At 45.5% G+C, this 116,378-nt stretch overlaps 1 protein-coding gene across 1 annotated transcript; it reads right to left on the bottom strand.

The window, feature by feature from the left end:
• Positions 1–22,194: 22,194 nt before the first annotated feature.
• Positions 22,195–113,130, bottom strand: COPG2 (COPI coat complex subunit gamma 2). Its single transcript, XM_069765366.1, has 24 exons — positions 112,994–113,130; positions 111,143–111,195; positions 109,844–109,924; positions 108,919–108,990; positions 106,986–107,065; positions 96,047–96,122; positions 95,606–95,698; positions 91,249–91,335; positions 87,196–87,353; positions 86,949–87,082; positions 76,624–76,691; positions 67,416–67,604; positions 66,258–66,353; positions 51,051–51,294; positions 49,941–50,016; positions 44,521–44,624; positions 44,260–44,385; positions 44,050–44,115; positions 43,394–43,533; positions 41,360–41,531; positions 41,167–41,264; positions 40,802–40,940; positions 32,940–33,038; positions 22,195–23,661 (listed from the first exon to the last, which is right to left on the bottom strand). The coding sequence occupies exons 1-24, from the start codon at positions 113,028–113,030 to the stop codon at positions 23,531–23,533; spliced, it is 2,619 nt and encodes an 872-aa protein (XP_069621467.1). The 5' UTR covers positions 113,031–113,130; the 3' UTR covers positions 22,195–23,530.
• Positions 113,131–116,378: the final 3,248 nt, after the last annotated feature.

Genomic DNA, 116,378 nt, shown 5'->3' with positions numbered 1-116,378 from the left:
AACGCAGCGGTTTAAATTCCGCAGCATGTCAATTCTTTGTGCGGATTCTGCTGTGGGTTTACACCTGCTCCAACAGAAAACTGCAGGTGTAAACCCGCAGCGGAATCCGCAATAGAAACCGCGATAAATCCACAGGAAAAACCGCAGCGGTTTTGCACTGCGGATTTATCAAATCCGCTGCGGAAAAATCCGCAGCCCTCACAGATACGTGTGCAAATACCCTTATTGACCTAATACGTGCAGTGTCTGTCATACGTTAACTCTGCCTCATCACTTGAGCCCGCACCTTTCCAGGCACGACAGCTGATGTAATCAGCTGACATGTGCCCCTAACAGCCGTGGGTGGAATCGTGATCCAGCCACAGCTGTTAACTAGTTAAATGTAGCTGTCAACCTCTGACAGCGGCATTTTTCTCACAAACAGATTGCGTGTCTTACTGGCGCCCATGTCACATGACCGTGGGTCGCCAATGGGTTGATATGACAACCCAGGGTCTGCAGGAGATCCCTGTGGTTGTCAGTGCGGAACTGTTGAGTGCTGCCCAGTGTACGGCGCTCATAGCAGATGACCATTTTAGCTACACATAGCAGTGATGAAGCTCTGCTGTGTGTAGTACAAGCGATTGGATAATCAAAGCTGCTCGTCTCCCATGGAGGCTATTGAAACAAGTAATATTTTTAACTCCAGTGGCCCAGGGCTTCATTAAGATAGCTGCAGGGAACCAGGTGATGCACTCGGCTCTGGACACATTTCTGCCGCCGGCATTCGGAGGAAGGGACCCTGCTCCATGCTCTGCCTCACCGCCGACACCGGACCCGCAGCATCTCACCCTGAGACTGCAGCACTGCCCCACTTCTGCCGGTGTCAGCTTCCTGAGGAACGGACCATGCCTTCTGTGACCCTGCTGTACCACCGCCAGCCCTCAAGTAAGATCCTTAAATTCGGAAAATAAGACGGACCCCCATCTTATAAAAATCCTTTTTCTGCTATTTTCCACCCCAAAATTTGGGGTGTGTCTTATGGTCCAAAAAACACGGTAAGTTGCTCTTTGTCTAAATCCCACAAAAATGCGATTCAGAACCTGATGGAACTACTCAACATAATGAGGCAGATGGAGGCACTTTGGCCCTTCTGTCTGCAGATGCCATTCATCTTATTAGGAGCTCACATAACTGGTCGTCCACACGTGCGCTAAAAAGATGCCTAAAATTATGGTACACAGTTCAGTTGAAGTCCAAAGGAATTCCATCTGTCTCATAAATGCGTGGTTCCATTGGGATTTTTGTCTGAATCATGGTTTTGGGGATTTACTTATTCCCGACCGCTGTTTTAAAATGGTGATCAGGAATAAGGCCCCTTAACAACCACCATTTTAACACGTGTTGGTGGTCATTAAGGGGTTAAAGAGAAATGCCAGCAGGGAGACTTTCAACACAACCAATCAGAGAGGACATGGATGAAAAACTATACTCCAATATGTAATGTAACAGCATGTGGCACCAGCTACTTCACTCTCTAGTACTAAACATATCCTAATATTTTACCTTTTTTTACCTTTTATTAATTCATTCATGTGAATAAGTGAGGATAATATATACAATTGCAAGCGACGTTCGGATTACTTTTGGGAAATCACTTTCATGTAGACATCCTGTAGCAGACTTGGCATGACTCCTAATAAATGTAAGGTTAATAAAGCCTAAAGCTGGAAACACACATGCAGTTTTGTTGACCCAAGAAAGAATATAATATCCAATCCCTGGTGGCCTCCAGGTAATGAATAACTAACAGCATGCCTGACATCTGAAAAAGAGTGAAAAAAAGCTCTATGTGATTTTTAGGATGCAGGCAAAATGAAGGCAGGACAATTTCCTGGTTCATAGTTGAGGTAGACTACTATGGGAAGAAAGGCTGGATCAAACTATTCTGTTCTCAATCTGAAGATATGGATCTTTGAAGGACAAAGCCTGTAACACTCCAATTATCTTGGCTGAGGTAGTGGCCACCAAAACAAAGTCTTAAAACAAAGCCTGCTAATATTTACATCACTCAAGGTCTCGCACGAATGTTTGCATAACTCATTAAGTACTAAGTTCAGATCCCATGGTGGGACGGACTTCCTCACCAAGGGTATGTTTCCACGGTCAGTAAACACTGCGGGATTGACGCTGCGTCCACTGCAGTTCTCGCGATGAGATCAGCTGACCGTGAGAATTGTAGTGCATGTGACCGCCGGGGTTATCTCCGGTCACTTGCCTAGTTCTCACGGTCAGCTGATCGTGAGAACTGCAGTGCAGGAGACTGCCGGAGACAGAGTTATCTCCGGTGGTCATCTACAAGTTCCGCTGTGTCTGGATGTCAGGCTGGATGGTGGCATATTGCCACTGTTAAGCCAAAGGCATCCAGATGTAGCAGAGCTGGACTCGTCGTGGGATATCATGGATTATCTTGTTGGCAGACAGGTATGGTATACTGTTGCTTTTTTATTTTACTTTTTTTTTTTTTTTACAGGAGATCGAGGGCTTCGGTTGAATGGGCAATGCAGTAAGTATGGTTCACTTTAGAATATTAAAGGAGTCTGTCATTATTTCAATTAAAAGGACTTTATTCTGGCTGTGTTTATTTACCATATAAATAAATAATTAGTAATGGATAGGTGTCTTATAGGTGCCTCCCCATTACTAAGCTGTGGGCTTGATGTCACCTGAAAGGTGACATCAACCCCACAAATAATACCTCACTTGCCACCGCTACAGGTCAAGTGGGAAGATTCGTGTAAAGTGCCACAATTGGCGCATCTTTTGATGTGCCAATTGGGCAGCTGCGGGCTGCTATTTTTATGCTGGTGAGGGCTAAAATCCATGGGCCTCGCCAGCCTGAGAATACCAGGCTGTAGCTGTTTGCTTTTTTCTTTGGCTGGTTAACAAATATAGTGGAAACCTACGCTATTTTTTTTTTTTGCGGGGATCCCACTATTTTTGCTGACCATCCAAGATAAGCAGACTGCTGTGGCCTGGTATTATCAGGCTGGTAAAGGTTCATGGATATTGGATCCTTAGAAGCCCGAAATACCAGTCCCAGTAGTCTGCCTTACTCTGGCTGGTAAACAAGTATAGTGGGACCCCACACCATTAAAAAAAAAAAAAAAAAAATTATTAAAGAGGGGGGCCTCCGTGCTTTCCTCCACTTTCTTTGTCGAGTATGTCCGGCTGTGTCACAAGATTCACAATTATTTAAATTCGTACACGTGCATAGTAAGCTGCGTTTTCGCACTTATTACGCATGTGATTAGGAAGATATTGTGGTTTTACCGCATCTAATGATAGTGAATTGGTAATTTACGCAGCAGAGACTGAGCGTCTCCACTACATAGACATGCTGTGGTCTGGAAAGACGCTCCGCATGTCCGTCTCTACGGGTGAGCCGTGGACATTAATGCACACATAGTGGGCATGGGATTTCTTGAAATCCCATCCAGTATGCTGCAACATCTGGCTGCTGCGGGTTGGACGCTGCAGATGTACGCAGCGTCCAACCCGCAGTGTTTACTGATCGTGGGAACATATCCCAATATATCTGCAAACAGGAAATCACCTTTTTTTTCCTTCCCAGAAGCCAACTTTCAATTAGCTTTATTTCACGTGACAAAAAAAAATGCACGCAATGAAAAAAACGCATCAAAAACACATATGACCTACCAGTGACCTCCGATGCAGATTTGGTGCAGATTTCACCTGCGTCAAATCCTGAGCCATTCCTGACCGTGGAAATATAGCCCAAGGGTTTCAGCCTTTGAACTGCCCTGGAAAACCTAATCGTATATGAGCTAAGGCCTCGGCATCAGGGGCTTATCTACAGCATTCTGTAATGCTGTAGATAAGACCCCGATGTAACCTGAAAGGTAAGAAAAACAAGTTATATCATACTCACCGAGGTGCGGTCACGCTGCGGTCCGGGTCCTATGGGTGAAGTGGTGTGGGTCCAGCGCCTCACATCTTCATACGATCACGTCCTCTTCTTGTCTTCCTGTTGCTGCTCCGGCGCAGGTGTACTTTGTCTGCCCTGAGGGCAAAGTACTGCAGTGCGCAGGCGTCGGGAAAGGTCAGAACAGCCAGGTGCCTGCGCACTGCAGTACTTTGCTCTGCCCTCAAAAGGGCAGACAAAGTACGCCTGCGCCGCAGCAGGAAGAAAAGAAGAGGACGTGATCATATGAAGATGGGAGGCGCTGGACCTGCACTGCGACAGCCATCGGACCCGGATCGTCCCTCGGTGAGTATAATCTAACTTGTTCTTCTTACCTTTCAGGTTACATTGGGGGCTTATCTACAGCAGAGGTGTCAAACTGCATTCCTCGAGGGCTGCAAACAGGTCATGTTTTCAGGATTTCCTTGTGTTGCACAGGTGATAATTTAATCACCCGCACAGAATGATTCCAGCACCTTGTGCAACACAAGGAAATCCTGAAAATATGACCTGTTTGCAGCCCTCGAGGAATGCAGTTTGACACCTCTGATCTACAGCATTACAGAATGCTGTAGATAAGCCCCTGATGCCCGTGGCCTTATCTCTCTCTATCAATACGATTTTTGGGCTAACAGGTTCCCTTCAAGGCTGAAATTTGAACTCTCATAGTACTTGCCCTAACCCCTTGTTGCACCCTTGCCTGCAAAAAATCTAGGATTCTAGTAATATCTGGATGTGCAATATCTACCGAGAATTCCCCACATTGTGAACAGAATCTTTTCCAGATGTTGTTATATATAGCTGATATTACTGGCTTACTACTTGCCTGTCTAGTAAATACAATTGTGCTCAAAAGTTTACATACCTCAGCAGAAATTTTGCTTTCTTGAAGTACAATATGTCACGAAAAAACAGTCTCCTAATCAGTGGGATCTGTTAAAGCTATAACCTCATGAATTGATAGTGGTCAAAAATGTAAAAATTGGTCTTGGTCATTAAGTACAAAATTGGCTCTGTCACTAAGGGGTTAATTTTAAAATGAAGCCCTGTAGCATGCCAATCCTAACAGCATGTAATTTCCTCACTGTCAGGATTCAGCCAGGCAGGTTCCAGCAGTCATCACATGGCGCAGTCATCACATGGCCCAGTCACTCATGCGATTTTCATACTTATGTTCAAGTGACAACAAGCTTTTCTTCGGCTTCTCTGTTTTTCACTGAACATTGAATTAGGAAGAGCAGCTCGTTGGCACGTGACCAAGTGTACACATCCCATATGTGCTTGGGGGGGAGGTGCGCCGAACTCAGTTCTTACCCTGAGTTCTAGAAAACCTAGATACACCTCAGCTATCATGCACCAGCGTGCAGATGTCAGCTGCTGGCCCGATTGGCCAGTGGCTTGCATTGGCATTACTGTGCGGAGAGTCTCTGAGCAGCAATACGTTTCAATTGAATCTACGTCCAAGGGCACATATTCTACCTAAAGTGTTGCCAGTGTGAAAATATCACTTTGTCCTTCAAAGAATGCTGCCGATATACCCAGCCGAGTTTGAGACCCCTGCCTTAAGTGTTCTTCCAGGTGCATGGATCTAGCGATTGAAGTTGCTGCTATATTGGCTCTTATCAAAACCACCGATGTTTCCCAGGTTCTTTTAAGGAGACCCTGTGCCTTCCTGTCCATGGGTTCTTCGAGACTCGAATAATCTTCAAAAGAGATTGACCTTTTGTTTCGCAACTCTGGCTACCGGGACTTGTCTTCAGGATCTCTTTCCAGGGCTTAATATCCTCTGGCTCAAAGGGCAGATGGAGTCTAAAGTCCCGTCGAATTATAAAGCCGGGATCACACATGCGAGAAATACGTCTGAGTCTCGTATGTTAATACCCGGCATTGCCGCCGTCACTCAGGAGAGGAGCGTGCGGCTGCATAGCAATACATGCAGCCGCACGCTCTGCTGCTGAGTGACGGCAGCAATGACAGGGATTAACATGCGAGACTCGGACGTATTTCTCGCATGTGTGATCCCGGCCTAAGTCTTTGCTCCGCATCATCCCATTCTTCCATAATCATGGTGCAGATGTGGTTATTTACAGGAAAGACTATATCTCCGAGATCTCAGACCCCCAAACATCTCATCCTGTATAGAATGAGACTTCTGGGCTTCTTCTATCCGCATGGTACTCCTAATCGCACACAGGAGCTCATCCGAATTTTCTGATGTTAAGAGGTATTTTTCTCCCCCTCTTCAGGAGGGTCTGCAGCCGTTTCTCCCTCCTTCTCATGATCTGATCGACAGGAACGTATATCTTCCTCGGAACTCAGCTCCATCTCCCATCTTGGTTTTTTAGCACGAGCACCACCTTGAGACACTGGCAGAGATGTATGCGGAGAAGTTAGACAAGATATAGAAGCCTGAACTTCCTCTCTGATCATGGATTTCATATCCCTTAGGCTACTTTCACACTTGCGTCGGTACGGGCCAGTCGCTATGCGTCGGGCGGACGTACCGACGCACGTTGTGAAATAAATGAACGTGGGCAGCGGATGCAGTTTTTCAATGCATTCGCTGCCCCATTGTATAGTCCGGGGTGGGGGTGGGGGGCGGAGTTTCGGCCGCGCATGCGCAGTCAAAAATGGCGGACGCGACGCACAAAAAAAAAGTTACATGTAACGTCTTTTGTGCCGACGGTCCGGCAAAACACGACGCATCCGTCACACGACAGATGCGACGTGTGGCAATGCGTCGCTAATGCAAGCCTATGGAGAAAACACGCATCCTGCGGGCAACTTTGCAGGATGCGTTTTTTCCCAAAAATGACGCATTGCGATGTACGTCACACAACGCAAGTGTGAAAGTAGCCTTCGGAAAGAGGATTTTTCCTCCATGTTGACTTTGGAAGTGCAGCTCGCGCATAGCTGTTTTCCCCATGTATCAGGTCATTTGACATTGCAGATAGCACATCTCCTTAATTTCCCTGCCATGCTTTTTTAGGTGCTGATGCTGCAGAGGTGAATGCTCCCCCCTAAATATACAGAGTATAACACTATGTATAGATGGGGGCAAAAGGACTTGTAACAGTTCCATAACAAAATTCCCGCTCATGTGCACCTGGGCCTGTTCTGATGTAACATCTGTCCTGCCTAAGTCCTCCTTATTGACCAGCACAATAAGGCCAGTCGGAAATGATATTATACATTACCATGTCCCCTGTTCTGTCTTCTTCCGCATTCCATCATGGAACGCACGCTGAGGCCCGAAACCTGGAAGTGCGCCGCTGCACCTGTTGCATCTTCGGCATGCCGGAAGCAGCTCTAGTTGAGAGCCCCACAGAGGGAAGCGGCTCACAAATCGGGAGCAGCCCTCGACCGGTTAAGGCTTATAAACCCCCCCCCCCCTTTGGGGACATGTCGACCACAGACCACTTCACAAGGGTAAGGAAAAGGCTGCCCCCCACCGTACCCGAGGCTGTTTCAGGTAACAGCTATTCTCTCGCAGTTCCTATCCTCTCAGGGAAAGGAAAAACACTGGAGGGTGGGAGGGGCCTTTTAACCTCACATGTGTTTCGTGTCCCTGAAAGGATAAGAAGGATGAACTCCTTGGTGCTATCAGGAGGAACAAGCTGGAAAAACAGGATTTTTGGTTGCTTACCGTAAAATCTGTTTCTCGGAGCCTTCATTGGGGGACACAGGAACCATGGGTGTATGCTGCTGCCACTAGGAGGCTGACACTATGCAAATAAAAAGTTAGCTCCTCCTCTGCAGTATACACCCTACCGACAGGAAGTAGGATATTCAGTTAGTGAGAAAGCAGTAGGAGAAGCAACGTGTAAAAGAGGAATAATAATAATAAACTTTATTCACATAGCGCCAACAAATTCTACGGCGCTCCATAGATTAACAGTTTCAAACACTCGAAGAGTGTTCAAAGAACTCAAACGTATACAGTAAACAGAGCTGTTCAACTTGGGAGGGTGCTGTGTCCCCCAATGAAGGCTCCGAGAAACAGATTTTACGGTAAGCAACCAAAAATCCTGTTTTCTCTATCGCCTTTCATTGGGGGACACAGGAACCATGGGACGTCCCAAAGCAGTCCCTGGGGTGGGAAAAACCGACTTCCATCAGGTCCGAGGACTCACCACTGCCACCTGCAGGATCCTTCTGCCCAGGCTGGAGTCCGCCGTAGTTCGGCGAAACGTGTGGATGGAAGACCAGGTGCTGCTTGCAAAGCCGTCAGCGATAACCCTGTGACGTACCGCACTGGAAGCGCCGACTGCCCGGGTAGAGTGAGCCTTTATCTCAGGAGGGGGCACTCTTGTTCTTGACCCGGTAAAGCTTCCAAAATTGCCGATCTGATAGAGCGAGCAATAGTCGCCATTGCCGATCTGATAGAGCGAGCAATAGTCGCCTTGGAAGTCGGCAGGCCTCTACGCACGCCATCAGGGATGGCGAAAAGAGAATCCATCTTTCGGAAAACGGCTGTGCTAGCCAGGGAGATCCTCACTGCCCTGACGAGGCCCAGCCTGTTCAACGATCACTCCAGAGGATGAATCGGAGCTGGACAAAAGGAAAGGTATAACGATGTCCTCGTTGAGGTGGAAAGATGAAAAACCACCTCGAGAAAGGAAGGAAGGCAGAGGCCTGGGACCACCTTGTCCTGGTTTAAAATAAAAAAAGGAGGTCGGCAAGAAGCGGCCGCCAACTCAAAAACGCGGCGGATCAAAAAGATGGACCTGAGAAAAGTCACCTTCCGAGATAGAACTGACAGGGAAAACTCCCTGAGAGGCTCAAAGGGGGGAACCCCTAAGCACAACCAATCCAACCTATAAATCCCATGAATCCACAGAGGCCCTGTACGGAGGGACAGCGTGGGCTACTCCTTGAAGGGAGGTCTTAACCTGTGGCTGAGAAGATAACGTCTTCTGAAAGGGAAGAAGAGCGCAGGAACCTGGTCCTTTAGGGAACTAAGAGCGAAGCCCGAATCCAGCCCTGCCTGAAGGAAAACCAAATGGAAGGCAGGGAAAAAGGACATAGGTGAAAAGTGGTTGGACTCGCATCAACGAAAGTAAGCCTTCCAGGTACGATAGTAGATCCTGGAAGAAGACAAAGGCTTCCCAGCCTGGATTATAGAGTGACTCATCTGGGCCGAAAGGCCGGACGCTCTTAGAACTGTGGAGTCCACAGCCACGCCGTTAAACTGAGCGATCGATAATTCGGGTGGCAGATCGGACCCTGAGACAGCAGATCGGGTCCGCCCGGAAGACACCAGGGGTGTCCGCGGAAGATTGGCGATGTCTGCAAACTAAGACCTCCTTGGCCAATCCGGGACGATCAGAATGACCGGCACCCATCCAGCCTTGATCTTTTTCGACAGCTTGGAAAGCAAGGGAAGGCGTGGGAACCGATAGGGGAGCCCGAACTGCGACCGAGGAATGGCCAGAGAGACAACACCACTGAGAGGATCACGGGACCCTGGGCCGACCCGAGGGACCTCCTGTTCAATGGGGACGCCATGAGGTCCACCTCTGGAGTCCCCCATCGAAGAGCAATCCGATAGGAAACCTCCTGAAGTACCATTCCCCTGCCGCGAGGCCCTCGCGGCCGAGGAAGTCGGCGGCCTAAATGTCCACGCCGGGGACATGCACTGCGGAGCTCACCAGGACCGTTGCCTCTGTCCAAAGGAGGGTCCTGGAACCTCGGCCGAGGCCAGCGAACGCCGAGTCCACCCCTGGTGGTAGACATATGCACTGCTGTGTCATTGTCTGTCTGGATTCGAATTGGCAGGCTGCTGAGAATCCTTACCCAGTGAAGGAAAGACAGAAAAGATGATCCGGGACTCGAGGACATTGATCGGCAAAGGAGGCTCCTGCACCAACAACCCTGAAAGAACAGGAGACAAAGCCCCGCGCCTCCGCGAGCGGACGGGCGTCCGTCGTCACCACCTGCCAGGGAACTGGAAGGAAGGATATGCTGTGAAGGATCTACTCTGGGATAAGAGAAGTGACCTCGACCACCAGTCGAGGAACCATTTGACCTGGGAGAAAGCCGGATCGGACGATGCAGGGAGAAGACAGACCTGTACCCTGCGATAAAATAGCCTGCTGAAGAAGTCTTGAAAGAAACGGGCGAAGGGCAAACTGCTTCCGATGTTGCAACCAAACCTCCTTAGGGCCGAGAACCCTGGAGCAAGCGAACTTCCTGACAAAGGAGGGATATCCTGTCCTCGGGAAGGAAGACTCTGGTCCGACAAGTGTCGAAGAACATGTCCAGAGATACGAGACGCTGAACAAGACGGAACTTCTTCCTGTTGATGAGCCACCCGCAACGGTTAGAATGTCGGAAAAGATGGATAGACTTTCGGGAGCCTGAAACCGAAATTCCTGAGCCTCCATTAAAGTGATTACTGAACGAGGGAATATCATCCTGAAGTGTCTCCGACGAAACTTCCTGTACAGCAAATGGAGATCCGGACTGGGACGAACCTTGCTGTCCTCTGTCAGTACAGAAAGATTCGAAGAGAAGCCTGTGAACCGATGAACCATTCCTGTTCTGGGACGGGAACGTTTACCCCAGATTTAAGGAGGGAAACAATGGCTGTAAAGAAACCCGGGACTAGAGCGGGGTCTCTTGGAGGTTGGGATTTGAAGAAAACGATCCCAGGACCGTGAAATGAAGATTTTGTATCTAGAGGATACAAGTGCCCTGGCCCATGCGCCCTCTACTGAGGAGACCCAGACGTCCCTGAGGAACAGGAGACGGTTGCCCGGTCTGAGAAACGGGCTGGGGCCTAGTCGTGGGTCATGCCTAGGTGGAACTTCCAGTCCTGGACCTGGAGAATCCACCTTAGGAGTAGCAGGCACGCCAGGAAAGAGTGAGTCGAAGAATACCTTCTTCTATCTAACGTGCCAGAGGCCTCTGCTGTTGCGAAGAGGAATCTGATGCCGCAAAACTACGAAAAAGGTCAAAAAGACCGAAGTAGCCGCCTAAGGGGAAGTAGGCGAGGTCTGGAGAAGGGGACTGGTGCCGCCAGTGTCGTCCTTAATAAATTTGGTCCAGCTTGGAACCGAAAAGGACGTGAACCCTGAAAAGGCAGGCTCGTAAGGGACTTCTTTGATGACTCTTGAGCCAAACAGTGCGACAGCTGGCAACAACATTACTGGACGCCTGTGCGGCAGAAGACGCGACGTCCAGGGCACAAATTATTCCCCGGCGTGAGAAATCTGGGAGGCAAGTTCCGCCAGCCGACCTGATGGAGCTCCAGCTTGAATGCCCCAACGGAGTTGTTTAGCCCCTCGGATACAGACTTCGAAACCCAAGTGGAAGCCCAAGCTGGGCATTGGGATGATTCGGCAGTTTTGAGAGCCGACTTCACGAAGGATTCCATGATCCTATCGATGGAATCTTTCAGAGCCGCCCACCGGACAGCGTAAGGACTGTGTTGGTGGCAAGTTTAGCAGCCGACGGATCCACAGGGGGAGAGGTCGTTCTCTAACGCCTCTCATTCCGGTTGGCAATGAGATCCGGAGGAAAGAGATATGAGACTCCAAGACTGTCTCTTTGAGAACGTCTGGTCGAATTCGCTCTTTCTCTGGACAGAAGCTCCTTGAATTCAGGATGAGGAGCAAATACCTTGGGAGGTAGCTTGGACCGTCTAAACGAAACCGCCTGATCTGCGGGTTTCGTAGAGGAATCTTTGATGCCACAGGTCTGATTGGTCGCTCCAATGAGGCTTTGAACCATATCCCTCATGTTAGCGATTTGGTTCGAATCCGGCCGCAAATTATCCTCCGAAGGCGTATCAGAGAATGCCTCGCCTGACTCAGGGGAGGAGGATCGGGAGGACGCCGACTGCAGAGGAGGACCGAGTGTCGAGATGGAGCGAGAAGAGGACTCAGGCTGGCATTCCTGTCTGGACCTTTTTCAGCTAGCCTTGGAGGGCTCGGACGGAGCTTTCAGCGACCCGGTGGCTACTGCGGGGGTCTGCAGGGGTAACCGATCCAGCACGGACACCAGGGTTGAGACACCCGTGTTAGATTGGCCACCGATTGAGACGGAGAGGAGGCCCAGCCTGGGACTGGGGAATCACTCTCGGGCGGATCGGCTGGGGGATCCTGGGCGGTGGGCACAATCGGGTTGCTGCAGGAGTAGGAAGACGAAAATGGCCCCCTTTTTTGCCCGAGTGGATAGAGGGCGGGGGGGTGGGGGCAGAGGGGAGTGTCGGTCTGCAGAGCAGAACTACTCACGGTAGACGAAAAACGGGATCCGGAGGACGCTGTTCGGCTTGATAGGATGGGCCTCCGGTAAGAAGTCGTCTTTTAGGCAGGAGGGTGATATGAGCTCCTGCCGCAAATTGGACCGATCTGCGGATGTGACCGCGGTATGGGCTCCTGAGATGTGGCGACGGATGAGAGGTGCATGTAAAGGAGTCCCAAGATGGCGCCAGTGGGCGGAGAGAAGGCGGGCCGCAGTGAAAATGTCGGGCGGGAGAAAAGCCCGCCCGATGAGAGAAGAAAGGGGGCGGAGTCCGGCACCGGAAGTAGGCCCAGGCAGAAGCCGGGGCCTAAATTAGCGATCGGTGCCGGCATGGAAGGGCCGCAGCGGTGAACAGTGCGCCGCAGAAAGCGATAGGTGAGCGGCCGCCTACAGCGGCTGGAGTAGCGCAGCCGCCGGTCCAAAGCGGTGAGGCGGTCTGGCAAGCCGCCACGCTGAGGGAGGATGCGCGGCGCTGTAAGCGGCCAGAGGGACGCAGCTGCAGGGGGCCCGATTAGCGATGCGGCGGCCGTGCTGAAAAGAAATGAACAGCCGCATACAGCGGCCGGAGCAGGGAAGCCGCAGCGATGCGGCGGCTGGTAAGCCGCCGCGCTGAAAGGAAATGAACGGCCGCATACAGCGGCCGGAGCAGGGGAGCCACTGAGGGCCGCGCTAAAGCTGGGGCTGGATAGAGGGCAGGGGGGGGGGGGGGGGGAAGCCTGCAGGACCCGAGGCGGGAATATCCCCCCCTGAGCACGGCCACGCAGATAGCGTGCCCGGACAAGAAGCGGCGCGGTGTTCCGTAAAGGCAGCCGCGCCGGAACAGGGGACAGGGAGGCCGCATCCACGGAAGTGGCGCGGCTGAAAAGAGATGCGATTCGCATCAGAAAACCCCTAAGTAGGAACCCCCTTTTTAGGATCCAGGGAAGCCACAGGGTGGGGAGGGAAAATACTCACCTAAACATCCCCCGCCGGTACTAACCTGGAAGGAATGAGACGTCCACGGAGCTGATGGACGTCCTCGTCTCCTCCGACCGACAGGCTCTGGTGGGCGAGTGGGTGGGGGACGGAGCCAGGACCGGACTTCTAAGCACGCTTGTGTGCTAGGATCTTGGTCCTGGTGAGGGATCTATGAGGATACGGGGTGGCAGTACACGCCGTACTCATAGTCCACATTGTGGGACTACAGGTGTGACTGTTCACCCTGTATCCCTCCGGAAAAACCTGAAAGGAAACGACGCACATTGAGGTAGATAAGGGTCTAATGAAAGACCCGTGTCCACCTCCTACTGACACTAAGCTAAACTGGATATCCTACTTCCTGTCGGTAGGGTGTATACTGCAGAGGAGGAGCTAACTTTTTATTTGCATAGTGTCAGCCTCCTAGTGGCAGCAGCATACACCCATGGTTCCTGTGTTCCCCAATGAAAGGCGATAGAGAAATAAGTTCTCTCTGCAGCTGCTTGCTGTCAGTCATCAGGGAAGTGCAGGGAATTGTAACAGGCACGGTTATTCAGCACGGCTGTCATCACACTTTAACACTTTGTTGATTGCACAACAAGCTATGTGAGTGCAGACTAGGCGGTCAAAGTTCCGGGGAGAGACTATACCTATGCGCACAGCATATTGAGACGTGACTGGGATGGTAGAGGAAGCGATTGCAATGACTGGAAACAAGCAGCCACAAGGAAGATATGATTTTCTCTATGTAACCACAGTCCATTAAGACAGGCATGATTTTAACATTATTTACCTGCACGTTAATCTTACATAATAGCATTTCTTGACATGACAGGTTCTCTTTAAGGATGGAACATCTCATCATGGCGTAAAGTCAATGTAGGGAGTTATTCAGCCAATAGCAGAACATTGGTTGCAATGTTTAAGGATACACAGGAACATCAACTTTTATTTTGATAATAAAGCTGCAAACTGTATACAGGGAAACCAAGGAATAGAATGTATTAAATTAATTGTCTATTAAGAGTGACATTAACAGTATTTCATGGATCAATATTACAAATTATCAACTTTCTAAAAGTAAACATTTCTTAAAACGTATTTTCCCAGCCTGCCAAGTGATTTTCATTTTAACCTACAGCTTTTTCCACATTACATTAATGTATTCTGCATGTACCCTGTATTTTTCGTAGTAAACACTGAAAAGAAAATGTGGGTGATCAATTCCAACTATTTGTGACATAGTACCATAGGGTTAAAAAACAAACAAAAACCTTTAAAAAGGGAACACTATATACATCCAGATATAGGGTTAATCTGCAAACCTATTTCTTCCTTGAAGCAGACAGCTTTCAGTTATGTGATGGTGCACGTAGTGATTACCATCATTGTTTATTATGCTGTGAGCAGCAGCTGTAAGCGTGACCTGACCCTTTGCTCAGATGTGCCACAGACAGGCTGTCCGGTATATTCCCATGTTCAGGAATTGCTCCAGTTTTGACGCTGCATACTTATGCAGCATCAAACCCACAGCAGCCAGATGTTACAGCACAGTAGATGGGATTTCTAGACATCCCATGCCCACTATGCGACTGTGCACTTGCGGATCACCCGCGGACACTGACATGTGTCTCTGCAACAGAAATTTAAGTAATAGAATGTATTGGATGCAGAAAATCTGCATGGTTCAGTGAACACATGTGGATTTACCTGTGTTCAATAGAACGCAGCGTTTTGGACCCAGTGAAAATATGCTGGGTGCAAAGCGCTGCTCATTCTGGATTGTGGGCACATAGCCTGAGAGTCAAAGTGCAGGGGTGTGCTTACTGCCACCGCTCACGCATAGAGAGTGATAGAATTGGTCCGTGCAAGCCCCCATGGCTGAAAGTCGGCATCTTGTGCGAGGAAATAAGTTAATTTTCTCCTGGTAGCCACACTTTCAGTAAGGTGGTGCAGAAGCATTAACCTTAAATCTGCAGATAAATGCTTTTTTTTCTGAGGTGAAAGGTTCCCTTTAAATGTGTTTCTACTGGAAATAAAGATGTTTTCTCCTTTTTATTTTAATGTGCACACTGTGGATTCAGACTGAAGACCGCAAAACCATGAAGGAACAAATATAGAAAGAAGGAATGAAGAAACAATTGAAACAACCAGGATTTATTCAACCTTAAGAGTCCTCACAGTAGCCCCCTTTTACTCTAACAGCTTTACATCCCCCTGACAATCTTTTGTGTGGCTTCATCAGGTATGTTACCTGGAATGGCTTCCAGTGAACAGAGATGACTCATCAACAGTTAATTTATGGAATCACCGCCTGTGTGCAATCTAGCACATATTCTGGTTTGTTTCACATGTGTATTTACTCCTTGCTGTCATACGTGTTCCTTTGTGGTTATGCTGCCTTCAGTCCGAATCTATAATGTGCACATTCCAATAACAACAAGGAAAACCATGATATGATCAAGTGTGTCCAAACGTTTGGTGCTGGATGTATATCTGAGCAAAGCTAAACACTGAAAACTGTTCCCTCTGTTGGCACACCCTTTAACCCCCGAAGCTTTTTTCGGTTTTGCGTTTTTGTTTTTCGCTCCCCTAACTCCCAGAGCCATAAATTTTTTACTTTTCCGTCAATATGGCCATGTGAGGGCTTATTTTTTGCAGGACAAGTTGTACTTTTGAACGACACCATTGGTTTTACCATGTCATGTAATAGAGAACAGGGAAAAAATTCCAAGTGCAGTGAAATTGCAAAAAAAAAAAAAAAAAAAAAAAAAAGTGCAATCCCACACGTGTGTTTTGTTTTGCTTTTTTGCTAGGTTCATTAAATGCCCAAACTGACCTGCTATTCTATAAAGCTGCAGAGATGAAAACAAAATCTCCGAGCAGTCACAAATACTCGAAGGTCACCCGAGCGTGCTCGGGAAAACACGAGCAACGAGTACACTCGCTCATCACTATTCATCACCCATTTACAGTGACTAAAAAGTTACAAGCTGAGATTTAACTCCTGGCATTTTTATAAAGGAGTGGAAGAACTTGTTGTTTTGCCTGTCCCAATGAGGTTTAATCGCAGATGGCATTGCTGCTTCAATGAAACGGAGAGAGACACTGCTATTAGAAAATAAAATTCTTCTTGCAGCTGTTTATGTGGACCAGAGTCATCATATATTGCGGGATAATCAACAGCTTACTAAAGGAAAGAAGCTCTGACTGAGGTAGCAGTTAGGATGAGTGGGCTACAGGACGGCCAAGAGCAAGAGGACTCGGGTCCTGCCAGTGCTGCTGCTGCCTTTCCTTCATCCTCATCAGATGAGGGGTTTGATTTTGAAAAGTATTTGGACGACATGAAGTAGGCAGAGCGTCACCACAGAAAAAATATTCCACTCCCATAGAAAACAGATTGACCATATTTCAGCAACGTTTTTCACTTGCTCTCAAAGAAGTAGAAGAGTTTAATCGTTCATCAAAACTTTATACCCTGAAATTGTTAGAGATGTCGCCCATGTGGTTACTGCTTTGCCACCAACCCAAGTTAGAGTAAAGAGGTTGTTCTCTAGCCTTAACATAATGAGGTCAGATTTGAGGTCATCTATAAAGGAGGATCTGATGGAGGCGATACTATTTCTGAGAACAAATTCATAGACTGCACAAATGTTATTCAGTAAAAGTTTTTGTTGAAAACAATTTTTTTTACACTTACTGCATAGTGTATAATAAATAGTATATATGAAAAAGTTTTTTGTTCTAAAGTTGTATTCCAATAAATATATTGTACTAGATGGTGGCTCGACTCTAACGCATCGGGTATTCCAGAATATGTATGTATATATGTATATAGCAGCCACATAGTATATAGCACAGGCCACGTAGTATATAGGAGCCATGTAGTATATAGCAAATACTACGTGGCCTGTGCTATATACTATGTGGCAGCTATATACATACATATTGTAGAATACCCGATGCGTTAGTACAGGCCACGCAGTATATAACACAGCCCAAACAGTATATAACACAGCCCACGTACTATATAACAGCCACGTAGTATATAACACAGCCCATGCAGTATATAGCACAGCCCACGCAGGATATCACACAGGCCACGCAGTATTTAGCAGTGTGGGCACCACATCCCTGTTTCAAAAAAAGAATTAAAATATAAAATAGTTACTCACCCCCTGGGATCCAGCGAAGCTCTGGCGTTGCGCGCGCGGCTGCCGCCATCTTCCGTTCCCAGGATGCATTGCGAAATTACCCAGATGACTTAGCGGTCTCGCATCTCTGGGAACGGCAGATGGCGGCTGGCGCGAGCGGATCGTCGAACTACGGAAGGTGAGAATAGCAGGTTTTTTGTTTTTTTATTATTTTCAACATTACATCTATTTACTATTGATGCTGCATAGGCATCTTCAATAGTAAAAAGTTGGGGACACACAGGGTTAATAGCAGCGATAACGGAGTGCGTTACACCGCAGCATAACGCGGCCCGTTACCGCTGACATTAACCCTGTGTGAGCGGTGACTGGAGGGGATTATGGAACGGGCGCTGGGCACTGACTGCTGGGGAGTAGGTGAGGGACTAATCGGACTGTGGCCGTCGCTGATTGGTGGCGGCAGCCATGACAGGCAGCTGGCGAGACCAATCAGCGACGCGGGATTTCCGTGACGGAAGTTGCCGACAAAGACGGAAGTACCCCTTAGACAATTATATATATATATATATATATATATATATATATATATATATATATACAGTGGGGCAAAAAAGTATTTAGTCAGTCAGCAATAGTGCAAGTTCCACCACTTAAAAAGATGAGAGGCGTCTGTAATTTACATCATAGGTAGACCTCAACTATGGGAGACAAACTGAGAAAAAAAAATCCAGAAAATCACATTGTCTGTTTTTTTAACATTTTATTTGCATATTATGGTGGAAAATAAGTATTTGGTCAGAAACAAACAATCAAGATTTCTGGCTCTCACAGACCTGTAACTTCTTCTTTAAGAGTCTCCTCTTTCCTCCACTCATTACCTGTAGTAATGGCACCTGTTTAAACTTGTTATCAGTATAAAAAGACACCTGTGCACACCCTCAAACAGTCTGACTCCAAACTCCACTATAGTGAAGACCAAAGAGCTGTCAAAGGACACCAGAAACAAAATTGTAGCCCTGCACCAGGCTGGGAAGACTGAATCTGCAATAGTCAACCAGCTTGGAGTGAAGAAATCAACAGTGGGAGCAATAATTAGAAAATGGAAGACATACAAGACCACTGATAATCTCCCTCGATCTGGGGCTCCACGCAAAATCCCACCCCGTGGGGTCAGAATGATCACAAGAACGGTGAGCAAAAATCCCAGAACCACGCGGGGGGACCTAGTGAATGAACTGCAGAGGGCTGGGACCAATGTAACAAGGCCTACCATAAGTAACACACTACGCCACCATGGACTCAGATCCTGCAGTGCCAGACGTGTCCCACTGCTTAAGCCAGTACATGTCCGGGCCCGACTGAAGTTTGCTAGAGAGCATTTGGATGATCCAGAGGAGTTTTGGGAGAATGTCCTATGGTCTGATGAAACCAAACTGGAACTGTTTGGTAGAAACACAACTTGTCGTGTTTGGAGGAAAAAGAATACTGAGTTGCATCCATCAAACACCATACATACTGTAAAGCATGGTGGTGGAAACATCATGCTTTGGGGCTGTTTCTCTGCAAAGGGGCCAGGACGACTGATCCGGGTACATGAAAGAATGAATGGGGCCATGTATCGTGAGATTTTGAGTGCAAACCTCCTTCCATCAGCAAGGGCATTGAAGATGAAACGTGGCTGGGTCTTTCAACATGACAATGATCCAAAGCACACCGCCAGGGCAACGAAGGAGTGGCTTCGTAAGAAGCATTTCAAGGTCCTGGAGTGGCCTAGCCAGTCTCCAGATCTCAACCCTATAGAAAACCTTTGGAGGGAGTTGAAAGTCCGTGTTGCCAAGTGAAAAGCCAAAAACATCACTGCTATAGAGGAGATCTGCATGGAGGAATGGGCCAACATACCAACAACAGTGTGTGGCAACCTTGTGAAGACTTACAGAAAACGTTTGACCTCTGTCATTGCCAACAAAGGATATATTACAAAGTATTGAGATGAAATTTTGTTTCTGACCAAATACTTATTTTCCACCATAATATGCAAATAAAATGTTAAAAAAACAGACAATGTGATTTTCTGGATTTTTTTTTCTCAGTTTGTGTCCCATAGTTGAGGTCTACCTATGATGTAAATTACAGACGCCTCTCATCTTTTTAAGTGGTGGAACTTGCACTTTTGCTGACTGACTAAATACTTTTTTGCCCCACTGTATGTATGTATATATATATATATATATATATATATATATATATAGATGTTCTATCTAAATGGCTTGATTATTGTATCATATTAATGATTAAAAGATGTTACCATTTTACCACAGTAAATTTGTCACTTAAACTTTAACATGAGCCATGTATGAGGGAGTCTGAGTCAGTGTCATGGAAATTGAGGAGTCGGAGATTTAGCCTACTGACTCCACAGCCCTGTATCTGCATACCCTTTGCTGGTTATTAATTATAGGGGGACCCCACATCATTTTTTTTGTGGGTCCCCCATTTTAATAGCTAGTAAAGGCTAATTATACAGCTGTGAGCTGATATTAATAGCCTGGGAAGCTCCATTGGTATTACCCCCTTACCAGGCTATAAATATCGGCCCCAAGCAGTCAGCTGTCCCTTTGCAAATATTGCGCGGGAGCCCATGCCATTTTTTTCAGAAAAATAATCTTTTATTAAATACATATACAGAAAGCTGCACATACACTGTACTAATTGTATTTGTCACAGACATCTGTATATCTACTTATTCTATTTGTATTTACTGTATGTAATCCATCTTTTCTATCCTGTCGGCTCCTGCAGTGATTTTACAGTACACGGCAGATGAATTGCCAGCTTTTCTTCTAATAAATATATATATACACCGTATTTTTCGGATTATAAGATGCACTTTTGTTCCCCCAAATTTGGGGGGGGAAGTGGGGGGTGCGTCTTATTATCCGAATCTATGTGATGTGCTGTAGAGGAGGGGGGCAGCTCTGGAGTGGTGTCAGTGGGCTGGCTGCAGGCTGCAGAGACAGCAGGAGGTCCTGTGCTCCCGCTCATTAGCCTCATGTAAGAATCACTGCACCCACTGTCCATCACCTCGGTGCTGAAGCCGCACCCAGTTGCTTGACAGGGGAGCAGTGCATATTACATGTGCCTGCACTCCCCTTCCTCCCATCATGGATATGCCCCCCTGCAGGCACATAAATAGCCCCCCCCCCCCCCAGTCACTACATGCCCCCCTGCTGGCAGGCACATGGTAAAATAAACACTTAACTCACCTCATCACTGTGTGCCCAGGTCACATGATCTGATGCCTGGGAAACAGGAAGTGCAACTGAGGAGCTGGGAGCATGGAGCCATCATCAGAAGGCGAGTTAAGTGTTTGTTATTTTATCATGTGCCTGCCAGCAGGGGGCATGTAGTGACTGGGGAGGGCTAGGTGTGTGCCTGCAGGGGGGCATGTAGTGACTGGGGGGGCATGTAGTGACTGGGGGGGCATGTAGTGACTGGGGGGGGGCATGTGCGTGCCAGCAGGGGGATTATAGCGACGGGGGGGGGGGCATATCCAGGATGAGATGCGGGGGCAGTTTGCCAGCAGCACAGGGGGGCCATGTGCCAGGATGGGGGTTATATAGATACCAGGGTGAGGGACATATATATGATTTGTAAGACAGACCCCCATTTAACATAAAATTATTTTTCTTTTCTCCTTTTCTTCACCAAATTTGGGGGTGCGTCTTATAAAGCGAAAAATACAGTGTGTGTGTGTGTGTGTGTGTGTGTGTGTGTGTGTGTGTGTGTGTGTGTGTGTGTGTATATATATATATATATATATATATATATATATATATATACACACACACATATACACACACACACACATACACATGTCACTGACATCTATATGTCTATGTGTATATCTACTCTAACCTGTCACACTGATTTTACTGTAGGTGGGACATGAATTGCCGTCTTTTCCAAGGAGATCGGTGTAAAAAAAAAAAAAAAAAAAAATTAATCAGACAGCACTTGCATGGTCAGAGTGCTGTGCAAGTTTTTTCTTGCACTTATTAACTTCTATTTGTGGAATGCGATCTAATTTCCGATTACAATTGCAGCATGCTGCGAGTTTTTTGCAGTCCGATCGTGATCCGACTATCGTGAACATACGATAGTATAACATTGGTCCGAATGCAATTCGATTTTTTTTTTATCGGATTGCATTTGTTCAATTTCATCGCAAGTGGGAATGAGCCTTTATTATTGAAGATGCATCTATTACATATGTATTGGAATGAATATTCACATATTATTCATAATGCCTTATTGTACATGCGTCTATCACATATATTAGGACTGAAATAATGTTCTTATTCTCTGTGATATCTCGTTACTTACTATCCATGTGGCTTGGTTTTTAGCCTTATTATTGGCTAAAACCTGGTACTTATGGCGTCTCTGAATGGTATGGTCACAGTACTGGTCTGTGGATTTCTATGCAAATACAGCTTTACACTTTAACCTAGCATTCTATGTCGCAGTCAATGCATAGACACCAAATGGGGCTATCTTAACCAATGAAATGAGCAGTCAGCCCACAACTATAAGGGAAATGTGATATCAGAAACTGATCTATGGTTTGAACTAAAGTTTTTTATATTAGAAATATTTAAAAAAAAAAAAAAAAAGGTTTTTTTTCAACATTTTTCATATCACTATGTAAAAAAATTGCAATTTTCACACTGGCCAATACGCCTATTAGGCTCATACATCCTGTTATTTTTAACAATGATATCGAACTAAGGAGCAAGAGAATGCTCTAACCCTATTGAATTATACAGAAGCATTTTCTGCAGGGAGACAGAGGAGGTGAACTGTGACCATCACTTCACACAGGATTTCTATTTTTATTTTTTTTTTTAAATATATTATGGACATTTTCAAAAATAAAAATAATTTTTGTAAAGTTATTACTTTTTTAATGTATGTAAACTACATGTACTTTTCTGAAGACACCTTCCCTTTAACACACAGTTTTGATGTGGCAATCAAGGCTGTGGAGTCGGGAAGCCAAACCTCAGACTCCTCAATTTCCCTGACTGAACAGAATCATCTCAACGACAAGCAGAAATCCTTAGATCAGGAACAGAACAGACATGTATAGGACATTCCATAACTTTCCCAAACTCTTATGAAAACATTTACAGCACATCCTGCACTGAGCCAATTTATTATATATTTTAGGAGTTGGAGTGAGCCCATTTTATACCGGCTCCACAGCCTTGGTGGCAACACAGGGAAAAAGGACACATTGATAAAAATACCAATATGCGTTTATAAGTTATATATAGTTACCCTAAGGGCATATTTAGAAGATAAACACTGTGTATGTATGATTTTTTGCGTTAACAACCCCTTTAAAAATCACGCACACAGGTGCATTACAATTTCAAACACTGGACTGATTCTGGTCCTTACAACTAAATGATACCGTTTTGACTTCGAGCAATGATACAGTAATTTACAACTCCTTAATATAACAAACCTGGTGCTTTCTGGTGTTGAAGTAATGGAAAATATTACTTTATAGTTATGAAAATTAGTACTTAAAGGCGCTATACCTTGTGTAGCCATGGAATAGGGGGATATCTTATTCATATCCACTGGAACCTTCCTGCGGACGAGGCTCAGCAATGCCCCATCTGTCTGGGTATAAATCTAGCATGTACATATCTGCGCCATTCATTCTACATGGGACTGCAGGAAATAGCAGAGAGAAGCAAACCCTTTAAGGTGGGATGTGAGCGAATGCTGATTCTTAATAGTCATGTTATGTTACCAGGTGAATTATGATCAGAGAAATATCAATGTCTCCAGTGTGGTTTTTAAAATATAAAACATTTGCTAAAGTGATAGTATAAACTATTTGTACTGTATTTTTATTGTAAATACGTCTTGACCACTTCCATTTTTGTGCCACTTGATGGACATTTAGGAGGATAAGAGGAACAAATTCTTCAAGTATAAAAGAGGTCTGGTAATGGAAAGAAAAGTCTTGTAATCGTTTTCCCAGACAGAACTGGGTGAGGTGACAGCAGGATCGTCTGCCACTCTGCTTCCAATTTAAGACTTTAATAATAAAATAATGTTCATAGTGTAGAAGGGATCCTGGAAATGTTACCGGCCATGGATGGCAGATGGAATGCAAGCTCTGTGGGAAGATTCAGCCAACAGAGGCCAGGATGACATCAGCTGGGGTCTCATCGCTGCTTCTAACCGTTACCTGCATGGTGACTCCATCAGCCAGTGCCAGTCTGGACCGAACCAAAATATCATGGCCGCCTCTATATACCCCTAAAGATAGATGAGGAAAAAAAGCATTGTATGGATTCCGAGTCAAATGTAATATAACTAAAACCTTTACATTAGTCATTAAAATAATTGCGATAGTCAACCATCATTTGGGACAATGATCAGGACAAGAAAAAAACAAAAAAAACACATCATTACAACTCGTTAATGGTAAAAGAGTAAATACTTAAAGGGATATTCTCATCTCCAAGATCCTATCCTAATATGTAGTAGGTGTAAGATTATTATTATTAGCAAATACCTCCAGTTAGAAATGTAGTATAGTTTTTCTGATTTGCTATGTCCTTCCTCATGTGCAGGCATTGCAAGACCTCATGTCTCCATTGTTACAACCACTGATATAGTGACAGTTAGCTAGTTGCTAGAGGTTGGGTACCTAAGGTCATGCAATGCCTGCACATGAGGAAAGATACATAGCGAATCAGAAAAACTACTACATTTCCAATTGGAGGTATTTGCTAATACAGGGATTTTGGTGTACTAACCATAAAATCCTTTTCTCCGAGCCACTCATTGGGGAACACAAGACCGTGGGTGTATGCTGTTGCCACTAGAAGGCTGATACAAAGTGAATATAGAAAAATTAGCTCCTCCTCTGCAGTATACACCTACCACTGGCTCCAGCCCGAACCACTTCAGTGACAAAGCAGTAGGAGGTCATAAACATCCAATAAAGATACAACATGTCAACAAAACAACAAGCAAAAAAACGTCAGGTTAACAGAGTAGGTGCTGTGTCCCCCAATGAGTGGCTCGGAGAAAAGGATTTTACAGGGAGTACACAAAAATCCTGATTTTTTTTTGCCTCATTAAGGGGGCAAAAGAATGTGAAGAGCCCTCTCAATACGATTTACCTGTGCCAGGAAAAACAAGGGCAGAACAATGTCCTTGTTAAGGTGGAAAGAAGAGACCACTTTGGGCAAGACGGATGGAGACAGCCTGAGAACCACCTAAGTCCAGGTGCAAAATTAGGTAAGGGGCTCGACAGGACGGGGCCTTTAACTCAGAGACCCTCCTGATTGACGTCACCTTGACAAGAAAACGACTTTCCAAGAAAAGGTCAGCAAGACATCCTGCAACGGTTCGAAAAGAGTCTCCTGAAGAACACCCAGGACCAGGTTAAGGTCCCAGACATACAACGGCATAGGGGGGAACCACATGAGATACCCCCTGAATCAAAGTTCTCATTTGCAGATTAGAAGCATTCTTGCCTGGACCAAAACCGGTAAGGCCGAGATCTGACATTTGAGGGAGCTAAGCGCTATTTAAGATTCAGACCGGTCTGGAGGAACTCCAAAATGGTAGGATTGGAGAAGACGAGAGGAGTACGTCCATGGACTCTGCACCGTGCGAAAAAGGTTTCCAGGTGCGGTGACAGATGCATACTGACGCAGGCTTACCTACGCTAATCATAGTAGAAACCACCTGTTGGAAGAACCCAGCCTGGGTTAGGACCCAGGATTCAACACAGGGTCCCTGAGTTCTGGTGGCAAATCGGGCCCTAGGAGAGCAGATGTGGTCGATCCTGCAGTCGCCAGGGAACGTCGGTGACGAACTGCACCAACTTCGCATACCACGCCCGGTGTGGCCAATCCGGAGCGACTACGATCCCTGGGACCTCTTCCGCCTTGATCTTCCTGATGACCCACAGAAGTAACGGAAGACGAAACTGATGCCACAGAAGAACCTGTGCATCCGCTGCAATGGATTCTGGATCTAGAGACCGAGCTATGTACTCTGGTAGCTTGGTGTATAAACTTGAAGCCATCAGATCACCGTCCGGTGTCCCTCAGCAATCACAGATCCGCTGGAAGACCTCCAGATGAAGTGAACACTCTCCCGAGGCGAGACCCCGACAGCTGAGGAAGTCTGTCGCCTAGTTTCCCACGTCTGGGATGTGAACTACTGGGATGACCGAATGCTGATCAGCGCCCTTGGGCAGTGTGGTGACGAAAGACAGCTCCCCAGCCGATTAGACTGGTGCCGGTATTTACCACCAGGCATTGAACCGAGAGAAGGGATTTCCCCTGGTTGAGGGAAGATCTGAACGTCCACCCCCTGAACGCCTGCTTGACATGCGGGGACAAGCGGCCCAGCCGGTCAAGAGGATATGAAGAAAAGCATCCTGAATGTCGATGGATGCTAGAAACTCCCCCTTCCCCATCGAGGTGATGACCGAGCGGAAGGACTCCATCCTGAAGTGCTGGATCTTGACAAACTTATCTAGAAGTTTCAGGTCCAAAATAGGACATACCGTTCCGACTTTCTTTGGAATCACAAATAGGTTTGAGTAGAACTTCTCGAACCTCTCAATTTCTGGAACCGGAATAATGACCCCTTGGTGGCATAGCGAATCGAAGACTCGGTAAAAGGATCCTGCCCGCGCCTCAGTTTTGGGGGGGACGAGAGGGGAAGAGCCTTTCCGGAAGATGAGAAGAAAATTCTATTTTGTATCCGGAGGACACCAGGTCCCTGACCCATTTGTCGAGAACAACAGAAAGCCAGGCCTGATGAAACCAAAGTAGTACTTGTTTGTGTCGACCAGAAAATGCCACGAGTCATTGCGCCGAACATCTATGGGCCCTAGAACCCTAGATCTGACTGTTTGACGGCTCTTTAATGACTGGTTGGGTCTATACGAAACCTGGGGGCCCCTGTCCCTATGCGGAGAACGTCCCGATACGGAAGAGGCTGTCATAGTGGACCAGCCCGGATTTCTGCCAAAGGACTGGAAACGAGTCTGTTGCCGACGCCAAAATGGTCGCATGGTTTTTTGCTGGGTAAGGAATCTACTTTTCCCACCTGTGGCATCAGAGATAAGCTGATCCAGCTTCTCTCCAAATAAACGACCACTCTGGTAAGGCAGAGACATTAAGGACCTTTTAGAAGAAAAGTCCACTCACCATTACCTGAGCCACAATGCTCGTCTAATGGAGATGTCATGTGCAGCTGCAATAGCAGCCCCGTTAGCTGCCTCCAGGGAAGCGTGCACCAAATAATCCCCAGCTAGGGAGATCTAGTTTGCTAGGTCCACTGCCTCCACAGAAAGGTCAATATCCTGAATGGTTCTGGACAGAGTCAGCCCAAGAGACCATAGCCTTAGCTACCCACGTTGCGGCGAAAGAGGCAGAGAGAGCCGCATCTGACGCTCCAAAAAACCGAAGGGGCCAGATTTTCTAATTGATGGTCCGTGGGATCTTTAATGGAAGAACCATTTGGCCAGGATAGGAGGGATTTGGTGGACAGACGTGATAACGGAGGATCAACCGGAGGAGACTCCGACCCTTCTTTCTGTAGATCAAAAGAAAATAGATATCTAGCTTTAAGCAGTTTTTCCATGCAAAGCAGTTTTCCGGTCGCCCCTGTGCCGCCAGACCATGTCCTGAAATTCAGGATGGTTAAAGAAAACCTTATGACAGCGTCTGGTCTGCATGAAGGACACTGCGTTATCCGGGGCGGAATTAGAGTCCTCGTCAATCTTTAAAGTCTGATTGACGGCCTCAATGAGGCTATCCACTGTTACTTGATAATCCGGGGAATCTAGGTCAAGTGGTATATCGGACTCGGAGTCCTGGTTACTACTTTCGAACTGTGGGTGAGTGTGAGCGGGAAACGGAGCTCACGGCTACTAAGGCACGAGAGGCCCTTGAGATGAGCTATAGACCCGTTTCCTAGATGCCTGTGAATTTTCTGACCGGCGGCTCCTGTGAAGTAGAGGAGCCTTCTTAGGCAAACAATGCTCCGACCCGTGGTGGGGTCTTGAAGGGACTCAGTTGCTTTAGTCAAAAAAAACATTGACTGACAGTGACAAAGCCCACTCAGGGGGGCCAGGTACACTAGTTTCAGTGGTGACAGAGGGCTCCTGAGCACAATCGGGATCATAGGCCTTAGTGGATGCTTTAGGGAGAGACATGGCATACCCCAGAATGTCCCCGCTGCTGTTGATATGCTCCAATAGGGAGGATCAGTGCCAAATACATACACAATACAGACCGAAAGTTTGGCCACGCCTTCCCATCTAAAGATTTTTCTGTATTTTTATGACTATGAAAATTGTAAATTCACACTGAAGGCATCAAAACTATGAATTAACACGTGTGGAATTATTCTAGGCTCTTCAAAGTAGCCACCTTTTGCTTTGATGACTGCTTTGCACACTCTTGGCATTCTCTTGATGAGCTTCAAGAGGTAGTCACCGGGAATGGTCTTCCAACAATCATGAAGGAGTTCCCAGAGATGCTTATGCTTAGCACTTGTTGGCCCTTTTGCCTTCACTCTGCGGTCCAGCTCACCCCAAACCATCTTGATTGGGTTCAGGAGGTGTGTTTGGGGTCATTGTCCTGTTGAAAAAAAAAAAAAGATGATGGTACAACTAAACGCAAACTGGATGGAATAGTATGCCACTGCAAGATGCTGTGGTAGCCACGCTGGTTCAGTATGCCTTCAATTTTGAATAAATCCCCAACAGTGTCACTAGCAAAGCACCCCCACACCATTACACCTCCTCCTCCATGCTTCACGGTAGGAACCAGGCATGTAGAGTTCATCCGTTCACCTTTTCTGCGCCGCACAAAAACATGGTGGTTGGAACCAAAGATCTCAAATTTGGACTCATCAGACCAAAGCACAGATTTCTACTGGTCTAATGTCCATTCCTTGTGTTCTTTAGCCCAAAAAGGTCTCTTCTGCTTGTTGCCTGTCCTTAGCAGTGGTTTCCTAGCAGCTATTTTACCATGAAGGCCTGCTGCACAAAGTCTCTTCTTAACAGTTGTTGTAGAGATGTGTCTGCTGCTAGAACTCTGTGTGGCACTGACCTGGTCTCTAATCTGAGTTGCTGTTATCCTGCGATTTCTGAGGCTGGTGACTCGGATAAACTTCTCCTCAGAAGCAGAGGTGACTCTTGCTCTTCTTTTCCTGGGGCGGTCCTCATGTGAGCCAATTTCTTTGCAGCGCTTGATGGTTTTTGCAACTGCACTTGGGGACACTTTCAAAGTTTTCCCAATTTTTCGGACTGACTGACCTTCATTTCTTAAAGTAATGATGGCCACTCGTTTTCCTTTACTTCGCTGCTTTTTTCTTGCCATAATAAAAATTCTAACAGTGTATTCAGTAGGACTATCAGCTGTGTATCCACCAGACTTCTGCTCAACACAACTGATGGTCCCAACCCCATTTATAAGGCAAGAAATCCCACTTATTAAATCTGACAGGGCACACCTGTGAAGAGAAAACCATTCCCGGTGACTACCTCTTGAAGCTCATCAAGAGAATGCGAAGAGTGTGCAAAGCAGTCATCAAAGCAAAAGGTGGCTACTTTGAAGAGCCTAGAATAGAAGACATTTTCAGTTGTTTCACTTTTTTGTTAAGTATATAATTCCACATGTGTTAATTCATAGTTTTGATGCCTTCGGTGTGAATTTACAATTTTCATAGTCATGAAAATACAGAAAAATCTTTAAATGAGAAGGTGTGCCCAAACTTTTGGTCCGTGCTATATATATAGATAGATGGATAGATATAATTGGGTTGAGATCTGGTGACTGCGCTGGCCACTCCATTACAGATAGAATACCAGCTGCCTGCTTCTTCCCTAAATAGGTCTTGCAAAATGTGGAGGAGAACTTAGGGTCATTGTCCTGTTGTAGGATGAAATTGACTCCAATCAAGCGCTATCCACAGGGTATGGCATGGCATTGCAAAATGGAGTGATAGCTTTCCTTATTCAAAATCCTTTTTACCTTGTACAAATCTCCCACTTTCCCAGCACCAAAGCAACCCCAGACCATCACATTACCTCCATGATGCTTGACAGATGGCGTCAGGCACTCTTCCAGCATCTTTTCAGTTGTTCTGCGTCTCACAAATGTTCTTCTGTGTGATCCAAACACCTCAAACTTGGATTCATCTGTCCATAACACTTTTTTCCAATCTTCCTCTGTCCAATGTCGGTGTTCTTTTGCCCATATTAATCTTTTCCTTTTATTAGCCAGCCACAGATATGGCTTTTTCCTTGCCTCTCTGCCCTGAAGGCCAGCATCCCGGAGTCGCCTCTTCACTGTAGACATTGACACTGGCGTTTTGCGTGTACTATTTAATTAAGCTGCCAGTTGAGGACCTGTGAGGCACGATTTCTCAAACTACATACTCTAATGTACTTGTCTTGTTGCTCAGTTATGCAGCGGCACCTTCCACTTCTCTACTTTAGTTAGAGCCTGTTTGTGCTCTCCTCTGAAGGGAGTAGTACACACCATTGTAGGAAATCTTCAGTTTCTTGGCAATTTCTAGCATGGAATAGCCTTCATTTCTAAGAACAAGAATAGACTGTCGAGTTTCACATGAAAGTTCTTTTTGTCTGGCCATTTTGAGAGTTTAATGGAACCAACAAATGTAATGCTCCAGATTCTCAACTAGCTCAAAGGAAGGTCAGGTTTATAGGTTCTCTAATCAGCCAAACTGTTTTCAGATGTGCTAACATACTTGCACAATGGCTTTCAAGGGTATTCTAACCATCCATTGGCCTTCTTACACAGTTAGCAAACACAAAGAACCATAAGAACACTGGAGTGATGGTTGTTGGAAATGGGCCTCAATACACCTATGAAGATATTGCATTACAAACCAGACGTTTGCAGCTAGAATAGTCATTTACCACATTAACAATGTATAGAGTGTATTTCTGAATCATTTAATGTTAGCTTAATTGGAAAAAACTGTGCTTTTCTGTCAAAAATAAGGAAATTTCTAAGTAACCCTAAACTTTGGAACGGTAGTGATTATATCTATATATACATCTATATCTATATATATATATATATATATATATATATATATATATATATATATAGATGTATATATATATTACATAGAGAGAGCACAATCCAGATCTTACCCTGCCTGAGGCCCTGAGTGACCGCAGGGGAATAGGCAGGCTGAAAGAGCAGTGAGGCGGCCTGTTAGAAAGGTCCGATGCGACCTGCGACCAGGCTGTAGGTGCAGAGCGCTGCTGGCAGAAAATATGGCCGCTGAGGGTCCAGGAAGTCTCACCGTGTGCGGGACGCAGTAGGCGATGACAGCGCTATTATCCCATTGATGCAGCCGGCGAAGAAAGAGTGCCGCCGAGATTTGCAGGGGGAAGTCTCGCCGGGAACGAGACGCTCCAAGAGGAGGGTGGAGTTGGCGCTACTATCTCAAGAAAATAGGTGGAGCACCGCTGCAACGTGATGACAGGGGCCAGAGGGGGTGGAGTTTCTTTAGAATAGGCCCAAGCCGGGGCCTAAATTTATACATACCTGCCGGAACGCACCCGGGGGAGAGGGGAGTCCGTGGCCCAAGCGCTTCACCCACTGGTGTCGGAGCCCTCTGCCAGTGCCACTGCATTCGCCACACCACATCCCGGGCCCACACTTACCGATTGTGTGCATCCCGGTCTGGAGACCGCCGAAGCGCAGGACTCAGACAGAAGCGCTCCTGCCTTCAGGTCAACTGCATTATGGAAGGTGCAAGGAGCCCTCAATCCACCATCCCTTTGACAGGGAGGTGGAGAGGGACCATCCGCCCTCCATTCATCGCCGCTGTTCAGTCAGGGCGATGCAGTGGGGGCCGCACCGACACCATAAGAGCCTCTTGACATCCTAGGGGTTGACTCTCTTAGGATGGAGCAGGGCTGTTGGTTGGCTCAGAAGAGGGTACATGGAGGCGACACTCCATGTTCTCGCCCGTTGTTGATGTGGAGAGATGGGAACCCTGAAGGAAACAGTCGCCCTAAAGAAGCTCAGGCATACCTTTTAATGGTGCAGGAGGAGGTACGTGGAGGCAACACTCCACGTTCCCGCCTGTTGTTGGTTTGAGGAAATCGGAACCCTGAAGGGAACTGTCGCCCCTAAAGAAGCTCAGGCATGGCTTGATCGGTGCAGGAGGGGTTACGTGGGGGCGACACTCCACGTTCCCGCCTGTGGCTGATTTAGGGAGATTGGAACCCTGAAGGGATCCGTCGCCCCTGTATTCCATGGAAAAAATAGTAAAAGGTAAAAAAAATAGAATAAAAAATTGTGGTTTGAAGACTAGACACATGTGCCTCCTACGGACACTAAGCATGAACTGGTTCTGGCTGGAGCCAGTGGTAGGTGCATACTGCAGAAGAGGAGCTAATTTTTCTATATTCACTTAGTGTCAGCCTCCTAGTGGCAGAAGCATACACCCAAGGTCCTTTGTCCCCCAATGAGGCAAAGGAGAAATTATTATTATTACTACACCTACTACATATTGGGATAGGTTCTTGGAGATGATAATATCCCTTTAATGTCCATTCATTTCTAATCTACCTCGAGAAATTAGAGATTCTCTGTGTAATAATACCTTGGATTACGAGTCAATATGTGCGAGAGCCCAGTCATACAGAGATGTAGTGTACAAGGGTTTATAAATGAAAAATCAGGTCAGCAGTTAGGTAAGTAGACCTCTGTCACAGCTCAGATGAGCCAATTCATTATGAGTCCAGTATCTGCACTTATGGCTCATTCCAATGTCAGTTTTTTTTTTTTTCATAACAATTGTACCTAAAATAGTGATTGGGGCTGTTCACAATTCCTTGATTTTTCGAGGACCGAGCGGCCCATGGAAAGTCATGTAGACATGTCCTATATTGAAAATTGATGGGAAACAGCCCTTATGTGTAGACAGAATGTCAGTCTCTGATTGCCTGTCAACAATTGGATGATATCACCCATCTGATTCCTTGATACCGAGTTCAGCCCTGGTTGTCTCTATGTCTATCCTCCACCATGGACACTATTTTGGTTGGCCACTGCAAGTAGTCACATCAGTTTTCATTCTCTATACTGCGCTGAAAAATGTAATCTGCAGTTTGACTGGTCAACAAAGACTGTTTTACATCAGGCTAATGTTAGATAATAATGACCCGGCAGAAGCATAGTCGTAAATATTATCGTCATTAAGGAAACCATAACATGGGTTTTATCCTTCACCTATCAAAATAGCAGACAAAAACTGCTACATTATTCTGTAATAATTACTCTATGTTGCACTATATAGGCAGGTAATGAACATAACTATTAGAGATGGGTGAATCGAATTCAGGCAGAATTTCGACCCAGCAATTTCATTTAATTTGGATTTGCTTCACATGAATTGCCTAAACTGGCCGTGATCATTTTACATATTGCATTGTAAGACACAATAATCTAGTAATCTGAAATCCACAACAAAGCGACTACCTAGAAGTATGCTCAATTTCTGCTCACCTGAGAGATAAAGCACATGAGAGTTCTTGTTCTCTGGCACCTTGTCAGATCGCTCACATGGTTGCATTCCCAGAAATTTTATGATGTTTGTAACAGCATCTATGGTAACAAAAATGTAAAAAAAAAAAAAAAGTTAACTTGGGGGTCACTTGGGAAATAGCGATCACAAAATAATAAGTTTTCATGTATCCTTTAAAAAGATGTGTAGTAGAGGGGTTACAAGGACACTAAACTTCAGGAGGGCAAATTTCCAACGGATGAGAGAGGATCTTGGTGCAATTAACTGGGACGATATCCTGAGACACAAAAATACACAAAGAAAATGGGAGACGTTTATTAGCATCCTGGATAGGACCTGTGCACAGTATATACCGTATGGGAATAAACATACTAGAAATAGGAGGAAACCAATATGGCTAAATAGAGCTGTAAGGGGCGCAATAAGTGACAAAAAGAAAGCATTTAGAGAATTAAAGGAAGTAGGTAGTGAGGAGGCATTAAATAAATACAGAAAATTAAATAAATGCTGTAAAAAGCAAATCAAGGCAGCAAAGATTGAGACAGAGAGACTCATTGCCAGAGAGAGTAAAAATAATCCTAAAATATTCTTTAACTACATAAATAGTAAGAAACTAAAAAATGATAGTGTTGGCCCCCTTAAAAATAGTCTGGGTGAGATGGTGGATGAGGATGAGGAAAAAGCCAATATGCTAAATGACTTTTTTTCATCAGTATTTACACAAGAAAATCCCATGGATGACAAAATGTCTAGTGATAAAAATTCCCAATTAAATGTCACCTGCTTAACCCAGCAGGAAGTGCGGCGGCGTCTAAAAATCACTAAAATTGACAAATCTCCGGGCCCGGATGGGATACACCCTCGAGTACTGCAGGAATTAAGTACAGTCATTGATAGACCATTATTTTTAATCTTTAAAGACTCCATAATAACAGGGTCTGTGCCGCAGGACTGGCGTATAGCAAATGTGGTGCCAATATTCAAAAAGGGAACAAAAACTGAACTCGGAAATTATAGGCCAGTAAGCTTAAACTCTACTGTGGGTAAAATCCTGGAGGGCATTCTAAGGGACGCTATACTGGAGTATCTGAAGAGGAATAACCTCATGACCCAGTATCAGCACGGGTTTACTAGGGACCGTTCATGTCAGACTAATTTTATCAGTTTCTATGAAGAGGTAAGTTCCGGATTGGACCATGGGAACCCAGTGGATGTAGTGTATATGGACTTTTCAAAAGCTTTTGATACGGTGCCACACAAAAGGTTGATACATAAAATGAGAATAATGGGGATAGGGGAAAATATATGCAAGTGGGTTGAGAGCTGGCTCAGGGATCGGAAAAAAAAGGGTGGTTATTAATGGAGCACACTCGGACTGGGTAGCGGTTAGCAGTGGGGTACCACAGGGGTCAGTATTGGGCCCTCTACTTTTTAACATATTTATTAATGACCTTGTAGGGGGCATTCAGAGTAGAATTTCAATATTTGCAGATGACACTAAACTCTGCAGGGTAATCAATACAGGAGGAGGACAATTTTATATTACAGGATGATTTATGTAAACTAGAAGCTTGGGCTGATAAATGGCAAATGAGCTTTAATGGGGATAAATGTAAGGTCATGCACTTGGGTAGAAGTAATAAGATGTATAATTATGTGCTTAATTCTAAAACTCTGGGCAAAACCGTCAATGAAAAAGACCTGGGTGTATGGGTGGATGACAAACTTAAATTCAGTGGCCAGTGTCAGGCAGCGGCTACAAAGGCAAATAAAATAATGGGATGCATTAAAAGAGGCATAGATGCTCATGAGGAGAATATAATTTTACCTCTATACAAGTCACTAGTTCGACCACATTTAGAATACTGTGCACAGTTCTGGTCTCCGGTGTTTAAGAAAGACATAGCTGAACTGGAGCGGGTGCAGAGAAGAGCGACCAAGGTTATTAGAGGACTGGGGGGTCTGCAATACCAAGATAGGTTATTACACTTGGGGCTATTTAGTTTGGAAAAACGAAGACTAAGGGGTGATCTTATTTTAACGTATAAATATATGAGGGGACAGTACAAAGACCTTTCTGATGATCTTTTTAATCATAGACCTGAAACAGGGACAAGGGGGCATCCTCTGCGGTTGGAGGAAAAAAGGTTTAAGCATAATAACAGACGCGGATTCTTTACTGTAAGAGCAGTGAGACTATGGAACTCTCTGCCGTATGATGTTGTAATGAGTGATTCATTACTTAAATTTAAGAGGGGACTGGATACCTTTCTGGAAAAGTATAATGTTACAGGGTATATACATTAGATTCCTTGATAGGGTGTTGATGCAGGGAACTAGTCTGATTGCCGTATGTGGAGTCGGGAAGGAATTTTTTTCCCCAATGTGGAGCTTACTCTTTGCCACATGGGTTTTTTTTTGCCTTCCTCTGGATCAACATGTTAGGGCATGTTAGGTTAGGCTATGGGTTGAACTAGATGGACATATAGTCTTCCTTCAACCTTAATAACTATGTAACTATGTAACAATACTGTTAACCCCTTCACCCCAAGCCTGTTTTCACCTTCATGAGATGGCCAATTTTTTCAAGTTCTGACCAATGTCACTAACGGATCCCATTGATTTTGAGGATGTTTTTTCACAACAAATTGTACTTCATGATAGCAGTAAATTTTGTTTTTTATGACTTACGTTTATTTGTGACAGAAAAACAGCTGGCACATCCAAACTAGTGTGAATAGGTGCATACCAGGAGCAGCTACCTCCATACACAATATACAAAAAAAGGTTGCACTCTATCGTGCCAAAGCATGTCTAATATGGAATACATGAAATATGAATAGCAAAATGGCTTTGGAACATTAGGAAAATATTTGAGAGACGCTTTGCACAGAATTTGATCAAATAGTGTGAGTCCATCAACCATCGTCAAGGTGGTCTCATTAAAACTGATGGGTCCCTGACATCCCTGTCCAAATTACATCTATTCACACTTGGTTCCGGCCAACCAATATGTAGGCCTTGCTGACAGAGGTGTCCACATTCACCCAGGCATACAGACATTGGCCTTCGGTAAGTGTTCACATTTGGACAGGGTTGTCAGGGACCCATCAGTTTTAATGAGACCACCTTGACGATGGTTGATGGGCTCACACTATTTGATCAAATTCTGTGCAAAGTGTCTCTCAAATATTTTCCTAATGTTCCAAAGCCATTTTGCTATTCATATTTCATGTATTCCATATTAGACATGCTTTGGCACGATAGAGTGCAACCTTTTTTTGTAGATTACGTTTATTTGTGTTAACATTGGAAAATTGGTGAAAATTTTGAAAATCTGACAATTTTCAAACTTTTAATTTTTTTGACCTTAAACCAGAGAGTTATTTATACTGGTATGCATGGTCCCCTCATCTCCATCCAGGTATGCACAGTCCCCCCATCCAGGTATGAACGGCCCCCTCATCCCCAGCTTGATAGGCATGGCCCCCTCATCCCTCTCCTAGTAGGCATGGTCCCCCTCATCCCTATCCTGGTATGCAGGGCCCCCATCTCCGTCCTGGTATGCATGGCCCCCTCATCCATATCCTTGTAGGCATGGTCCCCCATCCCTAGACTGGTATGAATAGACCCATCATCCCTAGGCTGATAGGCATGGCCCCCTTTTATCCCTAGCCTAGTAGGCATGGCCCCCTCATCCCTATCCTAGTAAGCATGGTCCCCCCATCCCTATCCTGGTATGCATAGCCCCCTCATCCCTAGCCTGGTAGGCATGGCCCCCTTATCCCTAGCCTGGTAGGCATGGCCCCCTCATCCCTAGCCTGGTATGCATGGCCCCATCCTTATCCTGGTATGATTAGCCCATCAGAAAAAACAAACAAAAAAAACAACACATTTTTTTATACTTGCATTCCCTGTGCTCCCTCGTAGTGTCCTGTTCCGATGCCAGGAGCAGATTTATGCTTGTAAGCAGCGTATGGCAGGGACGTCATGCGCTGCTTACAAGCAGAGCACAGCTGCTGGAATACTCACTGCTCTCCATCCTGGAACTATGTGTGTGAAGAGCAGTGAATATTCATTGCTCTTTAATTGCGAGCACAGTGTTAGGCCGGTTTCACACGTCAGTGCCTCCGGTACGTGTAGTGAGGGTTTGCTCACGTACCGGAGACACTAACACACAGAGACCCATTCAAATGAATGGGTCTATGCAGATTTCAGCGTGTTTTGACGGCCCGTGTGTCCGTGTGCAAAACATGCAGACATGTCCGTTTTTACCTGTACACACGGCCCGCCAAACGTCCCGCACACGGAGAACAGTGTACACCAGGGGTGTCAAACTGCATTCCTCGAGGGATGCAAACAGGTCATGTTTTCAGGATTTCCTTGTGTTGCACAGGTGATAATTTAATCACCTGCACTGAATGATTCCAGCACCTTGTGCAATGCTAAGGAAATCTTGAAAACACGCACGGTTTGAGGCCCTCGAGGAATGCAGTTTGACACCCCTGGTGTACACTGTCCTCCGTGCACACAGCCGGCCGAGGGGGAAGCAGCGCTACTGCAGGCTGCTGTTCCCCTGCATGTGGTGCTGAACCAGGCTCTCATCCATTGTCCCCTGCTGTGCTGGCGAGCAGGGGACAATGAATGAAAGAAAAAAACTACGTGGGGGTACCCCCCCTATATTTTACAACCAGCCCAGCAAAACTCACAGGTGCGGACTGCTATTCTCAGGCTGGTAAGGGGCCATGGATATAGGCCCCCAGCCTAAAAAAAGCAGCCTGCAGCTGTCCAGAAAAGGCGCATCTATTAGATGCACCAATTCTGGAGCTTTGCCTGGTTCTTCCCACTTGCCCTGTAGAGGTGTCAAGTGGGGTTATGAGGAGTTTATGTCACCATCCTATTGTAAGGTGACATTAAGCCGGCTTAGTAATGGTGAGGTGTCAATAAGACACCTATCGATTACTAATCCTATAGTAGTTAAATGGTTAATAACACACCACACAGTAAGAAAAAAAGTATTTTAATGAAATAAAACATTATACACATTTTTTTCCATCTTTATTAGTCTGCCATTCCAAGCGAAGCCCTCGATTTCTTGGAAAAAATGTCAAAATAATAAACCAACAATATATCATACCTGTCCGATGTACAGTCAGTCCCATGCAGTAATCCATATCTAGGGGAATTTACAGTTTATAACTGGGAGCGCTGCTAATGCGACCTCTCCCGACTGTAAACTACTAGTGAATGAATGAAACGCTGGGAGCGGAGCTTCAGTGACTAGCGGTGACGTCACCGAAGCTGCACTCCCTGGCGGCCTGAACTAAAATGAACTCTTCAGCGTGGGAAAATCAGCTGGCATTTTCCCACGCTGAAGAGTGACATTAGGAAGGTGACATTAATCCCTCATTACCACTGCTACAGGGCAAGTGGGAAGCACCGGACAAAGCTCCAGAATTGGCGCATCTAATAGATGTGCCTTTTCGGGCAGCTTCGGGCTGCTTTTAGGCTGGGGGAGGCCCATATCCATGGCCCATTACTAGCCTGAGAATAGCAGCCCACACGTGTCTGTGAGTTTTGCCGGGTTGGTTGTAAAATATAGGGGGGACCCTACGTCATTTTTTTAAATTAATTGACAGCCGGCTTCAGCACCACACGCAGGGGAAGAGCGCTTACTGTAGCGCTGCTTCCCGGAGGCCGTCCATGTGGTTCTGATGCGGCACACGGATGTATCGCACGGACACGGATATCTCCGGTACCAATACTGGCAATATTAGGAAGTGTGAAACCGGCCTTAGCCGCAGCCGTCTGCTTCCTGCAGCGGCCAGACATTCACATATGAAGCTACTAAAAGAAATAAATATTCACTGCATTCCACGTCTATAGGAGTGTAGCACAGTGAATAGTCATTGCCTTAAGTAGCGGGCACACACGAACGCCCCGGCAGCTACAGGAAGCCGGCTGCTGAGGCTAACAGCGTGTCCTCTATTAAATAGAAAAGAATATTCATTGCTTTCCACTCCCATGGGTATAGAATGCAGTGAATATTTAATTTTTCTTTAGCAGCGGCACAGGAGTTAGCCACAGCTGCAGACTCCTGCCTCCTGTGACCCGCTGCTCCTCAGCCTCTCCACCACAGCCGGTACATCCGGAATATAAGACGCACCACATTTTTGGGACGAAAAAAGTGTGTCTTACAGTCCTAAAAATACAGTAATTATACGACTTTATTCTTCGCACCAACCCGAAGAATAAAGTTGTATAAATACCATATTTGGGTTGGGTTTTGCATCGCCATATTTTGAGAGCTATAATTTATCCATATTTTGGCTGACAGTCATGTGGGGGCTTGTTTTTTTTCACTTTCTATTTTGATTTTTGGGAGGTAGAATAAACAAAAACCAGCAATTCTGTAATAGTTTTTTTTTTATGCTGTTCATTGTAAAAGTGATAAGGCAGGTTTATTTTTCGGATCAATACGATTACAGCGACACTTCATTTATATAATTTTTTTAAAATGTTTTGGCTTTTACACAATAAAAACTTTATGGAAAAAAAATATTTTTACATCGCTTTATTCTGAGAGCTGTAAGTTTTTTATTTCTCCGCTGAGGGAGCTGTATTTTCAGCTATACCAATTTTATTTCCACTTTTTGTTCGACAGTATGATGAAAAAGCATGCTTTTTTGCAACTTTTATTTATTTTTTTCACAGGGTCCACTGAGGGGGTTGACTAGTGTGACAGTTTTATAGATCGGGTTGTTCTGGACACGGCAATACCAAATGTCTATTTTTTTTTTTTTGCAAAAATATACGTATTTATGGGTATAATTTTTTTATTATTTTGTGATTTTTTTTTAAATATTTAACATTTTTTTGTTTACACAGTCCCTCTATGGGACTTTAACTTTTATTACTCTGAATGCTGGTATAGTGTATTGCAATGCACTAGCACAGTGCAATGTGCTGCACTGACAGAAGCCTCTTAGACCATGCTCCTGGCATGGTATAACAGGCTTACTGTAAGCTGACGACGACCTCAGGTCGTCATGACATCGCTTGGGCCTTTAGGATGAAATCACAGGGGCGCCGATCAGACTGAAGAGGGAGCCTCCTACCTCTTCTAGCCCCCAAATGTTGCCATCGATATTGCAGGCACCGCTCCTGGCAGTGACATAAGATGTGTTCTCGGAGGCAATTGCACGGGCACAGCTCATGTGCCGTGCACGATTGCCATGATGCAGCCATACGTCAAAGGTCGGGAAACTGGGTATGTGAAAAGTTGTGAAGGGGATAAAGGCTTACTCACCCCCCAACCTCTCCCCAAAAATTCCTATATCCACCAGAAATGTGATAACTAATTGATTAATTGCAGCTCACTGGGGGGTCCAACTGCAGTTACCCCAAGTGAAACCAAGAGCAGTGTGCTGCACTCGGTAGTCCAATAGACAAATTAATGGAGCAGAGGGCTTTACATGCGCACTTCTGCTCATTCCCAGTGATCAGCAAGTTATGCTCTATCACATCGGTTTTATTTAGGAATAACCATTTAAATATCAATTTGTTAAATCTAAATGACTCCATTTTACGTTAAAATAAAAACATTTAGATGATTTTGGTGTTATAATGCGTATTGTGAATGAAGCGAGTTACAATGAGTTAATATTTGCGAGGTGACACCAGATTTACATGTCACTAAAACGCCATATACTATGGGCCTCACAATAAACAAGGTGCTGTTGCAAAACATTTTTGTAATAGGAATGTGGACATCTCTCATACACCCAATAAAGCCCCATACAAAGCAAAGTCTGTGTGACAGATTAGCGAGAGAGTAACTTACCTTCCAGGGTTTTAGTAGTACTGAGCGCAAAGGTTTCCTCTTTCTCATGGGAGTCTCCAACCTCATCCCATGCTGCTCCAAAATTTGGCTTCAACACTTTTTGAATATGGTCTTCAATAGTAACCTCTAAGTCTTCAAGCTACATAAATAAAATACAAATCATAGAAATATCACTGTTTCTCCCACTTATATTTATATCATGGTCAACATTTATAAAAAATTCCAATTCATCCTTTAAGGTTTACTATGGAAATCTATGAGGCCAAATTTTCCCAAAAAATCTACATAAAATGCACACAAACTAAAGGTACAATGAGGCATATAAATAGTATGTTCTGCTGCAGAGCCCTCATGAACGAACATACCACATATTCATCGCTGTAACCTTCATCATCAGGGACTCCTGTGTGAGGATCACAGTCTCTGACCACAAACTTCATTGTACAGTTAAATGTGCACGACACTGAAAAAGAAAATACATCCATCACATAATTCAAGGTGAGAAGGAATTAGGCACACACGGCACACACAGCACACACTTGTTTTCCATCGATGTACCTGCTGTGGACTCATCTTCAGGAAGCCTGACGAGAGTGTAGCATATGCCAGGCTGGTTGTACTGGAGACTCGGCGCTTGGACATAACAGACTACTTCATACCCTTCTGAAGGCTCCACTTGAACAATAACCTTTTCCAAGAGCTGGTCATTCAGGGTGTTGGTACAGTCAAACTATATGAACAAAGGGAAAATGAAGAAACTATTTTACAGGGGAATAATGTATATACCGTATATACTCGAGTATAAGCCGAGATTTTCAGTCCAAATTTTTGGGCTGAAAGTGCCCCTCTCGGCTTATACTCGAGTCACGGTAGCGGTGGGGTCGGCGGGTGAGGGGGAGAGGGCGCTGAGGTATACTTACCTAGTCCCAGCGATCCTGGCGCTCCCCCTGCCGTCCCACGGTCTTCTGTGCTGCAGCTTCTTCCCCTCTTCAGCGGTCACGTGGGACCGCTCATTAGAGAAATGAATAGGCGGCTCCACCTCCCATAGGGGTGGAGCCACCTATTCATTTCTCTAATCAGCGGTGCCGGTGACCGCTGACAGGAAGAGCTGCAGCACAGAAGACCGCGTGACAGGCGGGGAGCGCCAGGATCGCTGGGACTAGGTAAGTATGTCATACTTACCTGTCCACGTTCCAGCCGCCGGGCGCCGCTCCATCTTCCCGGCGTCTATCTCCGCTCTGACTGTGCAGGTCAGAGGGCGCCAATGACGCATATAGTGTGCGTGGCGCCCTCTGCCTGATCAGTCAGTGCGGAGAGACGCTTGGACCGGACACCGGAACGAGACGCCGGGAGCTGCAATCAAGAGAGGTGAGTATGGCTTTTTTTTTTTTTATTGCAGCAGCGGTACAGATTTATGTGGAGCATCTATAGGGAAATATGAACAGTGCAGAGCACTATATGGGGCAGTATGAACGGTGCAGAGCACTATATGGGGCACAGCTATGGGACAAAAATGAACGGTGCAGAGCATATAGGGCACAGATATGGGGCAATATGAACGGTGTAGAGCATATAGGGCACAGATATGGGGCAATATGAACGGTGCAGAGCATATAGGGCACAGATATGGGGCAATATGAACGGTGCAGAGCATATAGGGCACAGATATGGGGCAATATGAACGGTGCAGAGCACTATATGGGGCACAGATATGTTGCAATATGAACGGTGCAGAGCACTATATGGCACAGCTATGGGGAAATAATAAACAGTGCAGAGCACTATATGGCAGAGCTATGGGGAAATAATGATCTATTTTTATTTTTGAAATTCACCGGTAAATGCTGCATTTCCACCCTAGGCTTATACTCGAGTCAATAAGTTTTCCCAGTTTTTTGTGGCAAAATTAGGGGGGTCGGCTTATACTCGGGTCGGCTTATACTTGAGTATATACGGTATGTAAAGGATATGAACACCTCTGACATGGAAATAAATCATTTTTCCATATGACAGGGGATACCGGAAGTTAATAAAATAGCAATCGTCATTCATTTTCAGACCCCTGAGATGCAGTTTGCATGATCCAAGTTTCAGATTTTTCTCTTGTTAGAGTGTCCCTCCATGTAATAAATGCTGGATGTGATCTGTGTGTGTATTCAGGGTGCAATGTCTTCACTTCCTTTCATATGTCATCTTAGCTCTAGTATTGCACTTGTTTCCGCTCCATGTGCTTTTATCCTCACCTATAGCCCATTTTCTCTGCCATTTCTGAGACTGTAGATGGTTCTCCCCTCTCTACACAGTGGAGAAATTTGTATGAGGTCTCCCTCCCCACTACTATAGCCAAAGGTGAAAGAAGGGATGGGAGTACAGAGAGATCCTGAGTGAATTTATATCTTCTTTGCAGAGCAGTGTGCTAGATAAAAGACTTGCAGACACTCAAGAAGCAAACTGGTAGTAAATGTTTAATATTTCCTAAGTTGCTTATCTTCGCATTTAGAAATCAAATTACCGGTAACAATAAAAAATGTGCAAAAGGTGTACATGTGGCCTTAAAACCCCAAAATATACAGGAAAGAAAAGCACACCAACCTGAAAGACAATATGATCCGTGAAAACATGCTTAACACAGCGTACAAAGTACTCGGTTTCTGCTTCTGTGAGTTGCACAGGTTCAGAGGACTTAAACAGTGGCCCCAAGTTTCTGAATTCTGGAATGGCTGACAGTTGTTCTGCAAGGAGAAGAGCATCAGATCAACTGTAGCAAATCTGAGAAGGTGACCAGTCTGAGCAAAAACAAGTTCTGACATTCAAATTCCTTACACCTTATCACTATAATCATTCTCTCACGCAAAAACTTTTCCTCCGTGATTACCTATACATTTAACAACTACAATTCTAGAGATTCTTATCACAATTGATAACCATTTACTAAAATATACAATCAAACGTTTATTGGGGCGAGGGTAATATTCTTATTACTTGGAGCCCACTCGAAGTAATTGGGCCACAGTGCTAGTTTTATGCTTAAAAGGCATCATCATTATTTTAATTCATAGTGAGTGGCTAGGAGAGCCACTGCCTAAGGAGAAAGACGAAAGACATAAGGGCTTTCCATTAGTTCCTAGTATTTACGAGGGTCCAAGAGGCTGGAAATTCTCTTATAATAGTAGGTCATTTCCAATGAAAAATCAATAACATTTAGTATAAGTATTATATACACATTAAAAAAAAAAAATCACCATTACCTTGAAATATGTCTTGGCGCACAGGAACGGTTTTGCCAAGCTGCTTGCCAGCCACTGGGGCAAGTTCTAAAAGAAAAACAAGGTTATACTGACATTTAATACAACTGGAAAACAAATGAAATGAATCATAATGTTAGAGCTAGCATTTAACACAGCAGGACACTACAGAGGTGCATTTACTTTGGCTTACAGAATCTTTGTGGCATTTACCTGCTTTTTGTTCAACAAGAGGAACTGTGGATAAAGGAACAGACTTCAAATCAAATGGTTTTTCAGATGGCTCCAGAGTGTACTGGTGTAAGGCTTTCTCCATACCAAGTACAGACACAGTCAGGCCTGAGAATATGTCAAGACAAGGGAAGTAAACTGCAAATGTGAATCCAATCCACAGCCAAGTCTCTCACCTGCCTAATACTGCACTGCAACTTGTATTAAATCTTACATATGGCAATAACAAAGAGAAGTACAAACCATTCAAAATATAGGCTGCATTTAGAGTTAACTGTTTCTGCTTTAACACATTGCAGTAAAAGGTTGCTCTGTCCCGGACTTCATCGTCACTGTCCATCATGCACCTGTGAAGTATATAAGAACAGGACATTACATTCTTCACAAACCATCAATTTAACAAGACATGACACTACAGTAGTAACAGGGTACTAAAATGGGCCATTGCACAAAAATAAAATTGGGTCCTATAACAGGAGTGATGTGTTCACATCTTGGGATTGTAGATTATACCCAGTGGACTGGATCTAAATGGTAATTGGTTGCAGCCAAATTTTAGTTTCTAACAAACAGATTAGTCAGGCAAAGCACATAGCCCTCAGAGGACTTTTAACCCCTTCATGACCTTGGGATTTTTCGTTTTCCCGTGTTCGTTTTTCACTCCCCTCCTTCCCAGAGCCATAACTTTTTTATTTTTCCGTCAATTTGGCCATGTGAGGGCTTATTTTTTGCGGGACGAGTTGTACTTTTGAACGACATCATTGGTTTTAGCATGTCGTGTACTAGAAAATGGGAAAAAAAATTCCAAGTGCGGTGAAATTGCAAAAAAAAGTGCAATCCCACACATGTTTTTTGTTTGGCTTTTTTGCTAGGTTCACTAAATGCTAAAACTGACCTGATATTATGATTCCCCAGGTCAGTACGAGTTCATATGCATGTAAAGAAGCTGCGGAGACACCATCACGTGTTTCTCGACGCAAGCAGTGAATAGCCAGGCCTTTCCCCGGGAAGGAACAACCACGGGAAGGGCAGCATCCAATAAAGGAAAGCCACCTATGCCAAGCATGGTATCCATCCACAGACAGCTGTTTCGGGGTTTTTGCCCCTCATCAGTGTGGAGTAGGAATCTGGCTATTAGGAGCAGTGCCTAGTAAAAAGGCTATAAAGGCACAGATAATTGGCCTCGGGGAGACCAAAACATCCAACACCGCGGAGACACCGTCACGTGTTTCTCAACGCAGTGATTCCAGAACACTGCGTACGAGTTCATAGACACCTAACATGACTAGGTTATTTTTTACCTAAGTGGTGAAAAAAATTCCAAACTTTGCTAAAAAAAAAAAAAAAAAATTGCGCCATTTTCCGAAACTCGTAGCGTCTCCATTTTTCATGATCTTTGGTCGGTTGAGGGTTATTTTTTGCGTGCCGAGATGAAGTTTTTAATGATAGCATTTTGGTGCAGATACGTTCTTTTGATCGCCCGTTATTGCATATTGCAATGTCGCGGCGACCAAAAAAACGTAATTCTGGCATTTCGCATTTTTTTCTCGCTACGCCGTTTAGTGATCAGGTTAATGCTTTTTTTCAATTGATAGATCGGGCGATTCTGAGCGCGGCGATACCAAATACGTGTAGTTTTGATTTTTTTTTTATTCATTTATTTTGATTGGGGCGAAAGGGGGGTGATTTAAACTTTTATATATTTTTTTTTTTTTCACATTTTTTTTTACTTTTCTTTTTTACTTTTGCCATGCTTCAATATCCTCCATGGGAGGCTAGACGCAGGCACAACGCGATCGGCTCTGCTACATAGCAGCGATCTTCTGATCGCTGCTATGTAGCAGAATTGCAGGTGTGCTGTGAGCGCCGACCACAGGGTGGCGCTCACAGCTGCTGGGGATCAGTAACCATAGAGGTCTCAAGGATCTCTATGGTTACTATTCTGAAGCATCGCCGACCTCCGATCATGTGACGGGGGTCGGCGATGCGATCATTTCCGGCCACCCGGCCGGAAGTGGTAGTGAAATGCCGCTGTCTGCGTTTGACAGCGGCATTTAACTAGTTAATAGGTGCGGGCAGATCGCGATTCTGCCCGCGCCTATTACGGGCACATGTCAGCTGTTCAAAACAGCTGACATGTCCCGGCTTTGATGCGGGCTCACCGTGGAGCCCTGCATCAAAGCAGGGGATCTGACCTCGGACGTACTATCCCGTCCGAGGTCAGAAAGGGGTTAAAATTATGATTTCTCTGGAATGCTGCAGCATTTCAGAGTAAACCATATAATGACTTCCAAAAGTAATCACCCCCTTGGTATTTTTCGTTTTCTCACAACCTGGAATTTCACTTTCTTTTTTGCATCAGTTCATGTAAAGAACATGCCTACAAACTGTGAACATTTGGTTTTCCTTTTATTGTGAAGCAAAAAACAAAGGACAACATAATTGAAAACTTCAGCATCCATAACTATTCACGCCCTAAAGTCAGTACTTTGTAGAACCTTCTTTTGCGACAATCACAGCTGCAAGTCACTTTGGATAAGTCTCTATGAGCTTTCCACATCTTGCCACTGGGATTTTTGCCCATTCCTCAAGGCAAAACTGCTTCAGCTCCTTCAACATACAGTGGGGCAAAAAAGTATTTAGTCAGTCAGCAATAGTGCAAGTTCCACCACTTAAAAAGATGAGAGGCGTCTGTAATTTACATCATAGGTAGACCTCAACTATGGGAGACAAACTGAGAAAAAAAAATCCAAAAAAATCACATTGTTTTTTTATCATTTTATTTGCATATTATGGTGGAAAATAAGTATTTGGTCAGAAACAAAATTTCATCTCAATACTTTGTAATATATCCTTTGTTGGCAATGACAGAGGTCAAACGTTTTCTGTAAGTCTTCACAAGGTTGCCACACACTGTTGTTGGTATGTTGGCCCATTCCTCCATGCAGATCTCCTCTAGAGCAGTGATGTTTTTGGCTTTTCGCTTGGCAACACGGACTTTCAACTCCCTCCAAAGGTTTTCTATAGGGTTGAGATCTGGAGACTGGCTAGGCCACTCCAGGACCTTGAAATGCTTCTTACGAAGCCACTCCTTCGTTGCCCTGGCGGTGTGCTTTGGATCATTGTCATGTTCAAAGACCCAGCCACATTTCATCTTCAATGCCCTTGCTGATGGAAGGAGGTTTGCACTCAAAATCTCACGATACATGGCCCCATTCATTCTTTCATGTACCCGAATGAGTCGTCCTGGCCCCTTTGCAGAGAAACAGCCCCAAAGCATGATGTTTCCACCACCATGCTTTACAGTAGGTATGGTGTTTGATGGATGCAACTCAGTATTCTTTTTCCTCCAAACACGACAAGTTGTGTTTCTACCAAACCGTTCCAGTTTGGTTTCATCAGACCATAGGACATTCTCCCAAAACTCCTCTGGATCATCCAAATGCTCTCTAGCAAACTTCAGACGGGCCCGGACATGTACTGGCTTAAGCAGTGGGACACGTCTGGCACTGCAGGATCTGAGTCCATGGTGGCGTAGTGTGCTACTTATGGTAGGCCTTGTTACATTGGTCCCAGCTCTCTGCAGTTCATTCACTAGGTCCCCCCGCGTGGTTCTGGGATTTTTGTTCACCGTTCTTGTGATCATTCTGACCCCACGGGGTGGGATTTTGCGTAGAGCCCCAGATCGAAGGAGATTATCAGTGGTCTTGTATGTCTTCCATTTTCTAATTATTGCTCCCACTGTTGATTTCTTCACTCCAAGCTGGTTGGCTATTGCAGATTCAGTCTTCCCAGCCTGGTGCAGGGCTACAATTTTGTTTCTGGTGTCCTTTGACAGCTCTTTGGTCTTCACCATAGTGGAGTTTGGAGTCAGACTGTTTGAGGGTGTGCACAGGTGTCTTTTTATACTGATAACAAGTTTAAACAGGTGCCATTACTACAGGTAATGAGTGGAGGAAAGAGGAGACTCTTAAAGAAGAAGTTACAGGTCTGTGAGAGCCAGAAATCTTGATTGTTTGTTTCTAACCAAATACTTATTTTCCACCATAATATGCAAAAAAAATGTTAAAAAAACAGACAATGTGATTTTCTGGATTTTTTTTTCTCAGCTTGTCTCCCATAGTTGAGGTCTACCTATGATGTAAATTACAGACGCCTCTCATCTTTTTAAGTGGTGGAACTTGCACTATTGCTGACTGACTAAATACTTTTTTGCCCCACTGTAGATGGTTTCCTCTGTTGCAATCTTCAAGTCTGACCACAGATTCTCAATTGGTTTAAGGTCTGGGCTTTGACTAGGCCACACCACACACAAATTTGCCCTTAAACCACTCAAGTGTTGCTTTAGTAGTATGCCTTGGGTCATTGACTTGTTGAAAAGTGAACTTCCGTCCCAATTTCAAATCACTGACAAACAGGTTTTGCTCAAGAATATCCCTATATTTCGCACCTTCCATCTTGCCCTCAACGCAAACAATTTTCCATGTCCCTGCTGCTGACAAACATCTCCACAGCATGATGCTACCACCACCATGTTTCACTGTGGGGACGGTGTTCCTGGGGTGATGCGCTGTGTTGGTTTGGCACCAGACATGACATTTACCTTGGTAGCCAAAAAGTTAAATTTTGGTCTCATCTGACCACAGGCACCTTTCTCCATACATTTGGGGAGTCTCCCACATCTTTTTGTAAACTCAAAATGAGCCTTACAATTTGTGTGAGTAAGTAAAGTTGTTGTTTTTTCTGTCCATTCTTCAATAAACGCCACCTCTATCAACTGGATGGCTAAGGCTTCTTTCACATTTCTGTCGGTAGTCGGCCGTCACAAAGCGTCGGCGCGACGTACTGACGGGACGTTTGAGAAATGTTGCAGCCTCTGTGGCCTTTCAGAAAAGGTGTATACACTGACAGACCATGTTACACTTAGATTGCACAGTGGACTTCCTTTCACTAAGCATGCGACTTATGAAGGCAACTGCTTACACTATTACGGTATGTGCACACGTCAGGATTTTTAGCGTTTTTTTTGCGGAATTTCGCCATAAAAACGCTATAAATCCGGTAAAAAAACGCTAACATTATGCATCCTATCTTTTATAATGCATTCCGCATTTTTTGTGCATATGTTAGCGTTTTTTTCCGCAAAAAAAAACGCATACCGCAAAAAATCCGGACATGCTCTATCTTTTTCTGGATTTTCTGCGGATTTCCTATCAAAAAGGACATTCCGGGAAAAAAAAAAAACCGCAAAAAATCCGCCCCAAAAAAGCGCAAATTCCGCGAGAAATCCGCGTGAAAAAAGCACGCGGATTTCTGGCAGAATTCTCAGGATTTTGCCAGGAAAAAATCCTGACGTGTGCACATACCCTAAATGTTCGGGGGCTTTGTAGTAAAAGTTGTGAATGCATATACCAATTTTTATTTATTTGGTTCCATAAATTCAATTTATGCCTATATTTTTCTCACTTCACTAACAGACTACTTAGTGCTGATTTTCGTGCTGCTGTGGTGTTTGCAGAATGAATCGGATAACAAGATCCCTTTAAATTGGAGAATCAATTTTTTTTTTTAATTAGGAAACAGGTTCAAATAAATTATGAAGTGGTGACCTAAATAACGGATATGGATATCTTCCTAAATTTGTTTTTACGCATGTTCCTTACCTCTGCAGGAGAACCAGCACACTAGGAAGAAGACATTCGTTCTGAGCGCCAAATTTTGCCAGTGCACTAACAGCAGCTGCGGAATAAAAATAGAAACAAAACCTTATTTACTCATAATTCTACACATTTAATAATGTAGTCCTTGTCATGTTATGCTTCTAAGCTTTGGCTGAACCTTTGCCGCCATGTCATGTACCATTACCTGTTAGTCTGTGAAGATGCAAACACTGCTGGATATTAGAGATGAGAGAATAGATTTGCAGGACTTTTTGTCGAGCAGCTACACGAGTATTCTGAGGCGACCGGACAGGAACTTTGAGGACTGCCTTCTATCTGTCGTATTCCCAGGGTCTTTTTCTGATTTGTAGACCGGGGTTACAAAATCATTGCGGAGTATTGCAAATGTGCCAGGCCTACCAATCAGATGAAGCACCAGGGATGTCGGCAGGTAGGAGGCAGTTTGTAGGGTTACTGTCTGGCACACAAGGACTATTGAGGTGGCAGCGGAAACAGGGTTCTTCAAATCAATTTGCATCACTACTGGATTTAGAGTCCAGAGTGAAAACTATTATGCTAATCTCTACTGGATTTGTATATTATGACCACATGTATGTACAAATGTTTTAAGACTTTAGATAAAACACCTCTGGTTCAGTGTATTTAAAGCTAACAAAGTTATAAATCCATTTGCATAAGCCGTTGCCCTGATTTTCTCACGCACACCTGGCTGTTTTCTTAGGCCTATGCTTCAGAAGCAAAATATTTGGGCACAGCGTAGCTTACATACAGAATATCAGAATAACTTCCTAAGTTGTAAAATAAAAAAATCCCCAAACCCTAATTTGTTGGTTCAGACCAAAGTTAAGAAGACATCCTAACTACATAGGAGGATGACAGACCAAAACCTTTGGTAATCAGCACTCTTTCTCCTATTGGCACCATGCAAGTGACGAATCATGCTAAAAGAGTAAAGAATGTAAATTTGAAACAGATATTTTTAGGCTTTAGAGTGAATTATTAACTATGATTTCATAACTAGGTTTTTAAATTCGTACAGATCAGAATGACCAAGAACATGGTGCAAGGCAATCTACATCATGAGGTCTTTACCTGCTCTTACAGCCTCATTTTCCAGGACCACTCTGTTAAAAACAAAGCGGATATACTTGGAAGGGTTAGGTGTCCGAGGACCTTCTCTGCCCAATAAGTGCAATATCTTTGTGGCAAGCACAGTATGTTCACAGTCCTCAATGAACTCGCACAGATGAGCTAGCCCAGATTCTTTACTATCCGGGTTCTCCTCTATAATGCTGATGATACAGTCCACAATAGCTCGCTTGTATTCAAATCCGCCCTGCAAAAAGACGAGGATGAAGGCTTCAGAGACCAAACAGACTGTCAGATTAACCGTTTTAATTATTTGCTTAGAATTAGGCTAGCACCCATAATATAGAGCAAAACATACTATAGCTGCAAAGATTATATCAAATCAATTTCTGGCAAGACCTCTAGTAATCGCTTATCTACAAGACCAGTTTTCCTTTTTTGCACAGTTTCATTTTTAAAACACTGACGGCGGTCGGTCAATGATGCTATTTAACCCCTTCATGACCCAGCCTATTTTGACCTTAAAGACCTTGCCGTTTTTTGCAATTCTGACCAGTGTCCCTTTATGAGGTAATAACTCAGGAACGCTTCAACGGATCCTAGCGGTTCTGAGATTGTTTTTTCGTGACATATTGGGCTTCATGTTAGTGGTAAATTTAGGTCAATAAATTCTGCGTTTATTTGTGATAAAAACGGAAATTTGGCAAAAATTTTGAAAATTTTGCAATTTTCACATTTTGAATTTTTATTCTGTTAAACCAGAGAGTTATGTGACACAAAATAGTTAATAAATAACATTTCCCACATGTATACTTTACATAAGCACAATTTTGGAAACAAAATTTTTTTTTGCTAGGAAGTTATAAGGGTTAAAATTTGACCAGCGATTTCTCATTTTTACAACGAAATTTACAAAACCATTTTTTTTTAGGGACCACCTCACATTTGAAGTCAGTTTGAGGGGTCTATATGGCTGAAAATACCCAAAAGTGACACCATTCTAAAAACTGCACCCCTGAAGGTACTCAAAACCACATTCAAGAAGTTTATTAACCCTTCAGGTGCTTCACAGCAGCAGAAGCAACATGGAAGGAAAAAATGAACATTTAACTTTTTAGTCACAAAAATTATCTTTTAGCAACAATTTTTTTATTTTCCCAATGGTAAAAAGAGAAACTGAACCACGAAAGTTGTTGTCCAATTTGTCCTGAGTACGCCGATACCTCATATGTGGGGGGGAACCACTGTCTGGGCGCACTGCAGGGCTTGGAAGGGAAGGAGCGCCATTTGACTTTTTGAATGAAAAATTGGCTCCACTCTTTAGCGGACACCATGTCACGTTTGGAGAGCCCCCGTGTTTTTTTCACAAAAAAATTCTTTTAGCCTCAATTTTTTCATTTTCACATGGGCAACAGGATAAAATGGATCCTAAAATTTGTTGGGCAATTTCTCCTGAGTACACCAATACCTCACATGTGGCGGTAAACCACTGTTTGGGCACATGGTAAGGCTCGGAAGGGAAGGAGCGCCATTTGACTTTTTGAATGAAAAATTATCTCCATCGTTAGCGGACACCATGTCGCGTTTGGAGAGCCCCTGTGTGCCTAAACATTGGAGCTCCCCCACAAGTGACCCCATTTTGGAAACTAGACCCCCCAAGGAACTTATCTAGATGCATATTGAGCACTTTAAACCCCCAAGTGCTTCACAGACGTTTACAACGCAGAGCCGTGAAAATAAAAAAATCATTTTTCTTTCCTCAAAAATGATTTTTTAGCCTGGAATTTCCTATTTTGCCAAGGGTAATAGGAGAAATTGGACCCCAAATGTTGTTGTCCAGTTTGTCCGGAGTACGCGGATACCCCATATGTGGGGGTAAACTACTGTTTGGGCGCACGGCAGGGCTCGGAAGGGAAGGCACGCCATTTGGCTTTTTAAATGGAAAATTAGCTCCAATCATTAGCGGACACCATGTCACGTTTGGAGAGCCCCTGTGTGCCTAAACATTGGAGATCCCCCACAAATGACCCCATTTTGGAAACTAGACCCCCAAAGGAACTAATCTAGATGTGTGGTGAGGACTTTGAACCCCCAAGTGCTTCACAGAAGTTTATAACGCAGAGCCATGAAAATAAAAAAAAAATTATTTTCTCAAAAATGATCTTTTAGCCTGCAATTTTTTATTTTCCCAAGGGTAACAGGAGAAATTGGACCCCTAAAGTTGTTGTCCAGTTTCTCCTGAGTACGCCGATACCCCATATATGGGGGTAAACCACTGTTTGGGCACAAGTCGGGGCTCAGAAGGGAAGTAGTGACTTTTGAAATGCAGACTTTGATGGAATGGTCTGCGGGCGTCACGTTGCGTTTGCAGAGCCCCTGGTGTGCCTAAACAGTAGAAACCCCCCACAAGTGACCCCATTTTAGAAACTAGACCCCCCAAGGAACTTATCTAGATATGTGGTGAGCACTTTGAACCCCCAAGTGCTTCACAGACGTTACAACGCAGAGCCGTGAAAATAAAAAATCATTTTTCTTTCCTCAAAAATGATGTTTTAGCAAGCATTTTTTTATTTTCACAAGGGTAACAGGAGAAATTGGACCCCAGTAATTGTTGCGCAGTTTATCCTGAGTATGCTGGTACCCCATATGTGGGGGTAAACCACTGTTTGGGCACACGTCGGGGCTCGGAATTGAGGGAGCACCATTTGACTTTTTGAATACAAGATTGGCTGGAATCAATGGTGGCGCCATGTTGCGTTTGGAGACCCCTGATGTGCCTAAACAGTGGAAACCCCTCAATTCTAACTCCAACACTAACCCCAACACACCCCTAACCCTAATCCAACCTGTAGCCATAACCCTAATCACAGCCCTAACCCCAACACACCTGTAACCCTAATCACACCCCTAATCACAACCCTAATTCTAACCCTAAGGCTATGCGCCCACGTTGCGGATTCGTGTGAGATTTTTCAGCATCATTTTTGAAAAATCCGTGGGTAAAAGGCACTGCGTTTTACCTGCGGATTTTCCGCGGATTTCACCTGTGGATTCCTATTGAGGAACAGGTGTAAAACGCTGCGGAATCCGCACAAAGAATTGACATGCTGCGGAAAATACAACGCAGCGTTTCCGTGCAGTTTCAGTGCATGCCATATCCTGGTCTGTTTCTACGGATCAGACTTGGTCATTCAAGTCAATGGGAAGGAAAATTATGGAATGCACAATTTATATGCTATATTTAATTATGTTACGAATGACTGTTGTATATGAACCTCTGAAATGTAAAGCGGTGCAGAATATATTGGCACTATATAAATAAAGATGATATAAATTAAGATTATTATTACTACACGTATGTCACTGAAGCCAAATCTGCCATGGTCATTAGAATGTGGCCTAAAAGTTATTCCTTGCACTGCTCATTAACATGTGAATCGGAGTATACATCAGACAAGTACAATGTGTGTCTATCCCAGGCAGTCTCAAAGCAAGTGATCAGAGCATTTGTGCACATGCACTGCTTTATTTCAACAGGCAATATTAGAGCCACTTTTTTGGGACCAGTGGGGCTCCAACTGCAAGACGGGTGATAACTTTGAATAATGGGAACATGCCTTTAAAACAGGTGTGAAAACAAGCTGGTCAATTTAGTTTATAGAGTTTATTGCAGAGAAGCTCATGTGTAAAAAGTTTATCACATATGACTACTACTGAGGAGCGAACGTGCTCGGATAAGGTGTAATCTGAGCATGCTCAGGTGCTAACAGAGTGTCTTCCGCGCGCTCAAAAATAGTGATTTTTGTGTACTCACCGTAAAATCCTTTTCTCTGAGCCACTCACTGGGGGACACAGAACCATAGGTGTTATGATGCTGTCGCTAGGAGGCTGACACTAAGTTGAGACAAAAAGTTAGCTACTCCCCTGCAGTATACACCCTCATGCTGGCTTCCAGAGACCCAGTTCAGTGTAAAAGCAGTAGGAGATCATTTACAACATATAACATAATATTAGAGTATAACATGTCAGAGTAAGCCAAAAAAGAAGGTTTTTGCTGTGTCCCCCAATGAGTGGCTCGGAGAAAAGGATTTTACGGTGAGTACACAAAAATCCCTATTTCTCCTTCACCACATTGGGGGACACAAAACCATGGGACGCCCCAAAGCAGTCCCTGGGTGGGGAACAATATAACTCCGTTTAGTAACTGACTATAAATGTGCAACGGCCGCTTGCAGAATACGTCTGCCAAGGGCCGCATCTGCAGAAGATTGAGTGTGGACATTGTAGTACTTCGTGAAAGTATGCAGGCTGGACCATGTTGCAGCTTTGCAAACCTGCTCTGCCGACGCCTGGTGCCGAATGGCCCAGGAAGCACCCACCAACTGAGTTGAGTGTGCCCTAATCCCCGCCGGGATAGGTCTGCCCCTGACCCGATAAGATTCTTGAATAGCTGATCGGATCCATCTGGCTATCGTGGCTTTAGAAGCGGCTAAACCCTTTCTGTGACCCTCAGGGAGCACAAAGTCCGATTTGCGGAAGGGGGCAGTCCTAGAAATGTACCTCCTGAGAGCCCTTACCACGTCCAAGGTGTGAAGGGCCATTTCAACTTTATGTCTTGGCTGTGGACAGGGAAGAACGAGATCTTCATTAAGGTGGAAGGAGGAGACCACCTTAGGAAGAAAAGACGGAAATGGACGTAGGACCACTTCGTCCTGGTGGAAGGAAAGGAAGGGCGCCCGGCAGGACGGGGCGGCCAATTTTGAGACTCGCCTGATAGAGGTTACTGCCACAAGGAAAGCGACCTTCCAGGAGAGAACAATCCCAAGTCTCTAACTGCATTCTATAGGGGGGATCTCCGTGGGATACCCACTGAACAAAAGTCCTGACTTGCAAGTTAACAGCAATCTTACGTTGGAACAACACGGATAATGCCGAGATCTGACCCTTGAGGGAACTGAGCGCCAGACCGGAATCCAAGCCGGACTGGAGAAATTCCAGAATGGAGGGAATTGAAAAAACGAGAGGACGACAACCACGGAGCCTGCACCATAAGAAGGCTTTCCAGGTGCGGTGATCAATGCGAACGGAAGACGTCTTCCGAGCGCTCATCATGGTGGCAATGACTTGCTGGGAGAAACCAGCTTTAGTTAGGATCCAGGTTTAAACAGCCAAGCCGTTAAACGTAGGGCCCCTGAGCTCTGATGGTAGATCGGCTCTTGGCGAAGCAGATCTGGGGGTCTGGTAGCCGCCAGGGAATGTCGGATACGAGTTGAACGAGCTCCACGTACCACGCGCAACGTGGCCAATCTGGGGCGACTAGGATCAAAGAACCCCCTCCATCTTGATTTTTCGGATCACCTTCGGTAGTAAAGGAAGCGGAGGAAACACGTACGGGAAGTGGAACCGATGCCATGGGGATATCAGTGCGTCCACCCCGATGGCCTGGGGATCCCGAGAACGTGCTATGAAATTGGGAACTTTTGCGTTCAGTCTGGACGCCATCAGATCCACGTCCGGAGTCCCCCAGCGAAGGCAAATCTGCTGGAAGACCTCCGGATGGAGTTCCCACTCCCCTGAGGCGAGACCCTGACGGCTGAGAAAGTCCGCCGCCCAGGTCTCAACGCCTGGAATGTGCACTGCAGAAATGGTGGAGCGGTTGTTCTCGGCGCAACTGAGAATGTGGGAGACCTCCCGCATCGCCGCCCTGCTGCAGGTACCCCCCTGATGGTTTATGTACGCCACAGCTGTGACGTTCTCTGATTGAATTCGAACTGGGTGACCCGTGAGGAGGAAGTGGAAACGTCTCAAGGCAAATCTGATCACTCGAATCTCCAAGATGTTTATCGGAAGTTTCAACTCCCTAATCGTCCAACGCCCCTGGGCCGTGTGGTGGCGAAACACCGCTCCCCAATCGAGGAGACTGGCGTCGGTAGTTACCACCAGCCAGTGAATTGGGAGAAAAGACCTCCACTGGTTGACAGATGATTCCAAAGTCCACCATTTGAGCGCTTACCTAATCCGTGGGGACAGAGGACATGGTCGATCGAGGGATAAGGGACTCCTGTCCCAATTGTGAGGATCCTGGTGTAAGGGGCGGAGATGCAGTTGGGCGAAGGGAACCGCTTCCATTGCGGCCACAATTTTCCCCAGGATCCTCATGGCAAACCGAATGGAATGAGGAAAGGGACGACAAAGCGTCCGGGTTCCCTGCTGAAGCGCTTGGGCCTTGGACCGAGGAAGCAGGACCATCCCCTTGGACACGTCCAGGATCATGCCTAGAAAACAGGATTTTTGGTTGCTTACCGTAAAATCTGTTTCTCGGAGCCTTCATTGGGGGACACAGGAACCATGGGTGTATGCTGCTGCCACTAGGAGGCTGACACTATGCAAATAAAAAAAAAGTTAGCTCCTCCTCTGCAGTGTACACCCCACCGTCAGGAAGTAGGATATTCAGTTAGTGAGAAAGCAGTAGGAGAAGCAACATGTTAAAGATAGAAAGTCAAACTGTGACAATATAACACAATAAAACAGAGCTGTTCAACTTGGGAGGGTGCTGTGTCCCCCAATGAAGGCTCCGAGAAACAGATTTTACGGTAAGCAACCAAAAATCCTGTTTTCTCTATCGCCTCATTGGGGGACACAGGAACCATGGGATGTCCCAAAGCAGTCCCTGGGGTGGGAACAGCAGAAAAAAAAACTCCATTCAGGTCGGAGAACTTACCACTGCTGCCTGCAAGATCCTTCCGCCTAGGCTGGCAACTGCCGAAGCGTAGGTATGGAGCTTATAACATTTGGCAAATGAGTGAATGGAACACCAGGTTGCCTTGTAAAGTTGTATGGGCGGATGCCCCATGGTGTACCGCCCAGGAGGCGCCCACTGCCTGGGGCAGAGTGAGTCTTAATCCCAGGAGGAGTCACTCTGTTCCTGACCCGGTAAGCCTCCAGAATAGCAGGTCTGATCCAGAGAACAATCATAACCTTGGAGGCTGGCAGGCTTCTTGGCGCACCGTCTGGAATGACAAATAGACGGTCCGTCTTCCTAAAGAAGGTGGTCCTAGACAAATAGATCCTCACCGCCCTGACCAGGTCTGGCCTGTTCAGCGAACACTCCAGAGAATAGGTCGGAGCAGAACAAAAAGGTGGGAAGGACGATCTTATTGAAGTAACAAGGAGGACACCATCCTGGGAAGAAAAGGCGACGATGGCTGTAAAACTACCTTATCTTGGTGAAGAACCAAGAAATGGGGCGACAGGAGAGAGCCACCAACTCCGAGACGCGCCTAATGGAGGTGATGGCCACCAGAAACGACACCTTGCAGGACAGAACAGACAGTGAGGCCTCATGGGGAGGTTCAAGGGGGGGGGGGGGACCCCACTGAGCCTCCAGAACAAGATTAAGGTCCTTGGGATCCACGAGAGTCCAGTACAAGAGAGCTGCATGCACCACTCCTTGAAGAAAAGTTCTGACCTGAGAACGGGACGGATATATATCCTTGTACCGTGATAGACAAATATTTGGAATTGAATTAGTCTATGCCTGATGATGCCTGAGAAGTCTCGAAGGTTTGCAATTTACTACCATCTTTTCAGTTAGCCATTAAGAGGCATCAACCACCGAGGTCTCTCAGATCTAAATATCTGACCTGAGAACGGGAAGTCAAGGACTTCTGAAATGGGACTTCAGAAAGAGAATGGAAAGCGTTGCTACCTGACCCTTTAGAGGACTAAGGGCAAGGCCAGCATCAAGTCCCGCCTTGAGAAAAGGCCAAATGGAAGGATTCAACAGCCAAGATGTTAAATTGAGCAACCAAGAACTCTGGTGGCAGATCGGTCCTTGGGACAGAAGATCTGGCCTGTCTGGGGCCTCCAGTGGAAGTCCGTGAGGAGATTGACGATCTCAGCGAACCAGAACCTTCTGGGCCAATCTGGTGCGATCAGAAAGACCGGCACCCCCTCCGCAATGATCTTCAACAGCCTGGGAAGAAGGGAAGGGGAGGAAACAGATAGGGAAATACAAAATGCGACCCAGGAATGGCCAAAGCATCGGTCTCCACTACAAGAGGATCGCGGACCTGGAAACAAACGGTGGAACCTTCCTAAGCAGTCGCGACGCCAAGAGATCCGCGTCCGGAGATCCCCATCAAAGGCAAATTTGAAGGAAGACCTCCCGATGCAGGGACCACTCTCCTGCCGAAAGGCCCTCGTGGCAGAGAAAAACACCGCGGCCTAGTTACCAACGCCGGGAATATGCACTGCGGATAGTGCCGGAACCGTCGCCTCTGCCCAGAAGAGGATCTTGGATACCTCCGCCATTTCCAAGAGACTGATTCCCTCCCTGGTGTTTGACATATGCCACAGCCGTGGCATTGGACGTCTGGATTCTGACTGGCAGACCTCTGAGAACCTTTTCCCAGTGACTCAGGGACAGAAGAATGGCCGCTATCTCAAGGATGTCGATCGGCAGAGGAGAATCTTGCTCCGACCAACGCCCCTTTAACTGATGGATTGCGGGAAACCGCGCCCCAGCCGGGAAGGCTGGCGACCGTCGTCACCACCTGCCATGGGCGAGAAGGAACTACCGGACCTGGGGAATGAGAGGGGATGACAGCCACCAGCTGAGAGACCATTAGAATCGGACGGAAGGCCGAATCGGACGATCCAGAGACAGCACAGACCTGCCCCACTGAGAAAGGATGGCCTGCTGAAGTGGAACAGCGCAAAAGGGAACGCTTCCGATGCTGCCACCATTCGTCCCAGGACCTTCATTGCTGAACGGAAGGAAGGCAGCCGAGGGCCTTGCAGAGAACTCCGTCCTGGAGAATTGCCCGTTTCTCCTTGAGAAGAAAAAAATAACAAAAACCCTTGACTGACAGGTGTCGAACAGCATGCCTTAGAAGACGAGGCACTGACTCGGAACAAGACAAGACTTCGTTCTGCTGACCAGCCACCAGAAACGGGACAGGGAGTCGAGGACGATTGTCACTCTCCTGGGCCTGAGAGAGGGGCGGAGCCTTGATGATGTCTTCGAGGTACGGAATAAGCACTAGGCCCCTGATCCTCAAAATGGCCATAAATGTAGCCATGATCTTTATGAAGACACTGGGTGCGGTCGCAAGACCGAGTGGCAGGGCGATGAACTGGAAATGACTCTTCTGCGCCACAAAACGCAGGAGACACAGGTGTGCTGGGAAAATCAGAACATCAAGATAGGCTTCTTGGATATCTATGGAGCACAGGAATTCCTGTGGTTCCATGCAAGCCAATACTGAACAGAGGGACTCCATCCTGAAATGCCGCAGGCGGAACCTTTTGTTCACTAACTTAGGAACCAGATGGGTCGAACTGTGCCGTTCTTCTTCGGCACTACAAGCAGGTTTGAATAGAAACCTGTGAAGCGTTCCTACTCTGAGATGGAAACGATAACCTCCGAACAAAGAAGAAAGGCATTAGGCGCAAAGAAACCTGGGATCAGATTAGGATCCTTTAGAGGGTGGGATTCGAAGAAGCGATTCCGGGGCCGCGAAGCGAACCCCATCTTGTATCCAGAGGATACCACCTCCCTGACCTCGACCGAGGCAAGCCAAACGTCCCTGCAAAAAAGAAAAACAGACGCCCGCCCAAACTGGGAGGAACGCTGGGCCCTTAGCACGAGTTATGCCAAGGAAGATCTGCCAGGTCTTGGCCTGGTGGACCTACCATGGGAATTGAGGGAACGCCAGGAAGGGGTAGGCTTGAAGGAAGCCTTTTCTCTAGCCAGGCGAGACCACGGTCTGTGCTAGCCAGAGGAATATTCTGACGCCGCGAACCAGCGAAAGGACAAAAAGGGAGCTGAACTGCCATATCCTTAATAATTTGTTCCAACATGTAGTCAAAGACTGGCCCCCTGGAAAGGGAGGCTGGTAAGGGACTTCTTTGAATACAAGTCCACCTGCCATGTCTTGAGCCAAATATTCCGCCAGATGGTCACCATATTGCTGGATACCTGAGCTGCACAAGACGCGCATCTAGGGAGACAGCTACCAAATATTTCCCTGCATAGGAAATCTGGTCCGTCAGGTCGGCCAGCTCCCCCGAAAGAGGTCCAGCCGTGCTACCCTTACAAGGCTGTTTGGTCCATCTAGCTGTGGTCCTTGAGACCCAGGTAGAGGCAATGGCCGAGGCACAAAGCAGAAGCAGCCACTTCAAAAGGCTGATTTTTCCAGCGATTCTATAATTGTATCCTTGGAATCCATGAGGGATGCTGCATTAGAAAGTGGAAGGATCATGTTGGCGGACAGTCTGGGGACTGACGAGTCCGCTGCCGAGGAATCAGTCCAGTTAGCGATGAGCTCAGGGGAGAAGGGATATAGGATGCCGAGACGCTTCCCTGTCTGAAAGCATCTGGTATGGTTCACCTTTCCCCTGGCAAGTACCACAACAAATTCAGTGTGTGGAGCAAAGACCTTGGAAGTTGGTTTTGACCGTCTAAACAAAACCGCCTTTTCTGCGGGTTCCGTAGAGGTATCCATGATGCCCAAGGTCTGGTTGACTGCAACAATAAGGCTTTGCACTTTATCACTCATGCTAGAGGCCTGTAGTGAAAAAGTCTGAATCTTCCTCTTAAAAACATGACCGAGGACGCCCGTCTGACTCGGGAGAGGAGGATCTGGAAGAGGGATCTCACCGTGCCAGACCGGAGGGCGAGATGGATCGGGAAAAGGACAGAATTTCGCTCCTGTCTGGATCTCTTGTGACCTGTGTTGAAAAGGCCGGATGGAGAATCCTGTGACCCACTGGCAACTGCGGGGGCTGGGAGGGACAATCTGTCAAGCACGGACACCAGGGACGAAACATCCTGGTGAGGTCCGCCACAGACCGAGACAGAAGGAAAGCCCACCCAGGGATAGGGGCCTCGGTCTCACCCGGGGTAGGAACTCCTGGGCGGTGGGTTCATGATGAGCAGACCCATTAACTGATGCCAGAACATTAGGGGATAGGAGAGCCGAGGAGAGTGTCGGGCTGCAGAGCAGCTACTCACAGTAGGTGCAGTCATCCTGTATTCAGCTCCAGACTGTAGGGCTGCTGTGCCAGGAAGAGAAGGCTCCACAGGAAACAAGTACGATCTGGATCAATAGGAAAAATGGCAGTCACAAGAGGGTGTCCAGGACCAGGAGTGAAAAAGCGCACACTGCAGGGACACATGCTGAAAAGCCTGCTCTGAGACAGGAAAAGGGGGCGGAGCTAAACCGCGGGACCAGAGGGCGGGGCCAAGTGAAGGGGCGTAGCTAAGTCCCGGCAGGAAGGAGCTGACTAAGAGCTAGGTGGGAAAAAAGCCCGCCCGAAAAGCAGGAAGAAGAGGGGCGGAGCCAGCCCTGCAGCTAGGCCCGAGTGAAGCCGGGACCTAAATTAGAGCTGGTGAAAGCCGGAGGATGGGGGAGCGGCGCGGAGGATTGAAAAACGCTGCAAAACAATGCCTGCAGCCCCAAATACCCGCAAAATTAAAGGGGAAAAGACCCCCGATGCCCCACTCTGCAGCTAGGCCTGGAAGAGGCCGGGACCTAGATTACATCACATGACCACCGGAGCACGGGGGAAGTGTTGAGGAGAGCCCTAAAACTGCTGCAAAGGTAACCTGAATTAAGGGGCCCACTATTAAAATAAAGGAATTTTTTATTTTTTTCTTTTCTTCCCCTCTTCTTTCTTCTGTGATCTTCTTATCTCTGTACCTGGGGGGAGAGAGAGAGAGAGAGTACCTCCCCATCCAAGATCGGACGTCCGAAAATCCAGCATAGTGGGACGTCCGTGTCTCCTCGAACCGACAGGCTCTGGTGGGCGAGTGGGTGGGAGACGGAGGCAGGCCCGGGTCTGAATCACCTCAACACGCTTCTGTGTTAGGGGCTGGGGTCCTGCCGACTAGACATATGAGGATACGGGGTGGCAGTACACGCCGTACTCAGTCTCTTTGTGGGACTACAGGTGTGACTGACCACCCTGTATCCCTCCGTGGTACCTGAAAAGGAACGACGCACACTCAGGTAGATAAGGGTCTAATGAAAGACCCGTGTCCACCTCCTACTGACACTAAGCTAAACTGAATATCCTACTTCCTGACGGTGGGGTGTACACTGCAGAGGAGGAGCTAACTTTTTTTTTATTTGCATAGTGTCAGCCTCCTAGTGGCAGCAGCATACACCCATGGTTCCTGTGTCCCCCAATGAGGCGATAGAGAAAGGAGATCCGTCAGGCTGAAACTGGGGAGGACTTGTCCAAGTTGATCAGCCAGCCCAGGCGTGAAAGAGTATCCAAGGTAATGCGGACGCTTGCTTCGCAGGCATGATAGGACTGACCTTTGATGAGGAGGTCGTCTAAGTATGGCAACACGACCACTCCTCGGGAGTGAAGAATGGTCATGACCGCCGCCATGACCTTTGTGAATACCCTGGGCGCGGTGGCAAGGTCGAAGGGTATGGCCGTGAATTGAAAATGGTCCTCCTGGATGGCAAAGCGCAGTAACCTTTGATGTTACGGGAAGACTGGGATATGGAGATAAGCATCTTTGATGTCTATTGATGCTAGAAACTCTCCTCTCTCCATTGAGGAGATGACTGACCGGAGGGATTCCATCCTGAAGTGCCGGACTTTTACATACTTGTTTAGGAGCTTTAGATCCAAAATAGGGTGCACCGTCCCGTCATTTTTTGGAACGCAAAAGAGGTTTGAGTAAAACCTCTGAATCTCTAGTGTTCTGGAACCAGGACAATGACCCCATTTCGGCGGAGAGATTCGATGGCGCGGTGAAGTGCGCGAGACTGAGCACCTGAACTTGGGAGACGAGACAGAAAAAAAAAAAACGTGCCGGGGAAGGGGAGAATTCTGTTTTGTAACCAGAAGACACCAGGTCTCTGACCCATTCGATGACGGAAAGCCAGACATGTTGAAAGAGAAGCAGGCGTCCGCCTACTTTGGTGGTGTCGACCGGAAAACTCCCCGAGTTATTGTGAAGGAAATCTGGAGGGCCTGGATCCCCTGGTTCTGGGTTGCCTGGGCTTACTTCGCCAGGATTGATTCGGCCTGTATGAGGGCCGAGGGTCTCTCCCTGTACATGGAGATCGTTCTGATCTGGACGAGGCTGTGGAGGTGGACCAGAATGGGCTTGCGGAATTAGGGTCATCATCAACCTTTAGCGCGTGATTGACAGCTTCAATGAGGGAATCCACAGTCGATTGAAACTCCGGAGAATCCGGGTCCTAGGATGCCTCAGACTCATAATCAGAGTCATGATCGCTGCGAACCCCTGGAGAGGGTGAGCGAGAAGTGGAGCTACCAGAGGCTGAATTGCATGGTGAATGCTCTGGAGAGGTAGTGCGGATCCGTTTTTTGGATGTCTGTACCTCCTTCACGTGAGAGCGGCCCCTGCTAGCCGATAATTCCCCTGTAAGGGAGGGGTCTCTTAACCCAGGTAGACGAGTGCCCCTCTCCCCAGAGGGGTCATGAAGGGATTCAATCGCTTAGGCCAACGAAGCCATGGATTGCGACAGTGACGCGGACCACTCAGGGGGGCTAGATACACTGGGGTCGGTAGCAACGGAGGGCTCCTGAGCACATTGGGCATTACAGGCTGAGCAGAGAGGGGAGCTTTGAGGCCGAGGGAGAGGAGCCTGACAGGTGGTACACGCAGTAAAAAAGGTGGTATGTACCTTTGTAGTCTTTTTAGCCCTTGACTGCGACATGATGTACCCCAATATAAGTAAAAATGCTGTTAGTGGAAGCGATGTGGGGTAAAGCTGCAGGGAAGCAGGTCCTGTGTCCCGCAATCTGATGAGGTGGCGCTGAGTAGGGGAAGACCGGCATCCAGGAGTGCTGACACGTGCAGAAGGCGGCCGGAGCTGCTGTGCAGTGGGGGAGATGGCTGCCGAGAGTTGGGAGGTAGTCTCGCAAGGAGCGAGTAGTGCCAGATCTGGGGGCGGAGCCGCAAGAGTGATGCGAGTAGTGGGTGGGGCCTATCGGGATGCGGCCCACACTAGGCTGAAGCCGGGGACTACATTTATGGCTTCGGCCAGGGCGTGCACCCCCGGACCACTGGGAAAGATGCCGCGGAGCCCTGTGGAGTCCCTGCCGCTATGGAGCCCTCCTATGACCGCCGGAAAACGACCCCTCCCAGGTGGCACTTACCCCGATATGAAGGGGATGGCAGATGCCGCAGGACATAGCTGTACCCGGGATCGTCAGGACGGTGCAGGGTTGGGGAAGCCTCCATCCACCATCCCCTTAAAAGGGGGGTGGAGAGGAACCGTCCGCCTCCTTCCATCATCCGCTTTTTTCAGTGGTGATTCAGTGGGGGCTGCACGGACGCCACGATGTAGGGTGCCTCTGAGCATCCAAGGGTATAACCTGGTGGGCAGGGCAAAATGTCCGGCAATAGGCCTGGCTGCAGAAGAGGATACGTGGAGGTGACACTCCATGTGTTCGTCTGGTAAGGGAGGAGGGGAGATTGGTGTCCTTGAAGGGGCCCGTCGCCCCCTAGAATCAGCCCAGCCAAGTGGCATCCCACGTCGCAGGAGAGGATACGGAGAGGCAACACTCTCCGTGCTCGCCTGTTGTTGGTTCGGGGAGATCTGAGCCTTGAAAGGTTCCGTCCCCCCTTCATCCGGGTAAAAAAGTTAAATAGCAAAAAATAAAAAAATAAAGAGAAATTCTGGTCTGAATAGTAGACCCTGTGTGCCTCCTACAGAAACTAAGCTTGAACTGGGTCTCTGGAAGCCAGCATGAGGGTGTATACTGCAGGGGAGGAGCTAACTTTTTTGTCTCAACTTAGTGTCAGCCTCCTAGTGACAGCAGCAGAACACCCATGGTTCTGTGTCCTCCAATGTGGCGAAGGAGAAAATATGATTAAGCCCCAGCTACTGCATGTCTCACGGCTGTTCGACAGCCGCAACACATGCAGGGATTGCCTGTTTGTTAGGCAATCCATGCATTTGTTGCGGCAGTCAAACATCCGCGAGACACGAAGGCGTGGGGACTGGAACACGCCAAAGTCGCTCGGTTAGCACCTGAGCATGCCGGATAACATCTTATCGCTCATCACTGGTGACTACCATACATTGAGTATACAGTTGTATAATGGAGTAGCGCTACACAGGACAGGTTATGCATGTATTTTAATTGCTCATTGCACAAGAACACCGATGGTGATGTTTTCCATCATTTATCTAGAAACATGCAGGTACTCACATCATCTCTAAGCATGTTTGATAGGAATGTCATCATGACTGTGTGTTTGCGTGGATATTTCTGGCATAAGGCACTAATTGCTTGAACAACCACAACCTGTTAAAAAAGAAGAAAAAAAAAAAAAAGAAGGTAAACAAACAATATTTTCAGTCTGCTCTTATTTAGCGTTAAGGCTATGTGCACACGTTCAGGATTTCTTGCAGAAATTTCCTGAGCAAAACAGGACATTTTCTCCAAGAAATCCGCATGCGTTTTTTAAGCATCTTTGACGCGCTTTTCTTTTGTGGATTTTTCTGCAGATTTCCCAATACAATGATATAGTGGGAAATCCGCAAAATTAATGAACATGCTGCGTTTTTTACCGCGATGCGTTTTGTTCGCGGAAAAAAAATGCATCATGTGCACAAAAATTGCAGAATTCATTCTAAATGATGACATGCATACTGCATGCTGTTTTTTTGCGGTTTTATAGCGGTTTTATAGCGAAAAAACGCAAAAAAAAAGTGAAAAATCAGCAACGTGTGCACACAGCCTAAAACCTGTTAAACATTAACTTAAACAAACTCTTCTTTATAGTCAAAACATTAAGAACAGATAGAAATACATTTATTATTACAATAAAATGGTGGTAGCAAGTGACTATAGTACTCAGCCCATTCTGTATTTTTTTTACATTGCTTACATCCATTCGATGTGCAAATAAATGCAATTATGCCCCGTGCAATTCAACAAGTTTGTCAAACATACATTTACTTTTTCTCAAAATGATCTGTGCATATATAAATAAAGGTCTTGTATACTGGGGTGTCCACATGGGATGCATTTAGATAGTGCTGGACAGCCCGCCTGATCGAATAGTATGGGCGTGACTAATAGGCTGTAAACAAGACACTGTGCATTACTTACATGTGAACAGCGCCATATACAAGCCTCTTTTGTGCAATCATATACTGAGCAATCACCCCCTCCATGAATTGGTAGGCCGTCAGTGGTTGTCTTATTAGTGTTTTGCACCTGCATTGACGCCATCTTTGCTACATGGGTTTGCTGCATCCTGAGAGTGCATTTGTTTGGAGACCTGGGCAGGTAAGCACTGCTGCCCCTTTTCTGCAGCATTAATATAAAAATAAATGTAACAACCGTTAAATGTTTACGTACTTTAAATTCATCAGAGATCTCTGATACAAAGGTAGAGATTTGCTTCATGAGCCTGTCGACACTGCTCTCACTGCCAGTTTTCAGCAGTGTGGTAATAGCGAGGGTCGCAATACTGCGGTTTGAATCAGTAATAAGGTTTTCCAGATCCAGGTTACATGCGGTGACTGCAGAAGGGTGCTTCATTGCCACCTGAGGGAGAAATAAAAAGGCATAGATACAATAATTTGTGCTGCTCTTCGGAAAAGCACCACATTTTCTACAGATTATTCCTATTCATGTCCTTCTGTAGTCCCTAGTGCAAGTGCATAGAGACAGCTGTCAATCAATGAGTAGGATCGCCAATTTGGCAGCTTAGCCCAGAATAAGAATTCCAAATTCATGTCAAAAGTAAACTATGAACATTGTGCGCCTCAAGGACTATGTCCAGAAACTCCTGGCAGAAAAAGTGTTAAAGAGGGGACCTGTATGTTGTGATAAATGTTTTTTTTTTTACTGGTGTAAATAGGGATTTTTGTGTACTCACCGTAAAATCCTTTTCTCTGAGCCAATCATTGGGGGACACGGGACCATGGGTGTTATGCTGCTACCACTAGGAGGACACTAAGCAAATACAGAAAGAATAGCTCCTCCCCTGCAGTATACACCCTCCTGCTGGCTGTAAGTGAACCAGTTCGGTAACAAAGCAGTAGGAGCTTAACATTTAACAAGGATGAACTATGTCAAAACCAAGTCAACACAGAAACCAAAGCCAATAGGTTAACAGGGTGGGTGCTGTGTCCCCCAATGATTGGCTAGGAGAAAAGGATTTTATGGTGAGTACACAAAAATCCCTATTTCTCCTACGCCTCATTGGGGGACACAGGACCATGGGACATCCTAATGCAGTCCCTGGGTGGGAAACAATCAACTGCAATTGCTCCTTCTACCGACAAGTTACAGATGCGGCACTGCCGCCTGCAACATTCGTCTGCCGAGACCTGAGAGTGAATATGGTAATGTTTTGTAAACGTATGCAGGCTGGACCAAGGTTGCAGCTTTGCAAACTTGGGCTGCCAAAGCTTGGTACCTTTTCCTTGGTCCTTCCGGGAGCACGAACAGGGTATCTAACCTGCGGAAAAACGCTGTCCACTAGACGAATCTCCTAGGAGCCCTCACTAAATCCAGTGTGTGAAGGGCCTTCTCGATGCGATGTACTGGTGCCGGACAGAGTGACAGAAAAACAATCTCTTCAGTGAGATGAAAAAAGAGAGTCAACTTTCGGTAGAAAGGACGGGGATGTTCTCAACACCACCTTATCCTGATGAAAATTCAGGAACGGAACTTGAGAAGACAAAGCCGCTAGCTCGGAGACTCGTCTAATAGAGGTAACCGCATCTGGGAAAGCAAAGACAGGGAAATCTCCTGTAGAGGTTCAAAAGGAGCCTGTTGCAAAACTCCGAAGACCAGATTAAGGACCCATGGTTCCAACGGCTTCTTATAGGGGGGTACCCGATGGGAGACAATCCTGCATTGGAACAGAAAAGATTAGGGCTGAAACCTGCCCTGGAGAGAACTGAAGACGAGACGCAAGTCCAAACTCGTTTGTAAGAATTCGAAAATGGAAAAATGAAGAGGAGAACATCCACAATCATTGCACCATGAGAAGAAGGTCTTCCAGGTGCGCATAGATGAAGGCTTTCTAGCGCTGATCATGGTAAATGGGACCCTGAGACAGCAAGTCTGCGCGATTCGGTAATCGCCAGGGAATGTCGGCAACTAGTTGAACGAGTTCCGCATACCACGCCCAGCATGGCCAATCTGGCGCAATCAGGATTACCGATACCCTCTCCGCTCTGATCTTCTTGATGACTCAGCAGTAAAGGAAGCTGGGGAAATATGTACGGAAGCCGAAAATGATGCCACGGGAGTATGAGAGTATCTGCCCCGATGGCTGCTGGATCGTGGGATCGAGCTGTGAAGTCTGGAAGTTTGGAATTTAGCCGTGAGGCCATCAGATCCACATCCGGAATTCCCCAACGACAGCAGATCTGGTGGAAGATCTCTGGATGGAGACCACTCCCCGGAGTAGATGCCTTGACGACTGAGGAAATCTGCCTCCCAATTGTCCGCTCCCGGGATGTGAACTGCAGAAATCATAGAGCGGTTTTCCTCGGCCCATCGGAGGATGTGGCCCACCTTAGTCATGGCTGCCTTGCTGCGTGTCCCCCTTGGCGGTTGATGTATGCCACTGCAGTAGCATTGTCGGACAGAATCCTGATTGGGCGACCCGCCAGGAAGGGAGGTAATTGGAGAAGTGCCAACCTGATTGCCCGAATTTCCAAGATGTTGATCGGAAGACGTGATTCCTGGGGGGACCAGCGGCCCTGAGCAGTGTGATGAAGGAGCACCGCTCCCCAGCCTAGAAGACTGGCATCTGTTGTCAGAACTAACGAATGTACTGGAAGAAATTACTTCCCTTGATGCAGGGAGGATTTCACTGTTCACCACCTGAGAGACTGTCTGACTCGCCAGGGAAGGAGGAACCGACAGTCGAGGGAGAACAGGTTCCTGTCCCAAACAACCAGGAGGGCATGCTGTAGGGGGCGGAGGTGTAATTGAGCAAATGGAACCGCCTCCATATCTGCTACCATCCTGCCGAGAACTCTCATACTGAAGTGCAGAGAGTGAGTGCGAGGCTGAGCTTCTCGCTGTAAAACCGAGATCTTTTCCTGGGGAAGAACCAACCCCCGGGATAAGTCGAGTATCATTCCTAGAAGGGAAATTTGCTGAGCCAGTACTGGGGAAGATTTATTTATTCATTTTTTTTTTAAAGCTCATCTTCCAATCTAGGCGAGAGAGTATCTATTGTGATGTTCACGGCCTCCTCGCAGGTGCAGAAAGAGGGGCCTTTGATGAGGATATTGTCTAGATACTGTAGCACCACCACTCCTCGGGTGTGGAGTATGGCCACGACAGCCGCCATGACCTTCGTGAATACCCTGGGGGCGATGGCGAGGCCGAAGGGCAAAGCCATGAATTGAAAGTGATCTTCCTGAACTGCGAAGCGAAGAAACCTTTGTTGAGAAGGTAAAATAGGAATGTGGAGGTACGCGTCCTGGATGTCTATAGACGCCAGGAAGTCGCCTTTTTCCATGGAGGCGATGACAGAACGAAGCGATTCCATTCGGAACCGTTGCACCCTAACTTGTTCGGCAGTTTTAGGTCCAGTATGGGCCGTACTGTACCGTCCTTCTTTGGAACAATGAAGATCTTTGAATAAAAACCTTGAAACCTTTCGCTTTGAGGAACCGGAATAATAACTCCGTCCTTTCTCAGAGAGCTTATAGTAACATAGTAACATAGTTAGTAAGGCCGAAAATAGACATTTGTCCATCCAGTTCAGCCTATATTCCATCATAATAAATCCCCAGATCTACGTCCTTCTACAGAACCTAATAATTGTATGTTACAATATTGTTCTGCTCCAGGAAGACATCCAGGCCTCTCTGGAACCCCTCGACTGAGTTCGCCATCACCACCTCCTCAGGCAAGCAATTCCAGATTCTCACTGCCCTAACAGTAAAGAATCCTCTTCTATGTTGGTGGAAAAACCTTCTCTCCTCCAGACGCAAAGAATGCTCCCTTGTGCCCGTCACCTTCCTTGGTATAAACAGATCCTCAGCAAGATATTTGTATTGTCCCCTTATATACTTATACATGGTTATTAGATCGCCCCTCAGTCGTCTTTTTTCTAGACTAAATAATCCTAATTTCGCTAATCTATCTGGGTATTGTAGTTCTCCCATCCCCTTTATTAATTTTGTTGCCCTCCTTTGTACTCTCTCTAGTTCTATTATATCCTTCCTGAGCACCAGTGCCCAAAACTGGACACAGTACTCCATGTGCGGTCTAACAAGCTTATAGCTTGGAACAACTCTGATGCTTTTGCCCTGGGATGAGACAGGAAAAAAAAACGATTTGGAGGACGGCTAAGAAGTCTATCTTGTATCGGGAGGACACTAGGTCGCGGACCCACTTGTCATGAATGACCGAGAGCCACGCGGCACTTAAGGAAAGCAGGCGGCTGCCTACTTTGGGGGTGTTCTCCGGATACCACAGGGAGTCCTTGTGTGGAAGATCTGCCCGTTCTGGAGCCTCTGGATACCGACTGCCTAGGCCTGCCTTTCCATCAAGGGGAAGGTTTATAAGAGAACCACTGTCTCCACGTTGTGCCCGGCTGGAACCGGGAGATGTGGAAATAGAGGACCAGTTTGAGTTGTAACGAAAAAATCGTGACCGAGCCTGTGGTTTCATGTTCTGAAAGGGCAGAGAGGGTCTTTGTTGTGGAAGAAATTTTACTCTTCCCTCCAGTGGCGTCGTAAATTAATTGGTCGAGCTTTTAGCCAAAAAAGGCGACCGCTCTGATATGGTAGAGAAGTCAATGACTTTTTGGAAGCAGAATCCGCACGCCAGACCCTGAGCCATAAGGACCTCCAGATGGTGATGGTGTTTGATGCTGATTGAGAAGCGCAGTTAGCGGCTACCAGGGACACGGTCACTACAAAATCTCCAGCTCTGGCTATCTGAGTAGCAAGGTCTGCTATCTCGGGGGGGGGGGGGGGGGGGGAGACTGGTATCCAGCACCACTGAAGACAAGACTTCAGCCCAGTGGGTCATAGCCTTAGCCACCCACATAGCAGCAATAGATGGGAAGAGTGCGGCTGCTGAGGCTTCAAAGGCTGAACTCGGCATATTGTCGATCTGACGATCGGTTGGGTTTTTAATAGAGGCGCCCTCCGAAGAGGACAAAACAGATTTAGTAGCCAGGCACGATCGGGGGAGACTGCCACCAATCTTTTCTTGGATCCTGGGCAAAAATATATTTTGACTCCATGGGTTTCTGCCGTGTGAATCGTTTATCTGGACGGATCTAGTGAGAATCAACGATTTTGGGATGAGTGGCGAACACTGTGAGCTCGCTTGGTCCTCTTAACCCTGCTGTTCTGTTCGGTCTGGGGAGACCTATTTTGAACTTTGGTATTTTTTGGGGTGTTCAAGATGCGGTTCTGAAACTTGTGGTTGATTGACTTAAATGAGGATGGGTCGGTCGGCCACGGGTTTCAGAGCCGCATCTTGAATATTTTAAAGAATATTGAAGTTCAAAGTCGGTCATTTTTGACCAACAGAACAGCAGGGTTAAAGGACACGGCATGATCCGTTTTAGATAAAGGTTCCTCCTCAAGCTTCAAAGCCTTATTCACTGACTCAGAGAGTCGAGAGTCTCCTGATCGTGATGAAATTCCTGATCTAGGGACGTATCAAAATCGTCCTCTGAAACAGGTTCTCTACTGGCCCCAATGGAAGGGGAGCGAGAGATAGAGCTCTCAGAACCCGAATCCTGGTGATGGTCTGGGGATATGGCATGAGTCCTTTTCCTGGAAGACCAAGAGCTCCTTGGCAAGGTACGACCCCTGGAGCACAAGGGGTTCTGACGATCGGAAGCGTCGTCCGTAATAGTGCCCTAGTTAGAGGAAGGGTCTCGGAACAAGTCTAACGCTTTTGCCAGAGATGCCATAGACCGGGAAAGGGAGGTAGCCCACTCAGGGGGACAGGCTCACTGGGTTCGGGATCAGTAACAGGTGTTTCCCGAGCAGTCACCGGTTCACAAGCTGTGCAGAATGCAGTTTTGTGACCCCGGGGTAATGACGCGAAGAACACAGTGTGGGTCTTCCCAGACTTTTTGTGAGGCTTTGATTGAGACATAGTAAGCTGTCATCATGGCTATGCTAACAGGTGAAGGGTTAAGCTATGTTTCTACAGCTTACCCAGGTTCTGTGTCGAGTCCCCAGGGGAGATCCGCAGTGTTTGCACGGAAATCGCTCGTCCATAAGGCTATGATTCAAAAGGCTGGAGCAGCGCTGCAGCATCAGCCCCCTGGGTGTACCAAGATGGCCGCCAAGATCAGGAAGTGAGAGCGCTTGTCAGGGAACGAGAAGCGCCAGAAAGAGTGGGCGGCGGTAACTGCTGGTGGGTGTAGCCAAAACTCCGGCCTGTATGAAGGGGAAAAGCCGGGGACTAAATTTGAAAACCTGCGGTTGCGGCCTGCAGCACCAAGACCGCTATTAGCGCCATTCTTAAGCCATACTCCTTCACTGAATTGCCGCACTGCAGACCACCCACGGACCCGGGCTTTAATGTGCAGACCTCCCATACCCCGGGGACCAGGACCCCTTAGCGCCTCGGCCCCCGCAGTGTACTCACGGTAGATGCGGTGGGGCCAGTGCTCAATCCACCGTCGCCATAGTCAGGGAGGGGGTGGAAAGCTTCTGCCGCTTTGCGTCATCCGCTATATCAGTGGTGATGCAGTGGGGGGCTGCACGGATGCCATACATATTTATGTCTGGCTATGCACCTGGCTCCAGGAGAGGTAGATGGAGGGCTACTCTATGTAGGCTCCATGTAGCCCATGTAGGGGAGAGATCGGAACGCGAAGGAACCGTCACCCGTAAGGTGAGCTCAGGGATGGCATCCAACGTTGCAGGAAAGGTACGGGAGGGATGCTCCACGTACTTTCCGGTTGATGATTCGGGGGAGATCGGAACCTAGAAAGGATCCGTCGCCCCCATTCGCTCCGTTAAGGGAAAAAATAGAATAAAAAGTAAAAAATTAAAATAAAAACGGTGGGGTCTGAAAGCAGACCCAAGTGCCTCCTACAGACACTAAGCAAGAACTGGTTCACTTACAGCCAGCAGGAGGGTGTATACTGCAGGGGAGGAGCTATTCTTTCTGTATTTGCTTAGTGTCCTCCTAGTGGCAGCAGCATAACACCCATGGTCCTGTGTCCTCCAATGAGGCGTAGGAGAAATTACATTGTGCTTCTGACTCGGATGTAGTTTTCCTTTTGTTCTCCCTTATTCCAGAGATATAGCCCCTTCTTTATCGAACTGGGAAAAGTTTTCAAGAAGATGCACACAGAATAATTGAGGATCACGCACACTTGCCTAATTAGACCAGATTTATATACAGGGAAGAGGGACCATATCTCAGGAAGAGAGAGGAACAGGAACAAAAGAAAAACGATATATTCAGGAGAACAGCGGCATTTACACCAGGTAAAACAATTACATAGCGGCATGAGACAGTTCCTCTATAAACCTTGGGTAATTACACATAACACAATGATTGTTAAATGTTGTAAGGACTTGGGTTACAACAGACAAGCATTTAATTATCATCCAGTTTATACTCTACTGTGATTTTTACACCTTTATTACTTCCTGTTAAGTTAAAGCAATACTCCTCCCACCAGAATTGTTATCCTCTTGATATATTGCAATCATCATATTATATAGCAGGTGTACTTACAATTGCTCATTTTACCTTTCTGCCCAGCTAATGCTTCCGGTTTCCTTTAGGTTCATGACAACACGTGATTAAAAACAAATTCGCTGACTCCTTCAAAGCTCTATGTAGAAACAGGAAGTCAATTTCCCTGTATGAGTCATCAGTCACTGCAAAAGCTCCTGGTAGGGGGGAGAAGGAAGGAGCTGGTCAGGAGTGGAAGAGGGGAATGATAAATGCAGGGACAAGAGACTTCCTGTTTCAACTTAGAGTAGGGAAAATAGAAGAATTAACTGGGAAGAAAGGCAAAATGAGCAATTGTAATGACACAGTGCTATATAATATGATGATTCCAATATCTTAACAGGATAAAAACTTTGATGGGAGTGCTTCTTTAAATAAGTGTTGCTTGGTTAGATGATATTGCAAAAAGATTTGCAGTACTCTGAGCCGCTGGTCATGTTGAAGTATGTTTGAAACCTAGGTAAAAAGGAAATTATCCCACAAATATTAACATAGAAATATGTTTTGTACTAAACACTATCCAAGCAGACACAACAGGATAGAAGAAAAAACTACTTGGAACAATAATCTAAAAATAAGAATTATTACACATAACTTAATAGTCCATTGAGCTGCAACCACACACATCAGTGCCAAAAGCCAATGTCAACTAAAATCAACAGGTTCAGTTGACTCATCTAATGTGCAGCCCTAACTTTACTGTGTCTACTCTTTATATAAAGTTGTCAAATAAAATGGCTATCTGCTGCTGTTTGTTCATTTGTCATTCATCAACAAAACACAGGCTAAATCTGTGCATATATGCGCTTAGGCTAACATCGTTTCATTCTATAAATTCATTCTATAAAAATATTAAAACTAGATGGAGGCCCGAAGCTATCGCATCGGGAGGGCAATAATGTCACAATGGGGACAGGCTTTGCAGCGTTGAGAATCTCTCCCCCCATGTGCTCACCCACCTATCCACTCTCTCTTTCCCCATGTGTTGACTTCTCCCGTCAGTGCTTTCTTTGACCTGTGTACCCCATGTGCTACCCCCCTTGTCTGCTCTCTCTTTCTCCACCACCAATACTGACATTACAGCAGGAGATCGCAGAGGATACATTTTGTGAGGTAAAATATTGTTTAAAAACAGTCAGGGAAATATTTTACCAGACAAAATGAATCCACTGTGATCCCCTGCTGTAATGTCAGTATTGTCTTTTGCTTCTTCCCCTGCCCAGGAGATGTGGTATGCTCCCTACACGGTCAGACACAGTGAATTTTTAAAATTAACTTTTGTTCATGAGAGAACCCCTTTAATGTGATCGGCTTCCTCTGCCTGTAGACACATCGCGCATCTGCCGCCGAGATCAGCCGAATGATTCACTGCGCCTGCGCAGAATTCGCGCAGGCGCAGTAAATCAGACCGCCGCCATCTTTGTGCAGACAGATCGATGCGGGCACATTAAAACTGCGCATGCACTCCTCCTGTACAAAAATGGTGGCGATCAGTGAATCATCCCGCCGGTGACATGTTCGCGATGGTGTTCCGCTGGTGGTACTGCGCAAGAGGCTGCGTACGGCGTACACAGTGTGTTGCGTATGGGGTATACAGTGTGTGCATGTTGTGTACGGTGTGTGTGTGTGTTGCATACTGCATATACTGCGTGTGTGTGTGTGGTGAGATGGTGTTCCGCTGGTGGTACCGCGCAAGAAGCTGGTACCACCAGCAGTTTCCATATCGAGACACCCATCACTTGGGTGTCCCAATATGGAGGTCAGTGAACTTCCGCCGCTTGTAATTCTGGGATCCGGACACATCTGGATGGAACAGGATGTGAAGACATTACAAGGTAAGTATATATTAAGATAGAACGCCTACCTTGTTAAGAGTCCTTACTGCAGCATATTTCAAAGCAGGTTTTGGAGAGCTGCAGAAGAGCTGCAGAACTGAAATAAAGGATAATATCAAGATTTTCACACAATGGTGTAATATATCATTTACATCTGCATAAATGAATATGAACATATTTTGTCCATATGCAAAAGATTTTTGTTAACATGACTGCACCCATGACAGCACCTTAACAGCTCGCCAATGATGCAGTCTCAGCGATCATGCCTTGATAGACATCACAAGACTGCTGAGGTCTGTGATCGCCTTTAACAAAAAAAAAATTTGGGGAAAAAGTGCGTCTTATAGTCAGAAAAATATGGTAAGTTGTTATGGTTGCTTTCTTTACTATCGCTATGCTGCACATTTTTCTCATACTGCAATACTCAACATACTTCCTTTGGCTGACCATCACAGCAATCTAAATTTTTATCACTGGGCTATTCACTGTGTCAAGGAGTGTCACTTTTGAACGTGAACCTTTTCTGTTAATCATTTTCATTTAATTAGGTGCATATCTAAAACAATCCTGCAATGTATATTGACTGTATACATGGCTCAATAGTTTATGCAACAAGAGTTACACACCCCTCTGACATGGTGTTTTAGGGTACGTTCACACTAGCGTTGTGCTAGTGTGCGTCGGCGCCGCGTCGGGCGACGCAGCGGCGACGCACGCGTCATGCGCCCCTATGTTTAACATGGGGGACGCATGCATTTTTGCTTGTTGCGTTTTGCGACAAATGCGTCTTTTTTGCCGCAAGCGTCGGACCAAGAAAACGCAACAAGTTGCATTTTTCTTGCGTCCGATTTTCGGCAAAAAACGACGCACGCGTCGCAAAACGCAGCGTTTTTGCGTGCGTTTTGCGGCGTTTTTCGTTGCGCTGTGCGTCGCCGAGGCGCACAACGCTAGTCTGAACGTAGCCTTACATTGCAATATGCACTTTTCTCTAATTATGAAATTATTATAATTTTTACCTTATACAGGTGTGGGATTGTGTGCACCTTACATTAATTCATGTGACTAATGTCATGGACATAAATATGCAACATACCCATTATAAAATATCTTGATCAATCATGTATATATTTGTAATCATCTGATTTCAGTGCAGCACGCCATTTTATTTTGTTCCGTGTATCATGTAACCCGAATTGCATATGGTTTTTAAATGAAATGACATTTTTACATTATGAATTAATTCAATTTTTTTATTGTAATCTTGTTTTCTATAAGATATAGGTATCAGCAATGTTGCAGCAATAATGATAAACTGTATTTTTCAGACTAGCCCCTTAATGATTGCCGATACGTCTTTTAACTGACCTGAGATATGAGAGAATAGCATCCTGATAGAGGTGACAATCCAGCAGCTGTCAGCTGTCGTCTATAGCTGACAACTTGCTGCATTAGCCAAGATCAGTGTTTGCACTGTCCAAATGTGTTTAACCCCTTAGATGCTGCTGTCAATAGTGACTACATCATACAAATGGTTAACAGAGTGTGGGGGCTTCCTCTTTATCCCAATTGGTGCCTTCAGATCACGATTGTGTGGTTCTGATGTTTGCGTGGCAATTCATGACCAAATAGCGGCTTTAGAGTCTGACGGATGTTGTAACCTGTTCAGAAGTTAGTGGCATTTAGGTGGTAAAAAACGGTAATTAGACCTACTGGTAATTGTATTTCCTGGAATCCATCCTGACAGCACCATTGGAGGGCGTCCTTCTTACCCTCAGTGGGACAGGAACAACAAGCGTTTAAAAGAACCCTCCCCATTCTACCTACCAGTGATTTTCTAAGTACCACATCTGGATGGATGCAAAAAAGAGAGTTTATTAACAGTTATACACCAATGTTACATCACATTAGTCAATAGTCTAAACTTGCATTGAGAGGGAACTAGTAGTTCTGTCAGGATGGACTCCTGGAAATACAATTACCGGTAGGTCTAATTACCGTTTTCCAGTTCACCACCTGACAGCACCATTGGAGGAATACCAAAGGATGGTAAACTAGGGTGGGACTACTGCATGTAATACTTTTCTACCAAAAGCTAACTGATCTGATGAGACATCTAATTTATAGTGTCTAGCAAAGGTAGAAAGACTGGTCCAAGTCGCCGCTCTACAAATTTGTTCTGCTGAGGCTCCCCCCTTCTCTGCCCATGATGTAGAGATAGCTCGAGTTGAGTGGGCTCTAAGAATATCCGGGGGATCTTTCCCTTGGTCTGTATACGCTAGGTTTATCATGGTTTTGATCCACCTAGCAATGGTTGATTTTGCTGCCTTACAACCTCTATTTGGACTCCCGTACTGTATGAACAAGTTAGCATCCCGTCTCCAACCTTCCGTCACCCTCAGGTATTTTAGAACAGTCTCCCTAACGTCAAGGTTATGGTAGACCCCTTCCTTTGTGTTTCTAGGGTGTTGGCAGAATGAAGGAAGGATTATCTCTTGATTTATATTTGTTGAGGACACTACCTTGGGGAGGAAGGCTGGGTTAAAGGTACCTTCACACTAAACGACGCTGCAGCGATCCAGACAACGATCCGGATCGCTGCAGCGTCGCTGTTTGGTCGCTGGAGAGCTGTCACACAGACAGCTCTCCAGCGACCAACGATGCCGGTAACCAGGGTAAACATTGGGTTACTAAGCGCAGGGCCGCGCTTAGTAACCCGATGTTTACCCTGGTTACCATCCTAAAAGTAAAAAAAACAAACGCTTCATACTTACCTACCGCTGTCTGTCCCCGGCGCTGTGCTTCTCTGTACTGGCTGTGAGCACAGCGGCCGGAAAGCAGAGCGGTGACGTCACCGCTCTGCTTTCCGGCCGCTGTGCTCACAGTGAGTGCAGGAAAGCAGAGTGCCGGGGACAGACAGCCGAAGGTAAGTATGAAGCGTTTTTTTTTTTTTTTACTTTTACAATGGTATCCAGGGTAAACATCAGGTTACTAAGCGCGGCCCTGCGCTTAGTAACCCGATGTTTACCCTGGTTACCAGCGAAGACATCGCTGAATCGGTGTCACACACGCCGATTCAGCGATGTCTGCGGGAGAGCCAGCGACCAAAGAAAGTGCTGGCCCTCTAGCCCCGACCAACGACATCACAGCAGGATTCTGATCGCTGCTGCGTGTCACACTGAACGATATCGCTAGCGAGGACGCTGCAACGTCACGGATCGCTAGCGATATCGTTTAGTGTGAAGGTACCTTAAGTCTTAAGACTACCCTGTCGTCAAAGATCTGAAGATATGGATCCTGAGTGGATAGAGCCTGCATCTCCCCCAATCTTCTGATAACAAGCACGGGGTTTTACACAGGGCATTAAGGACCAAGTTTAGGTCCCAAGGAGGAGTTGATTTTCTTACAAGTGGTCTCATTCTCTGTGTGGCCCTGGAAAATCTTGCTATCCAAGGATGGGAGGCTAGTGACATATCAAAAAAGACACTAAGCGCTGCAATCTGTACTTTCAAAGTACTAGGCCGGAGGCCCTTCTCAAAACCGAGTTGCAGGAAGTCGAGGATTCTGGGAATATCAGGTTTTGAAGTATCCACAGGAACCTCTCCTAGGAAGGAACAATAACGCTTCCAGATTTTGTTCTAGATTGCTGAGGTCACTGGCTTTCTGCTTGCCTGGAGTGTAGTAATGACATCCTCTGACAGGCCTCTGGATCTTAGGGTTTGCCGTTCAGGATCCAAGCAGATAGGTGTAGAGAGTCTGGGTCTTTGTGGAACACTGGCCCCTGTAGTAGAAGGTATTGCGGTATTAAGATTGGTTTCTCTGTTGACATTCTGGATAGTAGAGACAACCAGCTCCTTTTTGGCCAAAAAGGAACCACCAGGATTACGGTTGCTCTCTCGTCCTGTATCTTCCTGAGTGTCTTCTGTATCAGAGGAAGAGGCGGAAATGAATATAGGAGACCTTCTCCCCAATACTGCGACAAGGCGTCTACTCCTGTGGCTCCATCTAGAGGATTGAGAGAGAAAAATGCTCTGGTCTTTGCATTTAACCTGGTGGCAAAAAGATCCACCTGAGGTGTTCCCCACTGTTGGCACAGACTGTTGAATATTTCTGGGTTTAGCTCCCATTCTCCGGGATGTACAGGCGTTCTGCTCAAGAAGTCTGCTACCTGATTTTTGGCACCTTCCAGGTGAACTGCCGAGATGGATTTGACTGATTTCTCCGCCCATCTGAAGATCTGGTCTGCTAGGTGTTGCAGTGGTGGATGTTTCGGACCTCCTTGGTGTCTTAGAAATGCCATTGCTGTCACATTGTCGGACAGTATTCTTACATGTCTGTCTCTGACCTGTGACTGGGCCTGGTATAGCACCTTCCAGATCGCATACAGCTCCCTGAAATTTGATGACCTTGCGGCAATCTGAGGACTCCATTCTCCCTGGTAGTATGTCCTTTCTATATGTCCGCCCCATCCGAATTGACTGGCGTCTGTGGTAACCGTGACACAGGGATCGAGGACCCATGGAACTCCCACTTTTAGGTTCTTCGGTGTAGTCCACCAGGTTAGGGATTTCTTTCTTGACGGAGAAACAATCATCTTCTTGTCCAGAGAGTCCTGTCTCCTGTTCCAAGATTTCAAAATCTCTTTCTTTAACCCTAGTGAGTGGAATTGGCTCCATTTCACACAGGGTATACATGCCGTCATTAAGCCCAGAATCCTCATTGCCTCTCTTATGGAGGGGGTACTCCTTCTGAATTGGTGTATGTGCCTGATCAAGTCCTTCTGTCTGTCTTCTGGTAAGAAAGATGTTCTGGCGTTGGAATCTAATATGACCCTTCAAAAATTTCATTCTGGAATTTGGGACCAGGCATGATTTTTTCCAATTTTCACAATCCATCCCAGGTCCTGTAGAATGGGGAGTGTGAAGCTGCAGTCTAGTTTGAGAAGTTACTCCGACCTCGCCATTATCAGAAAGTCGTCCAGATATGGCACTATGGCAATATTCTGGTTCCTTAGATAGGCTACTACCTCTGACATTAGTTTGGTAAATATTCTGGGTGCTGAAGCAAGACCGAAAGAGAGATATCTGAACGGGAAGTGATACATTACTCCTTTGTTTATCAGGGCGAATCTCAGAAACTTTTGGTAGGAAGCGTGTATTGGGACATGGTAGTATGCATTGCATAGATCTAAGGTGCACATCACTATGTCTTTGTCTATGAGAGGCGTTGTGGACCTTATAGATTCCATCCTGAATCTTTTGTACCTGACCCACCTGTTCAAGGGTTTTAAATTTATGATCGTTCGGGAGTCTGCCGAAGTTTTTTTTTTTATTGAGAACAAGTGAGAATAAAGGCCCTTTCCTCTCTGCGAGACTGGTACCAGGATGATTGCCTCTAATTCCACATAGAGGAGTCTAAGAGCGGACAGGGTCTGGTTACTACAAATCTTATTGGGGGACGGTTGGAGAACTCTAGTTTGTACCCCTGAGCAACTACCTGCAGAATCCAAGGATTTGGGGATATTTTCTGCCACCTCCCTAGAAATTTCTGTAACCGACCTCCCACCTTGATGTCATTTATTTGGTTATCCTGCACCTGTACTTGGGAAGATGGAGTCTCTACCCTTTTCACCCTTGGGATAAGACCACCTCCCTGATTTCCCTTTGTAGTCTGTCTCTTCTGACCAGGTCGGGATCTACGAAAGGGCTGGAATTTTTTTGTGTTTTCCTCAGGGAACCCCTTTTTATCTGAGGCTTCTTCTAAAATGTCATCTACAATAGGCCCAAATACTTCCGTACAGTTTATTTTTTGATTGGATATCCCCTGACCAAGTCTTTTGCCAGATAGCCCTTCTGGCTGCGTTGGACAAAGATTCGCTTCTGGCGGCGAAGCGTACAGATTCTGCTGAAGCGTTTGCCATAAAGCCTGTTGCGAGTTTAAGTAACGGAAGAGATTTGAGAATAACATCTCTGGAGGTCTTAGCTTTGAGATGTTCCTTCAAATCGTCTATCCATAAATGCATGGACCGGGCTACTGATGTTGCAGCTATTTTGGCCCGTATTATTGCTGCCGAGGATTCCCAAGCAGTCCATCTGCTTTGTGATCCATTGGATCCTTTAAAGCGGAGGAATCTTCAAATGGAATTGAGGTCTTCTTTGCCAACTTTGCCAATGGAACATCAATCTTGGGAACTTCATCCCACACTTTAATATTCTCTGGATTATAAGGTAAACGGAGTGTGAAGTCTCTAGGCACTACTAGTCTCTTCTTCGCTTCCTGCCATCCTTCCAGAATCATGGAACGAATATAATTGTGGACTGGAAAAAACCTTTGTGACTTGAGCATGTAAACCGCCAAACATTTCATCCTGGATTGAGGTTTCCTCTGACGTGTCCTGTAACTGCATGGTGTTACGAACTGCATGAAGAAGCTCATCTGTATCTGCCACCGAGAAGAGATATCTTTTCCCTCTGCCCAATGATTCGTCTCTTCCTTCCTGGTCTGATTCTTCCGAATTGTCTTCTTCGGAAGAAGGACTAGACTCTCGGTCTTTTCCGTGATGTTTGCGGTTCTGACTGACTTGTCTGGGGAAGATTCAGGCTCGAGATGGATGCCTGAACCTCCTGATGAATCATTGTTCTCATACTGGTTAATAACGCAGTCTGTTCATCACCCACAATCTTAGATGTGCACGACTTGCATAGTGGCTTCCGCCAATTTTCTGGGAATTTAGCTGCACATATAAGGAATTTATTTTTCCCGAATTTTTTCCTTTCAGGTGCGGGGATGAGAGGTTCTGCCTAGAATACATAGAGATACCAGCAGTAGATAGGGAAGTAGGGGGAGGGGGTGAGCATTATGGTATGGCTTAGATTAGCCCACTCACGTGCCCCTGTAGCTGGTCAGTCCCCTCAGGTCTGGCTGTGTCTTCCATAGTGAAGATAGTTTAGCCGAGTGCTCTTTCTCAGGATGGCCGGCGGCATAAAGACCCTCCTGTGACATTTATATAGGTTTTACCTGGTTGATCCTGGCCTCCTTACCGCGTCCCTGCAGCTGACCGTGCTCCAAGGCCTCTCCTGAGGCCGGCGCTGCTGCTGGAGTCCCGCGCTCCGGCGTGACCGGAAGTGACGCGGCCCCCGGGAGTGGCTGCTTGATGGAAGCGGTCTGTGGAGAAGAAAGCGGCCGCATGCTGGGAATCCGTCGCTGCTGGAAGCGACCGCCGCATTCACACCCCAACACCCAGATGCCCGGACCGAGAGCCCTCTGTACGGAGGAAGCGGACCCGACCCCAGGAGCAGTGCTACACTGGGGAGGATGAGGGACCCCCCATCGCAGGTATCGGACGCAGATATCTTGCGGCAGGGAAGGGAAAGGCTGGGCCCCCCCGATCCCCACCATCTGCACAGCACCGTCGGAGGAAAAGCTTGCCGTTCTTATCCACAGTGGGACAGGAAAAACACTGGTTGGTGGAGTGGGGTGGGACAGGAACAACAAGCGGTTAGCTTGTTGTTCTTGTCCCACTAAGGGTAAGAAGGAGGTCCTCCAATGGTGCTGTCAGGTGGTAAACTGGAAATACACATTTTCATTCCTGTCATGCCACTTTGCATTAATTCCTGAAAATCACCTGAAGGGTTAATAAACTAACCGATTGCAGTTTTCAATATGTCAGGGGGTGCAGTTTTTAAAATGGTATAAATTTCAGGGGTTTTCCAATATATGGGACCCCTAAAGGCACTTCAAACACGGACAGGTCCCTAAAAAAATAAATTTTGTAAATTTCCTTGAAAAAAATAAAAAAAAATATTCCTACATTTTTAAACCTCATAAAATGCTAACAAAATAAAAAAACATTTTAGAAATGGTGCTGATGTAATGCAGACATGTGGGAAATGTCATTTATTAAAGGGAAACTGTCACCCCCAAAGTCGAAGAAGAGCTAAGCCCACCAGCATCAGGTGTTTATCTACAGCATTCTGTAATGCTGTAGATAAGCCCCCGATGTATCCTGAAAGATGAGAAAAAGAGGTTAGATTATACTCACCTGGGCGGGCGGTCCGATGGGTGTCGCGGTCCTGTCTGGGGCCTCCTATCTCCATAGGATGACGTCGTCTTCTTGTCTTCATGCTGCGGCTCCGGCGCAGGCGTACTTCGTCTGCCCTGTTGAGGACAGAGCAAAGTACTGCAGTGCGCAGGTGCTGGGCCTCTCTGACCTTTCCCGTGAGCCGCAGCGTGAAGACAAGAAGAGGACGTCATCGTAAGAAGATGGGAGGCTCCGGACCGCGACGCCCATCACACCGGACCGCAGTGGGTCTGCCCCTGGGTGAGTATAATCTAACCTCTTTTTCTCATCTTTTAGGATACATCGGGGGCTTATCTACAGCATTACAGAATGCTGTACATAAGACCCTGATGCCGGTGGGCTAAGCTCATCTTCGATTTTGGATGACAGGTTCCCTTTAATGTTTTGCTGTGGTTTGACTATCTGGATTGAAGGGATAATCATTCAAAGTTTGAAAATTGCTTTTTTTTTTTTTTTTTTCTCAAATTTCTGATTTTTTTTTATAAACACAAAACATATCAACCTAAATATACCATTATCATAAAGTATAATGTGCCATAAAAAAATAATCTCAAAATCACTGGGATTTGTTGAAGCATTCCAGAGTTATTACCACATAAAGTGACACTGGTCAGATTTCAAAAATTTTGCGCCGTCACTAAGGGGCTAGAAGAGACACCACATTTTTAGACAGCAGAAATTAGGAAAAACATTTTTTTTTCTATTAATTAAAACTTCCGTGGCCAAATAAAAGGAAACCCGAGCAAATTCACTCATCTCTAGTCATTATCAACAATTTTAATGTACTAGGGTAGAATAGGGAGGTAATAAATCTATTGTCAGTGTCTCTCTGCAGTGTTATATACACACAACACAGGTCTGCCACAAAGACATACACAGCTCTGCTAGATGCATACAGACATACACAGCTCTTCTACATGCACATAAACACTCACAGTTCTGCTACACGCATATATAGACATACACAGCTATGCTACATGAACAGCTCTGCTACATGCACATATAGACACACACAACACATTACCACATCCTGCATTTACTGATCAGGGCCTGTAGAGAGGATGCAACTGAGCAGTTGCAGGACCTTCCGCTTGATTAACTCAAGCACTTTTAAGTCATGTGACCAGTCACATAGTAACATAGTAACATAGTAACATAGTTAGTAAGGCCGAAAAAAGACATTTGTCCATCCAGTTCAGCCTATATTCCATCATAATAAATACCCAGATCTACGTCCTTCTACAGAACCTAATAATTGTATGATACAATATTGTTCTGCTCCAGGAAGACATCCAGGCCTCTCTTGAACCCCTCGACTGAGTTCGCCATCACCACCTCCTCAGGCAAGCAATTCCAGATTCTCACTGCCCTAACAGTAAAGAATCCTCTTCTATGTTGGTGGAAAAACCTTCTCTCCTCCAGACGCAAAGAATGCCCCCTTGTGCCCGTCACCTTCCTTGGTATAAACAGATCCTCAGCGAGATATTTGTATTGTCCCCTTATATACTTATACATGGTTATTAGATCGCCCCTCAGTCTTTTTTCTAGACTAAATAATCCTAATTTCGCTAATCTATCTGGGTATTGTAGTTCTCCCATCCCCTTTATTAATTTTCTGAAAAGTGCTGTAATTCCTAGTGCAGAAGGTCCTGCAGCTGCTCAGCTCCTGCAGCCTCCTTTCAGTACCGGTATCTTCCTCTCCTACTCTGTACCGATGACACAGATCAGTGTCAGACAGGAGGAGTGCACAGCTCTCTCTGATCTCAAGGACGCAGTGTCAGCGATCTCATCCATCACAGGAAGCTACCTCCTGACTATAAGATGCACACACTTTTTAACAATAGTTTTTCTAGTTAAAAATGGTGTCATATAGATAGCCTCCTACTGACACTAAGCTTGAACTGGTTCAGCTGGAGCCAGTGTGTGTGGCTTATAATGCACAGGAGGAGCTAATCTTTTTGTGTCTACTTAGTGTCAGCAGCATAAACCCATGGTCCTGTGTCCCCCAATGAGGCGAAGGGGAAATACGGTATAACACCCCTTTAACCTCTGAAAAAATAACTGTTCATTAAGTGTATGGTAAATCCTGGACAGTAGGCTTCAAGAAACGTCTTGTATATATACTTGGCACTGAATACATATCAGAGATGTCAGAGGGTGCTGTACATATCGTGCTCGTGCAACTGTTGTTGCTTTAAAGGATGGAAAGGTGGAAAGATGGCTGATAAACACTATAGTCATAAAGAATTGTGAGGCAAGGAATTGAACACATACCAGAGACTGCTGGGGCCAGCTCCCTCGCCGTGCAGTTGGGCAGGTGAATAATTGCTGAAGCTGCTTCATAAATTACCATTTCATGTTTGTTTCTAAGGCAGCTCTCAATGAAGTCAAACAGAGGGCTGGTATGCCTACGGAAAACAAAGAAAGTGCGTTCCTTTTAAAGAAGCTACCTAAATGCCAGAGCGTATTGAGTATATAGTCTATATGCACTGCACTATATACAGAACATTATAATTCTCACCCTTCATCAGATTCTTCCAGCAAACGACTAGCGATTCGAATTAACATGCAGTATGCAAAAGGAGACTTGAGGCCAGACTTCGTAAACTTGTTAATCATTTTAGCAACAGCAAGACGGTCGTTTTTCCTCAGGTAGTAGAGAAGTCCCAGTGCATGGTACTGTCAAAAACACAAGATTTATCAACCAATATTGACATTAAAATTGTGAACTGGACTATAAATGCCACATTTATATAAATAAAAAAAACACTCAACGGGAAAAAATACACACTCTACTAACCAGAACACACTATACTAAGGGAAAAAATACACACTCTACTAACCAGAACACACTATACTAAAATAGAATTACAAATCATAAATTGAAAAGTAGCTCTACTCAATAAGCAAGGATACTCTCTCTACCACCACTTACAGGTGGTTAGTAGAGGTGAGCAAACCCAAACTGTAAAGTTCAGGGTTTGTACCAGACACCTAGTGTCCCGTGAGAAGTCAGTGATTGGTGTTCAGCACTGAAGTCCATTTTAGTGTTCGAAGTTACAGGAGAAAAAGAACCCTAGCTCTAACTATGACCATTTCACAGCACCAAAGTCCAGGTCCCCATCAACTTCTATGGGGTTTGGGTAGAATTCTGCGACCTGAACCGAACCCGACGAACTCCAACATCCACAGGTCCGCTCATCCCTAGTGGCTAGCATGTAAGGAAATATTAAGACCTTGAATCTTTAAAACATTTAAAAAAAATACATAAAAATGAATCATCTTGCTTAAGTTTTGAGGGCAAAGAGATAAAAAAATAGAGATGTGCTCATTTACTATAGTAAGCTCACAAAAAATAGAGGACTACGCACACCGACGACATGCTCGGCACCAGTATGTACTACAATGTCTAAACGAGCTGCAGGTCTCCTAGCCCAAACTGAAAAGCTTTATACATGCCAATTTGGCAACTGAGATGGGTCAATAGACTGCGACCACTACAGACATTGTGGTCTGTCCTCAGACCATGAATGTTGGATGTGCAAAGCAGGATTTATAACAAGGAGAGGTGAGTTTTAGTTGTTACCTTCAGTCACATTTGACAAGTGTGTGTGTTAGCAAGTGTGGCAATTATTTTTCAGAATCTTGTGTAAAAATTGTAGAAAATAATTTTTGCACCTGAAAAGGTCACCAGTAAAAGTTACTCCGCTTTTCAAAGCAATTAACTGTAATAACTTCAGAATTAAACCCATAAATCGATGGTAAAGCAGCAAATAAACTGAGTTAAATGTATGAACAACAAGGAGAAACAGTATAGATTGCCAATAGTAACAAATGTTATTAAACACAATGCAAAGTATTGTATAAGAGGAGTCAATAGTATATAATAATAATAATAATTTTTATTTATATAGCGCCAACATATTCCGCAGCGCTTTATATACTCGAGTATAAGCCGAGATTTTCAGCCCATTTTTTGGGCTGAAAGTCCCCCTCTCGGCTTATACTCAAGTCATACCCAGGGGTCGGCATGGGAGGGGGAGCAGGGGCTGTCTAATTATACTCACCTACTCCCTACTCCTGGCGTGGTCCCTGCAGGTCCCTGGCTTCCCCGGCAGCTTCTTCCTGTAGTGAGCTGTCACATGGTACCTCCCATAGGGGTGTAGCCGCATATTCATTACTGTAATGAGCGGTAATGGTGACCGCTCAGTACAGCAAGAAGCTGGGGCGCCGGGAAGCAGGGACTGCGCCAGGAGCGGGTGAGTATAATGGGGAGCGCTGCGCGATATTCACCTGCTCCCCGTTCTGGGCGCCGCTCCCTCTTTAGCGTCTTCTGCAGTGACGCTCAGGTCAGAGGGCGCGGTGACGTGGATAGTGCGCGCCCTCTGCCTGAATGTCAGTGCAGAAGACACTGAAGACGGAGCGGCGCCGGAACGTGGAGCAGGTGAATATTGCAAATGCCGAGGGCCTGAGCGGAGAGGTGAGTATGTGTTTTTTTTTTTTTAATCGCAGCAACAGCAAATGGAGCAAGTGTCTGTATGGAGCATCTATGGGGCCATAACGTTTGTGCAGCACTATATGGGGCAAGTGTCTGTATGGGGCCATAACGTTTGTGCAGCACTATATGGGGCAAGTGTCTGTATGGGAGTATCTTATGGGGCCATAATGTTTGGGCAGCAATACATGGGGCAAATATCTTTATGGAGCATCTTATCGGGCCATAATTAACGTTTGTGGAGCATTATATGGGGCAAGTGTCTGTATGGAGCATCTTATGGGGCCATAATCAAGGTTTGTGCAGCACTATATGGAGCAAATATCTTTATGGAGCATCTTATGGGGCCATAATCAAAATTTGTGCAGCATTATATTGGGCAAATGTGTCTATGGAGCATCTTATGGGGCCATTATTAACCTTTAAGCAGGATTATTTGGGGCATATTTTAATATGGAGCATCTTGTGGGGCCATCATAAACTTTATGGAGCATTATATGGGGCTCCTGTTTCAATATGGATATTCAAAAACACAACCTACTGATGTCTCTATTAATTTTACTTTTATTGGTATCTATTTTTACTTCTGACATTTACCTGTAGCTGCTGCATTTCCCAACCTAGGCTTTTGTGGCAAACTTGGGGGGGGAGGGGGGTTGTCAGCTTATACTCGAGTATATATACGGTAAGTAGTCAATGGGATACAATGCTCCCTAACAATTCTATGGCTAATGGTATACAAATAGTTAAAGAGGCAGCACTTATATGGATGAAAAGGTGATGAGTGTGGCGTCTCCGCTGCCACAACACACGTTTCGCTTCTTTGTCACCTTCGCTTTCTGATGAAGAAGCTAAAATATGCGTTGGGGTGGCGGGGATGCCACACTCATCTTTCCAACCATGTAATTGCTGCCTCTTTTATAATTTATATACCATTAGCCACAGAATTGTTAGGGAGCATTATATACCATTGACTACTTATATACTATTAGCTCCTCTTCTACAACACTGTGCATGCACCCCCATCACTTTATATTCTAATACTGTGCTGGCTATCCTAGCTTGGCTAGCAGTCACCTTAATTATAGTAACTTACTGTATGATTTTAATTGTGTTTTATCGATGTGAATACTTTTCTGCCCAATGATGAAAGAAGTATTCTAGGAGTGATACCATTATTGGCTAACCAGAAAATAATATGTTTGCAAGCTTTCAGAGCACAGTGGCTCCTTCTTCAGGCTGAATTACAAATAGATTAATAAGAAAAAAGCACAATATTTAAAGAATAGTACAGCAGGACATTTGTTAGGGGGTGGGAAGTGTGATGAGTCCATACATAAGCCAAGATAATCAAATTAGGCATTTTCTTACAAATGGAGAGGCAATGGGAACAATGTTCTTAGTTATCTGGAGTATGTCAGGTGTAGGTGTGAATTGTATCCATGTAGTGACTCATAAATCCAGGTATTAAATCGAGTCCTAGTGTCAATGAATTAAACATATTTATTAGTTTGTATTCCCAAATTTTTCTTTCCCTGTGGTCCTTAAAATGACCTTTTAGTATTAAGACTTTTAAATCTGTCATACTGTGTCCAGGTCCAGAGAGCCTCTGGACTCATCAGTGGACATATCACACTTCCCACCCCCTAAGAAACGTCATGCTGTACTATTCTTTAAATATTGTGCTTTTTTCTTATTAATCTATTTGTAATCTTGCCTGAAGAAGGAGCCTCTGTGCTCTGAAAGCTTGCAAACATTTTCTGGTTAGCCAATAAAGGTATCACTCCTGGAATACTTCTGTCATTATTGGGCAGAAAACTATACAATTTGTTATTGTACATCATAATTGAGTTTTAGAATTTTTTTTTTGGGGGGGGGCAATCGATACGGTTGCTCCTTGTTGTTCCTCATAGCTATTAACTGGCAGATCTGCAAAGCTAGCGCACAATTTATTGTCGAAGAGGAGGTGATGCCAGCTAGCTGGATCTTCTACAAAAGCACCAAGAAATTACATGTGGCAAAGTGAAAAATCTGAGAAATAAACACACAGCAGTAAATGATTTAGGGGAAAAAAAATACCTGAACCATGATGTTGTCACTAGATGCAGCCTCCTGAGCCTCATTAATCCAGCGCTTCACCACGTCATAACTTATTTTCATCATATGCTGGTAAAAAGAAAAGATGCATGTCAGTAACATTCCTATACCACAGTTTGGACATAAATGCCAAAGGGACAGATAAAGTGGTTCCTCTGTGTTGCTGCTGAAAATCCATGGAATTAATCCAGGAGACTCAATAAATAGGAAGCTTTTTAATATCTACATGTTTAAAAGTCTTCAGACTTAAGAGTTATAGAATGGTAGAGTAGGCAGGGAACTCCTGGGTCATCTGGTCCAGCCCCCTACTCAAAGCAGGATTCACTAAATCATCCCAGACAAATGTCTGTCCAGCCTCTGTTTGAAGACTTCCATTGAAGGAGCACTCGCCACCTCTCATGGCAACCTGTTCCACTAGTTAATACTCTCACTGTCAAAAAGTTTTTTCTAATATCTAAGCTGTGTCTCCTACCATTCAGTTTTATCCCATTGATTCTAGTCTTTCCTTGTGAGAATAAAGCTGATCCCTCTACAGTGTGACAGCCCTTGAGATATTTGTAGACAGCTATTAGGTCTCCTCTCAGTCTTCTTTCCTGTAAGATAAACATTCCCAAATCCTCTAACATTGTTTGCAGACCACTCACCATTCTGGCTGCTCTTCTCTGACCTTGTTCCAGTTTGCTCATGAATCTTTTAAAATGTTGTGCCCAGAACTGGACACAGTATTCTAGATGAGGTCTGACCAAAGAGGAGTAGAGGGGGAAACTTACTTCACGTGATCTAGACTGTATGCTTCTGTTAATTCAACTCATTTCACATGTGCTGTTGCTTAGCCCTATTCCTCCCATTCTGCATATGCTTTTTTCATTTTTCTTGCCCAGATGTAGGACTTTGCATGTCTCCCTGTTAAAAACCATTCTGTTAAGTTGATGCCTATAGTTTCATTTTGTTAAGCCTTTTAAGTTAAGATTCAATTTGTCAAGCTCTTCTCTAGTATTAGCTATCCCTCCTAGCTTTGTGTCAACAGCAAATTTAATCAGTTTACCTTCAATTCCTAAAGGTACTGTCACACTAAACGATATCGCTAGCGATCCGTGACGTTGCAGCGTCCTGGCTAGCGATATCGTTCAGTTTGACAAACAGCAGCGATCAGGATCCTGCTGTGATGTCGTTGGTCGCTGCAGAAAGTCCAGCACTTTATTTAGTCGCTGGACTCCCTGCAGACATCGCAGAATCGGCGTGTGTGACGCCGATTCAGCGATGTCTTCGCTGGTAACCAGGGTAAACATCGGGTTCCTAAGCGCAGGGCCGCGCTTAGTAACCCGATGTTTACCCTGGTTACCAGCGTAAAAGTAAAAAAAAAACACTACATACTTACCTTCCGCTGTCTGTCGGCGCTCTGCTTCTCTGCCCTGTGTAAGCACAGCGGCCGGAAAGCAGAGCGGTGACGTCTTTCCTGGTATAGAAGTCAGACTCACTGGCCTATACTTCCCTGGGTCCAACTTCTTCCCCTTTCTGAAGACAAGGACAACATTTGCTCTTCTCCAGTCTTCTGGAACTTCTCCTGTTCTCCAACAATTTTCAAAGATTATGGAGAGTGGTTCAATAATTTCCTCTGCTATCTCCTTCAGTACCCTAGGATGTAATTCATCTGGAATTGGAGACTTGAATTAATCCCTCCTATCCATTTTTGAGTCCCTTAAAATCTGCCTTTATGAAATCCAACCTTGAAGTCTGAGTCTTCACAGGTCTTCCTCCTATAGTTATCCAAAATTCTATGATAGCATGATCGTTGCCTCCTAGGGTCCCAGCCACCCTAACCTCCTTCAACCATTTCCTCTCTGTTGATAAGGATTATATTCAAGGTAGCAGAACCCCTTGTTTTCTTCTATATCTTTTGGAAGATAAAATTGTCAGGAAGAGAGGATAAGAATTTGATGGACCTGTTACTTTCGACAGCGATACCCAACAAATTTCTGGATAGTTGAAATCTCCCATAATCACTACATCATATTTTTTTTTTTAGAACTTGGCCATCTGATGCATAAAGAGCTCATTCATATCTTCAGCTTGCCCAGGTGGCTTGTAGTAAACACTTACAATGGTGTCCTTTGCTTTGTTCTCTCCTTGTATTTTTACCCAGTTTCCACAGAACTCCCAGTCTCTGAAGCTTCAATCTCTGGAGTTATACACATTTCTAACATACAATGCGACACCTCCTCCCCGTTTTTAAGTCTATTTCTTGCAAGTAACCTGAATTCTTCTAGCCTTGTCTTACAATCATGTGTATCATCCCACCAAGTTTCAGGTGATGCCAATTATATATTTATTTTCCTGCGTTAGTATCTCCAATTCTCCTTGTTTGTTGCCCATACTCTGTGCATTTGTATAGAAACATCTTAGTCTGTGATCGGTTTCGCTTTCTCCAATATTTTTATTATGATTTTTTTGTCTTTGTTCTTGGTTTCCACTTCTAATTGCAGAGTTCTCAATAGCTGTATGGCTTTCCCTGGCCTTTTGCTTTCCTTCCCACAATGTTCAAAAAGCCCTCTTGATGAGTGTAGCAAGGCGACTTTCAAATATGTGTTTTACAGTCTTGGTGAGCTGCAGCCCATCTCTAGCAAGTAGTCCATTGTATAATTCACTCCATGATCCAGAAATCCAAATCCTTGCTGACTGCACCATCGACGTAGCCAGTTGTTTACCTGTAGGATCTTGTTGCACATCTTGTTCCATGGCTATCCACTGGGAGGATGGATGAGAAGATCATCTGAGCTCATAGTTTTCACTTTCTTGCCCAAGTCTTCAAAGTCATTGCAGATGGTTTCCAGGTCCTTTCTTGCTTTATCATTTGTACCCACATGTATTAGCTGGACTGGGTAGTCATCTGTAGGTCTGAAGAGTCCTGATATCCTGTCAAACACATCTTAGATTTTTTCACGTAGAAGACAGCATATTTCTCTTGAGGTTATATCCAGCTGCAGATAGCGGCCTCCTGATTTTGGCTTCCAAATACTGATGTGAAATACTGAACACGTGAACGCGGCCATAATCATATACTCCACAAATCTGGCCTTTATGGAAAAGTGGCAAGAAGAAAGCCTTTTAAAGCAAGCCATAAGAAGCCTTTAGGCGTGCAAAGCTGGTAGAGACATAACCCCAAAAAATTGCAGTAGTACTTTCAGCGAAAGGTGGTCCTAAAAAAAAAGTATTGACTCAAGGGGAATAAATACAAATGCATGTCATAATTTTCACATTTATATTTTTTAAACATTTAGAAAACCAAGTATTATTTCCTTTAAACTTCATAAACTCTTGCTACTTTGTGTTGGTACATCCCAAAAAAACCTAATAAAATACTTTTAAAGGGAACCTGTCACCCCGTTTTTTCAGTAGGAGATAAAAATACAGTTAAATAGGGTCTGAGCTGTGCAATAGGGTATTTTTTGTCCCCTGATTCCCTACCTATGCTGCCGAAATACCTTACAAAAGTGGCCTTTTTCGCCTGTCAATCAGGCTGGTCAGGTCGGATGGGCATGGTCACAGCGCTGTTTCTCCCCCACATCTTGCTTATGTTCCCGTTGGTGGCGTAGTGCTTCTCGCATGCGCAAGTGCCGAATGCACTGCGCAGCTGTAGAAAAAGAGCGCTCTCGCTGCTATTCAGCGGTTTCTCGGTGGGCGCGGCCATCTTCCTGAGGCCGCGCGTGCGCAGATGGAGTCTCCTGCTTCCCGGGGCTTCAGGAAAATGGCCGTGGGATGCCGCGCGTGCGCAGATGGACATCGCGGCGGCCATTTTCCTGAAGCAGAGTTCGAATTTCGGCTTCAGGAAAATGGCCGCCGCGATGTCCATCTGCGCACGCGCTGCATCCCGCGGCCATTTTCCTGAAGCCCCGGGAAGCAGGAGACTCCATCTGCGCACGCGCGGCCTCAGGAAGATGGCCGCGCCCACCAGGAAACCGCTGAATAGCGGCGAGCGCGCTCTTTTTCTACAGCTGCACAGTGCATTCGGCACTTGCGCATGCGAGAAGCACTACGCCACCAACGGGAACATAAGCAAGATGTGGGGGAGAAACAGCGCTGTGACCACGCCCATCCGACCTGACCAGCCTGATTGACAGGCGAAAAAGGCCACTTTTGTAAGGTATTTCAGCAGCATAGGTAGGGAATCAGGGGACAAAAAAATACCCTATTGTAAAGCACAGCTCAGGCCCTATTTAACGGTATTTTTATCACCTACTGAAAAAACGGGGTGACAGGTTCCCTTTAAGTTTGTGGTTGTGAAGTGAAAAAATGAGGAATAGTTCACGATAAAGTGGTAAAATAATGAATATGTACACACCAAGGAAGATACCAATGCAGAACTGGAGACACTGGGAACCTTATCCACAATTGCTTGCTTCATGTATCTTTCAATTGCTTGCAACATGGTGGCCTGTGAAAGGACACAACCCACATTTCTCGTTAGGGATAAGCCAAAAGAGGAAAAAAAAAAACTAAACACAAAATCATCATTCACACAAGTGGCTGTGTGAACCGGCATCAAAATCACAGACATGGGGACTTTGGGAGCAAACACACACACTACTGTTCATTAGCTTGTTAGGTATTAGGATCGCTGCACAAAAACTGTGTGTTCATCAGGACTATAGACAAGGACGGTCATTAGGTCATTAACACTATCTGACCGAGCGACATTCAGGTCCTTGCATCATAAAAATTACAGACAGAACACAATCATCAGAAGGCCATGGCAGTAACCTTAGCCCTACTGGCTACTTACGTCAGTAATCCGGCAGAGGGCTCGGATAGCAGGTCCTCGGTAAACATCTTCTTTCCCAGTCATATCCTTGGTCAGACTATGAAAATTGAATTATGTAAAAGGTTAATCCAATAACTGTGGCTATATATATTCGTGGTCTATTCTATTCCTAGGCATGTCAAACACACACGACAGGTTTCTGATCTATTAGGAAAGGAGGACATAAAAATAGAATATTAAGATAAACTGAAACGTCAGTATTAGTGATGAGCGAACGTGCTTGGATAAGGTGTTATCCGAGCATGATCATGTGGCAAATAGGGCGATATTTGGGTCAAACATTAATATAGTCTTTAATATCAGAGAGGATGTGACTTGTTCTCTCTAAAAATGTATGAAAATAGCTAGACTATTGGTATATTATTCAGGCCTGCAATGTACAGGGTGGGCCATTTATATGGATACACCTAAATAAAATGGGAATGGTGATAATTGCCCTCAGATGACCCCAAAGATAAAAGTTCCTACATGAACAGTTTCCTGGAAAGTGGATTGGTCATCAAGGGCCAGTTGAATGGCCATCAAGGTCTCTCGATCTCACATCCATAGACTTTTATCTTTGGGGTCTTCTGAATGTAATTGTCTATGCTGTGAAGATATGAGATGTTCAGCATCTGAAACAACGGATACTGGAAGCCTGTGCTAGTATTTCTTCTGCGGTGTTATCAGTGTGTCAAGAGTGGGAGAAGAGGGTTGCATTGACAATCAACACAATGGGAAGCACTTTGAACACATTTTATAAGTGGTCATGAACTTGTAAACACCGTATATACTCGAGTATAGAAGAAAATTACCGCACACTCAATACTGGTCTAATGCAAAAAAGGTGTATGCCAATTTTATTCAACACAAAATTAGTAGTTGCCACATTGGAAAAAGTAGACAATGAACCCGACGTTTCGACCCTCCCGGGTCTTATTCATGGGGTTACTGATGGTGGGGCCAGTAAGGGCTGCTGTCCCAAGTAGAAGGAAGCCTAATTTAGGAAGGGCCGCATTGTTTCCAGTGGGCCTGTAAGTCGTCCTGTAGGGGGTCCTATAGGAGGTCAGCGGCGCATCCCGCGCCTTGCTGTATAGTCCTGGAGGGAAGCTTGAGTCCCTCCAGGACTATACAGCAAGGCGCGGGATGCGCCGCTGACCTTCTATAGGACCCCCCACAGGACGACTTACAGGCCCACTGGAAACAACGCGGCCCTTCCTAAATTAGGCTTCCTTCTACTTGGGACAGCAGCCCTTACTGGTCCCACCATCAGTAACCCCATGAATAAGACCCGGGAGGGTCGAAACGTCGGGTTCATTGTCTACTTTTTCCAATGTGGCACACTCTAATTTTGTGTTGAATAAAATTGGCATACACCTTTTTTGCATTAGACCAGTATTGAGTGTGCGGTAATTTTCTTCTGTGATTGACTTGACCATACGGTCAGTTTACCAGCACCTCATTGTCCCTGACCTGAGTGCACACCATTTTTCTATTTATGTACTCGAGTATAAGCTGAGAATTTCAGCCCATTTTTTCAGGCTGAAATTGCCCTTTTTGGCTTAAACTCGAGTCATTCCCAGGGGTCGGCAGGGGAGGGGGAAGCTGAGCTGTGTAATAATACTCACCTACTCCCGGCGCGGTCCCTTCAGGTCCCTGGTTCTCCGGGCGCTGACAGCTTCTTCCTGTATTGAGTGGTCACAGTTACCGCTCATTACAGTATTGAATATGGACCAAACTCCACTCCTTGTCCTCTGCAGTGACACTCAAGTCAGAGGGCGCGATGAATCGATTAGTGTGCGCGCCGCTCTCTGCCTGAACAGTCAGTGCAGAGGACGCGGAAGACACAGCGGCGCTCAGCGGTGGAACGGGAAAGGTGAGTATAGCAAGTGCCGGGGTCTGAGCGATGAGAGGTGTGTATGTGATTTTTTTTATCGCAGCAACAGCATATGGGGCAAATATTTCTATGGAGCATCTTATGGGGCCATAATCAGCATTTTTGCAGCATTGGATGGGGCAAATGTCTGTATGGAGCATCTTATGGGGCCATAATCAGCATTTGTGCAGCATTATATGGGGCATATTTTAATATGGAGCATCTTATGGGGCCCATCATGAACTGTATGGAGCATTATATGGGGCTCCTGATTCAATATGGATATTCAAAAACACTTAACCTACTGATGTCTCAATCAATTTTACTTTTATTGGTTCCTATTTTTATTTTTGACATTTACCGGTAACTGCTGCGTTTTCCACCCAAGGCTTATACTTGAGTCATTAAGTTTTCCCAGTTTTTTGTGGCAAAATTAGGGGTCTCGGTTTATACTCGGGTCGGCTTATACTCGAGTATATACGGTAACTCATGAAATAATAAAGTTATGTTAAAACCAAGCACACCATTATTTTTCTTGTGAAATTCTCAATAAGTTTGATATGTCACAACTCACATGACCCTCTTCCCATTGGAAAAAATAAAGTTGGATCCAAAATGGCCGACTTCAAAATGGCCGCCATGATCACCACCCATCTTGAAAAGTTTTCCCCCTCCCATATACTAATGTGCCACAAACAGGAAGTTGATATCGCCTACCCTGTACTTAGTATTTACTATTTAGCAAGAAAAAGTGAGCGTGCACCACTAAAGGTAATATATAGGGGTGCTACCATAGCTTCTTACAAATGCATGCTGGAGAAGAAAAAGGAAAAAGGAGACGCCAATAGAGGTGCACACACCTGATATATATGTGAAAAAAACAGCTTTATTGAGGCAACGACAGGTGCACATACAAATATAAAACACATTTAAAACACATACAAATCATGGCTCAATGGGGTCATAATGGCTAGGTATAAACAATGGTCGATGAATAATCCTGTAGGTGGTGGGGCGTGACCGGATGTGGACCTGAACGGACGTGCAAGGCTCGAGCTCCCTAACCACCAGCTATCATAAGTGGCTCAAAGCACAGTGAAGTAACCGGAGGAGGTCAGATTGGGAGATAAGATAAGCGAGGCAGTGGTGCACAGCAGGAATGAAGCGAGGGAGGAGGAGGGGGCAGGCGCCCAGCAGGGTCCCGGTCTTTGAAGCGGCTGGTAGCTGGATCCAAGATGGCGGCCGCAGCTCTCACCACGCGGCTGCTGGCAGCAGGTGTAACAGCAGTGCGAGGCAAAGGTCAGAGCTGCACAGTGAAACACTCCAACAGCCCCAAAAGCTGCAAGCTCCCTGACCACACAGAGCTATTCACCAGCGTTGCAGTCCCTGCTCCTCCCCCCTGCTAGGAATGCTGAAGGTCCAGAGCCTGAAGATTTACAACCACTAAACACAGCCCTGACCGTCTCCTCAGACTCTCCTATTAAAGACTCCAATTCTGCCCCAGTCACTGTAGCCACACTCAGATAGCTGCTGGGAGACCTGAAGCAAGCCATTCATACTGATATCACAATGGCTTTCACTTCGCTACATAAAGAAATTACGCAGATTGGCAACAGATCCTCACGCATACAGTTGTGGCCAAAAGTATTGACACCTGCAATTCTGTCAGATAATACTCAGTTTCTTCCTGAAAATGATTGCAATCACAAATTCTTTGTTATTATTATCTCCATTTAATTTGTCTTAAATGAAAAAACACAAAAAGAATTGTCCTAAAGCCAAACTGGATATAATTCCACACCAAACATAAAAAAGGGGGTGGACAAAAGTATTGGCACTGTTCGAAAAATCATGTGATGCTTCCCTATTTTGTGTAATAACAGCACCTGTAACTTACCTGTGGCACCTAACAGGTGTTGGCAATAACTAAATCACACTTGCAGCCAGTTGACATGGATTAAAGTTGACTCAACCTCTGTCCTGTGTCCTTGTGTGTACCACATTGAGCATGGAGAAAAGAAAGAAGACCAAAGAACTGTCTGAGGACTTGAGAAACCAAATTGTGAGGAAGCATGAGCAATCTCAAGGCTACAAGTCCATCTCCAAAGACCTGAATGTTCCTGTGTCTACCGTGCGCAGTGTCATCAAGAAGTTTAAAGCCCATGGCACTGTGGCTAACCTCCCTAGATGTGGACAGAAAAGAAAAATTGACAAGAGATTTTAACGCAAGATTGTGCGGATGTTGGATAAAGAACCTCGACTAACATCCAAACAAGTTCAAGCTGCCCTGCAGTCCGAGGGTACAACAGTGTCATCCTGTACTATCAGTCGGCGTCTGAATGAAAAGGGACTGTATGGTAGGAGACCCAGGAAGACCCCACTTCTTACCCCGAGACATAAAAAAGCCAGGCTGAAGTTTGCCAAAACTTACCTGAAAAAGCCTAAAACGTTTTGGAAGAATGTTCTCTGGTCAGATGAGACAAAAGTAGAGCTTTTTGGGCAAAGGCATCAACATAGAGTTTAGAGGAGAGAAAAAAAGAGGCATTCAAAGAAAAGAACACGGTCCCTACAGTCAAACATGGCGGAGGTTCCCTGATGTTTTGGGGTTGCTTTACTGCCTCTGGCACTGGACTGCTTGACCGTGTGCATGGCATTATGAAGTCTGAAGACTACCAACAAATTTTGCAGCAGAATGTAGGGCCCAGTGTGAGAAAGCTGGGTCTCCCTCAGAGGTCATGGGTCTTCAAGCAGGACAATGACCCAAAACACACTTCAAAAAGCACTAGAAAATGGTTTGAGAGAAAGCACTGGAGACTTCTAAGGTGGCCAGCAATGAGTCCAGACCTGAATCCCATAGAACACCTGTGGAGAGATCTAAAAATGGCAGTTTGGAGAAGGCACCTTTCAAATATCAGGGACCTGGAGCAGTTTGCCAAAGAAGAATGGTCTAAAATTCAAGCAGAGCATTGTAAGAAACTCATTGATGGTTACCGGAAGCGGTTGGTCGCAGTTATTTTGGCTAAAGGTTGTACAACCAAGTATTAGGCTGAGGGTGCCAATACTTTTGTCTGGCCCATTTTTGGAGTTTTCTGTGAAAGGATCAATGTTTTGCTTTTTGCTTCATTCTCTTTTGTGCTTTTTCATTTAAGGCAAATTAAATGAAGATAATACCAAAGAATTTGTGATTGCAATCATTTTCAGGAAGAAACTGAGTATTATCTGACAGAATTGCAGGGGTGTCAATACTTTTGGCCACAACTGTAGAGGGGAAACTGGAGGAATATACTACGGCACACAACCAACTAGTAGACGCGCATAATGAAGCGGACGAAGAAATCAAGGCCCTGAAACTGAAGCTTGCAGACTTAGAAGATCATTTCAGGCGCAATAACCTACGTTTCTGAGGACTTCCTGAGAGCGTGTCAGTGGATACACTAAAGGAGTTTTTAATGGACTTTTTTACAATTCTGGTGCCGTCAGCAGAACAGAGAGACTTGCCTATTGACAGGGCACATTGGATCTCCAAACCAAAGTCTGCTCCCAGCTCCGCACCGCGAGACGCGATAGCCAGGCTGTACTTCTACCACTTCAAGTAAGCAGTGACCAAGGCAGCGACAGCAAAGCAAGAACTTCCAGAAAGATTCCGGAACATCCTAGTGTTTACCGACTTGTCTGCGACAACCCTGAACAAGAGGCGGGAATTCTCATCCGCAACCAAGATCCTGCGGGACGACAATATTGTCTACAAGTGGGGATATCCAGTAAAGCTCATCATGACGAAAAACGGAGCTTCACACGTCCTTGTGTCTCCCAAAGAGGCCATGACCCTGCTCCAGGAATGGTCCCTGACGTCAGTGGATGAAGACACCAGCTCCCCACTAAAGAAAAGACCCCCGACGCTGAACAAAGAATGGACCTGATACTCACGCAAGTACTCTGTAACTACATGTATCCCCTATGTGTCTATGCTGGGACACCACAGTTATTTCTTATTTTTTTGCCTGGCTGGCAGGTTGAAGGGACATGAGAATAACACTTTCGATTTTTCTATTCTCTCCCCTCTTTAACGCCTGGACGCGGAGAAGGCGTTCGATCGGGTGCATTGGGGATACCTGTTTGAGGTTCTGGCCAGATTCGGATTTACAGGTAATATTGTTAAAGCAATCACTCTGCTATATTCGTCGGTTTCTGTCTCTGGAATGATGTTGGATAGGTTTACTATTACTAACGGGACGAGACAGGGGTGTCCGCTATCACCCCTTATATTTGCTTTGGTGATTGAGCCTCTAGCGGAGAAAATTAGATCACACTCGATGATATCAGGAATTCAGGTGAATAAAATGGAACACAAAATAGGTTTATTGCGGACGACATCATTCTAGCATTAACAAACCCAACTGAGTCATTACCAGCAGCAATGCAAATAAATTGAATCATACACTAAAATATATTATAAACTAAACGTGTCTAAATGCCAGGTATTAAACCTAACCCCATTCATAAAACACCCAAAAAACTTTGAGAATAAATACCCTTTTAACCCCTTAGTGACAGAGCCAATTTGGTACTTAATGACCTTGCCAATTTTTACAATTCTGACCACTGTCACTTTATGAGGTTATAACTCTGGAACGCTTTAACGGATCCAGCTGATTCTGAGACTGTTTTTTCATGACATATTGTACTTCATGTTAGTGGTAACATTTTTTCGATATTACTTGCGATTATTTATGAAAAAAATGGAAATATGGCGAAAATTTTTAAACTTTTGCAATTTTCAAACTTTGTATTTTTATGCCCTTAAATCAGAGAGATATCTCACAAAAAATAGTTAAATAACATTTCTCACATGTCTACTTTACATCAGCACAATTTTGGAAACAAATCTTTTTTTTGTTAGGGAGTCATAAGGGTTAAAAGTTGACCAGCAATTTCTCATTTTTACAACACCATTTTTGTTTTTAGGGACCACATCACATTTGAAGTCATTTTGAGGGGTCTATATGATAGAAAATAACCAAGTGTGACACCATTCTAAAAACTGCACCCCTCAAGGTGCTCAAAACCACATTCAAGAAGTTTATTAACCCTTTACGTGCTTCACAGGAACTGAAACAATGTGGACGGAAAAAAAATGAACATTTAACTTTTTTTTTTTGCAAACATTTTACTTCAGAACCATTTTTTTTATTTTCACAAGTGTAAAAACAGAAATTTAACCATAAATTTTGTTGTGCAATTTCTCCTGAATACGCCAACACCCCATATATGGGGGTAAACCACTGTTTGGGCGCACCACAGTGCTTGGAAGAGAAGGAGCGCCGTTTGACTTTTTCAATGTAGAATTGGCTGGAATTGAGATCGGACGCCATGTCACGTTTAGAGAGCCCCTGATGTGCCTAAACAGTAGAAACCCCCCACAAGTGACCCCATTTTGGCAACTAGACCCCTTAAGGAACTTATCTAGATGTGTGGTGAGCACTTTGAACCCCCAAGTGCTTCACAGAAATTTATAAAATAGAGCCGTGAAAATAAAAAATCCTTTTTTTCCCCCTCAAAAATGATTTTTTTAGACTGCAATTTTTTATTTTCTCTAGGGTAACAGGAGATATTGGACCCCAAAATCTGTTGACCAGTTTGTCCTGAGTATACTGATACCCCATATGTGGGGGGGGGCACTGTTTGGGCACCCATCGGGGCTCGGAAGGGAAGGAGCGCCGCTTGGAATGCAGACTTTGATGGGATTGTCTGCAGGCGTCATGTTGCATTTGCAGAGCTCCTGATGTACCTAAACAGTAGAAACCACCCACAAGTGACTCCATTTTGGAAACTAGACCCCCCAAAAAGCATATCTAGATGTGTGGTGAGCACTATGAACCCCCAACTGCTTCACAGAAGTTTATAATGTAGAGCCATGAAAATAAATCATATTTGTTCCACAAAAATGATCTTTTCACCCCCAAATTTTTACTTTCACAAGGGTAACAGGAAAACATGGACCCCAAAATTTATTGTGCAATATATGCTGAGTAGGCTGATACCCCATATGTGGAGGGGACCACTGTTTGGGCGCATGGCAAAGCTCGGAAGGGAAGGAGCGCCGTTTTGGAATGCAGACTTTGATAGAATGGTCTGCTGGCGTTATGCTGCGTTTGCAGAGCCCCTGAGGTACCTAAACAGTAGAAACCTCCCACAAGTGACCCCATTTTGGAAACTAGACCCCCAAGGAACTTATCTAGATGTGTGGTGAGAACTTTGAATGCCCAAGTACTTCAAAGAAGTTTATAATGCAGAGTCGTGAAAATAAAAAATATTTTTTTCCACAAAAAAGATTTTGTAGCCCCCAAGTTTTTATTTTCACAAGGCTAACAAGAGAAATTGGACCCCAAAAGTTGTTGTCCAATTTATCCCAAGTACGCTGATGCCCCATATGTGGGGGGTAACCCACTGTTTGGGCGCACGGCAGAGCTCAGAAGGGAGGGAACACCATTTGACTTTTTGAGCGCAAAATTGGCTGTCGTGTTTGGAGACCCCCTGATGTACCTAAACAGTGGAAACCCCCCAATTCTAACTCCAACCCTAACCCCAACACACCCCTAACCCTAATCCCAACCCTGAATCATGTTCTCTGGGGTCTCGGCTAACCCCGGCAACCGAGACCCCAGAGAAAATCCGACTCTGGGGGGCGCTATTCACTTTTTCCACAGCGCCGTTAATTAACGGCGCTGTGGTTTAAGTACCCTTAACTGCTGCCGTTAAAAGGCATATTGGCGGTCGTTAAGGGGTTAAATGGGAAAATGACCATATTGAGTATTTAGGTATTCGGCTGACACTCTGAGAAGATAAAATGTTATCATTGAATTATGAGTCTCTAAGGAAGAAAATCCAAACTGACATGTTACGCATGAAGAAACAAGAACTATCATGGCTGGGCAGGATTGCGTCGGTAAAAATGTTCATTCTCCCACAAATACTGTATTTGTTTCGCAATCTCCCCGTCATATTCCCAATGAAAATACAGTATTAAGAGATTCAAGCAATGATTTTAAAATACATTTGGAAAGAGAAAAAACCCAGAGTCCAAGCGGACACGCTTTACATCCCTATGAGTAAGGGTGGCCTGGGATGCCCCTCAGTGGTCCGTTACTACAGGGCCGCATTATTCGAACAGTTACGATTCATGTGGAATAATGATGACGACCGTCACTGGATAGAATTTGAAAAACATCTGATGAGAACCTCCAATGTCTCAGCTTTTTACCATGCACATCAAACTAAAGTCCCTAATAAAAACCTAAAAATGTCTCCAACAATAGACGCGGCTCTGGAGCTATGGAGAGTGCTGACTAATAAATTAGGCCTTATACAAACCGCATTTATCAAAGCTCCCAGAGACACTGGAACATTGTATCCCGGAACTCAAACTTAAAAATTGGAATTTACCCAAAACCACCTCAATTGGGAACCTGTATGAGGGGGAGGAAATAATTACTTTTTCATCATTGCGAGATAAATACAATGTCCCTCAAAGGGATTTTTACAAATATTTGCAGATCAGGCATTTCCTAACTGAAAGAAAAAAACAGATGCCTGCACCGCCATCTAAATTTTACTCTATGCTGATGACCCCGACATCACAGATTAGGGCGCTGTCCACAAGCTACGACTGTATGTTGGAGAATACCCTGCCCTCTCTAACTACATACCTGCAAAAGTGGGAAAAAGACCTAAACTGTAGGTCCTGACGAAGCTACATATGGTAGCAATAAGCGTAGGGGCGCCCTGCGTGGCTATACATTGATCTCGTGGCAAGTATGAATTGTTGCTTATATGCAAGCCCACTTATGTGATATGGCTATATATTGACTCTCTGATGTATTTGGTCCTCATGATTGTATTTAGACATTGCTTTTTATTGGATCACATGTATGCTCATCAAGCGAAACTTTGCTGTACCAGTGAATTTGCACATATTTAATTATATCAAATATATGGGCTACATTTTAGTCTTACATTATTTATTATTATGCCTATGATACAGCAACTTTTCTAGATATAGCTTGCACACTATTCCTAGTTTTAACAGCTATGATATTAGCAAGCCATTAACACCTACAGCATTATTCATCGACCTTTGTTTATACCTAGCCATTATGACCCCATTGAGCCATGATTTGTATGTGTTTTAAATATTTTTAAATGTGTTTTATACTTGTATGTGCGCCTGTTGTTGCTTCAGTAGAGCGGTTTTTTTTCACATATATATCAGGTGTGTGCACCTCTATTTGCGTCTGCTTTTCCCTTTTTCTTCTCCAGCTAGTATTTACTATTGCCATGCTCAAGATCTTTGCTTGGAGTCAGTAACTTGAAACATTTTTTCCCCCAAAACAATAAAGCCCTGTCCTCATCATGTTTAACTTGCAAATGATACCAGATCTGTGAACAGCTAATTGCTAGGGAGGTTTCTTATTATTAGAACTCTAAAGCACCACTCCAGCGATTTTTTTCAGCACTGGAGTGGTGCTTAAATCTAAGCCCCTTGCCCAGGAATTTACTCCCCCTCCAGTGTCTTCAGTTCTTTCACTGCCGTTTTGGTGCCCCTGCTTCATCTTGTGAGCGCAGCTTCTGACAGACCAAAAGTTGGACGTAACAGTCACAAGCTCTCAATGCAAGTCGATGACAACCAGAACGAGGCCCTAATAGACTTGTATTGTATAGTAAAGTGACCTCCACTCAGCTCCATGAAGCACTGGAGCTGCAGGCGGGTCACTTTTTGCTAGAGAGTGGCAGCGAAAACAGATGAAAACGCCGGAAGGTAAGTATGAGACAGGTGGTAGGAGACTTACATTTAAAGCACCACTCTAGCGTTGGAATAAAAAACCGCTGGAGAGGCGCTTTAAAGTAAAAACTGGAACCTATCTATACAACTGCTATATGTTGTACTTGTAGGTACATATAGTCAAACTAATTGTTTTATATTATATAGTAATTCAAAAGTCATATTTATAGAAAAAAACAATACATTGGCAAGGCTTTAATGTTTACCTGCTTGTGACAATAATGACATCTTCAGAAATATTCGCCATTTCCTTAATGGTGAGGTAACACATTCTCCTCAGGGTTTGCTAAGAAAAGGGAAAGAAAAACATTGAATATTAACAGAAAGAGCAGTCATATTAACAACTAAAATGCTCAATTTCTAATTAATTAAAAATATTTAGAATTGAGAGTCCTCAGTAGTTGATACCTTTAAATGGCTAACTGAAAAGATGGTAAATTGCAAGCTTTCGAGACTACACAGGTCTCTTCATCAGGCAAAGACTAAAAGAAATTCTGAAGAATCACATATTTATGCACAACATGGCACAGAGAAAAAAAAAAGGGGAAAAAAACCATGGATAAGCCAGGTGACATGAAGCAGAATTACCATGGGTGATAAACAGTTATGTCCATAAATATTGGGCCAGCTCTTAGATAAGGATTGTTTTATTGTCCTCTGATTAGGGTCTCTGTTGTGATGACCACTCATAGTCTGAGGGGCAAGTTCCTTAGTTGATGACAATAAAACATTCCTTATCTAAGAACTGGCCCAATATTTATGGACATAACTGTTTATCACTCATGGTAATTCTGCTTCATGTCACCTGTCTTATCCATGGTTTTCCCCCCTTTTTTTTTTTTCTCTGTGCTATGTTGTGCATAAATATGTGATTCTTCAGAATTTGTTTTAGTCTTTGCCTGATGAAGAGACCTGTGTAGTCTCGAAAGCTTGCAATTTACCATCTTTTCAGTTAGCCATTAAAAGGTATCAACCACTGAGGACTCTCAATTCTAAATATTTTTCTATCTACTGGCTAACACGGTATCAAGATATATATCTTTCCTGTAATTAATTAAAGTCATTCTCAGCCGCCCAATTACACTACACCAACTAGGACACCCCATGTTCTACTGCTCATATTGTGGGGGAGTCTGTGGCATCAAACATGTACAGTTATACACTGCTACATTATGCCTATTAGAATAAGCCTTTGACATAAAATTTCCTTACAAAAATAAATAAATAGACATTAGATTCACATTAGATAGCTGTCAGCCAAACATTGCTTTGGCCAAAAACTAACTCACTTGTCTCTCCCATACACTGCAGCGCTCGTTTGGTCAAGTGATCCTGTGTTGTCTATGAGAAAGCAACTTACAGACATTTCTAACGGCAGTTTATCTCCTGGCAGCCCAAAATCGAGCATCTTCCCCGACAATTACTTTTCTGGCGCCCCATAAACATTATACAGCGTTGGCCGAACATGTTAAAGGGACTCTGTCACTCCCTCCAGCCATTAGAAACTAAAAGAGCCACCTTGTGCAGCAGTAATGCTGCATTCTGACAAGGTGGCTCTTTTAGTTATTGGTGCAGTCAAAGCAGAAATAAAGCGTTTTATAATTTCGCAAAAATACCTGTCTTTAGTCCTGGAGGCAGGTCTTAACCCCACTGCTGCACACCCCACACTGCCGTCACTCAAGGCTTCTTCGGCGCCGCCCCTCCGCGCTGTTTTCAAATTAAATACGGCGCCTGCGCTGTTTTGTTCTGCCTGGGGCGGGCGCAGTGAGCGCTGCTCGTCTGACCTCAGATGCAGTATCGCAGACTGCGCCTGTGCGGCCGCCCAGCTTGTGAGTCCCAGCCCCGCACTGTGCATAATTCATAACACACTGCGGGGCTGGGATTCACAAGCTGGACGGCCGCACAGGCGCAGTCTGCGAGACTGCATCTGAGGTCAGACGGGCAGCGCTCACTGCGCCAGCCCCAGGCAGGACAAAACAGCGCAGGCGCTGAAAGAGCCACCTTGTCAGAATGCAGCATTACTGCTGCACAAGGTGGCTCTTTTAGTTTCTAACAGCTGGAGGGGGGTGACAGAGTCCCTTTAATATCTATGGGTGCAGTCAACAGTACTCTAATGTGTATGGGAAGCTATATACTTACATCATTAGATTGGAATAATCTGGTCATTGCGAAGAAAGCTTCTGTGGCTTCCATTGTTCCAAAATGTTCACCCTAAGGCAGACACAAAATCAATGATTTGTACAGACCTTGAATTGTGTGTGAGTATACAGAAATCCTGCCCTCCATAGTCCTGTATCCCGACACTGAATACTCCAAGCTGGTCATACTGGCAATGGATATTTCATAGGCAGAGTGATAGAACAACCTGTGCCAAATGTTTCATGGCAAATATTCTGTATTGCATCAAATCACATTATTGCAAGGACGACTTCCCAAAACAACTTGTAGGAAACAATTATGCTTAACTCCTTCATTTTTTTCTTTACCTAAATGAACAAAAATCTATACAAGTTTGGTATCACCGTAATCGCACTGATCTGGAGAATCAGGGTTTAGCATCGTTTTTACCACTGAATGTATGCGGTAAAAACAAACCCAAAAAACCATGCTGGGACTCCATTTTTTACACAACTTCACCATACTTGGAATTATTTTCCCAGCACATTATAAGGTAAAATGAATGTTGTCACACAAAACTACAAATCGTACTGCAAGAAAACCCAAACCAGCCCTCATATGGCTATTTTGATAGAAAAATAATAAATAAAAAAGTTAAGGCTCTTAGACAGGAAGGAAGACAAAAGTGCAAAAACAAAAAATAGACTGGGGGAGGAAAGGGGTTAATTGTCAAAAGCAGCCTTTACATTCCCAAACAAGGAAAAATAAATAGCCTTAGTCCTGTATTATGTTTGTGAGGGCGGTGTATTTAGAAGTAAGGGCAGAATTTTACAATGCCCTGGTAGGTTAATAAAGTGTTTCCTTGTCCTAGGACGAGATCCCCACCTTAATGGGGTTGGGGGGTACACTGGTTTGCATTAGCACGTATGCAGAGCGTTTAGCTTACCTGGTTCAATAGGTACAAAATCTTGGTCAGAATGTGGAGGCATCGTCTTGGATTTATTGGAGTCTCATTGAATAAACGAGCCTGCGGAAACAATCAGGTTAGTGCAACAATTCATCCAGAACTACGTAGAGAACCATGCAATATTTCTATTGTATGCATATCATCAGAATTTCAGGTCTGAGGTAATATTTCCGAAACTGTAGAAGACTTAGGTCTGTGTACACCTACTACTCTACAGACCACATCCATATACAGAAGCATGAAATCATCCAGGGATCTAATTTAGCTAAACTCTTTTCATGAGGTAGCACTTCAACAGAGAAATTATAGCAGGGTTCTGGCCATCAAAGGGGTTGCCCACTATTGGATATTTCCTTTTGAACAGTTCCACTCTGTTGTATAAAATAAAAAAAGTGATACTTACCTTGTGGACAGGCACCGCTTGTCCGCTCTTTCTGGCAGACTCATGACAAACAGTGTCACTTGATAGCTGCAGCCTTCACTATTGTCAGAGTGGGCTTCCACTGTAATGGAACAGAGAATGCTGCAGCTGATCAGCAGCCGCTTATTACCAACAGCAGTCACATGACATTGTGTCACATGACCACCAAGGGAAACAAAGCAGACAAGTGGCTTGGGACTCAGTGGGTAGCTGTGCAGCCCTGCAGTCCAGGGTTCAAATCCCACCAAGGACAACATCCGCAAGGAGTTTGCACGTTCTCTCCATGTTTGCGTGGGTTTCCCATTCGTTAAAGACATACTGATAGGAAATTTAGACTGTGAGCCCCAATGGGGACAGTGATAATATCTATAAAGCATTATGGAAAATGATGAATATGAACTGGCCCACCTCACTGACAGCTTTCTGTGTACACTGGAAGCTGTGGAGACGGAGTACCTATTTTGGTGGAGTTGGAGTCAGTATAAAATGGACCAACCCTAAAATATAACATAAATTGGGTACAGTAGTACAACGCAGGATGTGCTGTAAATGTTTTCATAAGAATGTGGGAAAGTTATGAAATGTCTGTTCTGTTCCTGATCTAAGGATCTCGGCTTTTACTTGAGATGAATCCGTGCTGCACTTTATGTACGTGCTCAATAGTGACCAGTGCTGGGGAGTCGGAGTCAGGGAAATTGAGGAGTCAAGAGATTTCGCTTACCGACTCCAATGCCCTGAGCACAGCGGTAGGGGATAACGAGAAATATACAGTATTTCTGCTATAACAGTATACTAAGGGATGAGATGGAAGTAACAATAGAAATAAAATACCAAAATTAGAGTCTTGAAGGCCTCACCTCTTGAAGAACAGCGCTCTTCTCTAAATTCTGGAAGGGATTGGAGCCACTTCCTAATAAAAAAAAAAAAAGACAAAACACAAAGACTAACTTTCTTAGAAACCCTCATCTAGATTTATACTGTCATCTTCAAACAGGCATGTAAGCAACTGTAGTGTCTCTCCAAAAGGACTAGCACAGGATATACTCACAGATCGTGCAAAGCTTTGTTCAGCTATGCGCCCATCGGACCGGATAAGCCTCATTTAAATAAAGTGCCAGACCAAACCAAATGGTGTTTTTGGAGGTGTACAGGGGAAGTCAGGAGGCAATGTAATCATTTGTGAAACACATAAAAACAGTAGAAAAAAGTGGTGGGATTTGTTGGGATACTAAAAAACTTGGGACAGGTTTCCTTTAAGTTCACTATTATTGACTGTTATAACAAAAAATGTTCACGTACTATGCTTGTGTGAAAGTGGCTTTACACACCATTAGGATCTTTAGGAAGGGATTATACATCCCAATATATGGGAATAACATCTCTAAATCCCCATAATCCTGTAGAATGTAAGCCCGCAAGGGCAGGGTCCTCGCCCCTCTGCATCAGTCTGTCATTGTTAGTTTGTTTACTGTATGTGATATCTGTATCTTGTATGTAACCCCTTCTCATGTACAGCACCATGGAATCAATGGTGCTATATAAATAAATAATAATAATAATAATAAATAACTTTCACCAATATGAACTGGCCACAAATTGAATAACTTGCAAAGTTTACATGCTGATCTTCCCCTCAACAAAGGAGGCATTTACTTTTTCCCTGCATAACACTGACTAATCATAAGCAGGAGACATCATGCAGGAAACAAATAAATAAAATAGCATGCCCTAGACAACGTCAGACCCAGCCTCTCTTTGTGATATGGGCAATGGCTCACAGCCCTGCTGCTCTCCTCACTGATTTCACTTTGGCATCTACTTTGATTATAGTCTCGCCATCTATCCCAGACATTGGAGAATACTGTCCTGATAGATGGCACAGATCCAGAGCAATGTGACCTACTGCAGCTCTCATCTCACAGCACTGACAATGTGTCAGGAGGAAGAGGCGAGCAGAGCTGACAGTGCAGGGAGAGGAGAGCTACATCAGGCCACACTCACTGCTCTGGATCTGTGCCCACTATCAGAGCGTTATACCCCCATGCCTGGGATGGAGGCAGTGGTGTTTGTAATGGCACACAGCTCTGCTATACTCCCCCATATGTGATAGTAGGTGACAGCAGTGAGATAAGTGAGGAGAGCAGTGCTGTGCGTCAGTGGATAAGGAAAGCGGTGTCTGACGTTCTCTGGGGGCGTTTTTCCCCCCTACATGAAGCCTCCTGCTAATAATTGAGCAATGTCATGCAGGGGGGGAAAGTAACCACCCCCAGAGAAACAGCTCTGATGGCGCCTCCTTAGTATAAAGGGAAATTAGAATCTAAACTTTACAAGCGGAGGCTGAGAGAAATCAAGGCTAAATACTCTGCTGCTGAGCTCTGCAGCCAGATAACGTGCCAACTGGTGACATGTCCTCGTTAAAGGGATCCTGTCAGGTGATTGCCCGTGGTTTGTGTGCAGGAATCAGCTGCCAGGATCCCTTTACTGTGAGGAGACACATCCCAGCCTATGCTCGGCTGCGTGCAGCGACTACAAGTGCTAGTATGGAGGCTGCGCAGAATCACCACCTTCCTGCACAGACACTACTGCACGGAACCACCACACATTCCCTGGCACACAAGACTTCCGGCTTCAGGAAAGCCCGCGGCTTCGCGGCCTGCACGGGACTAGACGCCAGGTCTGCAAGGATAATATACACGGACAAGCCTCACCCGCCTCCTCGTCCTTCTTGTCAAATTTCTTAATCATTTCCGGTGCTGCAGTCCAAATTCCCGGTACCGGTGAGAAGTCTCCACACTGCTAACTGTTACTGAGCATGCGCTTTCGACGCTCAAGCTGAAGCCACGTCCCATCACGTGATAGAAAAGCGGTCATGTGACCTCTCCACTACAGTGCGACTGCGTGATGAAGCTTCTGGTATTGGAAGGGAATTTGCTGGGTGGGCTCAGGCTGGTGGTGCAGGGGGTCCAACCAATCTGTGACAAACTATTACATACAAAAAAGCCCCCAGAATACTCTGCCATACATCAGGTCTATTAGGGGGTCTGGAGGGACGTGTGGTGGGAGCGTTCCATCTATAGGTTGGGCACTAAGAACAGAAAAGTGTGCACCAAGCATGTGAGGCTCCAAATGGTACAGAGGCGCCATAGCTCTGGCGCCCCCTCATGTACATAATGCACGACATAAGGGGCCGGAAAGCATCTGTACAGCACCGGTGCACATATGTGGGTATTATAAGGGTCCGGAGAGCCTCTGTACAGCGCTGGTGCAGATATCGGGGTATTATAAGGGTCCGGAGAGCCTCTGTACAGCGCTGGTGCAGATATGGGGGTATTATAAGGGTCCGGAGAGCCTCTGTACAGCGCTGGTGCACATATGGGGGTATTATAAGGGTCCGGAGAGCCTCTGTACAGCGCTGGTGCAGATATGGGGGTATTATAAGGGTCCGGAGAGCCTCTGTACAGCACCGGTGCACATATGGGGGTATTATAAGGGTCCGGAGAGCCTCTGTACAGCACCGGTGCACATATGGGGGTATTATAAGGGTCCGGAGAGCCTCTCTACAGCGTCGGTTCACATATGGGGGTATTATAAGGGTCTGGAGAACCTCTGTACAGCACCGATGCACGCATGGCGGTATTATAAGGGTCCGGAGAGCCTCTGTACAGCACTGGTGCACATATGACGGTATTATAAGGGTGCGGAGAGCCTCTGTACAGCACCGGTGCACATACGGGGATATTATAAGGGTTCGGAGAGCCTCTGTACAGCACCGGTGCACATATGGGGGTATTATAAAGGGCCGGAGAGCCTCTGTACAGCACCAATGCACACATGGCGGTATTATAAGGATCCGGAGAGCCTCTGTACAGCACCGGTGCACATATGACGGTATTATAAGGATCCGGAGAGCCTCTGTACAGCACCGGTGCACATATGGGAATATTATAAGGGTCCGGAGAGCCTCTGTACAGCGCTGGTGCAGATATGGGGGTATTATAAGGGTTCGGAGAGCCTCTGTACAGCACCGGTGCACATATGGGGGTATTATAAAGGGCCGGAGAGCCTCTGTACAGCACCGATGCACACATGGCGGTATTATAAGGGTCCGGAGAGCCTCTGTACAGCACCGGTGCACATATGGGGATATTATAAGGGTTCGGAGAGCCTCTGTACAGCACCGGTGCACATATGGGGGTATTATAAAGGGCCGGAGAGCCTCTGTACAGCACCGATGCACACATGGCGGTATTATAAGGGTCCGGAGAGCCTCTGTACAGCACCGGTGCACATATGACGGTATTATAAGGGTGCAGAGAGCCTCTGTACAGCACCGGTGCACATATGGGAATATTATAAGGGTCCGGAGAGCCTCTGTACAGCGCTGGTGCAGATATGGGGGTATTATAAGGGTCCGGAGAGCCTCTGTACAGCGCTGGTGCACATATGGGGGTATTATAAGGGTCCGGAGAGCCTCTGTACAGCACCGGTGCACATATGGGGGTATTATAAGGGTCCGGAGAGCCTCTGTACAGCGTCGGTTCACATATGGGGGTATTATAAGGGTCTGGAGAACCTCTGTACAGCACCGATGCACGCATGGCGGTATTATAAGGGTCCGGAGAGCCTCTGTACAGCACCGGTGCACATATGACGGTATTATAAGGGTGCGGAGAGCCTCTGTACAGCACCGGTGCACATATGGGGGTATTATAAGGGTCCGGAGAGCCTCTGTACAGCACCGGTGCACATATGGGGATATTATAAGGGTCCGGAGAGCCTCTGTACAGCACCGGTGCACATATGGGGATATTATAAGGGTTCGGAGAGCCTCTGTACAGCACCGGTGCACATATGGGGGTATTATAAAGGGCCGGAGAGCCTCTGTACAGCACCGATGCACACATGGCGGTATTATAAGGGTCCGGAGAGCCTCTGTACAGCACCGGTGCACATATGACGGTATTATAAGGGTGCAGAGAGCCTCTGTACAGCACCGGTGCACATATGGGAATATTATAAGGGTTCGGAGAGCCTCTGTACAGCACTGGTGCACATATGGGGGTATTATAAGGGGCCGGAGAGCCTCTGTACAGCACCGGTGCACATATGGGGGTATTATAAGGGGCCGGAGAGCCTCTGTACAGCACCGGTGCACATATGGGGGTATTATAAGGGTCTGGAGAGCCTCTGTACAACGCCGGTGCACATGTGGGGGTATTATAAGGGTCTGGAGAGCCTCTGTACAACGCCGGTGCACATATGGGGGTATTAGAATGGTCCGGAGAGCCTATGTACAGCACCGGTGCACATATGGCGGTATCATAAGGGTCCGGAGAGCCTCTGTACAGCACCGGTTCACATATGGGGGTATTATAAGGGTTCGGAGAGCCTCTGTACAGCACCGGTGCACATATGACGGTATTATAAGGGTGCGGAGAGCCTCTGTACAACACCGGTGCACATATGGGGGTATTATAAGGGGCCGGAGAGCCTCTGTACAGCACCGGTGCACATATGACGGTATTATAAGGGTGCGGAGAGCCTCTGTACAACACCGGTGCACATATGACGGTATTATAAGGGTCCGGAGAGCCTCTGTACAGCACCGGTGCACATATGGGGATATTATAAGGGTTCGGAGAGCCTCTGTACAGCACCGGTGCACATATGGGGGTATTATAAAGGGCCGGAGAGCCTCTGTACAGCACCGATGCACACATGGCGGTATTATAAGGGTCCGGAGAGCCTCTGTACAGCACCGGTGCACATATGGGAATATTATAAGGGTCCGGAGAGCCTCTGTACAGCGCTGGTGCAGATATGGGGGTATTATAAGGGTCCGGAGAGCCTCTGTACAGCGCTGGTGCACATATGGGGGTATTATAAGGGTCCGGAGAGCCTCTGTACAGCGTCGGTGCACATATGGGGGTATTATAAGGGTCCGGAGAGCCTCTGTACAGCGTCGGTTCACATATGGGGGTATTATAAGGGTCTGGAGAACCTCTGTACAGCACCGATGCACGCATGGCGGTATTATAAGGGTCCGGAGAGCCTCTGTACAGCACCGGTGCACATATGACGGTATTATAAGGG

This window comes from Ranitomeya imitator, chromosome 4 (genome assembly GCF_032444005.1).
Source record: "Ranitomeya imitator isolate aRanImi1 chromosome 4, aRanImi1.pri, whole genome shotgun sequence".
Taxonomy (NCBI): Eukaryota; Metazoa; Chordata; class Amphibia; order Anura; family Dendrobatidae; genus Ranitomeya; species Ranitomeya imitator.
Note: the sequence above shows the minus strand (reverse complement) of the source record. Positions and strands in the feature narration are given on the sequence as shown.

Bases quoted from the DNA above. Each gene is read 5' to 3' on its own strand.
- COPG2 (XM_069765366.1), bottom strand. From the start codon at position 113,030: ATGATTAAGAAATTTGACAAGAAGGACGAGGAGGCGG. The intron at 44,625-49,940 runs GTAAGGAACATG...TATACTTCACAG, and splicing joins GTGCTGGTTCTCCTGCAGAG to GTGCATGATGGACAGTGACG. The intron at 23,662-32,939 runs GTGAGCAGAAAT...ATCTATCTTTAG, and splicing joins TCATGTGCTTTATCTCTCAG to GGGTATATAGAGGCGGCCAT.